General features: G+C 48.6%; 1 protein-coding gene across 1 annotated transcript; it reads right to left on the bottom strand.

Moving 5' to 3' along the window:
• Positions 1-26,297: 26,297 nt before the first annotated feature.
• Positions 26,298-116,673, bottom strand: LOC133248796 (uncharacterized). The gene is made up of 7 exons (XM_061419099.1): positions 116,621-116,673; positions 89,415-89,616; positions 83,985-84,208; positions 71,143-71,434; positions 68,988-69,127; positions 43,788-43,834; positions 26,298-26,604 (listed from the first exon to the last, which is right to left on the bottom strand). The coding sequence occupies exons 1-7, from the start codon at positions 116,671-116,673 to the stop codon at positions 26,366-26,368; spliced, it is 1,197 nt and encodes a 398-aa protein (XP_061275083.1). The 3' UTR covers positions 26,298-26,365.
• Between the last annotated feature and the right edge of the window lie 27,506 nt (positions 116,674-144,179).

Genomic DNA, 144,179 nt, shown 5'->3' with positions numbered 1-144,179 from the left:
GTGCTCAGTTGCTCAGTTGTGTCTGACTCTTTGTAACTCCATGGACCATAGTCCGCCGGGCTCCTCTATCCATTGGATTTCCCAGGCATGAATACTGGTGGGGGCATCCATTCCCTTCTCCATCTCAGAGCAGACTCTCCCCCATTTGGCTTTCTTTGTTAACACCTGAGTCAGTCCTTGGCCACCAACTCCGAGAGATGGATGCAATGTTATCACTGGACATGGTCAGGATGTATTGGGGATTTCATAGAGGAAATGTGCAGCTCTTCGGAAATTCAATTCCATTAAACGTAGCCAGTATCCATCAGGTGCCCATAACTGCTGATCATTTTGATGAGCAGCAGCTCTTTAGGATTATGTTTCAAAGCAAAATGTTCGTTAATCAAGATGTGAGATGTCCAGTAGAAATTTTAGTCCAGCAACTGGACACTTTTGAATACTTTCTCTATGGCAGTCCCCCAGCAGGGACAGTGGAGGGGGCAGAGGTCTGAGTGATGCAGAGGCTGCCATCCCGAGACTGGTGGTGCGGTGGGAGAGAGGACCATGGACTGGACTCCAGCAAACCCCAGGAAGAGCTGGGACGGAGGCCCCTGGGCACTGGGAGTGGGGGCAGGAGAGATGTGCTCCATAGGGATCCGAGTCCAGCTCGACTGGCTCTGTACTGACTCCCTGGCCCTCCGTCCTGGGCTGAGCATGAATGAGGTGGACAGACCATGAATAGGCGCCAACTGGACACAAGCAAGGAGTGAGGTGGAGGGAATCTGCAGGTGCAGACACGGGGGGAAAGGCAGCACGGGGAAGTGACAAGGCGGAGACCAGGTGCAGACACGGGGGGAAAGGCAGCACGGGGAAGTGACAAGGCGGAGACCAGCGTTCACCTCCAAAGTCAGTTTCAGGCGCCAGCAGAACTGGAACGACCGTGTGTGTGTGAGTGTGCGTGAGAGTGTGTGTGTGTAGGTGTGTATGTGTGTGTGTGTGAATGTGAGCGTGTTAGGGTTAGTCTGTATGTGTGTGAGTGTGTGAATGTGTGTGTTGGGGTTAAGGTACGTATGTGCATGTAAGTGTATATGCATGCACGAGAGTAGGTGTGTGTGTGTGTGTGTGTGTGTGTGAATGTGTGTTAGGGTTAGGGTTTGTGTGGGTGTGTGTGGGTGTGAGTGTATATGCATGTGTGAGAGTAGGTGTGTATGTGTGAACATGTGAGTATGGATATGTGTGTTTGTGAATGTGTGTTAGGGTTAGGGGGTGTGTGTGTGTTAGGGTTAGGGTGTGTGTGTGTGTGTGTTTGTGTTAGGGTTAGAGTGTGTGTGTGTGTGTGTGTTTGTGTTAGGGTTAGAGTGTGTGTGTGTGGGTGTGTGGGGGCATAAGTGTATATGCATGTGTGAGAGTAGGTGTGTATGTGTGTGTATGTGAGTATGTATATGTGTGCGTGTGAATGTGTGTTAGGGTTAGGGTGTGTGGGGGTGTGTGGGCGGTTGTAAGTGTATATGCATGTGTGAGAACAGGTGTGCATGTGTGTTTGTGTGTGTGTGTGTATGTGCTAGGGTTAGGGTGTATGTGCGTCTGTGTGTGTGATTTTGCCAAGGCTGCCACAGCAAAGCGCAGTACACTGAGGCTCTTAAACACGAGAAACAGGCCCTTTTAGAGTCTGGAGGCTGGGCGTCTGCAGGGCTCGCTCCACCTAAGCCTGTGTGGGAGAGACGTGATCCGTGCCCGTCTCCTGCCTCGGGTGGTTTTCTGACAAATGTTGGCCCCCTTGATTCTGCTGCCTCCCCTGCCTTCTGACTGCGTTTCACAGGGCACCTCTCTGGGCATGAATCTCTGGGGCCACCTTCCTCTTCAACAGTGGTGTGGACTAGGGCCCCGCCTACCCCAGGATGGCCTCGTCTTAAGAAATTATATCTCCAGCAACCTGTTTACAACGAAAGCTACACCCTGAGGAGCTGGAATTAGGATGTCAAAATATGGATGCGGAGGGGAGGGCACCACGTCAACTCCTAATTCCTCACGCGCGTGTGGTCATCTGCTTCCTCCTCTTCCCCCAGGGTGGGCAGGGTGGGGGGCTTTGCCTCCTGTCGACTGTGAGTTACAGTGGGAGGGAAACCGTAATGCGAACCAGCCCTGACCAAGCACTTACTCCGTGTCTGGTGCTGCTGCTCTCAGCATTTTCTAGGCACCAGTTCACTTCATCGTCAGCTCTGCCTGCAAGACAGATGATCGCACTGTCCTGACTAGGGAGCTGAGGGAACCGGGATGCAGGCAGGTGAGTAACTTACCCGGTGTCACAGGTAGTAAATGACAGGACTGTGGGAGGATGGGCGTGTGCCGGCCGGTGGTCACCAGCCAAGGTGAGGGGCGCCATGGCCCCACAGGCTGCAGAGTGGATGCCCGCGTTGGAGTTTCATGTGGGTCAGGGCCAGACTTCGATGGGTCTGGGCGTGGTGAAGTCAAGCCAGAGTGTCTCCCCTGAATTGTCCTTGCCAGAACCACAGGTCAAGGCGGGAACAGCTATGGGTGCTCTAGCAGACAGGGTGACAAGAACCAAGGTCAACAGTGGGGGGACATGTGGCGAGACATCCCAGCCCAAAGTTGCTGTCAGAGCGGTGAATATCCCTTGACCCATGAGGAGACAGCATCCGCCTCACCAGCATCTCCTGGACCACCTGCCTCCATCCTCACCCTTTCTGGTGCCAGGGAGTGGTTTTACAGAAGACAGCATTTCCACAGACTGGTGGGGCGGATGGTTTCAGGATGAGTCAGGCACATCACATTTATTTGCAATTTATTTTTATTATTATTGCATCAGCTCCAATTCAGATCCATATGCGTTAGATCCTGGAGGTTGGGGACCCCTGCTCTAGAGCATCTTTATCACCCACATCCTCTAGAGCATCTCTATGTCCTGCCTCACCTGTACCATCCAGAACCCCTGCAGACCCGCAGCACGCACACCACCTGCCCCTTCCTCCCCAACCGAAGACAGTGAGACAAACTTAATAAGAGATTCGTGTTTTGAAATTAGAATTAACACCCAAGAAACCCAAGTGAAGGGTCCTGAAAGGAATGCAGGCAGAGGTGAAGGGTCAGGCTTCTGTGGCAGAAGGCTTTCTGTCACTGGTGTCGGGGAGGCCGGCAGGGGCAGCCCCCCAGGCAAGAAGATGAACTGGGCACCAGGGCAGGGGGCGAAGTCAGAGCAGAGGGATGTGCCCTTTGGGCTGGACATGAGAGAGGGGCGAACAAAACCCTCCATCAGGCTAGCCTCCTCCTTGGGGAGCCTTCTGATGCGCCAACGTCTCCCAGCTTCCTCCAGGTCTCTCCATCGCTGCCAGATCCTTGGACAGAAAAGCATTTCCCAGATGGCCTCAGTAGGCTGCCTTTCATTGGGTAAAACAAATTTCTGATGCTGCACTGACTCTTAATAAAAGTGAAATTCGAAGTCAGGGAAAGTGGACTCTGGCTTTTGTGTTCAGGAATTGTATGGTAAATAATTTGCTTTGGGTCACTTCGAGTGTTCCCATGTGATCCATTAGAGGGGGTGTGACTGTGCGCCCTCGTCCATTAATCCAGACTTCCAGATCTGAGTCATCATTCAAAACTTGGGGTAAGAGTTGACATCATTGATCCAACTGTCCGGAAAATTATATTATGGCAGTGCTTTTCCTAATAATCCATCAGGAAAAAAATCGCTTGGTTCGTCTTGAGTTCTGATGCTCACTAAGTTCAACATCCCCCATAACCCTGCCGTTGATCGATACAAAGCTAGATTCTTAAGTGGGTTTTTAATGACTTTTTGCCATTGTTGGGAACAATTGGATGGAACAAATGGAGGCTGTCCTCGCCCGCACTGGCCATCTGTTTCCATCTCAGGCTCCCGAAGGCTTTTCTTCAGCGGCTTTGTATTAGGCAATTGTTGGAGTCTGTGGAAATGAACTCAAATTGAGGTGTAGATAAATCGAAAGTTTAAAACACAAATCATTGAAGTTGTCTTGGAACTTAATTGCCTGTTTTCCATCTGACATTTCTCCTTCTCTGCCAGGATCCAAGGATATCACTCAAAAAGTTCCAGCTGACTCTGGACGTCTGCAAATGAGCGATGGAGGGGATTCTAAAGACCCAAAGATGAGCCGACAAGGCAAGGAAAGAGATGAGTGTCAGGCTGTCCGAGGCTTCATCTGGAGGCAAAAGCAATGGAGAGTGGGAGGGACAAGGCAGGGGTCACACAGGCAGAGGACCAAGGCGCCCTGACTCCGGCTCTGTGTCCCCTCCAACCCCGATGCCATCGGCCAGCCAGCCTCCCAGGAGTATCCTCATGTCTGTAGGAACATGTCCAGGGAAGAGCGTCTGTACCAGAAGCAGATGGACCATTCGCAACTTCAAGGAGAACGACAGAATTGCTCCCCTTTCGCGTTACCCTCTGAAATCTACGAGGACTAAGCTTCTAGAGAGAAGGCGGTGGACTAGGCAGAGTGCAGTGAAGCTGACCTCCCCCGGGTCTTGGTATGGCAGTCGACCCACTCTTACACAGTGTGAGAGCTCAGAAAGTCTCCCCATTTCAGCATACGGGCAGCAACACTGGCCTGGGGCAGGACCCCTGAGTTAAAACGTGAGCCTTGCAGCCATTTACCACGGACGTGGGGCAAACTCCCCAAAACACCAAACTGCAGTTTCCCTTCCTGTAACATGGCAGCAAGACCAGGGAGGAGGCTTTCCAGATCCATCATCCTGTGATCCTGCTCCCCTTGTGTGTTACTCGCTCAGTCATGTCCGACTCCCTGCAACCCCATGGGGTGTTGCCCGCCAGGCTCCTCCGTCCGTGAGATTTTCCCAGCAAGAAAACTGGGGCGGATTGCCATTTCCTTTTCCAGGACTCCCCTTGTTTTCTTTTATTTTTCGACACAAGTTCTTCTTAGGAGAAAAACAACTGGCATCCTCACCCCTGTCCCCCGCCTCCACGGCTGTCAACTCCCGGATGTGGTCCTCCTGGAGCGGGTGACTCACGCCCCAGCCACCGCCCTCGTCTGTCTGCTTTGATGCCACCCTGAAAGCTTTTCACAATCCCACCTAAACACAACCCCTCGCCTCTCTGAGGAAGCAATCTGCCCCTGAACATACAGACCTGCCTCGTGCCAGTTTCTCCAGACAGCCTCCCGTGATCGCCCACAACCACACTGGGTTTTCCTCACTGAGCACTTTTAAGCAACAGTGTCTCTGTCTTGGTGAGTACAAGCTAACACTGATTGGTCGTGTAGCTCATCTTTTGCTACATTTTTGCATACCATTATAGAAAAAAAAATGTAGAAAAAAAACGATTGTCTTCTGAGTTCCCTTCCATGGTGACTCATTTGTTCGGTGATCCTAGCATGTTTTGCATAAAAGTGGAAGACATAGTTAAACAGTAAAACCTTGAGCACAGAGGAGATGACTTTTACTGAAGTTATTTTAGGAACCTGTTCCAGAGTCCAGGCTGGTGCAAATGTTGGGAGCATGGCTGTATCAGATTGGATTTGACTGTAATACAGTTATTTCAGTAAAGCTCCAGAGAGATGAAAATCCTGATATTATCTCAGCGGTAGATGGTGAAGGCAGAGAGAATAAATCAGAGAGACAGAAAGCCACAGTTTTGAGCAACGAAGTCGAGTCATCTATCCACCATCCATCCACCCACCCACCCACCCATCTATCCCTTATTTAGTGAATGTTTGTTAAGCACTTTGTTTTTGCCATCCCTAGGCTTGGTTCTGGTTATGCATGAAACACAATCAGCCCCTCACAGACTCCCCACGCATGATTCCGGTCACCCACAGTAACCACGACCCTGACTTCAAACATGGAACTGTTTTGTCCTGACCTGTACTTTTTCTCTCTCTTTCTCTCTCTCTCTATGGGCTTCCTTGGTGGCCCAGCAGTAAATAATCCACCTGCCAACGCAAAAGACTCAGATTCGATCCCTGGGTATGGAAGATCCTCTGGCAAAGGAAAACCTACTCCTGTATTCTTGCCTGGAAAATTCCACGGATGGAGGAGCCTGGTGGGTTACAGTCCATGAGGTCACAGAAGAGTTTGGCACGGCTGAGCGACTAAACCACAGCAACAGCAATGACCCATGCCTCAGGTGTGTTCCTCGTGTCTGGACTCTCGTGTCTGCATGTGGGTGAGCCTCAGCTCCCCTGTTCTGTGCGTGTCCATCGCATGGATGCACCATAAGCTTTTGGTCCACACTCCTGCTCATGGGGCTTGGGGTGGCTAGCTTTGGGGGATATCATGAAGACACAGCTTCATGTCTCCTTGCTTTTGAATGTTTTTCTAGAAATATACTTTCTGGCTCACAGAGTGTATGTGTGGTTTAGTGCATAGCTCTAAATGGCTCAAAATATTTGTGCTAACTTAACTCGCCAGCACTACGTGAGAGTTCTATTTGTTCCACATCCTTGGCAACACTTGGTGTTGTCTGTCATTTTAATTTTAGTCATCAGAGAGCATCCAAGCATTTTTTAAATTATTAATAGTATCAATCCTTTTCCTGAAACATAATATCCATGCATTGAATAAAAATGTAAAAACTGAAAACATTTAAAAATATATTTAATGACTACAACTCTGTATTCTCCTAAACTTTATTGTCTGTAACCAGACATGAAATAATGGACTGGCTCAAAATTGGGAAAGGAGTACATCAAGGCTGTATATTGTCACTCTGCTTATTTAACTTATATGCAGAGTACATCATGAGAAATGCTGGGCTGGAGGAAGCACAAGCTAGAATCCAGATTGCCAGGAGACATATCAATAACCTCAGATAAACAGATGATATCACTCTAATGACAGAAAATGAGGAAAAACTAAAGAAAATCTTGATGAAGGTGAAAGAAGAGAGGGAAAAAGCTGGCCTGAAAGTCAGCATTCAAAAAACAAAGATCATGGCATCCAGTCCCATGACTGCATGGCAAATAGATGGGGAAAAAGTGGAAACAATGGCAGATTTTATTTTCTTGGGCCTCAAAATCACTGCAGATGGTGACTGCAGCTATGAAATTAAAAGACACTTGCTCCTTGGAAGAACAGCTATGACAAACCTAGAAAGCATGTTAAAAAGAAAAGATATCACTTTGCCAACAAAGGTCTGTATAGTCAAAGCTACAGTATTTCCAGAAGTCATGTACAGATGTGACAGTTGGACCATAAAGAAGGCTGAGCACAGAAGAACTGATGCTTTCCAATTGTGGTGGTAGAGAACACTCTTGAGAGTCCCTTGGACTGCAAAGAGATCCAACCAGTCCATCCTAAAGGAAATCAGTCCTGAATAATCATTGGAAAGATGGATGCTGAAGCTGGAACTCCAATACTTTGGCCACCTGATGTGAACAGCTGACTCATTGGAAAAGACCCTGATTCTGGGAAAGATTGAACGCAGGAGGAGAAGGGGATGACAGAGTATGAGATGGTTGGTTGGCATCACTGACTCAATGGACATGAATTTGAGCAAGCTCTGGGAGATAGTGAAGGACAGGGAAGCCTGGTGTGCTGCAGTTGCAAAGAGTGGGACAAAACTTAGCAACTGAATAACAAGGTACTTAAAGTCAAGAGTATTGGGATCTCCTGTACACAGTTCTGTAGCCTTCACATTCTGATTTTACACAACATTATGCAGCGATCATGTCCCCAACCCATCACAAAGTCCTCGAGGTTCTGCCTTCCACAGCAGAACATACAGCTCACTGTGTGAGGCTGTGTGAAAGATGGACACCAACAGCGCGGTGCCCATGGCGTGAACATGGAGATGGGCGAAGAGGGCCATGGAGTGCAGACACAGCGTGGGCACGGGCGTGATGTGGGAATGCGATGAAGCTGTGAACTCTGCTGCTTTGTGTGTCTGGAGACTTCCACAGCAATGACACAGTCCTCACAAATGCATGCATGTGTCCACGATCACATCACCCATGAGGAAAGGATGGGTTGTCTTACAGATCACATTGGAAAAGAAATAGTATGGAGTAAAGTACAACTGTACAGAACAATACTGCACAGGAACGTGGAATGTTAGGACCATGAATCAAGGTAAATTGGAACTGGTCAAACAGGAGGGGGTAAGAGTAAACATCGACATTTTAGGAATCAATGAACTAAAATGGACCAGAATGGGCGAATTTAACTCAGATGACCATAATATCTACTACTGTGGGCAAGAATCCTATAGAATAAATGAAGCAGCCCTCATAGTTAGCAAAAGATTCCAAAATGCAGTACTTGAGTGCAGTCTCTAAATGACAGAATGGTCTCTTCATCACCAAGGCAAACTATTCAATATCACAGTAATCCAAGTCTATATCTCAACAACTAATGCTAAAGAAGCTGAAGTTGAATGGTTCCAAGAAGACCTACAAGACTTTCTAGAACTGACACCAAAAAAAATAAAAGATGCCCTTTTAATTATAGGGGACTGGAATGCAAAAGTAGGAAGTCAAGAAACACCTGGAGTAATAGGCAAGTCTGGCCTTGGATACAGAATGAAGCAGGGCAAAGGCTAACAGAGTTTTGCCAAGAGAATGCACTGGTCATAGCAAACATCCTATTTCAACAACACAAGAGGAGACTCTACACATGGACATCACCAGATGGTCAACACTGAAATCAGATTGATTATATTCTTTGCAGCCAAAACTGGAGAAGCTCTATACAGTCAGCAAAACCAAGACCGGGAGCTGACTGTGGCTCAGAAACTCCTTATTGCAAAATTCAGACTTCAACTGAAGAAAGTAGGGAAAACTGCTAGACCATTCAGACATGACCTAAATCAAATCCCTTACAATTACACAATGGAAATGACAAATAGATTCAAAGGATTAGATCTGATAGAGTGCCTGAAGAACTATGGACAGAGGTTCGTGACATTGTACAGGAGGCAGGGATCAAAACCATCCCCAGTAAGAAGAAATGCAAAAAGGCAAAATAGTTGTCTGAGGAGGTTTACAAATAGCTGAGAAAAGAAGAGAAGTAAAAGGCAAAGGAGGAAAGGAAACATACATCCATCTGAATTCAGAGCTCCAAAGAACAGCAAAGAGAGATAAGAAAGCCTTTCTCAGTGATCAATGCAGAGAAATAGAGGAAAACAAAAGAATGGGAAAGACTATAAATCTCCTCAAGAAAATTAGAGATACCAAGGGAACATTTCATGCAAAGATGGGCTCAATAAAGGACAGAAACGGTGTGGATCTAACAGAAGAAGATATTAACAAAAGGTGGCAAGAATACACAGAAGAACTGTACAAAAAAAGATCTTCATGACCCAGATAACCATGATGGTGTGATCACTCACCTAGAGCCAGACATCCTGGAATGCGAAGCCAACTGGGCCTTAGGAAGCACCACTACGAACAAAGCTAATGGAGGTGATGGAATTCCAGTTGAAAGAAAGAAAAGAAAGTGAAGTTGTGTCTGACTCTTTGCAACCCCATGGACTGTAGCCTACCAGGCTCCTCCATCCACAGGATCTTCCAGGCAAAAATACTGGAGTGAGTTGCCATTTCCTTCTCCAGGAGATTTTCCCAAGCCAGGGGTTGAATCCGGGTCTTCCTTATTGTAGGCAGACACTTTACTATCTGAGCCACCAGGGAAGTCCATGAGGTGATGGAATTCCAGTTGAGCTATTTCAAATCCTAAAAGATGATGCTGCGGAAGTGCTGTGCTCAATATACCAGCAAGTTTGGAAAGCTCAGCAGTGGCCACAGGACTGCAAAAGTTCAGTTTTCATTCCATTCTCAAAGGCAATGCCAAAGAATGTTCAAACTACCACATAATTGCACTCATCTCACAAGCTAGCAAAGTAATGCTCAAAATTCTCCAAGCAAGGCTTCAACAGTACATGAACCAAGGACTTCAGATGTTTAAGCTGGATTTATAAAAGGCAGAGGTACCAGAGATCAAACTGCCAGCATTCACTGGATCATAGAAAAAGCAAAGAGAATTCCATAAAATCATCTACTTCTGCTTCATTGACTACACTAAACCCTTTGACTGTGTGGACCACAACAATCTGTGGAAAATTCTGAAAGAGATGGGAATACCAGACCACCTGACCTGCCTCTTGAGAAACCTATATGCAGGTCAAGAAGCAACAGTTAGAACTGGACATGGAACAACAGACTGGTTCCAAATTGGGAAAGGAGTACGTCAAGGCTCCTATAATATCACCTTGCTTATTTAACTTCTATGCAGAGTTCCTCATGAGAAATGCTGGGCTGGAAGAAGCACAAGCTGGAATCAAGATTGCCGGGAGAAATAGCAATAACCTCAGATATGCAGATGACACCATGCTTAAAGTGAAGAAGAACTAAAAAGCCTCTTGATGAAAGTGAAAGAGGAGAGTGAAAAAGTTGGCTTAAAACTCAGCATTCAAAAAATGAAGATCATGGTATCCAGTCCCATCACTTCATGGCAAATAGATGGGGAAACAATGGAAACAGTGACAGACTTTATTTTGGGGGGCTCCAAAATCACTGCATATTGTGACTGCAGCCAAGAAACTAAAAGACAGTTACTCCTTGGAAGGAAGCTATGACCAACCTAGAAAGGATATTAAAAAGCAGAGATATCACTTTGCAGGCAAAGTTTCATCTAGTCAAAGCTATGGTTTTTCCAGTAGTCATGTACGGATGTGAGAGTTGGACTATAAAGAAATCTGAGAGAAGAAGAATTGATGCTTTTGAACTGTGGTGTTGGAGAAGACTCTTGAGAGTCTCTTGGACTGCAAGGAGTTCCAACCAGTCAATCCCAAAGGAAATCAGTCCTGAATATTCATTGGAAGGACTGATACAGAAGCTGAAGCGCCAATACTTTGGCCACCTGATGCAAAGAAGTGACTCACTAGAAAAGACCCTGATGCTGGGAAAGATTGAGGGCAGGAGGAGAAGGGGATAACAGAGGGTGAGATGGTTGGATAGCATCACTGACTCAATGGACATGAGTTTGAGCAAGCTCTGGGGGTTGGTCATGGACAGGGAGGCCTGGCATGCTGCTCTTCATGGGGTTGCAAATAGTCAGACACGACTGAACTGAAAGCACAGCTGGATATCTACTTTGTGTCATGTTCACAAGTGAATACAACACAGATTAAAAAAAAACACTAAATGTAAAATGCATAACTAGGGGAAATGGTGGAACTACCTTTGTTATCTTTTGAAATAGATGGAGCCTTATTGAACATCTGAAAAGCCCAAGTCTCCAGATAAAAAGTGACAGATTGAGGGGACACCAACGTTATATTTTCATTCAAAAATGCTGCCTGAGACAAGGAATGAGGACAATTAGAACACTGAGAACAGTTATTGATAGTATCTGAAACTGACACTGGAATTATAAGTTGAGTGCAAGGTTCCTCTATAAGTGAGAATGTGAGTCGCTCGATCATGTCCGAGTCTCTGTGACCCCATGGACTGTAGCCTGTTCGGCTCCTCTGTCCATGGGCTTCTCCAGGCAAGAATGCTAGAGTGGATAGCCGTTCCCTTCTCCAGGGGATCTTCCTGACTCAGGGATTGAACTTGGGTCTCCTGCATTGCAGGCAGATTCTTTACCATCTGAGCCTCCAGGTTCCTCTGAATATCCACAATGAAAAAGCCAAGGGAACTAAAAGAACTAATAGAAATATTGGTAACGAATGTGGCAGACAATTCCCACAGAGGCAAAAGTGAATGGCCAAGAAGTAGGTGAAGAGATACTGAAATTACCTGAAAGAAAGACCCCAGAAAAAGGAAGATGATTCCAGCTGATAGCGAGGATAGGGGGGGACAGGACTTTGTGGGGAGATCCAGTCATTGTAACAAGCGTTTGGCAGTTATCAGGGAAATGTGGTTACAAATGCCCCATGATCCAGAAAGCTCTTAATTCATGTTCATCTCTGATGACTCTCCCATTCATGAGGCCAGAAATAGGATGTTTATTGATTATGGTTGTGGTGGCATGGACAAATAAAATTCACGAAGACACTGAATGAACCACTTGGCAGAGTCAGGAGCAATGAAGTGAATATACAGGAGCAAAGGACAGGCAATACTTGATGTGCTTTGCGTACATGGATTAAGTACTCTCAAGCAGATCTATGATATTCATCATCACAGTCCCCTTCCGAGATGGAGAAACTGGGGTTTGAGAATTTAAGTGCCATCTCACACACTGAGGGAAAAGCTGCTCTGCATGGAGATCGGGATTTTCTCCAGCAGTTGTACTCATTACAGTTCATTACTCATGTTTAATTTTATTGCAGAAGAGAGAACAGCATAATGAACTGCACTCTGTACACCCTCAGACGATAGCAAGTTCACAGCTGACCACGTCTCTTCTCACCTCTGTGGCCTCACCCTTATCCTGTTTCATATTATTTTTGAAGCAAATTACTTCATTTCATCTTTAAGTATTATGGTGTACAATTTAGAAATATGTTTTCCCTTCCTGAAAATATCACAATATTACAATCCTACTCCACAATTTCAACAATCAATTTTTACTATCATCAAATATGCTGCTGGTGTTCACATTTCCCTGGTTGTTCTAGAAAGGATTTGTAGCCATTTGTGTGGCTGTAAGATCTGTGTGTATATGTATATACTCCCAGGTTTCCCAGGTGGTGCTAGACAAAAGAACCGCATTTCAATGCAGGAGAGTTAAGACACGTGCTGTTTGATCTCTGGGTCAGGAAGATTCCCTGGAGGACGGCACAGCAACCTGCTCCAGTATTCTTGCCTGGAGAATCCCACGGACAGAGGAGCCTGGTGGGCTACAGTCTCTCAAAGAGTCAGACACAACAGAAGCGACTTAGCACGCACGCTCGCCTGCACACTTGCACACACGTATACACAGCCTTATATTGTAACTGGCTTCCCTGCAACCTCTTAATACTGGCATGGGTTCTCCCTCACAACTGTTTGACCTCTGTGTGTGACCTGTTGAAGAAACCAGGATGTGTGTTCTGTAGCGTTCCCCATAATCTGGGTTTTGCTGCTCTCATCCTGATGAAACATCTAGGATGTTCAGATGGCCCCTGGATTTACTGGAAACTGACAGATCTAGAAGCTTGATCAGATTCAGTTTTTTTGTTTTTTATGGGAGTGTTTCATAGATGATATTTTGTATTTAATTTGAGCAAACTCTGGGAGATAGTGCAGGACAGAGGAGCCTGGCATGTGGCAGTCCTGAGGTCATGAAGATCGGACACGACTGAGCAACTGAACAAGAGCAGCAAAGTGTCTGGTTGCCTCTTTGCTGTGACATCAGCAGCAATTGATGATCATCGCTTATATCCACTGAACTGTTGATTTCAAAATGTGATATTCAGATTCCATCAGTTCAGTTCAGTCACTCAGTTGTGTCCGACTCTTTGAGACCCCATGAATCACAGCACACCAGGCCTCCCTGTCCATCACCAACTCCCGGAGTTCACTCAAACTCACATCCATCAAGTCAGTGATGCCATCCAGCCATCTCATCCTCTGTCATCTCCTTCTCCTCCCACCTTCAATCCCTCCCAGCATCAGAGTCTTTTCCAATGAGTCAACTCTTCGCATGAGGTGGCCAAAGAATTGGAGTTTCTTCAGCATTAGTCCTTCCAACGAACACTCAGGACTGATCTCCTTTAGAATGGACTGGTTGGATCTCCTTGCCGTCCAAGGGACTCTCAAGAGTCTTCTCCAACACCACAGTTCAAAAGCATCAATTCTTTGGCGCTCAGCTTTCTTCACAGTCCAACTCTCACATCCATACATGACCACTGGAAAAACCATAGCCTTGACTAGATGGACGTTTGTTGGCAAAGTAATGTCTCTGCTTTTGAATATGCTATCTAGGTTGGTCATAACTTTCCTTCCAAGGAGTAAGCGTCTTTTAATTTCATGGCTGCAGTCACCATCTGCAGTGATTTTGGAGCCCAGAAAAATAAAGTCTGACACAGTTTCCACTGTTTCCCCATCAATTTCCCATGAAGTGATGGGACCAGATGCCATGATCTTCGTTTTATGAATGTTGAGCTTTAAGCCAATTTTTTCACTCTCCTCTTTCACTTTCATCAAGAGGCTTTTTAGTTCCTCTTCACTTTCTGCCATAAGGGTGGTGTCATCTGCATATCTGAGGTTAATATTTCTCCCAGCAATCTTGATTCCAGCTTGTGCTTCTTCCAGCCCAGCGTTTCTCATGATATACTCTGCATATAAGTTAAATAAGCAGGGTGACAATATACAACCTTGACGAACTCCTTTTCCTATTTGGAATCAGTCTGTTGTTCCATGTCCAGTTCTAACTGTTGCTTCCTGACCTGCATACAGATTTCTCAGGAGGCAGGTCAGGTGGTCTGGTATTCCCATCTCTTTCAGAATTTTCCACAGTTTATTGTGATCCATGCAGTCAAAGGCTTTGGCATAGTCAATTAAACAGAAATAGAGGTTTTTCTGGAACTCTCTTGCTTTTTCCATGATCCAACAGATGTTGGCAATTTGATCTCTGGTTCCTCTGCCTTTTCTAAAACCAGCTTGAACATCTGGAAGTTCACAGTTCACGTATTGCTAAGGCCTGGCTTGGAGGATTTTGAGCATTACTTTACTAGCATGTGAGATGAGTGCAATTGTGTGGCAGTTTGAGCATTCTTTGGCATTGCCTTTGTCTGGGATTGGAATGAAAACTGACCTTTTCCAGACCTTTTCCAATTTGCTGGCATAATGAGTGCAGCACTTTCACAGCATCATCTTTCAGGATTTGAAATAGCTCAACTGGAGTTCCATCACCTCCCCTAGCTTTGTTCGTAGTGATGCTTTCTAAGGCCCACTTGACTTCACATTCCAGGATGTCTATAATTACTCAGTTATTTATTAAAGTGGAACAATTTTATGGGCTTCCCTGGTGGCTCAGCTGGTAAACAATCTGCCTGCATTGCGGGAGACCTATGTTCGATCCCTGGGTTGGAAAGATCCACTGGAGAAGGGAAAGGCTACCCACTCCAGTATTCCGGCCTGGAGACATCCATGAACTGTATAGTCCATGGGGTCACAAGGAGTTGGACACTACTGAGCGCCTTTCATTTTCGCTTTCAACCATTTTATAGAGACTTCCCTTCGTAAACCACTTGGTGACTTTGAGGTAAAGTCCAACAAGTTAGGCAAAGCAAACATGGGTACTTTCTCAATACTTCCCACTTGTCAAGTTAAATGCATTTATTTACTTATTATGAACTCACAAATTTAAGCCTATGTGATGTTTTCCAATGCATGGCAGTTAATATCTTCTCTGACCTCAAACGTGTTTTCTAAGTAGGTCTCCTGTGACCCTGGTTGCCTTTGATAGCTTACCTGCCGTCAGGTATGAAGAGATAACATTGTAAACATTTTCTGCCCCAGACCAGAAAATCAGCAGTTTTCCCGGTGGGCTCTGGTTCCTCTCCACAGGGAAGGAGATTTAGACAGAGCTCATCTCAACCACTGCCCTACACCAACTCTCTCATTCCCAAACAGTAGAGCTGAACAAGAACTTCAGAAACCATAGAACACCACCATCGTGTGCATTCAAAACTGTGCAAAAGATAATATTCTGTATTTCTTAAATATGATCATGTATCATAGTTAATAGCAAGCCTAGCTAACATGAAACATCTGAGTGAGTGTCAAAGAAGGGATAGGATCTGAAAGGAAGTGGATTATTTAAGGGGAAAAAAAAGGAAGAGAGAAAGAAAAGAATAGTTTCATGTTTTATGAACTGAGATATTGATTAATTTAACTTCTGTCAGTGAAAGTCAATAAGTTAATACGAAATAATTTCAAAAGGAAAGAAATACAGGCCAATCCAATCAGAAAGCAGGTGTGTGACTGGTGGGGGAGCTGGGAAATGACTGCTAACGGGTGCGGGGTCCCTTTATGGGGAATAAAGATGCCCTGGAATTAGACTGTAAGGATGTGCACGTACTCGTGAACACACTAAAAACCACTGAACTGTGCATTTTATAAGGGTAGACTTTATGGCATGTAAATTATATCTCAGTTTAAGAAAAAGAGATCATACACATGTTCTATTACCCTCCTGTATACAAATCCTAGAGAAATTCACACGGAGATTTGGGTCCTTGGAAGTCTCAGGGGTTTCTAGGAAGCCTGCATGTCTATTTCTGGGGCTTGACTAACTAACATTCAAGAAATATATCAACATTCTATTCAGCAGCCTGAGCCCATGATTATGAGCTACAGAGCAGCAAAGCAAAAGCCTAAATATACAGTGCTTTGTGTAAGATGTACAAGACCAAATGAGGTTTACAGCACACCATTTACATAAATTTTAGCATATTTTTGTATGTGCATACATATACACACTATTTTTCAAAGTTGCACAGCCATATAACTGCATATTAAACACATCATGCGGACGCCTGGACAAGAGGCAAGGACGGTGAGGACACCCAGCCATGGAGATAAAAGCAACTGAATAAAAATGAAGAGGGGAGTCCTGCTTGAACCCAGGATGGCAACGAGCCACTCTGAACCAAAGCCCGAGGAACCCTCTGCACTGGAGGTCCAAAAGAAAGGAATGAACAACAATCTCAATTTTATTCAAACCCTGGGAGTTATTTCTCTCAAAGAAAATCAGAGAGATGGAAGCATATTCTTCAGTTCAGTTCAGTCACTCAGTCGTATCCAACTCTTTGTGACCCCATGAATCGCAGCACTCCAGGCCTCCCTGTCCATCACCATATCCCAGAGTTCACTCAAACTCATGTCCATCAAGTCAGTGATGCCCTCCAGCCATCTCATCCTCTGTCGTCCCCTTCTCCTCCTGCCCCCAATCCCTCCCAGCATCAGGGTCTTTTCCAATGAGTCAGCTCTTCGCATGAGGTGGCCAAAGTACTGGAGTTTCAGCTTTAGCATCATTCCTTCCAAAGAAATCCCAGGGCTGATCTCCTTCAGGATGGACTGGTTGGATCTCCTTGCAGTCCAAGGGACTCTCAAGAGTCTTCTCCAACACCACAGTTCAAAAGCATCAATTCTTCGGCACTCAGCTTTCTTAATAGTCCAACTCTCACATCCATACATGACCACTGGAAAAACCATAGCCTTGACTAGACAGACCTTTGTTGGCAAAGTAATGTCTCTGCTTTTGAATATGCTATCTAGGTTGGTCATAACTTTCCTTCCAAGGAGTAAGCGTCTTTTAATTTCATGGCTGCAATCTCCATCTGCAGTGATTTTGGAGCCCCCCAAAATAAAGCCTGACACTGTTTCCACTGTTTCCCCATCTATTTCCCATGAAGTGATGGGACCAGATGCCATGATCTTCGTTTTCTGAATGTTGAGCTTTAAGCCAACTTTTTCACTCTCCTCTTTCACTTTCATCAAGAGGCTTTTTAGTTCCTCTTCACTTTCTGCAAAATGCCTTCAGAATGTCCTCTTCCCTTTTGCCCTCAACATTCTTGCCATAATAGGCTATTAATTTCAACAACCCTCTTCTTCTGTCTGGAGAAGGAAATGGCAACCCACTCCAGTGTTCTTGCCTGGAGAATCCCAGGGACGGGGGAGCCTGGTGGACTGCCATCCATGGGGTCGCACAGAGTCAGACACGACTGAAGCGAGTTAGCAGCAGCAGCGGCAGCTTCTTCCTTCATCCTCACCTTCCAATTCCAAACTCATTCCGATTCTCTGAGCTCTTGTTTTTCTTCTCTTTGGAGAGCAGATTTCACTCACCTCCTTGGCCAACCACCAATTCTTGCTTCTCCAGTTCTGTCCTCTCTAGTAAAAGTGAAAGCAATAGTCGCTCAGTCGTGTCTGACTCTTTGAATGTAGCCCACCAGGCTCCTCTGTCCATGACATTCTCCAGGGAAGAATACTGGGGTAAGTAACCATTCCCTTCTCCAGGGGATCTTCGCAACCCAGGGATCAAACCCAGGTCTCCCACACTGCAGGTGGATTTTTTGCCATCTGAGTCACCAGATGCTACACACATGGATCCAGCAACTGCTGCATTATGCTCCGGGGGTGAGGGGCACAGCCAGAGAGGAGTTCGGGATCTCAGAGGAGCAGCAGCTGCTGGAAAGCACCTGGTGCTCCAAGTTTGATCCCCAGCTCCATGGGGCTCCTTGGTGATCTTGTTGTCCAGTCACTAAGTCACGTCTGTGAGCACATGGACTGCACTTCCCCAGGCTCCTCTGTCCTCCACCATCTCCCGGAGGAGCTTGCTCAAACTCATGTCCAGTGAGTCGGTGATGTATCCAACCATCTCATCCTCTGTCATCCCCGTTACCCACCACCCTCAGTCTTTTTCAGCATCAGGGTCTTTTCCAGTGAGTCAGTTCTTCGCATCAGGTGGCCAAAGTATTAAAGCTTTAGCTTCAGCATTAGTCCTTCAGTGAATATGGTTGATTTTCTTTAGGGTTGACTGGTTTGATCTCCTGGTAGTCCAAGGGACCCTCAAGAGTCTTCTCTAGCAGCACATTTCAGAAGTACCAATTCTTCGGTTCTCAGTGCTCTGAGGGTCTGATGACCCAGCCTCTGCCCTGCTGGTCCTGCAGTTTTAGGAGATGTGTTGTACTTTTTTTTAAAACCTTGATTATTATTTAGAGCTTTCAACAGTGTTTCTCTTTGCTCTTTCAAGCCCTCTAAAACTTGTGTAGCCAGTTCCTTGTATTAAATTCCGCGTGTGAAATGTCTGTGCAGTCTGTATTACCCTGATCGAACGCTGGCTGTTTCAACATTTAGTACCAGAAGTAGTGCCAGCCCAAGAAATAGACCCTCAGAGATGGGATTCTGGAATTGGCTTGGCCATACCCTTGGTCTTGAATGAAATTCTGAGCTGATTAGCGCTGGGCAGTTGGGAACGATCAAGTCCATGGCGAGTGGTGGCATCACAAGGAGAGCCCCCTGTTGGTCACGGCGTGGTGCCTGTACAACCCAGGGCTGCGGGCACGTGGTGGCTTCACCTGGCCATCCTCATGTTCAAGATGACACTGGATTACGGGGTGAGAATTTTCCTTTAATTGCAGAACTTCTAGGGAAAAATGACAAACTCAGGGCTATAAAGGCTCAATTTAAGCCATAGTCAGAGAACCAGAGACATTCCAGGACAGCCCTAAAATGATCTCTTGCTTCTTGTAGCTGCAGTGAGGAGCTGGTTAAAAATCAGGAGCAAAACATAATCGCATAAGTTGCAGACTTTACGTTGAATTCTGTTGTTGGTATTTAGTCACCAAGTCGTGTCTGACTCTTTGCGACCCCATGGACCGTAGCCCACCAGGCTCTGCTGTCTACGGGATTTCCCAGGCAAGAATACTGGAGTGGGGTGCCATTTCCTTCCTACTAACTCTTTTGTGTAAGTTAAAGAATTGACTGGGGAGAAATGGGGTTTTGAGCATTGCGGTGGGTGCATCTAGATGGACTTGCACAGAGCTGAGAGGCTGAGCATCTCTGAGGGCCCCTTTCCAGCAGAAGCGGTCCCTCCTCCTGACTCCGAGGAGTGCAGCATCTCAGCTCTGAGTACAGACCTCGCATGTGCTCGGCTGAGGGAGCTGACTCGTAAGGAGATGTCTGTCCTCCCCACCCTCCTCACCCCTTCCATCTGCAACTAGAATTGGATCTCTCCGGGTTTCAGCCGGAGGCTAGTATAAGTCTGACTTGGAGGAGGGAGTTTGTAGTCTGAAAGAATGATAAAAGCTTGCTAATTTTCAGCAGCAAAAATATGAGGGATTGTGTGGAAATGAATTTGAAGGGTGTCAGACCAAAGAGGAAGGAAGATAAATTGGGATGAGACCAAACTTACCAGTAGCAGGTGTGCTTACCAGAGATTCTAGATCAAATACATGAGCTCCAGAAGCTGAAGGAGTTTCTACCAATTCTTTTGATTGATTGCTCGATTAAAACTCAGTCCACTGATGACCTCATTGGAGATGCCAAACCTTCCCTGGCATAAAGTAGAGAGAAGAAGTCGATGGCTGAGAGCACCAAGGATGCTGGAGACGTCTGTTATGTGTGTGTGTGCATTTCTCCACGGCTCTCCCCAGAGGGCTCAGAAGACAGTCACCAAGAAATGCATGTGTTGGAAGGGCAATGGTGCTCTTGAAAGGCTGTCGGTCAGCTTGAGGGGCCAGTGGGGGCCAAGGGGAGTTAGAGTAGGGCTGATGGGCTCCTGAGAAGGAGACACCAGAAGGTAACACCCTAGGGGCAGAGACACTGTCACCACAGGCGGGAGGGACAACGTGCAGACTGCTTTTTATCACAGGCATCTCTAGGGGTGACTATTCATCATGATGTCTCCAGGACTCAACACATGGAAAGCTCACTAAATACTATTTGACACCAAAAAAAATATAGACAAACTCCACATTCTGGTGGGCAGAAAGCTGACATTAGAGACCTCAAGGCAAGGCAAGCTTTCTCATCCAGCTTCCACACTGGACCCTGTGCCCAGACTCGGAACTCCATGGCTGAGGAACCTGGAATGGCTTCCAGTTTAGACCGGACTGGGATGAGCACCTTCTGGCCAAAGAGCCCAACCACTAGCCAGCTTAGCACGGGGGGGAGGTGCAGGGGCTGGGGGAATATAGGTTGGAATAAAGTGTTTAGCAGTGTGCAGAATAGGCCTGTCATTTTCTAAATCAAGACCGTGTTTTGTGACTTAGAGGATACAGCCATCTCTACCGAGCAGAGAAGTCATGGGATCTGAGTCGTGTTGGGGGAGGGAGAGACAGCAGCATTTGCCCCCCCTGATGATCAAAGGGACAGTGAGGACACACGGTAAGTTGTGAATTGAGCCCTGCACGGAGTCACGCCGCTAGGGAGTTGTCTCCCCCGGCACTGACGGCCAGTAACATTGATCATCTGATTCTTTGCCTCAGCTACATTCTCATTCCTTGAAACAGGGACGCCGGGGGCAATGTTCACGTCTCTGTTCCCAGTAGCTCTCAGAGTCCGTGGCGAGTGCTCACTGCTACCTGTGGAAATGAGAGAGTAGATAGATGAATTTCACAGGAGAGGGAATGAGTGTCCGAGCAGGGAAGTGCTGACTCAGACTGGCAGATACAGCGGCCTCAGCGCTCGGGCCACCTTCACAGACTCTCTACTCTGTTCTTCCAGCAGATCAGAAGGCGCCTCTGCCGCCCATCTTTTATAATATAAAACCAGTAACTAAATCACTTCCCACTGAGAAAACTTTGCATGCTGATCACCAAACCCCCTAGATCCAGTCAGAAAGCATGCTGTCCCTTGTCTATAGGCTTCCCTGGTGGTTCAGATGGTAAAGAATCTGCCTGCGATGCAGGTGGCCTGGGCTGGATCCCTGGGTGGGGAGGATCCCTTGGAGGAGGAAGTCGGCGCACAGTCGGAGCAGGCTGGCTCCTCGCTCGCTGCCGGTGAAGATGGGCGCCGGAGGAGGAACGTGCAGCTCTAGGGAGAACGTAAACGCTGCCAGGAAGGGAAGGGCTTCCACTTACTCCTGCTTGCAGTGCTTCTCCAAGTGGGGTCTGGAGCCGGGGCCTCAGAGTCCGTCTGCGCTTGATGGATGTGCGATGAGTCTCCAGGATTGCAGACCTTTCCCTGGGATGTAAACAAGCTCACGGCTGCATAATGTTACCAACGTACAATCAGAGAACTCGCAAACCCCTTAAAAGCAAACAAATAAACCTGACCTTGTGAAAATGATTAAAAAGTGTCTACAAGTAGTATCAACCAAAGTCCCTTATCCACGCGTGGTTTTCTTCCATTTGTAAAGGAAGGCAAACAAATTTCCCATAAACAGTCCTTCTCCTTACTGACTTTACAATACAATTTGATTTATAAAAATTCAATTTACACAGGACTTTCAAGAGAGACATTTATTGTGGAAAGTGGGGTATTTGACATTTGGTTCTAAGATCAATAAGGCTGGGGCTGCTCTGAGTTAAGGCCTCTATTCTAGCAGCTGGGCTGCGAGCATGGGGCCCTTTGCTCTGAGTCAGCTGAATCGCAGGCATGATTTCCCACCAGGCAGGACATATTCAGTGGTAAGCGATAAATCCACCGGGGGTCAAGCAGTTTCAGGAAGTCTATGAAGTGTGTATTTACAGATTTGTGCCAAATTGTTGGAGGGATTAAAAAAAATCAATCCTCTGATCTGTCTATCCTCAGAGAGTCCATCGTAGAGGAAATGATCAATAAACGCTGTATAAAATCACAATTATGATAATTGTTACTATCATCATCTTCGTAGCTGTCTTCCCAACAAGAATATGCAAATAAAGATAAAATCAATAATAAAAGGTTTGGTTTCGCCCACTGTGGGTGGTTGTCTTCAGGGCCTGACTCTTTAGGTATTTAATTTCAGATTTATCTCTCTGTTTCCAGATGAGACACTGTATAGATTTTCTAAAGTTCTGGGAAAATGCTTGTAGACATATTTGATCCTTTTCTCCTCCAACCAATTGTGGGGGGGGGAATGTAACCCAGAAAACGCAGGCATGTGAAAACCTGCGTGATCTCAATGGCTGAAACACTGAGGCAGTTTTTTGCTGAGCACAGGCCAGATGGTCAGGTGGTCTTTTTAGGGTGTGAATGTGCAGAGGAGAGCCTGATCCCCAGACACCCCAGGCCCACGGGGGCAAGGGGCTCGCGGGAGGGTGCTTTAGAGGAAGCTCCTCTCTGGGTCCTGGGGCTGGACAGGCAGGCGGGACAGTCCCAGGCTCTGCATGGACACTGTGGCCCAGGGCACAGTCCAGCTGGTCCTCACCTGCTGTGAGGTGGTCTCGGGCAGACGTGAGACCCCATCTGAGGCTCAGCTGTGGGTGGCTGTGCTCCCAGACTCACCTGCCTGTGGGCAGCTTTGCGCCCCTTCCAGGCTGTCCTCCTGGCCTGGGTTTCCCATCGTCCATCACCCAGAGGCCGTCATCCCCCGTCCTGCCACGTGGCCCTCCCCTCAGAATAACTCACACGTGGCTACTTCCAGGCTAGTGAGGAAGGCCCCCACGATCTTCAACAGCATCGTCACAGGGGTGGCGGCCAACACCTCTGCTGTTTCTACGGCTTAAGAGCCAGTCAGAGGCTGGCCCACACTCGGGGGCGGGGGGCGCCATAGTGGGAAGGGAAATCACAGGGGCCCCTGGAGAGCGTGCCCACCTCACACACCAAGCCTGCAATCATCTGAGCATCCGCTGAGGGCCTGAGACTGCGTCCCAGCAGGAGGCAAGGTGTCGAGGGTGCTCTTCCCTATTAATAGCTAATTTTTTGTAATAGCTAATTTTTTGTAATAGCTAATTTATAACCCCTGCTTCCATCTCTCTCCCCCCCACCAACTTTCCCTATCCCCCTCCAGCCTCCAGGAGAGGCTGCCTGGAATGACCACTCTGGCTGCTTGAGAAGGACAGTCCCTTGCCCATGTTGGGGACAACGGTCCCAGGACCTCAGGGAAACCTCCTGGACATCTGGGCAGGTGCTACCCACCGTCCATGCACTCACTCACGTATGCACTGACTCATTCAGCAAAAACTGTGTACCCACCAGACTCCTGAACGGAGGCAGTCACAGCAGAGAGCTGGGGCGGGCGGGGTCAGGGAACTGATACGTCAGGAGACACAGGGACAGTTTAATGTCAGTGGGGATGAGTCCTCTGAAGGAGCCCTCAGATGAGCAGCAACGGGTCCTTAAGTTGGAGAAGCTGGAAACCCACCGATGACCCCACACAGCGGCCTTGATAGCAGCGTCTCCTGAGGCAGGTGGCAAAGCCAGGCTTTGTTAGCAGACTGACCGCTGGAAGCAGGACGGCCGCTGCCTGCCGCGGTGCCCTTGTCGATTCGGAATAGGTGCGGAGGCAGGAAAACGTGCGGGAACCCCAGAGAAGATGGAGCTGCATTGCAAAACCAACACAGGGCTGTCGGGATTGGAACAGGCCACGAAACAGCCATTGCTGGTGGTCAGTTGCTCAGTCATTTCCAACTCTTTGCAACCCCATGAATCGCAAACCTTCAGAAGAGCCCCGTGAGCATATACACAGATGCACGCTTCAGAAGAATCCACAATTACAACGCGTGCAAATGAGGGCTTGGAAGGCCCCCAGAGGCTCCCCCTCACCAGGGAAAGCTGCAGTCCTGTCTGCAGCCCAGCTCAGGTAAAGCAGCCTCTGCAGATCACAGGGAGGTCAGCCACCTGCCAGGTCTCAGCTCCACTGAGCCCTGGGCCAAGGGAGACAAAGCCCCGTGCCCAAGATGGGGGGTCAGGGAGACAGCGGGAGGGATGATGCTAAAATCTGAGGAACAAAGGACAAGATTGCATTGGCTACTGGACTGACCTGGGCTGGGAAGATAAGGGGAAGCAGGGCAGCTGGAGCTGGGGGTGAGGTGAGCACCCCTTCGGCTGGGACGCTCCAGAAGTTCCAGGGCAGCCGTGGAAGTGGATGAGCTCCATTGGATCGAGAAGCCTGGGGCCTTGGCCTCCTGGACGGACGGGCCGGCCTGGAGGTCTCTGGGGAGAGGTGAGGGGTCCCGGGGCTGGAGCAGGGGAGCCCAGTCCTGGAGGGCAGGAGGGCCCAGTCTGAGCGCCCGGCCGGGCTCAGTGAAGCACCTGGAGGGGATGGTGGATTCCATTCTGGTGGCACGTGGGGCCACTGGTTTCAGTGGGACATAAACCTCCTTCAAAGACACAAACAGAACACGCTCCAGAGCTTGAGAATGTCTGAATCTGCATATCAAAAGTGCTCATTAACTACCAGGCGCATGAAGAAAGAACAGCAGCAGCAGGTAGACACCACGTGTTGAGAAGCTGAATCTCAGGGTCTGACAGAAAACGAGCAGGAGGAGACAGATGACACGTCAGCCTGGCTTCTGACTCCAGCTGCTCAGAGGAGAAGGCGGAGGAGAAACTTACCCGTGGGAGGAGACGGGTGCTTTAAGACACCCCAGCGAGGCTGCTGGTCCTTAGAGGAAGCTTCGGGAGAGATGGAGAGAGAATGAGCTATCTAGGAGCCATCCCAAAGCCCCCCCCGAAGCGAGCTGAGCAGTGGGCTGAGATGGGGGGAGACCAGCTGGGGGCACCACGGGGAGAAGCTGAGAGACGTCAGGCACCTGCAGAGCCGGGGGAGGTGCGAGGGTCCCCCAGAGTCACGGTGAGTCTACACTCACCAAGGTCAGGCCAAGGGCAATGGCCTTGGACTCAGGTCAAGACCCTGGGAGCCTCGCTGAGCAGCGGCCGGGTGGGCAGAGGGAGGAATTTCTCCCCAGCCGCTCACCCTGCCCTCCTGACTGCAGGTCCACGTGGGAGCCCCACTCTGCACCGCCTTCAGGCTTAGACCCACAGTGACCATGGGATGTTTCTGCAGCCAATCAACAAACTCCTTTCTCCCCGAGGGTGTGGCCAGTCCAGGTCGGGTTCCTGCCTCTTCAAAGACAGGGGTCCCGGGCCACAGAGGCCCGTGAGCCAGGTGAGCCCACATGCAGGCAGGTGGATTGAAGAGGCTCCAGGTGCGTCTGTATGAAGAACTGCCTCCAAGGGTGGACTCAGCACAGACCTGGGGCCCCGAGGCCACAGTGCTCCCGAAACCCAGGTAAAGTCCGGTCCCCAAAGGGAGAACTTTCCACAATCTGGTGACAGCTGGACAGCAGGTGGGTGGTGCTAAGGTGCCAGGGAGGAAGTGGACGACTGCACAGCATCCCACGGGCGCCCACCGGGTTCCACCGCTTCTCTGGACCCGCGGCCCAGGGCCTCTAGTCCGCCCAGGGCAGGACAGCCAGTGGCTTTCTGGTCTCCGGCCTCGCCATCCGTTCTTCTGCAGAGAAAAGGAGGAAAGATGCCCAGAGTGATCATGGACTTGACAGGGGGCCTCACGAGTGACAACCTGAGTTGGTTGTGCATCATGGATGCGGAGCGGGGTCTTCCCCCAGGCTGTGTGCTTCCCAGGAGGGGAAGCCCCCTCAGGAGGCTGCTTTCCCACTGCGGGGGGGTGACCACCCTGGCGTCCAGCTGCGCCTGGTGGACGAGGGCGGGTTAAAGTAGGAGGTGGCGTCAGCGTGTGCTTGGGTCTGCTGTTTCCAGAGAAGCCTGAATACAGATGGTATTTCATCCCGTGGAGGCTACTGTTTCTTTCTTTCTTTCCATAATTTACTAGAAAAAACGAAATAGTGTTGATCGGTTCCTCTAACTTTCAATAAGGAGTCAGAAAAGATAAATATGAAAGGCCTCAAATTAATTCCAAAGAGCTTAATTATTTTTTTTCCTGGGACACAGTCTTCCTGAAATGAGTTTTCCTATCTTCCGTGTGTTAGAGCAGCCCCCTGGCATGGCAAAAGTTTATTTTGGGCTTGGAGAATGAATTTGCAATGAAAAACTCACTGTCATAATCACCCATATTTGCATAATATGGGCTCTTCATTAGAGCGCAGAGAATAACATCAGCCTGATCATCGAATTGGATCCGCTGCTACTGGCTTCGAGGTGGTGAGACCCAGAGCGTCAGGGCTGACGGGCAGCAAGTAGAGGCAGTGTGGTGGAGGTAACAGCAAGCCCGGGGCTGGGCTGTCCGTGGAGATGCTCAGAGACAGAAAGCTTGTCTTCTTGACCACGCAGGGGGCTCCCTCAGGCTCACAGGAAGAGGTGCTGGCTCTGACATCCTCCGGGTTTTCACGGAGAAGCATAAATTCTGGAAAATAAAATAGCTCTCCTGAAGTCAAAATGTCCCAGGGTGGACTTTCTTAGCAACCTGTGCCAAGACCCCTGGGAGCAAAACTATGCAGCCATGTCCAATTCCCCGGACACACATGACATATACACACTCAGCACACACATTTACCATGCACACTCACATACCACACACACTCTTGTCTGCAGGCATTGTGCACACACACATACATGGCACATGGCACACGCCTACCTGATGGCATTGTGCATGCACACACACACACACACTCTTGTCTGCAGGCATTGCACACACACATTCTTGTCTGTAGGCATTGCGCACACACACACACTTGTCTGCAGGCACTGTGCACGTGCATGCACACACACACACACTCACACTGGTCGTCCTCACCCTTGATTAGTTTCATTTAGTGCCAAATGGAAATTCAGGCCCAGCGTGGGCTGGATTCAGAGCCCAGTGCAAAGCGCAGAAGCTATACATTGATTTCCAGATAGGGAACTGTAATTAGAAACAACTAGAAATAGAAATAATTGCTCCAAATTCAATTTCTTATAAGAAAGAAATGGATAATCACTAAGGAAGAAAGAGTTTCTGAACCAGACCTCCTGTGTGTGAGGAGCAGCGCTGGGCATAGGGGAAGTGTTCCCTGGGGGGCTCATCCTGGTCTGGGGGTAGAGGAAGACCCCCTTCCAGCTACGAGGGGGCTGCAGAGTTCAGCATGGGCCCAGTCCCTCTAACCCCCTTCCCTCCCTTCCTTGACCTCCGGCTTCCTCTGAGCCAGCGATTCCCTCCGTTCAGAGGTGTGGCTGGACCCTCTGCAGAAAAGCCTCTCCTGACGTCTTCCGCCACCCTCACTCCCCCAGGACCCTGCTCCAAGGCCACCCATCAGGAGGGCTCCTCCGCCTCTGAGGCCAGGATCCAGGCTTTGTCCTGTTCCTGATGCCTGGAGGGCTACGGCCATGGTCCGCTAGTATTTCTCTCAGGGCGGAACCAGCAGAGAAAGCACTGTTTCTAACATGTTTAAAGATGAGATGCTGAGGAATCTGATTCCTACAGTAGCTGCCTGACCCCCTGGAGGCACAGGGCAGTAGAACCCAGGCCTGTTGTACTGTTCGCGGCAGCAAAGCCTTGTGAACCCCTCTGCCCTGGGGATCTGAGTGCTAGGGGAGGGTGGGAAGGACGTGCAGAACAGGGGAGGCACAGCAAAATGAAGTTATGATTCACTTTTTCACCTGCTCTGCTAAGTGGAAAAGTGAAAGTGCTGGTCGCTCAGTCACCTGCGACTCTTCGCAACCCGATGGGCTCTGACCCTCCAGCCTCCTCTGTCCATGGGATTCTTCAGGCAAGAATACTGGAGTGGGTGGCCATCTTTTCTCCAGAGGATCTTTCTGATCCAGGGATCGAAAGTAGGTCTCCTGCATTACAAGCAGATCCTTTACAGTCTGGGCCACCAGGGAAGCCTTTTAATTGGGTGTTTAGGTCATTTGCATTTAGTGAAATTGTGAAATGGTTTGGATTTGACCTACCATTGGGCTATCTGTTTTCTATTTGCCGTATTTGCAGATTCCTTTCCTTCCTGTTTTACTACCTTTATCTGGATTAATTGATTATTTTTATGAGTTCATTTATCTCTTCTGTTGACTTCTTACCTATATTTTACAGCCATGTTGCTTTAGTACTTATCTTAACATTATACTGCAGATCTTTGTATTCTACCGTCAACTTTGCATAGTCTACCTCAGCTGAAGACAAAAGGAGAAGGAGGTGGCAGAGGATGAGACAGTTATCACAGACAGTATGTATCTATGATATATAATTATAGGTATAATTATATGTTACAATTATAATCATATGATATATAATTTTATAATATAATTATATTTTTATAATTATTATAATGTGACATATAATTATAGGTTATGATAGATAGTATCACCGACTCAAATGGACCTGAACTTGAGCAAACTCTGGGAGGCAGTGGAGGTCAGGGGACCCTGGCATGCAGCAGTCCGTGGGGTCACAAAGAGCTGGACACAATTTAGCGACCGGACGACAGCAACAGTCTTCCAGTATTCCCCTAAGAACCTTATAACAACATACAGCTGACTCTTGAACAACAGAGATCTGGACTCTGCAGCTCCACTTGCACGCAGACTTTTCCCAGTAAATGCCTCCTATGTTGCTACACGATGCGCCGTTGGCTGTATCCAAGGATGCAGATCCATAGACACAGAGGGTCAGCCGTGAAGCTGCAGGTGGATTTTCAGCTTCACGGAGGACTAGTTCCCATAACCCCTGCGTAGGTCAAGAGTCAACGTGCTTTCGTCCTGTCCTTTCCAGACTTCCCTTTCGTTGTCCTTTACTTCACTTCTACAGATGTTATAAACCTCATACTACCGTGGTACTATTTTTGCTCCCAACAGTAAAGATTTTTTAAAGATACTCAAATAATAAGAAAAACCTTTCTTTAATATTTCCGTGCAGTTTCCGTTTCCAGCATCATGGAATCCTTTATGTAGAGACAGCTTTCCATCTGTATTGCTTCCCATCTGCTGAAGAACTTCCTTTACATTTCTTGTAGGATGGATTTGTTGGTGCTGAATCCATTCAGCTTTTCGTGCCTAAAAAGTCGGTTTCTTGAAGATATTTAATTGGCTAAAAATTGACGGATTTTTTTTCTTTCAGTGGATTGAAGATGATACTTAACTGTTGTCTGACGTGTGTTGTTCCTGAACTGAAGCCTTCTGTTATTCTTACCTTTGTCTTTCTGTATGCACTGCGTTACTTTAATCTGGCTATTGCTTTCAAACCTTTTATTTTGAAATAATTATAGCTTCACAAGAAGTTTTGAAAATATTACAGAGGCGACAGGTACTCAGAATCCCCCAGGGGTTACATCTCACCTAATTTTAGTACAAGCTGAAAGTCTGGACTGAACTCCGTACAGTGTATGTGCATAGTTTTATCTCGCTTTACCACGGGTCTGGATTACTGCAGCCACCACCAAGTCGAGACACAGAACTATTCCATCACCGTGAAGACGCCCCTCACTCTTCATGTTTGTTATCACATCCACCTTCCTGTCTCACCCCGTCCCCAGTCCCTGACAATCACTCATCTCTCTTTTTTTTTTTTTAATCTATATGGGATCACACAGCATGTTCCTTTTTGACCCAGCTTTTTCATTCATCACACCGTCCTTGAGATTTCAGATTCATACAAGATTTGTATCTTTAAAAGTCTCATCCTTGTTTTTTATTGAGTAGCATTCCATGGTGTGAATGGATCACAGTGCTTTTAAACATTCACCTGCTGAGAAACATTTGGTTGTTTCTAGGTTTTGGATGCAGATGACACCACCCTTATGGCAGAAAGTGAAGAGGAACTAAAAAGCCTCTTGATGAAAGTGAAAGTGGAGAGTGAAAAAGTTGGCTTAAAGCTCAACATTCAGAAAACAAAAATCATGGCATCCGGTCCCATCACTTCATGGGAAATTGATGGGGAAACAGTGGAAACAGTGTCAGACCATTTTGGGGGGCTCCAAAATCACTGCAGATGGTGACTGCAGCCATGAAATTAAAAGACGCTTACTCCTTGGAAGGAAAGTTATGACCAACCTAGATAGCATATTCAAAAGCAGAGACATTACTTTGCCAACAAAGGTCCGTCTAGTCAAGGCTATGGTTTTTCCAGTGGTCATGTATGGATGTGAGAGTTGGACTGTGAAGAAGGCTGAGCACCGAAGAATTGATGCTTTTGAAGTGTGGTGTTGGAGAAGACTCTTGAGAGTCCCTTGGACTGCAAGGAGATCCAACCAGTCCATCCTGAAGGAGATCAGCCCTGGGATTTCTTTGGAAGGAATGATGCTAAAGCTGAAACTCCAGTACTTTGGCCACCTCATGCGAAGTGTTGACTCATTGGAAAAGACCCTGATGCTGGGAGGGATTGGGGGCAGGAGGAGAAGGGGACGACAGAGGATGAGATGGCTGGAGGGCATCACTGACTCGATGGATGTGAGTCGAGTGAACTCCAGGAGTTGGTGATGGACAGGGAGGCCTGGCGTGCTGCGATTCATGGGGTCGCAAAGAGTTGGACACGATTGAATGACTGAACTGAACTGAACTAAGGTTTTGGATATCATAAATGCAATTGTTATGAAAAATTGTTTACAGATTTTTTTTTTTTTTGCAGATTTAAGGTTTTATTTTTCTAGAGTAAATATATAGGAGTGTAATTTCTGGATCAAATGGTATGTTTAATGCATAAAGCACTGACATATTTTCCATAATGGCTATACCATTTTTCATCCCACCAGCAATGAATGAGAGATGGAGTTTCTCTCATCCTTGCCAGTTTATGATATTATAGTTATTTTTTGCTTTAACTGTTTTCGCTTTAACTGTTCTAATGAGTGTGGGTGAAATCTTGTCCTGGTTTTAATCTGTTATTTCCCTAACGGTAGTGATGTTAAGTATCTTTTGTGTGTTTACTTGCCATCTGCACATCCTATTCAGTGAAATGCCTTCATGCTTTTTGCCCATTTTCTATTGGATTTTTAAGTCGGGGATAGTACTTTTTATTTATTTAACTTATTAATGTTGTGTTTTGAGAGTTCTTTATAGTTTCCAGAAACCTGTTTTTTAAATCAGGTCTGCAATTTGCAAATACTTCCCCCCATCTGCTTCTCGCACTCTCACCCTCGTCACATAGTCTTTTGCGAGCAAATGTTTTCCTTTTGATGACAATCAATTGACCATATTTTTCCTTTTTGAATCATGTGTTTGATGTCATTGCTAAGAACTACTTACCATGCCTTAGGTTCTGTATATTTTCTCCTACATAGTCTTCCAAACGTCAAATGTTCTGCATCTCACATGTAAATGAGGATACATTTTGAATTAATTTTGTGTAAGCTGTAAGGTTTAGGCTGAGGCTGTTTTCCTTCTTTCCCTTTTGCGTGTGGATCTCCAACTGCTCTGGTGCCACGCCCCTGTCCTCTGTCTGCTGACTGTACTTGTGAGCAACTGCTTCCAGGTTCCATCCCTTTCATCTGTGTGTCTGTCCTTCTGCCAATGCCATGCAGTCTTGACTACTGGTGTTATGTGACAACTCTCGAAATCAAGGAGAGCGATTCACACATTTTATTTTTCTTTTCCAAGGTTGTTTTGTTTTCTGATTTCTTTGCATCTTCATATAAATTTTTGAAGAAACCTGTGTACATCTACAAAACTATCTTGCTGGAATTCTTATGGAATTAAATTAAACTAGCATATCAGTTAAAGGGAGAATCGCCACCTTCACAATGTTGGATCTTCAATCCATGCTAATACATGTCTTTCTATTTATTTAGATTTTTTATTTCCTTCACCAGCACTTGATCATTTCAACATTCAAGTCCCTCACATATTTTGTTACATTTACAAATGCTTAGATGTACAAATATGCCTAAGTACTTATTTTCAACCAATTAGAAATGGTATTGTATATTTTTAAGCATCAGTTTTCATGGGCATTGCTAGTGTATGGTAATGCAATTAACATTTGCATGTTGACTCTGTCTTCCGTGACACTGACAGATTCAGTTATTAGAAGGAGGTGATTATTTTTTGTATATACATTCCTATGGAGTTTCTAGGTAGACGATCTTGTCGTCTGTAAATAGCAGCCATTCTGGTTATTTCTTTCCAACTTGTACAGTCTTTATTTCCTTTCACAGCCTTATTTTTCACTGGCTAGCACTTCCAGCTCTGTGTTGAATAGCAGTGAGGAGAAAAAATGCCCTGGCCTTGTTCCCACTTGGAAGAAGCTCAGTCAGTCCCTCGCCGTTAGGTGGGACCTCATTTAAAGAGGAGTTTCGTAGTGTTCTTTATCAAGCTAAGGAAGTTCTCTATTCCTAGTTTTCCAAGAGTGGTTTTTCTTTAATATATCTATATTCAATGGACGGAGAATTTTGTCAGATGCTTTTTGTACGACTGTAAATTTCTTTCTTTAGCCTATCACTGATGTTTCGCAGGGGCTTCTCAGGTGACTCAGTGGTAAAGAATCTGTCTGCCAATGCAGGAGACATAAAAGACGTGAGTTTGATCCACGGTTTAGGAAGATCCCCTGAAGGAGGGCATGGCAACCCACTCCAGCTTTCTCTCCTGGAGAATCCCAGGGACAGAGGAGCCTGGCGGGCTATAATCCATAGGGTCACAAAGAGCTGGACACGACTGAAGCAATTCAGCACACGCATGCACTTGGTGTGCCTCGTTTTTTGATATTTAAATACTGATCTGGTCTTGATCCCTGAACTAAATCTCACTTGGTCACAGTATATACTTCACCGGTACATCAATGTGTTTTGTTAAGAATTCTTGATGGTATTTTGGTAACAATTTTTGCATCCAAAGTCATATTTGAATATTAATCTGAAATACTTTGTTTCCAAATTTTTCTGGCCTTGGCTCTGGTATCAATAACACTGGCTTCTGATATTGAGTTGAAAAATATTCTATACTTTTCCATTTTCTGGAAGTGATTATCAAAATCACTAACTCTTTAAATGCTTGGGAAATTCTCCAGTAAAAAAACTTAAACCTAGAGGTATCAGTTTTGGTCTATCTTACGGTGCTTTGTTCAACTCAATTGAAATCGAGTGTTTACGTGTTTCATCAAATCTTGAAGTTGTTTAACCATTATTCTTTTTTTAATACTTTTCAGTCCCACCCTTTTTCTCCTCTCTCCTGGGACTCCCCTGACACAAGTGTTAAATTCTCTGTTATGCTCCTCCATACCTCTGCTATGCAGCTGATTTTTGGTTAATTAATCAGTTCTTTTGTTATTTTCTCTGCTGTCCGCACTGCGTGATCCCTGTTGTTCTATGTCCAGCTCCCTGATCCTTTCCTCTGTCTTTTTCATTCAGCGCTGAGCTCATTGAGGATTTTTATTTCCGTCATTTATTTTTCAGTTCTGTAACTTCCATTTTCTGTTCTAAAATTTTCAGTTCTGAACTTTTTCATTTCTTTGTGGAGACTTTATATTTTTTTAGTTTGTCTTAAATGATTGAAATTGCTCTTCAAAGTATTTTTGAGATGACTTTTTGAATATCCTTTTCAGACAATTCTAACATCTGTGTCTTCTTAATGTTGGCCATGATTGTCTTTTCTCATTCAAGTTGAGATCTTAATGGTTCTTGGTATGATGCGCGAAGCTCAGTTGAAAACTGGGCACTTTGAAAGTTATTTTATGAGATTCTGGTTCTTATTTAAATCTTGTGTTTTATTAGGCCTCTCTGTGGGAGCAGATGGACCACCCCATCACCGCCGGGCAGAAATCTGGGAAGTAACTCGACCTCCACCCCAGGAGGGAGCCTCTCAACTGCTGGGCGTGGGATGCGGCCTCTACTCCACTGGTGATGGTGAAGGTCCTGACTGCTCACCAGGCCTTCCATGAAACCATCTCTCTGGGGAGGGGGAGAGCTGTCTCACTACCACTGGGTGGGTGTGGGACTCCCCACTGACACTGGGAGGTGGGGGCAGGGTTTCCCCTACTCAGCCTCTTGGGTGTGACCCCGGGGGGTCAGGAAGTGTTGGAATGCTTTCTTATAACCTGGCGAGAGGAAGTCCCCAGTCTGCGCTTGTTCTTTGCTGGCACGCTGAGGCGGGGGCCACAGCTTTTTCTATGGCATTGGTTGGAACAGAGGCTATTCCCTCCTGGTTCTTGGGGCTTTTTGTCCAAGCCTGTTGGTGCTTCTGGTTTTCAAGCTTCACCAGAATGGGACATATGAACCAAGACAAAACCCAGGGACACATGGTGGTTCTGTTTTCTCAGTCCCAAGACCCCTAGCCAGCCTGTCTTCTCTCCACCATTCGGAACTACATCATGTTTGTTTTATATATAATCACCATGATATGTGTGTGTTCTCAGCAGGAGGAATATGAACAATTATGTCTACTCCCTGTTTGAAGCTGAAGCTCCAATACTTTGGCCACCTTATGTGAAGAGCTGACTCATTGGGAAAGACCCTGATGCTGGGAAAGATTGAAGGCAGGAGGAGAAGAGGACGACAGAGGATGAGATGGCATCACTGACTCAGTGGTTGGATGGGCATGAGCTTAGCAAGCTCTGGGAGATAGTGAAGGACAGGGAAGCCCGGCGTGTTGCCTTGCATGGGGTTGCAAAAAGTCAGGCACGACTTAGGGACTGAACAACGAAACAAGGAGCAATCACGCTAATGCCAGGGTCGTTTTGCCAGGGAAATCCTGTTCCCAAAATGACGAGAACACTGGATGCGACAGACAGCCTGTGAGGGGGTGATTGAGACCTGGTGTCTCCTTGTCTTCTGCAGCTTCGACGCTTCCAAGCCAACTTCTCCACGGCCGTGAGAGTAGGAGATCTTTGCTCACTCCCTGCTCTAAAATATTTGGTGGCTCTTCTTGTCCCCAAACATAAATCCAATCTTAATTTTGTCCTTTAATGGCTTTCTCAGTCTGCCTTCGCATCATCACCTCCTAATGCTTTCCTCAGCTCTCTTGCAACTTCTTTAATATTGTCTTCAGGGAAAACATGGATAATTTTCTCATCCATCCTCCTTGCCACTTAGGATGGCTCCATGGAATGCTTCACCGTTACCACACAGTGACTCCCAGGGCTCCTCCAGCTCTCCACACACTTGATGTGCGTGTGTGTGTGTGTGCTCCTTGCTTCAGTCATGTCCAGCTGTTTGCAACTATATGGACTGTAGCCTGCCAGGCTCCTCAGTCCATGATATTCTCCAGGCAAGACCGGAGTGGGTTGCCATGCCCTCTCCAGAGGGTCTTTCAGATCCAGGGATCGAACCTGCATCTCTTACTGCATAACCACTATCACCACCTGGGAAGTCCTCCATGCTTGGCAACTGAGGGTAAATACCTGGCTGGTTGGGGTGGGTGTGGCGCACAGACTTACATCCAGTTGGTGATGGACATGCTGCTGGCTTGAGCGAGGGTGCAGTTGGTGCCTGGGAGCTCAGGGTAAGATGAAGAGCTATCTCCATGGGCAGTCCCTGGAGCACCTCACCCGCAGCTCACCAATGATCAGCAGCCCTGCAGGTGAGGGCCAGCTCTCCTTTGAGACAGGGAGCTCTGAGCCTTTGGTCACAGCTGGGGGTCAATGGCCAACCCAGGGTCATTCTAGAAGAGGTTTTCAGGGAGGAGATGGTGGACTGTATGCTGAGTGGGTACTTTGGTGGGGTGGGGGCACCCCAGAACACAGATAGCAGGATGCATGCCTGGGGTCAAACCAACCCCCAAGGAGAACACACTCCTGAAGCCTGGCCAGGCTCAGAAGCCACATCCAGCTAGAATCAGTGCACAGAGACACTTAGGGTGATGTTTGGTGAAAGGGGATCAGGGGCCAGGACAGCCCACATCCTGGCTGACCTCAGTCTCTAGTAATAGCAATAGCAATAGTAATAGTAATAGCAACTTTGACAGCAGTTGTAATAATTTCAGCCAAACTTCACTTCCCACTCAGGAGGCACTTTCTTAGACACTATTTCATTTCATCCTCTGAGGGTTACCCAGCCCTCACTTTCTTTTTATTCTAAATTTGATTTATTATATACATGTTCATCGGAGAAGGTAATGGCACCCCACTCCAGTACTCTTGCCTAGAGAATCCCGTGGATGGAGGAGTCTGGTGGGCTGCAGTCCATGGGGTCGCTAAGAGTCGGACACGACTGAGCGACTTCACTTTCACTTTTCACTTTCATGCATTGGAGAAGGAAATGGCAACCCACTCCAGTGTTCTTGCCTGGAGAATCCCAGGGACGGGGGAGCCTGGTTGGCTGCGGTCTACCGGGTCACACAGAGTCGGACACGACTGAAGTGACTTAGCGGTAGTATACATATTCATGGTTTCCGACATGGCGCTAGTGGTAAAGAACCCGCCTGCCAGTGCAGGAGACGTAAGAGATGTGAGTTTGACCCCTGGGTCAGGAAGAGCCCCTGGAGAAGGGCATGACAACCCACTCCAGTATTCTTGCCTAGAGAATCCCATGAACAGAGGAGCCTGGTGGGCTACTGTCCATAGGGTCACAAAGTCGGACACAGATGAAGCGACTTAGCATGCATGGATACGTAGTCATGTCCATGCTTTACAAAAATGCATAAAAGCACATCATTTATTTATCTACATGCTTAATTTTTTATTTCTTTTTATATTAGCCTTCCCTTTCACTCTCCTCCTCAAACCCACAATATCCACTGTCTCCCTGAACTTCAGCACTGGGAAACTCATACCAGCTAAACTTCTGAATTCAGATGTATATATATATGTAGATATATACATATTCATATATATATGTATTTTATATATAGATGTATAATATATATTACATATAAGTAGAATATATACTTGTATAGCACACATATATATAACACACATATATGTATATAATTATATCTAAATGTGTATTATATGTATATATCTCTACACAGACATGCATGCATGCACATCACGTCTGTCACATGCAAAAATGCACAGTGCGTGTACATGTAAATACACGTCTGCATGAGGCCCCTATACTTAACGGGCAGACTTTGTATTGTGTTCGCGTTTTGCAATGATGAATTTTACTAAACACCCCTTCAGCACCTTGCCTTCAAGCTGGGTCATGTCTTGTCCCATCTTGTCCATCCCCGCATCACCTGGCAGAGCTCAGCTTTGCTTTCCTGAGTGGCTGCATCCCCTCCACACTGTGAATCTCCACAAAGCTATTTACTTTCAAGTTCATGTTTCAGCTCTTCCATGCGAACATGGCTGTTGTCGAACGTGAACTTTGTAGCAGCTGCATGTGCTTTTCTATTAAAAAAAAGTCACACTTAGGTTTTGTTTTTGCTTTTTAAGGATAAAACTTCAAAGAGCCCTGCTGTAAAAATACAAAATTCATAAAATTCATGATGAGCTCAGAAATCAAGCGGAGTTTGCAAAGGAGCAGCTCAACGAATCAGGAAGAAGTTCCAATGCCTTTGAAATGCAAGTTTAAAAATTTCAGGCTGTGCAGGGTCTAGGAAAGTTAGCGCTGCTTCCTTTTTTTTTTGTCTCTCTCTGTTTCTGAACTTCAAACCATTTTAAGAAGCTGTAAATTATCTTTCCTCTTAGTTATATCGACTGAGCCCCTGTATGTCCGTAGTGCTGCAGGCTGGAAGGAGGGAGACAGTCCTGGACCAGCACAGATGCACCTTGTGCCTCAGACCCTGGTGGGACTGCAGGACACGCATCCTCGCTGAGTTCCGGAGGGCCCTGATGGGGAGTCAGCACAGAGGGGAGAAGCAGCCAGGGGTTTGGTAGGTTAATCACCACAGAGGAGCTGCAGCTTCCTTGGGTCCTGGAGACTCAAGCTTCTAAGAACAGATGACAACCCTGCCCTCAAGGAGCATGCTCCCTCCTGAGAAACTGATGCTCTCCAGGCCTGGGTTGGTGCGTGCAGTTCCAGAAACATAGAGGTCGATGAAGCAAGGGCACCGGTCTCCATTTGGTGGGGACAACATTGACACCTCGGTGGACACCACTGCGGGCCCAGCAGGATGGAGTCGCACCACTGTTACCACACCCAGATGCTTCCCAGGGCACTTAGCATAAAGCCCAGAGTAGCCAGGATGTGAGTAAGAAGGCAGGGGACGATGTGCCCACCTCCTGGGCCTCCCCCCTCCCTTGTTCCCTGGCATCTTGCTCAGTCACTCAGCCTCCTCTCTGTTGCTTTAAACTGCCAGTCCCTTCGTCTCTACTGCTCCTTGTTGCCCATTATGTTTGCAGTCAAGTGATGGGAACATGGGAACCTTCCCCGCATTGCCCCCCATCCCACTGTGCATATAATTCTGGAGATGTGATGTCTGCAAAAGCAAAATGCTGGACTGACAACTGGCTTCACACTTAAGCTGCATGATCAGGAGCATCAGGGACAGACAGTGACTCTGACACAACATCAAGAAGAGATGAGATGGAAATCCAGGAGGGCAGGCAGGAAACTCCTCCACGGCATTTTTCACTTTCAGAAAAGTGATAATGGTGATGATGGTGGTGATGGTAATGATGTTGGTGGTGATGGTGGTGTGATGGTGTTGATGGTGATGGTGGTGGTGATGGTGGTGTTGGTTGTGGTGATGGTGATGATAGTGGTGTTGATGGTGGTGTTGATGGTGATGGTGGTGGTGATGGTGATGATGATGGTGGTGATGGTGGCGAAGGTGATGATGGTGCTGATGATGGTGGTGATGGTGGCGAAGGTGATGATGGTGGTAATGGTGGTGCTGATAGTGATGATGGTGGTGTTGATGGTGTTGATGTTGGTGATGGTGGTGATGGTGATGACAGTGGTGTTGATGGTGGTGTTTATGATGGTGATGATGGTGGTGTTGATGGTGGTGATGGTGGTGAAGGTGATGATGGTAATGGTGGTGGTGATGGTGATGGTGGTGGTGATGGTGGTGGTGATGGTGATGGTGATGGTGGTGGTGATGATGGTGGTGATGGTGGTGAAGGTGATGATGGTGATGGTGGTGATGGTGGTGAAGGTGATGATGGTGGTAATGGTGGTGCTGATAGTGATGATGGTGGTGTTGATGGTGGTGATGGTGGTGATGGTGATGATGGTAATGGTGGTGGTGATGGTGGTGGTGGTGGTGGTGGTGGTGGTGAAGGTGATGATGGTGGTGATAGTGATGATGATGACTGTGATCATGATATGGTGGCGATGATTATAATGAAAGTAATAATCGTTGTGGTCACAGTGGGAGTCATATAGTGATTCTCAGTGCTTGGTGACTGGGAGCAAGCAATGTGCTGGGCATCGTATGCTCTTTCCAGGTTGCCGTTTGCTGTTGCTCAGTCGCTGTCATGTCTGGCTCTTTGTGACCCCTTGGACTGCAGCATGCCAGGCTTCCTTGTCTTTCCAGGGGTCTACATTTTGCCCTCTTGTCAACCCTATGAGGCAGGGACTGGTTTCATAGATAAGGAAACTGAGGCTTATACAGATTACATGCCTGAGCCCAGGTCTGTCTGAACCCCAAGCCCATGCCCTCACCATAGTGCTCTCCTCCCAACAGTTCAGCGAGAGTATGGGACCCATAAAGCAGAACCCTGAAGAATTACAGGCATGATCCAGGTGGGGAGGTTTAGAGAAGGCTTTGAAGGGCAGGCGGAGGATTTGGGCTTAATTAAAGTGGGGGATGGGAAACCAATTTAACATTTCTTTCCCTGATAGCTCAGTTGGTAAAGAATCCACCTGCAATGCAGGAGACCCCGGTTTGATTCCTGTGTTGGGAAGATCCACTGGAGAAGGGAAAGGCTCCCCACTCCAGTATTCTGGCCTAGAGAATTCCATGGACTGTATAGTCCATGGAGTCACAAAGAGCTGGACATGACTGAGCAAAAAAAAAAAAAAAAACCCCGGTGGAATAGGATCTGGACTTCCTAGGATGACAGGCAGAGGGCTGGGGGCCCTATAGGTGTGTGCTCAGGTAGAAAGCCCCAGATTTTCAACCTCAGAGACTTCATTGTGTGGGTACATTTTTCACTGAATATGCTCAGTGTAGACTGAACTCTTAGCTGGGGTGGGTGGTTTGTACAGTGGGACCCTGTATCCTCAGGTTCTGCCTCTGCAGGTTCAACCAACCGTGGATGGAAGGGTAGAAAAGACTCCCACCCCTTAAAGCCAGAAAGTTTCAAAAAGCAAAGCTTGAATTTGCTGCTTGAAGACAACTATTTACATAACATTTACATTGACTTTACAACTATTTACATAGCATTTACATTGTATTAAGTATTATAAGTAATCTAGAGATGATTTAAAGTATAGAAGAGAAGGTGCTTAGGTTATAAGCCCTTTAATATGAGAGCTTGAGCATGCCTGGGTTTTGGTATCTGTGGGGGTCCTAGAACCAAACCCCATGGATACCAAGGGCTGAATGTGCTCAGCTATCCACTCTGAGCTCCATGGCCCTATTCCTGAGGGTCACAGAGCCTCCCCCCAGGCAGAAACCATGCACAGAGGTGTCTTCTACACAGAATGTAAGGAAGACTTCAGGACTGCTGGTGCTGACAGTCCACAGTGGAGAACACTGAATCTCCTCGCAGGCACCAGGGACAATGCAGGGACTCTGATGGCCAAGGCTTCCAGCAACATGTGAGTTGAAAAATCTGTGATGGCAGCAAAAGGAAAACAGGGCCAAAACCGAGTGGGCTACGTTTCCTCTCTGCTGGTGGCCTGAGCTGTGTTCATAGTCCATCTCTGGAGCTCACGCTTCTCTGGGCCAGGCTGGGCTCTGATCCCCCACTCTCAGCCCTGGAATACATCTGTGCCTCTGTTCTTCTAAGAGCATCCATTGATCCAGGTCCGTGGGACCTGTTTCTGTCTACAGCTTCCTGTGGTGCTGGTCAACCTGGAGAGAGCTACCAGCAGCAGGCCAGCTCCACAGCCCTGCACTGAAGGCTTCCTGATTGGAGACTGGGGGCAGGGGCTGCCCTTCACCCACACGAGTCCAAGCCTGGCTCAGACAGGGCAGGCATGAGGGACCTCCTGGCACGAACTCAGGAGCCTTTCTCGATAAAGAGGAGCAAACAGCCAGCCTCCGAGGCTCCAGGAGCCTAATCTGGATTCCCAGGTGGCTGGGGCCCAGATGGGGCTTTGTACGGAGGTACTCAAGCAGAAAGGCTGCTCAGCCCATTGTGATCCTATTAGGAGACGAGAAGTTAATGAACAGTGTGTTCTCTCTTGCCTTCCCTGTCTGCCTGTGGCATGTCGTGTTTATCTACTTACTTATGGAAATCCAGGCCTCCTTAGCAGGCAGAGCGGAGAAGCAACGTCTTGTCTTCCTAAGACGCTGGATCGCATCATTCCGGTTGGGCACAGGCCTTGATCGGGCTCTTTAAGACTCAATCAGACATCCTTAACCCTTCCTCCACCCGGACCCTTGTTGCTTTACGTGGCTCTTTAAGGATGTGAGAAACAAAGAGCTGCTCGAAGAACAAAGGAATTCCCAAGGAAGGACTTTTATTAAATTTTATTATAAGCTTCAAGATGCACCAAGCAGGAAGAACAGCTGCAGTGTAAGGAGCTCATGAAGGGCATTCAAAGTCAAAAACGCTGTAGCTGAGCTATCCGGCTGTGTCCTCCAAAGGTACAAAGGCCGGCTCCTGACTGTGAGTGTCCTGAGCACCTCCCTTACCCCAAGGACTCAAGCACAGTGGTTCAGAGCAAGGGTCCGAAGGTGTGGACCCATCATCCGGCAGTCTTCTGTTGGGAAGAGCCTCCCTGGAGGGCGCTGTGGACATGGATTGAGCCCAAGGGAAGATGCGTCCTGGATAATCTAGGACAACTGTCAGCATACGGAGCTATCTTTGTGTGACGGTGGCAGCCGCTCCTTCTTTCTGAGCATTAACCTCACCCCAACACCGTGCTGAGTGCCAGGTGCAAACACCGAGAGCTGTGACAGGTGGCCCGGTGCTTGGTGGCACAGACCCACCGTCAATGGTGCTCACTGGTTCCGGAGCTGCTGGGCAGTTCTGGCTCGAGGTTTCCCATGTGGCTGCAGCCAGGCCATGGTCATCTGAAGGTCTGACGGTGGCCAAAGGATCCACACGGGTGGCCTTTGGTGCTGGCTCTTGGCTCTGTTCCCTTCCAGTGAATGCCTGCAGAGGCTGCTTGAGCAGCGTCCTGAAGCACTGGCCGCCTGCCCTCACATCAAGCTGTCCCAGCTTGAAGGCCAGGTGGGAGCTGAAGCGGCTTTCACAGCCTTGACATTCTGAATTCTGGGGATCAGGCAACCCTGACTCACAAAGAAGGGCATCCTCCGAGGATGTGAGCCCTGGGAGGCATGGCTCTCTGGGGGGCCCTGGGGATGGGTACCACAATCTTCCCTCTGGCTCCAGTGATTCCATCTCTCATAGGCAGTCCAGTAGAATGCTCCCTTCTCTCTGAGCCCTCACCTTAGCCTCCCAGGCACACCACCTACTGGGGGTGGAGAGAGGTTGTAACAATTATTATACAGTGTGGAACTTTGGGCTCGCAGATGGCGCAGTGGTAACCTGCCTGCCAATGCAGATAGACCTAGAGACGTGGCTTCGGTCCCTGGGTTGGGAAGATCTCTGGAGGAGAATGTGGCAGCCCACTCAGTATCCTTGCCTGGAGAATCCCGTGGACAGAGGAGCCTGGTGAGCTACAGTCCCTGGGGTCACAAAGAGTCAGACATGACTGAGCCCACATGAGCAAGAGAGCATGGAATTTAGGAGAAAAACTATTAATAATACGGAGCTACTACAGTAATTGGTATGCATGGCGCTGCTGACGAAATAACACATGCATTCTTGTTTTCTCCATAAGACTCCCAAAGAGGGATTTCTCTCGGGCCACAGCTCAGGGGAACTCGGACCAGCTCCTGACCAGTTGTGTTCTTATTTTGATAAATGCTGCTGCTGCTGCTGCTAAGTTGCGTCAGTCGTGTCCAACTCTGTGCGACCCCATAGACAGCAGCCCACCAGGCTCCCCCGTCCCTGGGATTCTCCAGGCAAGAACACTGGAGTGGGTGATAAATGCTGCATCGCACAACAATTTCTACCTGCTCTGGCAGTCAGGCAACTTGTGCCAAATCCCCAGCCCCTCGTGAGGGCCACAGGAGGGGGCAAATGAGAAGTGCCCAGGGCTGGCCCTGACCCTGACCACTCGGTCCTTACACGCTCTGCATCAGGTAGCACTGATGTCAAACCCACCACATGTTCCGCAGTGGTCTCTGGGCAGTGGGAAGGCGCGGAGTCCAGGGGAAGCCCTGCATGCTGTGTCCCACCACCCTAGTGACCTCGGGTCATAACCAACCTCAGTGTTCCTCCCTGTATCCATCACATGCGTCCTGCTGACGTGGTCTGGCTCAAGAAGCAGCTCCTCCCAGAAGGCCTTCCTCTCCCCTCTCCCACTCTGCCCGGGCTGAGTGTGAGTGACCCCTCCCTCCCGGGGACCTAGCGATGTCCACGTGGAGAGGACCTGGGGCCTCTGGCCCACAGCCAACAGCTCTGCGTGCGGACCTGGATTCACCTCCTAATGGAAACACTGACAGAAACGTACCCAGGAGTCAGGTGGCACGGTGCCCGCCTCACATCCATTGCTTCATTCACTCTAGGATCACTCATTCGTTCAGTAAGTTGTCTGCCGCAATCGTCTGTGCATGTACCCGGCTCCCTGTATGCTCTGAAGGCCCAAGGATCAGGAACTTGGATTCTAAGAAGAGAAGACAGCAGACACTGAGGCCAGACAGAAATGAATGGAAATCAGGCGTGCTCACAGGTGACGTGGGTGCTCGGTAAAGATGCATCTGCGTGGCCTGTGGGGTGACCAGGTGCCATCCGAGCTCACCCTTCCAGGAAGCCTTCCTGAGTCCATGACCGGCGGGTGGGGATGGGAGTGAAGCACAGGGCCGCTTGGGGAGTGTCGGGAAGACACTGACCTGTGGGGGCCAGAAGAGCCAAGGCTCGGCCTGGGCGGCCGAGGGAAGGAGGAAAACCAGGGCAGCCGCCGGAGATCCGCACTGGTGACGCAGAAAAGGAATGAGGGGTGAGGTCACCCACCACACAGCCCCCGAGCCCGCACACCCACCCAGCCCCAGCCCGCTCTTTCGGGCCCCGTCCTCCAGATGGGCTGCTCGGGGCCCGCCAGGCCTGCCTCTTTCCTTGTGTCTGTCTGCACGTCATTTCTTTCTTCTGAAATTCACTTGTGTGAATCTTTCTGCAACCTGCTCACTTTCCCAACGCTCTCTTTGTGACTGTAGACCGTCAGACTCCCCGTCCATAGAATTCTCCAGGCAAGAACAGTGGAGTGGGTGGCCATTCCCTTTTCCAGCGAATCGTCCTAACTCAGGGATTGAACCTGGGTCCCCTGCATTACAGGCGGCAGATTCTTTATCATCTGAGCCACAGGGAAGCCCATGTTTGTGAGGACTGTGTATGCTGTTACACATAATCCCAGGTCATTTATTTTCTCTGTAAAGTGTTTCTTTGTATGAATAAACCACAATTTATTTACCCATTTTCTTTCTGATGGATTTCTGCTGTTTCTGATTTTTTATATATAGCAGACTAATTTGAACAGCAGTAACCAACCCTGAAAGGGGCTCCTTGTCACTCACGTAAAGGCTGAACACGAGACCGCAAGTGAAATTGCTGGCTGGGCGATGGGAACTGCACAGCTCACGTCTGCCGGCGATTGACAAACATCCCTGCAGAGCAGTGATACGAGCACAGCCTCCTGCCCGGTGCAGGTGTGTCTCCTCCTCGAGTCTTCCGGCCCCCAGGAGAGTGTGCCATTCTCACATCCTGGTAGGTGTTGTCTTGGTCTGCTCAGGGGGTTGCAAGAATGTGCTAGAAGAAAGCCACAGTCTGTGTGGCTTATAAACATCGAATATTAACCTCTCACAGCTCTGGAGGCTGGAGGTCCAGCCCCGTGGGAGCCCAGGGTGGGCCTGACAACCCTCCCCAGGTTGCAGAGGCTGAGTCCTTGCTGTGTCCCCGTGTGGTGAAAGGGGTGACAGAGATCTGGGGTCTCTTTATTCATTTACTTTTGGCTGCACTGGGTCTTGGCTGCACCATCCAGGACCTTTAAGGCACCGGCGACCCACTCCAGTCCTCTTGCCTGGAAACTCCCATGGATGGAGGAGCCTGGTAGGCTGCAGTCCATGGGGTTGCTAAGAGTCGGACAAGACTGAACGACTTCACTTTCACTTTTCACTTTCATGCACTGGAGAAGGAAATGGCAACCCACTCCAGTGTTCTTGCCTGGAGAATCCCAGGGACTGGGGAGCCTGGTGGGGTGCCGTCTATGGGGTTGCACAGAGTCGGACAGGACTGATGTGACTTAGCAGCAGCAGAGGCTCAGTAGTTTTGGCACCTGGGCTTGGTTGATCTGAGGCATGTGGAAAAGTAGTTCCCCAACCAGAGATTGAACCCATGTCTTCTGCATTTGACGGCGGATTTTTAACCACTGGACCACCTGGGGAGTTCCTCTGAATCTCTTTTATAAGGACACTAATCTCATCTATGGGGGCTCCATCCATATGACCTCATCCCCTCTCAAAGGCCCCACCTTCTAACACCATCACACTGGGGGTTAGGAAGGATCTCAATATGTATATTTTGGGGGGACACATTCAAGCAGTAGACAGCAGGTATGAAAATGTAACTCACTGAGACTGTAAAATGTGCTTCCTGAATTATTAGTGAGCTTGGATTTTTTTTTATATGTTCATTCAAGATTCTAGTTTCTTTTTCTAGGATACATTTCTCACAGTCTTTGACTTTTCTGCGGTGGTTCTCTGTTCTTGTTGATCGGTGCATGTTCTCTCTGTGGTCCAGGGCCTGACCTTTCATCAGTGAATATCTTCTTGCAGATGTGGCCTCTGTTTACAGTGTCCTTTTACCAAACCAAGGTTTTGATTTTTAATGCCATTGAATTTATTCAGGTTTTCCATTGTGACTTGTGTTAAGACTCATGTAAAAATAAATGATGTGAGAGTTGGATCATAAAGAAGGCTGAGCCCCAAAGAATTGATGCTTTCAAACTGTGGTGCTGGAGAAGACTCTTGAGAGTCCCTTGGACAGCAAGGAGATCAAACCAGTCAATCCTAAAGGAAATCAACCCTGAATATTCATTGGAAGGACTGATGCTGAAGCTAAAGCTCCAATACTTTGGCCACCTGATGTGAATAGCCAACTCACTGGAAAAGACCCTGGGATGCTGGGAGAGATTGAGGACAGGAGGAGACGGGGATGACAGAGGATGAGATGGTCAGAGGGCATCACTGACTCAATGGATGTGAGTTTGAGCAAGCTCTGGGAGATGGTGAAGGACAGGGAAGCCTGGTGTGCTGCAGTCCATGGGGTTGCAAGGAATCGGACATGACTGAACGACTGAACGATAATAACAAAAATTCATTATTCACCCTGAAGTCATAAAGGTAGTCTCCTCTATTGTCTTCTACTATGTGAAGCTCTGCCTCTGTCCTTAGCCAGCCTCACACGGTCTTGCTTGGGTCACTGTTATACTCAATCATTTCATCTGCTGTGGCAAAAGGCTTCCGGGTGTTCTGAACCCTCTTCCTCCCTGTGAAGACAGAATCAGCTTGACTTAGTCTGACCATCCCTGACAGCATTTGACTGGGCTTGCTTCTACTTTGGGGTGAGTCTGTAAAAAGGGACATATGTTCCACACCGGCCTGCTTCTCTCTGCACGTGTGCTAAGTCACTCAGTCGTGTCCTACTCTTTGTGACCCCATGGACCGTAGCCCAATGGGCTCCTCTGTCCGTGGAATTTCCCAGCCAGGAATACTGGAGTGGGTTACCATATCTTCTTTCAGGGGATTTTCCTGACCCAGGGATAGAACCCCCATCTCCTGCGTCTTCTGCATTAGCAGGCAGGTCCTTTACTACTGAGCCACCTGGGAAGCCCTCTGTGTACATGTATTCCTCTCAATTTATTTAGTTTTTTTAAAATGTTCTTAATCTAGACTCATTTTTCCCCCAATAAAGTCTTATACTTCTTTTGCTAAATTCATTTCTCAGCATCTTGTAATTTCCGTCATTTTTGTAATCACCCCATTTTGGTGTTGTTTTCTGTATACAAAAATGTAATTTTGTTATTACTCTTGTACTTAAAATTTCTCACTCATTTTAATAGTTTATCTGTGGATTCCTTTGATTGCCTACCTGACTCAAAATATTTTCTAGGAATCATAAGAGTTCTGGTCCTTTCTTTTTTTTTAATTCTTGTAACATTTATTTCCCTTTGTCTTATGACTTTTTTCCCAGAATTTCTTCTGGGACCTGCCTCCTGGAGACTTAGCTGCAGAGTCGTATTCAGCCAGTATCTCCAGGGAACGAACATCCGTGCAAGTCTCTGGAGTTTTCCCCCTTCCCTCTGCGCCCTGTGTGCTAACCCCCGCCATTGCGGCCTCGATGACGCGTTTCCTCTTCTCCCGGCTGCGCGGTTTCCGGTGCGAAGTCTTTCTCGTAATTGTTCTGGTTCTGTGATCTGGCAGCTGCCCCACCACCCCCCGTGCTGGCTAGGTTTATGATTTTCTCTTTGTCTTGGGTTTTCAGCAGTTTGACTCAAAGTCAATCCCTTAGGTGTCACTGAACTTCTCAGAATGTGGGTTGATATTCCTTTTTTATCAAATTGGAAACAAATCAGCCAGCATTTCGTGGAATATTTTGCTGCCTCACTCTTCTTTCTGGTCCTCTTACACTCCAGCCTCATGTATGTTAGACATGTGTTCACTCCAGCCTCATGTACGTTAGACGTGTGTTACTGATGCTTTGCTCTGTTTCCTATTGATAGTGTTTCCCTCTCTGCTTAATTTTGAAAACTTATGTCGACTTATCGTCACCTTTGCTCATGGTTTCTTTTTCAGTCTCTAATGTGCTTTAAACATAGTTATTTATTTATTTTTAACTCAGATGTGTACTTTTCTGTCTAGAATTCTATTTGGTCTTTTTCAGAATTTTTACTTTCTCTCTTAAATTCTCTATCCCTTTGTCTTTATATAAACAGAAAGGATAAATAAATATAGCTATATACATATAGCTTCCCCGGTGGCTCAGACTATAAAGAATCCACCTGTAATTCAGGAAACCTGGGTTCCATCCCTGGGTTGGGAAGACCCCCTGGAGGAGGTCATGGCAACCCACTCCAGTATTCTTGCCTGGAGAATCCCCCTGGTGGGCTACAGTCCATGGGGTCACAAAGAGTCGGACACGACTGAGCAACTAAGCACATATATATACACAATATATATACTTGTATATATCAGATCAGATCAGATCATTCGCTCGGTCGTGTCTGACTCTTTGCGACCCCATGAATCGCAGCACGCCAGGCCTCCCTGTCCATCACCAACTCCCGGAGTTCAAATTCAAAGACTATGTTTTGTTCTTTTGTCTGAAATACTTCAAAGAAAATTGACTGCTAGAAGCAAAAAATAACAGGATGCACATATGGTGGAATGCATAGCCTATAGTAAAACATATGAAAATAAAACACTATATATCATATCTAGGTATCAGTATCTGTGTACTGGTATCTATCTACAGTAACAAACATACAATGTATATAGTATTATTTTTCCTTTCAGCTATTACAGATGTGTAAGAGTCACTTGAAAGTCCTTGCTTATTGGTTCCAATCCATCAGGCATCTTTCACCCGACTTCTCCACTTAGCTCTCTCACTGTGTTTGAAAATACTGTGAGACTTGACTTCAGACACCGGGCACTAGACAGCCTGGAGTGGGAGGTATTCTGTCCCGTCTTGTTCTCCAGGGTCTTTCTTTCTGGTTTCTTCCCAGAGAGGTGGTGCTTGGAGAGGGGCTGGTAATGGGGCGTCAGGTGGGGCTGGCTCTGGCTTGCACTGAATCAGGGTGATTTCCCCTGCGGCTTAGCCAGCCCCTGATTTGCGTGGTCACAGCATGTTCTCTCTCATCAGTATCCAGTTTGGAGGGGGTGGCCCCACACAGCCCTGGCTGTGTACCCAAGTCCAGTTGTTTTCTCAGCAGAACACTGTAAGGGGAGAAGCCTGGTGGTGGGTGATTGCTGGGTCAGGGGATGTCATCTTGGACCTGAGCTCTTCCAGACTCCCTCCATCCTGCCCGCCCATGGGGACACCCAAACCTGAATCACCTGTCCCTCATTCTTTCAAGGTCTCTGGGACCCCGTCCAGAACGTGCACCCGCCCCACGTAGGCAGGTATGGAAGCTGATGTGTGCCCACGCCCCGTCCACGCTCAGAACGTGCACCCGCCCCGCGTAGGCAGGTATGGAAGCTGATGTGTGCCCACGCCCCGTCCACGCTCAGAACGTGCACCCGCCCCGCGTAGGCAGGTATGGAAGCTGATGTGTGCCCACGGAGGACTTACTCTCTCTCCGGAAATCATGTCACCGAGACTTCGTCCACTGTTCTTGGTTCAGGCTTTTCTTGGTGTCTTTCTGAGAGTTAAGGTTCCTCATGACCTTCTATACCCTGACCGGGGCAGAAATCACTGGCACACCTGATGCCTGGCTAATTGGCACAGACGAGCTTCCCTTTTCCTTTCGGATCTGTGTAATGAACTGTACATTTGGGGGGGATCACTCATTTTTGTCTACACTTAAAATTTTATTGACATAAAGTTGATTTTTAAAACTGTCATCTTATTAACGCTTTTTTCTCTATTGGATAATTACTTTTGTCTTCTTTTTAAGGTCAAGTTATTAAAATTGTCCTTTCTTCTTTCCATAATACATATTCAAGGCTTAAATTTCCCTCTGAGCTTGACTTTAGCTGCATTCCACAAAGTTTGACGTGCTAGATCTTAATGCTCAATTCTTTTCAAATGTGTCCCTTGATTCTACTTTGATTTTTTGACTCATAGATTATTTAGATAGGTAATATTCAAATTCTCACAATTTAGGGATTTTCTAGTTACTCTTTAGCCGATTCCAAGGACCTTTAAACTGAAGCTTAGAGAGTTTAAGGAATTCTTCCAAGGCCATAGTTTGTGAAAATTGAGACTAGGATTTTTTGTCAGTTCTCAAGTAAGGGCAATTGCCACCTTCCCAAGGTTACTGTGAGGACTCCTGACTCTATGTGTGAGGGACTGAGTATAGCCCTGGACGCCTGGCAGATGCTCAGAGTGCACCTACTATGCTCAGAGCGCACCTACTGTGCGTCTGGCTCCATTCCGTGGAGGTGCACAGCCTCCACCTTCCCGTGACATGTGCGTGCACATATGACACCCACAAAAGACCTGCCCTCGGCAGAGGCCATGAGAGCACAGGGAAACCAGGGAAACTTTCAGAGTGAGATAGTAAGCGTTCATCATCCCGTAGCAGAATTCCCAGGAGTTCCGGACAGGAGACCAGCTGCCATGGGGCAGCTGCACTGGGGTTCCCCAGGCAGCTCTGGCAGGTCTTGGTTAATGGATGAACCTCCTCCCCTGGGGTGGCCCCAGTCCTGCAGGGACACACAGGTGATCAGGGCATGAGGCTGAAGTGCCCTGGCCAGCAGACCGAAGGACACAGCCATCAGGACACACGGAGGTGGAGGCTCCCCACTGCTATTGGGAGCTCGGGGAGCAGAGGTCAGGCCTGGAGACAGAGCTGGGTAGTGCACCCTGGACATAGCCTCCTGGTGTGGACGGTGATGAGAAAGAGGAAAGGGTTGACAGGCTGATGCTCAGGCAATACCAACATGCAGCAAGAGAAGAGAAAAAGGATGGAGAGAAAGGATGACAAGAGAGATGGAGACCAAACAGAATCAATAAGGAGAGGTTAGAAAGCGGGGGTCAGCAGGGAGGAGCCAAGGGTCAGTGAAAGGTCCTCCCCCAATATCCTGGAGAAACATTGAGGCAAGCATCAGTAATGCTAGGGGGCAGGCTGGCCTTGGTCCTCGGGTAGCCTCTGGAGACGACAGGTCAACAGGACGGGGGCTGAGGTGTGTTCCTTTTATGGGTCAGGCTCTAAGCCTTTACCACCCCCTCCCAGCAGCAGCTGGTGGGCACTTGTACCTATATGGATGCAGGGGTCCTCCCCACACTCTCCACCACTGATGAGAGCCCTGGACCTGGGAAAGGGGTGTGGAGCAAGGCTGTTAGAGGAAACGCTAATCCAGACAAGGAATTTTCTTATACGAGAAAAAAGAGAGGAGAAATAAAGTAGGAAAGTCATATACTTAATTCCTTTGTCTTCTATTATTTTTTAAATATATTTAACATGATGCATCTTCATTTTTAAAACATTCTAGAAATACATGGGGACGGGGGGAAAGGAGTAGAATGTCTCTTTCAGCTCATGTCCTCCTTCTTACGCACACATGTGGCCAGATGCCATCAAACTAAGCCGTGGTGTCACCTGCACGCTGCCTGTCCTCCCCTACCCCGCCCCGTGGATGTGTGTGTGTGTTCTAACATTAGTGGGATCAGGTTATACCCTTTCGACAACTTGGTTTTTTCCACTTAACAATGCATCTTATTAATTTTGCAGGTCAGCCTTGAAGAAGATCTACTTCCATTTTTAACTACTTTTTAAGACTGTTGATTGTCCATCGGCAGATGAATGGATAAGAAAGTTGTGGTACGTATGCACAATGGAATATTACTCAGTTATTAAAAAGAATGCATTTGAATCAGTTCTAATGAGGTGGATGAAACTGGAACCTATTATACAGAACGAAGTCAGAAAGAAAAACACCAATACAATATATTAATGCATATATATGGAATTTAGTGGCAATCCACTCCAGTGTTCTTGCCTGGAGAATCCCAGGACGGGGAAGCCTGGTGGGCTGCCGTCTATGGTGTCGCACAGAGTCGGACATGACTGAAGCAACTTAGCATCAGCAGCAGCAGCATGGAATTTAGAAAGACGGTAACGCTGACCCTATATGCGAGACAGCAAAAGAGACACAGATGTAAAGAACAGACTTTTGGACTCTGTGGAAGAAGGCGAGGGTGGGATGATTTGAGAGAACAGCATTGAAACATGTATATTATCATATGTGAAATAGATCGCCAGTCCAGGTTCCATGCATGAGACAGGGTGCTCAGGGCTGGTGCACTGGGATGACCCTGAGGGATGGGATGGGGAGGGAGGTGGGAGGGGGGTTCAGGATGGGGAACACAGGTACACCGATGGCTGATTCATGTCAGTGTATGGCAAAACCCACCACAATATTGTGAAGTTATTAACCCTTAATTAAAATTAAAATAAATAATAAAATAAATAAATAAAATAAAATGATCCTGGGGGTGGGGGAAGACTCTGTTGATTGGATCTGAAACAATTATTTTCCTCGATAAGTCTTAAATTTATCTTCATGCTTTTGCCATTACAAATAATGTTATGAATTGTTTCCTTTTACATGAGTGCATACGAGTCCCATGCACATGAATTGGTCCTTTATTTACATAGATTCCTAAAGTGTAGGTACTGGATCAGAGCCGATGCCTTTTAAATTCTGCTTGACCAATAAGCTGCCCTGTAAAAAAGGCTTTATCAATACATGCTCCTTTCAAATTCAAGGATGTTATGATTTTTTTTTTTTATGAATCCATCACAGGTATACATGTGCTCCCCCTCCTGAACCCTCCTCCCTCCTCCCTCCCCATACCATCCCTCCAGGTCCTCCCAGTGCACCAGCCCCAAGCATCCAGTATCGTGCATTGAACCTGGACTGGCATCTCGTTTCATACATGATATTTTACATGTTTCAATGCCATTCTCCCAAATCTTCCCACCCTCTCCCTCTCCCACAGAGTCTATAAGACTGTTCCATACATCAGCGTCACTTTTGCTGTCTCGTACACAGGGTTATTGTTATCATCTTTCTAAATTCCATATATATGCGTTAGTATACTGTATTGGTGTTTTTCCTTCTGGCTTACTTCGCTCTGCATAATAGGCTCCAGTTTTATCCACCTCATTAGAACTGATTCAAATGTATTCTTTTTAATGGCTGAGTAATACTCCATTGTGTATATGTACCACAGATGTTATGATTTTTTAATGCTTTTTCTCTACTATAAGAAGTGAAAGTTGCTCAGTTGTGTCTGACTGTTTGCAACTCCATGGACTACACAGTCCATGGAATTCTCCAGGCCAGGATACTGGAGTGCGTAGCCTTCCCCTTCTCCAAAGGATCTTCCCAACTCAGGGATCAAAGCCAGGTCTCCCTCATTGCAGGTGGATTCTTTACTGACTGAACCACGAGGGAAGCCCAAGAATACTGGAGTGGGTAGCCTATCCCTTTCCAGGGGATCTTCCTGACCCGGGAACTGAACCGGGGTCTTCTGCATTGCAGGTGGATTCTTTACTGACTGAGCCACCAGGGAAGCCCTGAGAAGTGAAAAGCAATCTTTAGTTTGTATTTGAAAATGTATTTTAATGTTTGTTGGTTATTTTGCTTCATGTTCTTTGAAACTACACTTTATAATAAAATTGACTATTTTCCACTGGCTTGTCTTTTTCTCATTGAATCTTTTCTAAATTCTGAGTGTTAATCTTTCACTATTTCTATTGAAAATATTTTTGTCAGCTGCCAATTAACTGTGTATATTTTGTCATTTATCACTCTTTTCCCATGTGGCTTCTAATTCTTTCTTATCACTAAGCTTTCCCCTGCCACAGGTCCTACGGATGTGCTAAGAGATTTTTAATCAAACTGGAATGTATTTACAAACGCCACAAGTTATGATCCATCTATACTTTTCTTAGCAAGTGGACCGTGAACCATCCAACTTCATTTATGAAATAGACGCAGAGAGCATAGATTGGAAATGCCCACTTGAATCATCTATTAATTTAACCTCAGGCACAAATTCCCTGGTGTGTCCACTTGCTCCAAGATCGAATCCTTGTGTGTTTGTTCCGTCGTGTGTTTGCATTACTGTCACGGTGCTCTTATTCCGCTACCTTTGACCTCTCTCACGCTTCAGTTATATCTGACTCTGTGCTACCCTATGGACTGTGTCCTGCCAGGCTCCTCTGTCCATGGGATTCTCCAGGCAAGAATACTGGAGCGGGTGGCTGTGCCGTCCTCCAGGGCATCTTCCCGACCCGGGGATCGAACGCGCCTCTCTCACAGGCACCTGCATTGGCAGGCAGGTTCTGCACCACTCACGCCGCCTGGGAAGCCACACTTAGTCTGTGTGCGGTGTGTGCTGCGCGCTCAGTCCTGTCTGACTCTGTGAGACCCCGTGACCTGGAGCCCACCAGGCTCCTCTCCCTGTGGGGATTTTCCAGGCAAGAATCCTGGAGTGGGTGGCTGTGCCCTCTTCCAGGGGATCTCCCCAACCCAGGGAACCCAGGTCTCCACATTGCAGGGGCATTCTTTACCAAACCACTTTTCTCTTCCTCCTGGACTCGGGTGTTAGATGGTTCACCATCTACTTGCTAAGAAAAGTACAGATGGATAATAACTTGTGGTATTTGCAAATACTTTCCAATTTGATTAAAAATCTCTTACCATATCTATAGGACCTATGGCAGGGGAGAGCTTAGTGATAAGAAAGAATTAGAAGCCACGTGGGGAAAGAGTGGTAAATGACAAAATAGACAAAGTTAGTTGGCAGCGGACACAAGGACAAAGCTATTTTCAATAGAAACCGCAAAATGGTCATTTGAGCAAGAAAAAAACGTGTATTATGTGCAGCCACTGAGAGGTTTGCATTGTTGCTTATGATGTTGCTCTATTCTGATGTATCATGTATGTCTCTTCTCTTCAGGCCAATTTTCACTTTTTCAGCAGGTTAGGAGAGTCTGGAGTTTTTGTAATATTATTTTGGCTGTGAATAGAATGTTTTTATTTCTATTACATTTTCTACTTGGCTGCTGCTGGTTCTAGAAAAACTATTGATTTTCGTAGGTTGATACATTCAGTCCCAGGTTCCTGAACTCTCCTGACCGGCTGGGGCCATTTATCAGTCTACGCTTCTGCATTCTTGCAGAGAAGAACATTCGCATATACATACTGTCATATTTCTTAACTTATTTTTCCATTTTTACACCAGTTAGAACCTTCACCACCATATTAAATAGTGATGTATAGTGGGCATCCTTGCCGAACTGATTTTTAGAAAATATTGCTAATATTTCACTGTTAAGTATGATGCTGGTTTCAGTTCTCTGGTAAATACATTTCATCAAGATAAGAGTGTTCCATTACCGTCTTTGTTTTCTAAGTGCTTTTTTAAGGAATGAGCGTTGACTTTTATCAAACGCTTCTCCAGTATCTAATAAAATCATTAAAATTTCTCATTATTATCTGAGTGTAAGAACTGCTTTGGTAGTTTTTTCTAACCACTGTTAAATTCCTGTGATGAACTTTGTGTGCTTGTATTTTAATACCTTGTTATCTTGTTATTAGATTTATTTATCTGTTTAAAGTGGACAAGAATATAGATTTTTCTTTCTGTGCCTACTTGTCTGATTGTGGTGTCTTAGTTACAGCAGCTATTTTAATGGAATAAGCATCTATCCCTCTTTTCCTCTTCTCTGAAAGTTTATCTCTTGTGATTTCACAAATGTGTATGGGCATTTGATGGAAATATATATATAATTTTCCTTTTAGCGACTACTGTGATACATATGCGTGTGTGTGTGTGTCTGTCTGTGATATAGCTATAGAATTTGTTTCTTAAACATCTATTTTTCATCAAAATTCTGTACTATGTGATTTTAAAAACTGTAAAATTCTACAAGTCTTTTACCCAATCAAAGCAGCCCACTGCGTCCCTACTTTCTCTGCCTGTTCCCCCCGTAATAACTTTATCAGTCTTAGCTGTTTCTTTTAAGCGTTCATATGTGTAAGTTCTGGAGAAGGAAATGGCATCCCTTTCCAGTGTCCTTGCCTGGAAACTCCCATGGACAGAGGAGCCTGGTAGGCTACAGTCCATGGAGTCACAAGAGTCCGACACGACTGAGCGACGTCGCTCACTCACTCGTGTTTGAGTTACGCGTTGTGCTGCCGTTTTGGTTCTTCATCACTGGATGGTAACTACTCTCTTCCTATCGACGAAGTTGGGGATTTATTTTCTTATGCTCTCCCTAAAACTGGCATACACTCTTCCTTCCATCTAAGCTCTTTATCACCTGCATATAATAATTTCAGAATGTTTATTCAGTTCAGTTCAGTCACTCAGTCCTGTCCAGTTCTTTGCGACCCCATGAACCACAGCACGCCAGGCTTCCCTGTCCATCACCAACTCCTGGAGTTCACACAAAGTCACGTCCATCGAGTCGGTGATACCATCCAGCCATCTCATCCTCTGTCGTCCCCTTCTCCTCATGCCCTCAATCTTTCCCAGCATCAGGGTCTTTTCAAATGAATCAGCTCTTCGCATGAGGTGGCCAAAGTACTAGAGTTTCAGCTTCAACATCAGTCCTTCCAATGAACACCCAGGATTGATCTCCTTTAGGATGGACTGATTGGATCTCCTTGTAGTCCAAGGGACTCTCAAGAGTCTTCTCCAACACCACAGTTCAAAAGCATCAATTCTTTGGTGCTCAGCTTTCTTTATAGTCCAACTCTTACATCCATACATGACCACTGGAAAAACCATAGCCTTGACTAGATGGACTTTTGTTGGCAAAGTAATGTCTCTGCTTTTGAATATGCTGTCTAGGTTGGTCATAACTTTCCTTCCAAGGAGTAAGCATCTTTTAATTTCATGGCTGCAGTCACTATCTGCAGTGATTTTGGAGCCCAGAAAAATAAAGTCTGACACAGTTTCCACTGTTTCCCCATCAATTTCCCATGAAGTGATGGGACCAGATGCCATGATCTTCGTTTTCTGAATGCTGAGCTTTAAGCCAACTTTTTCACTCTCCTTTTTCACTTTCATCAAGAGACTTTTTAGTTCCTCTTCACTTTCTGCCATAAGGGTGGTGTCATCTGCATATCTGAAGTTATTGATATTTCTCCCGGCAATCTTGATTCCAGCTTGTGCTTCTTCCAGCCCAGCGTTTCTCATGATGTACTCTGCATAGAACTTAAATAAGCAGGGTGACAATATACAGACTTGACATATTCCTTTCCTGACTTGGAACCAGTCTGTTGTTCCATGTTCAGTTCTAATTGTTGCTTCCTGACCTGCATACAGGTTTCTCAAGAGGCAGGTCAGGTGGTCTGGTATTCCCATCTCTTTCAGAATTTTCCACAGTTTATTGTGATCCACATAGTCAAAGGCTTTGGCATAGTCAATAAAGCAGAAATAGATATTTTTATGGAATTCTCTTGCTTTTTCGATGATCTAGCAGATGTTGGCAATTTGATCTCTGGTTCCTCTGCCTTTTCAGAAATGAGATTGAACATCTGAAAGTTCACAGTTCACGTATTGCTGAAGCCTGGCTTGGAGAATTTTAAGCATTACTTTACTAGTGTGTGAGATGAGCACGATTGTGCAGTAGTTTGAGCATTCTTTGGCATTGCCTTTCTTTGGGATTGGAATGAAAAGTGACGTTTTCCAGTCCTGTGGCCACTGCTGAGTTTTCCAAATTTGCTGACATACTGAGTGCAGCACTTTCACAGCATCATCTTTCAGGATTTGAAATAGCTCCACTGGAATTCCATCACCTCCACTAGCTTTGTTCGTAATGATGCTTCCTAAGGCCCACTTGACTTCACATTCCAGGATGTCTGGCTCTAGGTGAGTGATCACATCATCGTGATTATCTTGGTCGTGAAGATCTTTTTTGTACAGTTCTTCTGTGTATCCTTGCCACCTTTTCTTAATATCTTCTGCTTCTGTTAGGTCCATACCATTTCTCTCCTTTACTGAACCCATTTTTTCATGAAATGTTCCCTTGGTATCTCTGATTTTCTTGAAGAGATCTCTGGTCTTTCCCATTCTGTTGTTTTCCTCTATTTCTTTGCATTGATCACTGAGGAAGGCTTTCTTATGTCTCCTTGCTATTCTTTGGAACTCTGCATTTCAGATGCTTATATCTTTCCTTTTCTCCTTTGCTTTTCGCTTCTCTTCTTTTCACAGCTATTTGTAAGGCCTCCTCAGACAGCCATTTTGCTTTTCTGCATTTCTTTTTCTTGGGGATGGTCTTGATTCCTGTCTCCTGTACAGTGTCATGAACCTCCATCCATAGTTCATCAGGCACTCTGTCTATCAGATCTACTCCGTTAAATCTATTTCTCACTTCCACTGTATAATCATAAGGGATTTGATTTAGGTCATACCTGAATGGTCTAGTGGTCTTCTCCACTTTCTTCAATTTCAGTCTGAATCTGGCAATAAGGAGTTCATGATCTGAGCCACAGTCAGCTCCCGGTCTTGTTTTTGCTGACTGTATAGAGCTTCTCCATCTTTGGCTGCAAAGAATATAATCAATCTGATTTTGATGTTGACTGTCTGGTGATGTCCATGTGTAGAGTCTTCTCTTGTGTTCTTGGAAGAGGTTGTTTGCTGTGACCAGTGTGTTCTTCTGGCAAAACTCTATTAGCCTTTGTCCTGCTTCACTCTGTACTCCAAGGCCAAACTTGCCTGTTACTCCAGGTATCTCTTTACTTCCTACACACCTCAGGGCAAACAATAGAACATTATCATTATTCAGAAAAAATCTCCCGTGATTTCTTCCCATGAGTATCCCTCCCTTTTGAATGTAACTATTAGCTTCAGTTCTGACACTGTGGATGGTTTGCCATCTCTAACACACAAACACGCGAGTGTGAACATTCAGTGTGCCCCTGTGTCTGTGTTCTTTCACTCAAAATACCGTTGGTGAGAGCCATCCATGTCGTTGTTCCCCAGAACCGCAGTTTGTTATTTCATAATTGCTCTCATAGACCATGTAAGTTTGCCATGATGTATTAATCCATTTTGCTATAATGAACATTCAAGGTGTTTCCAGTTGTTGATTTACAAAAACAACGGGCTACAGTGGGCATGCTCACTTGTAATTCTATGTGGGCACATTTCCTGGGGATATGTGCTTTGAGTTTAAGGCGTTTGAACTGTCTTCATTATTGGGATAGATTTCCAGCTTCTCCATATACTCACTAATAGCATTTTCTAGCTTTTAAAATTTTAGCTATTCTGCGGGGCGTATAGTACTTGCCTTATGGATTTAGTTTATATCTCTCTGATGACTAATGAGTTGAGTACTTTTTATGATGTTCATTGGCCCTTTCAAAATTCTTATTTGTGAAGAGTCAGAGGGTTGTATTACCTTTTATTAATACAATTTTTATGAATTTAATTTCTTAATTTTAATTTTAATTGAGCATAATTTACTGATTTATCATTATTTTGTGTTAATGATCTTCACCTCTTTTTAAAGAAATCTCTGCCTCCTCCAAGGTCTAGATTGTTCTTGTTCAGTCACTAAGTCATATCTGACTCTGCGACCCCATGAACTGCAGCACACCAGGCTTCCCTGGCCTTCACTATCTCCCAGAGTTTGCTCAAACTCATGTCTATTGAGTCAGTGATGCCATCCAGCCATCTCATTCTCTGTCGTCCCCTTCTCCTCTTTCCCTCAATCTTTCCCAGCATCAGGGTCTTTTCCAATAAATCGGCTCTTCACATCAGGTGGCCAAAGTATTGGAGCTTCAGCTTTAGCATCAGTCCTTCCAAAAACAAAGGGTTAACTTCCCTTAAGAAATTGTCCAAAGACAAAGGGTTAATTTCCCTTAGGGTTGACATGTTTGATCTCCTTACAGTCCGAGGGACTCTCAAGAGTCTTATCCAGTATCACAGTTTAAAAGCACCAATTCTTCAGTGTTCAGCCTTCTTTATGGTCCAATTCTCACATCCCTACATGACTACTGGGAAAAGCTTAGCTTTGGCTATGCAGATCTTCATCTGCCAATTGATGTCTCTGATTTTTAATACACCGTCTAGGTTTGTCATGGTTTTTCTTCCAAGGAGCAAGTGTCTTTTGATTTTCTGGCTGCAGTTACTGTCTGCAGAGATTTAGCATCACCCATTTCACTCCCAGTTCTAAGTGGGCTTTGGACCCTGATATCTGGATCCTGTTCTCTTGTTTCAGCTGTCAGTTTAAAGCTCTCATCTGCCATCCAGCCTCTCACTTGTTTTTCCCAAATTTGGCAAATGCCTCTAGAGCTGTGATGACCAATACAGTAGCCACTGGTCACATCTAAGTATTTAACTTTAAATTAACTAAAGTTAAAACATTAATATTCCATTTCCCACTCATAATAGTCATTCTTCGAGGGTTCAATGGCCACAAATGGCCCGTAGCTACCATTTTAGACAGAGGACACGTAGAACTTCTTAGCCATCAGGAAAGTTCTGCTGGACAGAGCTGGTCTAGGGAAAATGCTGGCCTCCTGTGCCCGGGTCACCTCTGTGAGTCTCTCCTTCTTCCACACCTTGGTTGTTTCATTCTTTTCTTCCTTGGTATCACTCTGATACCTTCAAACTGATTTTAATTTTTTTTTCCTGCTTTCCTACTTGTTTTCAGTAAGAACGCTGGTCCTTGTTATTTGGTCCATCATAAACAGGACAAAGACACTGTATTACTTTCTACATTTCATTTTTGATGTAGTCTGCTCTTTGCATTACCCATTTAAGCGTACTGTACTTTTATTCCAAATTTTATTTGCAGTCACCCTGTTTGTTTATTTTCTTGAGCAGATTTCTGAACTGATATTTATTTCTCCTCCTCAGTGATAGGGATATATTATCTAAGGCTTCACATCCACTTGTCTTGTCTGTCTTTGTTGTTGCTGTTCTTTAGTCCTTAAGTTGTGTCTGACTCTTTTGCAACCCCATGGACTGTAGCCAACCAGGCTCCTCTGTCCATGGGATATCCCAGGCAAGAGTACTGGAGTGGGTTGTCATTTCCTATTCCAGGGGTCTTTCCTGACCCAGGGATCAAACCTGTGTCTCCTGCATTGGCAGAGAGATTCTTTACCTCTGAGTCTTTGTCATGGATTCCTGTTAGTTTCACTGTCTTGGGATAAGTGTGTGTGTGTGTGTGTTCTGGGGGTGTGTACATGAACATGCTCAGGGCTTCTGCATCACCTTTAGCAGAGAATTGATGTCCTGTGCCCACTAACATTACAAGTTCAAGTCTTGTTTCATCAGAGATGTTTTGCTTCAATTGATGGCCCAGGGAAGCTGGCTCACTGCTAAGTTGAAAGACTTGGGCCACCAAATATAAATTTTACAGTCCCCCTTTAACAAAGGATGTAGTTCTTTATATAGGAAGCTAATCTTCACTTGGGGTCTTCGCCTTCAGACTGATGTCAGTAACAAGTGATTGACCAAGAATCATTTTAATTTTGGGCCAGAAAGTATATCTGTATTTCAAGCATGCAGTGGATTCTCCTTCTCATGTTCAGTCTGACCTATATTTTTTATATTCAATATACGTTTAATCCAAGATTTCTGTGTTTGAAGTAGAATCAGAGGATTCTCTACATCTGTTCTGTCTTCTATCTTGAGCGGAAATCCCACATATTTATTTTTCACACGTTATCACTTTCCATTCTCACACTGGCCTTAAAGTAGGTATCACAACCATTATTTTCAGGGAAAGGAAAGAGACTTGGAGCAGTTATTAGCTGTGTGACTCTGAAAAGCTATCTGATAGAGGCTTCTATTTCCAAAGCCTCTCATCTTTCCTGACACGCCATTCTAGAACCATCAAAGCTCCCTGCTTCTAAGCCCTGGGAGGCCGGGCACCCACCACCAGTGACAACAATCCCATCAGGAGCTACGGGAAGCCACAGGTTCAGGAAGAGCAGCTTTGACAGGAAGCCACAGGTTCAGGAAGAGCAGCTTTGACTGGGAAGCCACAGGTTCAGGAAGAGCAGCTTTGACTGGGAAGCCACAGGTTCAGGAAGAGTAGCTTTGACTGGGAAGCCACAGGTTCAGGAAGATCAGCTTTGACAGGGAAGCCACAGGTTCAGGAAGAGTAGCTTTGACAGGGAGCCTTTATCTGGCTAGGCACGTGAAATGAAGTCGGTAAATATTTGGGGAACAAGTGCTCAGTTTCCACTAAGAAGGCACTGGGCAGTGGAGGCAAGAGGATGTGGAGTTGTCAACACAGATTCTACTATTTATCCCTGCGTCCTCTAAAGACCTAATAATGCTGCTGTGTGCTCTCCTGTGAGTGATTTGGGGAGATGAACTCAGAGCAGAGCTCCGGGCTTCTTGAGCAGTGGAAAGACTAGCAGTTGGCAGTGAAGAGTGTTTGTTTTTGAAGAGCAGCTAGCATGATTTGAGCACAGTGTCTGGAACAAGCTGAGCATCTGATAAATAGTCATTAAATGGATGGATGAACAGATAGATGGATAGATGGATGGATGGATGAACTGGTGGATGGATGGATGAAAGAGTAGAATACAAAATCAATTACATGAAGCTAAAATGAGGGACACCTGCTATAATAGCATTTTATGTAAGAATAAGTAAATCTGCTATTTACTGGGGATACCTACTAATATATACTTTTGAATTTTCTGTTAGCTCTGATCTTGATCAGAAATCTGTAAGAGACTATTTCCCAACTTCCGATTGAGGACACTGAGATGAATAATCTCACACACAACCAGTCCTGAAGTTTGGATCTTTCCAATTCGAATATCTGCACAGAACATGAGGTTTCAGCCTGATCATAAGCTCTCTGCTTTACTTTTGAGACTGCGTCTAGGAGTGGAGTGGAAGAATGGTGTGCAGACCCTTAGATGGGCTGGGATGCGGAGAGGGCATCAGGCCACAGGAGGGGCATGTCCTCTCTGCGGTGGGCTGGCTGGACCTCTGCAAAGTCACGATGCTTGTTCAAGGCCCAGTGTAACATAAAAGTCATGGAATGGTGACTGGGTGGAGGGGGTCTCACTGTCTGAAAACCGGGCTTGTGAGACAAGAGGGACAGAGGGAGGTTTCAGCCAAAAGATGAGGCATTTTCTTCCCATGTCAGAGGGCTGTTACAGGGCAAAGGGAACAACCTTCCACAGGGTGAAATACAACTTCAGAAGTCCAGAGTTTCGACCTTTCCATCTGCTCCCCGTGGGAACCAACAGTGTTAACTGCTGTGCTTGTATCACCGTTTGCTCTCGTCTGGGAGAAGGCAAGGTGGAGAGATGCTTTCCAAGGGCCTTTGAAAAGCCATTATCTAGGATCAGAAACAAGGGCTGGTTTGTTCTGTTCTCTTTCCTTTCTTCCTGAGACATCAGCAGTCACAGCTCATCTGGCTGGATCTCTTCTGGGCCGGGCCAGTAGGGAGCCCGCAGGCTTGGCAGGAATCAGCAATAATTGCCCTGCTTGAGCAGATAAGAGTGACATGCAAATTACTCAGTGCAACCCAGAATAACAGAAGACAAGAAAGCTCTTCACAGCAGCATTTCCTGGGAAGGTTGGAATAATCATCAGACTCTTCAATGGCCTGAGTGGGCCCCACACAGCAGCAGGCCTTGGTCTGGGGTCTTGGGGGCCGATTCCAGTATCGACTCCTGTCAGCTCATTCATGGGAGCTCGTCAGATGTCAGTTCAGGGAAGTCAGCTCTGCTGGATAGAAATTCACGTCCCTCCCAACCTGACCACCACAGAAGATCTGTGACCACGTCCATCTCCAAAATGGGACAGTGGCCCGTATGGCTCTTGCTGTTGGACACTGCAAAGTGGAGGCGTGTCTGTGGCCTGGCCTGGGGCCTGGGCAGATGCTGGCTGGCTAATGACAGATGAGCCTGAATCTGATACAGAAGACCTCACAACAGAAATCTGGACGTGGAGAGGAAAGTCCTAGATTCCCGGATTGAGCAGACTTAGGCTCACCTGGGGCTTTATGGCCTCGGTGCCTGGCCGACAGACAAGCCAGTCTACTGAAGCCAGAAGGGCCTCTTTTGGACAGTTTAATAAACTCTGATGCAGGGACACATCAGTAAAAAGTGTGATGAAGGGTTGATGGACGTGATATGGTTCACATGGAGCCTGGTATAGACAAAGCCGTAACCAGCATCCCACTATGACCCTCCTCCACCCCTAGTCATGGTGGCCCGGCCATGGAATTCTTACATAGGACCTGCACGGGCCAAGCAGTGGGCTGTTGGTCTCCAAGAAAAACTGGACTCTCGGTGTCCTGGGTTGTCCCCCTCTAGGCCTCTGCTGCCCTCTCTGCTCCTGGCTTTTCTGCCCGTGTCATTTTGACTTGAGAAAGTTCCAGTGTTCCGGGCCCCCAATCCTGCCTGACCCACCCGCAGCAGCTGCGTATCATCTGAGTTCAGCCCCGAGGCTATTACTCAACCTCCTTAGAGATCTTCGCGTGGTTCACTGCTTCTGTTCACTTCTGGGCATGGAGCGGGAACTCAGTAAATATTTGCTGAATGTAATTCAACTGAAGGGAAAAGCCAAGAGAAAAGTGTTTCTGATGTTTGTTTGTTTGTGACCCAGCTTCTCTGTAAGTGGCACGTTTAACCCGATATTAGCACATGTGTTCAGAAGTAGGAGGGGCCCTCTTTGATGACAGAACAACCGACAAGGAGGCAGAAGGTGACTACGTGTGGTTTCACATGTGCTAAGAGGCCAAACCGAGAAGGAAATGAGCAGGTGAGAAGAGACCCCGTAGTGCAGACACACAGACCTGGGTCCCTTCTCCCCACCTCAGCTCCTAAGGGCCGAACTGGCAATTTCAGTCCTGGGATGATTACAGACAGAGGGTCCTGGGAGAATCCACAGAGTGTTCTGAGCTGGCTGCAGGTCTGGATGCATCCGGCACACATACAGGGGTAAGTGAAGACATTATTCAGCTTGCAACAGACAAATGAAAGCTATTTTTATTCTACAACTATTTCAGTTCAGTTCAGTTCAGTCGCTCAATCAGGTCCGACTCTTTGCGACCCCGTGGACTGCAGCGCACCAGGCCTCCCTGTCCATCACCAAGTCCTGGAGTTCACTCAAACTCATGTCCATCGAGTCAGTGACGTCATCCAACAATCTCATCCTCTGTCGTCCCCTTCTCCTCCCGCCTTCAATCTTTCCCAACATCAGGGTCTTTGCAAATGAGTCAGTTCTTCATATCAGGTGGCCAAATTATTGGAGTTTCAGCTTCAGCTACAACTATTTACCCCTCAAATAAGCCAAACTGTTGAACCACTTCTTCTGGATGGACCTCAAGAATAGGCTTGTCTTGCTGGCTCCTTCCTGTGCAAAGCATAGTAGGAGTTTTTCTATTTTCCCCAGTCCTCTCCACCTTCCACTGTTCCTGCTCGGGTAGGGAATTTTATATCCATGGATTAAATTAATACTCTTTTCATTTTGCTCTGAGCTTATTTCCACTTCTCAGATTTTCACACCAGCAGGGCTCCTCCTGTGAGGCCTAGAAATGGTCGATGCCTTTGCTGGCTCCTCCTGGCTGGGTGGTGTGGAGATAGATGCCCCGCAGGAATCAGACTCAGCTTACATGCCCTCCCAAACGCCGTGTGCCTGACCCTGCAAGGAAGGCAGCACCCCCGTCACGTCACAGGGACTCCCTCCCCAGACTGCACTTTCCTCCTGGCACTGCATCCCTTCCACAGGGATCTTAACACAGTCTCATGGAGACCAACTTGGTGCTCTCAAGACAAGAACCCAGAATGGCAGGGGCCTGCTTCTCTTCCTGCTGTTGTCCCCGCACCCAGCGGAGGCCCCGTGTGGATCACTGCTGATGGAACACAGCTACTGGTGGGTCGAGGAGCCAGCACTGAGATGTAAACAGCCCAGGGAAGAAAGCTCCCTTCTATCCCACAAGATAAAGTGCCCACAGTCAGAGGCTGCTCTGAGAGGAGTCGAGAAAAGCCCCTGGGGCAGGACATGGCAGCGTGGACAGAGGAGCCTGGAGGGCTACAGCCCACGGGGTCGCAAAGAGTCAGACACAACTGAAGCGACTTAGCACGCACTCCAGTTCACAGACCGCATTTTGATCAGGGCTTAATGGGAACAGGAAGGGAATATAATGATAAGGAAGGAAGTTTGGGGAACACCTCCCAGAATGGAGAGTAAAAGGAAGACGTGGGAAAGCTCAGAAAACGTGAATGACGTTGAGGACAGATCTTGCGACTCCAGAACCAGGAAACGGAGGCGCTGGGGAGCAGCCCAATCAGACGCCACCGAAGCCAGGCCTGAGCACGTCACAGAAGGAGACGCCCTGAACTCCGCAAGTCACGAGATGTCTCTCCAAGCAGACAGTGCAAACACGGGAATACGTCTCTGAGAAAGGATTCCATTTCAGGAACCAGGGGAAATAACCCTACTGTGCACCTGACTAGACATGTTAATAAAAGGGAAATAGAAATGCGAGTGTAGACAAAGATATGCCCAGGTCAGAGCAGCACTACGTAGATAACAGCTAATGATGGCCTTGAAGTGAAATAAATCTATAGGCTGGTTTTCCCTATTAAACACTCAACGCTGCAGCCTAATTCAGAAAAAGAAGAATCAAAAGTCAAAGAAAGAGGTGGAGGCAATAAATAAAGGGAAAATGAAAGGGACGGTGAGATACATTTGTGTAGAATCTGTGCAATGCAGTTTTAAAATGAAAGTTTATTAGGGCATCAAAAGCAAACAGACTGAACCAGAAAGGGGTAAAGCGCCAGGTCCGTCATCTCACAGGTTCATCTTCCGAACCTTCGCTCCCAGCCAGGGTGACCTGCCGGCCCCTCCCCACAAGGTAGCCAGCGCTGTCCTTCCAGCTTGGGTCATGCTGGCCCATGGCCGGGCCCCTCAGTGGCTCCTGCATCACTCAGAATTGAGTCCACTGTCTTCACTGAGGCCAGGAGCCCCCAAAGCCCCCTCACTGCCCTCCCTCTCACCCCATCCCCTTCCATCTCCCCCGGCTCAGGCATCAGCAGTCACCTGGGCCTCCTTGCTGTGTTCCCACCTCATCCAGCACCTGCCTGCACCAGGGCTTTGCACAGGCCAGGGCCCAACCAGGAAAATACCCTGGGCTTTCTGTCCTGTTTGTTAGGACTGTGATAAACTGTCACCTTCCGAGTGAACCCAGTACAGCACCCCTGTCACTGACCCTGTGTCTGCATTAATCTCCTTTCATCATCTGATAGAGACTAAGATTGGGCTTCCCTGGTGGCTCAGTTGGTAAAGAATCTGTCTGCATTCCAGGAGCTTCAGGAGATGAGGGTTCAATCCCTGGGCTGGAAAGATCCCCTGAAGGAGGAAATGGCAACCCATTCCCATATTCTTGCTTGGGAAATGCCATGGACAGAGGAGCCAGGTGGGCTATAATCTTTGGGAATCACAAAGAGTCGGACATGACTGAAGCAATTTAGCATGCACACACACAGAGACTGATTCATTTTTCACCTTTAAATCAATATCCCCTTCCCTCCCCCTTCTCTCTCTCTCTGTCTATCTCTCTCTCTCTCTCTCTCTCTCTCTCTCTCTCTCTCACACACACACACACACACACACACACAGTTGGCACAAGTATTTCCACACATAAAGGAAGAAATTCCATCCGGCCAGGACCCCGCCTGCTGGGTTCTACTTCAGCATCAGAACAGGCGGCATGACCATTCTCACTCCGGACCAGAGTGGGATGGCACCCCAGGCGCCCACCTCCAACAGGCTCCCGTTTCCAAGTCAATGGCCACGTGCGCACGCATTGCATTTCATTACGAGGAGCGTCCACTTGACTTCACTGTGGGCCCCAGGACAGAGCGGGAAGGGAGGGCAGCCACAGGCTCACGTTCCCCCATCCAACCGTTCATTTAGGTTCCTTTAGTTTGTGGTTTCTGAGCACCTAGAACCCGCCGGGCAGTCTCCTGGGACCTGGGGCTTGGCAGGGAGGGAGGGGCCAAGACAGATCAGGTTCCTGAGAGTTTCCAGCAGAATCGACATTCGAGGGGCCAACAGCTCATGAACAAGGGACCCTGGATGACGATGATGGTGAGAGATGCTTTGAGGTGAGGAGCCAGGGGGATGCTTTAGGCACCCAGAGCAGGGGAGGGCCAGGAGGGAGGTCGGGGAGGGGTGGAGATGGGAACTCAGAGCCAAGGAGAGGACCCAGCCTCAGGAGATGGTCAGAGGGTACTCAGCGGGCAGGGAGTGGACAAAGTGCTGCAGACAGAGAGGGCGGCAACAAGAGCAAAGATCCGGAGATGGGGAGCAGCTGAGTAGAGGCGCAGCTGGACTCCAAGTCCACGGGGACAGGAGGGGACTGCCGTCTGGCCTCTGGACCCCAGGCGGCGGCCTCCCGGTTTTGGCTTCACCACACTGCTGCTCTGCGGCTGGTGTGGGGCCGCGTGTGCACACAGAGGCAGAGCCAGGCTGGGAACTCAAAATCAAAAAGACCCGATGGCTCAGAACCAGGCGCGTGGGCACTAGTGTTCAGGGAGACGGATGGTTAACACAGAACCCGGGCTTGGGAGGCAGGCCGGGGCAAGCTCCTGACTCTCTCCCAGTCAGACCCGGCTGTCCTGTCGCTGGAGGAGCAGCTGCCCTGTCCCCTCCACAGGCGAGGACCAGGGCACGTGGGTGCCCTGGCCTCCCCAGGAACCTGCGTGTGAGACGCCGGATGCGGGCAAAGCCAGTTCACAGGCAGAAAACACTCACCCCCTCCCCCACAACTCATACCCGAGCTTCTAGGGAGTTTCCCCACCCCCTCGTTGAGATCTGGCCTCCAGCCCAAGTGTCAGGCCCTGCCATTAACCTTCAAGGCCCCTCAATTAGCAGCGGAGAGGGGTCCCTGGCAGGTGTCAGGATTTAGAGGGATGGTACCCAGGGCTGCTTTAAAAGGGTCTAAGTGTTCTGCTGGAGGGAAGCCCAGGAGGCATCGATCCACTGCAGGTGGGGGCCCCCGGGAGAGGCTCCGTCCCCAGACCCCACCCTTCCTCGGGAGAAGGTCTGCAGGGGGCCACGGGGACACCGAGACCCCGTCTCTCTCTCACCTCTTCTGCGCACCACTCCTTAGAGGTGGATGGAGCCCCTGCGGCTGAGTGAGGCGCGGCTCTGGGCCTGAAGAGAAGAGCTCTGTGGACTCCTGCCCTCCACAGCTTTCTGCAAGCAATGAACCTGAGTCGGGTGGCTCCTGGAAAAGGAGAGCAGCCCGTCAGCATCTGCTGCGTGAAGGTGGACCAGAGCCTCCCCGTGCAGACCCAAAGTGGGACGCCCCAGGTCCCCATCTGCCCCTGAAGAGTCACGTGGACTCTGACCCACCTACCGGCCTCCCCGAGAGTCAGCATCCCCATCCAACAGTGCAAATAACACAGCAACTTGAGGACAGCTTGTTGAGGCCCCTGTAGACTGATCCGAGCACTGCCGTCTGTAAGGCCTGGGTCAATGTCCCCCGACCCCAGGCGGTGAATCTAGGAAGAGCTTGGAGGGCAGTAGCGGGTTTGCCGTCAGACAGGAAAGGCCTTGAGTGGACGCTTGGCTGGATTCTGCCTGAGATGCTTCAGGTCGTGACCCCTCGGACCTCAGCTCCTGTTCCACGTACAATCTTCCCTGAAGAGGGATCCTCTTGGCACTGGCCCCGGGGGTTGGGAAGACGCTGGTGCAGGAGGACCCGGGACCCCAGGTCTATGGAGGCGAACTCCCTTCCGGCTCCCGTCGCTGGGACTTCATGCCTTTGCGGGCTCCAAACCCAGGATGGTGGGTTCGACCCCCATGCCCCTGCTTCTATGCCCTTCTCCACAGCGCCAGAAGTTCCCTTCATTAGCAGCCTACCTCGATTTCTAGAAGCCAGTGTCCAAAGGAATAGGCTCCTTGGAGAAATGGTTGATTTGCGGGCTTGCGGTGGGGAGAATGTGATTGGAGAATGGCTTGTGGTGGGGAGAATGTGATTGGAGAATGGCTTGCGGTGGGGAGAATGTGATTGGAGAATGGCTTGTGGTGGGGAGAATGTGATTGGAGAATGGCTTGTGGTGGGGAGGATGTGATTGGACAATGGCTTGTGGTGGGGAGAATGTGATTGGACAATGGCTTGCGGTGGGGAGAATGTGATTGGAGAGTGGCTTGCGGTGGGGAGGGAATACACACGGTGAGTGTGAAGCACCAGTGACACCCCCAAAGTAAGACGTGCTCACGTCACCCCTGCAATGGGCTCCGTGTCAGCTGAAAAAGTTCCTGAAGTTCGAAGCTGAGGCACTGACCAATGAAATAAAGTGGAATTGTGCTATAATCCAGAGGGTGAAATAAACACCGTGAGTGTGGATGATGTAGGTAAGTGGCTGACTACATAAGTGGATGGGGGTGAACAGACAAATCTCTTGCAGAAGAATTCCAAATTGTTTACGAGGACACAGAAAGGGTGAGGGGAGAGGGACTTCACAGACGGGAAGTAGGGAAGGGAAGCCCCCACTGGCCACAGCTAGAGAAAGCCCATGTGCAGCTACAAAGACCCAGCCCAGCCAAGAATAAAATATAAATACATAAAAACAAAAGCTTTTTTAAAACCACTGTATTGTTAGAAGTGGCCTTTCACTAAAAAATGTAGAAATTGTAAAAATTTGTAAAATTTGTAAAAAGTAAAATGTAAAAATGTAGGAAAAAAGCCAGATCTTCCTGCTGCAAAAAACTGTGCTGTCCCCCTCTGCCGAGGGTCCCCTCCCTTCCAGGGACCCAGAGGGAAGGCCCCGTGGCCAGCACCCCGTCAAGTGTGCGTTCCAGAAAGCCCTGCCTCGCTGCCCTTGACGGAAGCATCAGCCCGGGAGATAGTGGCCGCCGATGGACTCGTTTTATTGCCCTGAAGACCCAGGCGCCACTGGGGGCCTACGGTGAGCTCCTTCTGCCCAGGCTAGGAAAACCGCAAACTAAAGCGGTGTGCTTGGCGCCCAGTGCCCCCTCGCCCCCCACACAGTCTCAGACCTTCCCTGCGGGCTCCACAGTCTGGGTCACAGTGGACGTGGGCAAGCCGCTCCAGACAGAAAGCCCAACTGTGTCACCAAGGAGACGCTAAAGGTCTCAGATTCTGGGCCACCTCTGCCTGCGCAGATATTCGAGGTATGAAGGGGACCCAGGAGGGTTTTCTGTGGGCAGATGAGAGCAGAGGGAGAGAAGCAGAGACGCCACCTTAGACCCCGCCCTCCGGAAGGTCCGAGTCACCTTTGCAGGAAGAGCCTGGCGGCTGCAGGGCTTGGAACTAAGGACAAAGAGACGAGCAGCTGGACTGGAGGCCCCCCGGGCCCCCTCCCCGGAGCTGGACTCGAGGGCCCCAGCCGCGAAGATGGGAAGTGGACACCACCGCAGGGCCCACCCCAGGGACGGATGGCCTTCGAAGCGCCCCCGGCACGTCACAATCCCGCTCAGGCAACACAAGCTCAGCAAGAGAGGAGGGGCCGGAGGGGGCGGGGAGGCCGAGGGGCGGGGAGAGCTGGCCACGCCCACCGCGCAGGGGCTTCACCCAGGGCAGCCCCACCAAGAGGCGGCGGACACCCCGCTTTCAATCACATTTCAAGTCTGCTTATCACACGGGACCGAGCGTACTAATAATTGACTTCCACAGCTTTTATCCTGGAGAAGGAAATGGCAACCCACTCCAGTATTCTTGCCTGGAGAATCCCATGGACAGAGGAGCCTCACAGGCTACAGTCCATGGGGTCGCAAGAGCCAGATACGACTGAGCGACTAAACCACCATCACCACCATAGCTTTTATTCCCTGAGATGACAAGAAACTCCACGGTCCTTCTGGCATTTTCACCCGGGGCTGAGGACCCCACAGGCTGAACTTAAAGGTCAGAGAGGAAAGAAAGAAATCCTGCTGCATCACGGCATCCTTTGACACCTGTGCACAGACCGTACATACACGTGCAGGCATGTTCCCAAGAAACCTTGAAACCGAAGTGTACACAGCTGTGGGACATGATCATACGGTGGAAGGTTTTTAACCTAACTTCTGATCATGGACCTCTCGGCTGCTTCCCTGTTTATACTAAACAGGGAAGTTGCTGGGATGAGCTTTCCCAGCCTTCTCTCCAGCTGCCGCCAGGAGAGGAAACGCTCCTGAAATGGGCGACCCGCCCTTCACGAGCAGGTGCTCGGCTGGGGACTGATTAGACCCTCCCCTCCAGCTTGCCACCGGATCTTTCCTGGCCGGCCCGGTCCCGGTGGTGCCTCGTCCTTCAGCCTGCCTCCTCCACGGCCCACGGTCTCCCTAGCTCTGACAGCAACAGCCTACGAGCCCTCGGCTCCCAGCCTTCTGGGCTTCAGCATGCAGCATGTATGCTCCCGGGGGAAATAAGGCCGAGATGGAGCCGGTTCTCTCCCGGACTCTTAAGTGACATTGTTCCACGAGGAAATAACGCTCTGCATTCTGATGTCCCCAGGAAACGCCTCCCCCGAGAGCTCGGCAGTGTCTGCACGGCCCCTGGAGGGCCAGCAAATGAACAGGCGGTGGTAATGACCCTCCCTGGGCCCCGGGCAATTACACACAATATTGGCCTCTCCATTACCTCTGCACTCATCACATCGTGACTGGCGTTATAAACCAGCGCTTAAACTCTCAGAGAACGAACCTCAGCAAACTCGTACGAAAGCCTATTTGGCCCCAAACATCGAGTGCATTACACGCATTAGACACCATTCCAGGCCCTGGGGAAATGGTGGTGACAGAAGACCGTCGGATACAACTCGGTGATCAACAAGTCAGACAGAACGCTGTAAGCCGGGAGAAGCAAAGCGAGTGTGTCTGGAGACTCAGGACCAGTGGGGACACAGTTCAGAGGGGAGCAGGGGGTCACGGGGGCTTCCCAGAAGGCTCAGTGATAGAGAACCCTTCTGCCGATACAGGAGACACAGGACACTCGGGTTCAGTCCCTGAGATGGGAAGATGCCCGGAGGGGGAAATGGCAACCCACTCCAGTATTCTTGCCTGGAACAAGTCATGGACAGAGAGCCTGGCGGGCTACAGTCCACAGGGTCGCAAAGAGTCAGACAGGACTGGGCGCACAGACACGCACAGCGTCGAGGGCTTTCTCTGCGGTAGAACACCCTTCAAGCTGAGACCTGGATGGTGAATATAGGTTACTCAGGGCACTAAGCGGGTGGGCTGAACCCCAGGCACTGGGGAAAAGGCCAGGGAAAGAAAGTGCCTATGGTTTGTAGGAACAAAGCACAGGATGGTGCACGGAGAAGCAGAGGCTGAGGGGCAGGGCTGGTGGGTTGAATCACGTCCCCTGAAGATGCTGAGGTGTGACGCCCATACCAGTGAGTATGACCTCTTTGAGAAACAGGGTCTTTGCAGATGGTCGGGTCAAGGTGAGGTCTTTAGGGGGACCCCAATCAGTAGGACTAGTGTTCTTAAAGTAGAGGGAAATTTGGACCCTGAGACAGACATGGGCTGAGGGAAGACGGCATGAAGACAGGGGAGAGGACGGCCCCCTACACACCAAAGGCAGGCCTGGAACAGACCCTCCCCTGGAGACCTCAGGAGGGACCAACCTCTGCCTTCAGACTTCCGACCTCAGAGGGTGACGCAGTGAATGCCTGCTCTCTAAGCCAGGCCTTCTTAACACCGAGCAGGACCCTGAGGGCCCTTCTTTACAACAGACCCCTCCCTCCATGCCCCCCACCTCGTGTTTGTAGGGAAGTTTTAGCCTGCAAGGCCTTCCCCAAGTTCCAAAGAGCAGATTTAATCAGAGGAGTGAGAAAATGCTGAAACAAAGGAAAACAGTCAAGCAAGACAAAATAATAGCAGTTTAGCCACAAAACCAAGTCAAGGACCTTTAGTTCCTCCTCAAGGGCTACCGATAATATACTGAGCCATGTCCTTGGGCTCTTTTGCAGATACTGAAACCCCCTTCAGGTGGAGAAGTTAACTGCATGCTGCCCACCAGCACATAGACCCCAGACCTGCTGGAACCAGGAGGCTGATGCCCGAGATTCCTGAGACATCACCAGTTACCTCCCCAGCTCCCAATCAGAACACTGTCCAGGAGCTGACCCTCTCCCTCACCCGGTCTTGAAAAGCGCTTCCCTGAAAACCATACGGGATCTGCGTCTTCTGAGCATGAGCTGCCCCTCTACTCTCCTTCGCCGCCACTCGGTGTCAGCAGACTGGCTTTGCTGTGTGTTGGGCAAGTGAACAGAGTTTGGCTCAGTAACAGTCTGTAGTATTTTCATGGCAGCTGACACAGGTGACTCCAGCTGGTGAAACCTAGTCAAGGGGGGCCTTTCTGCCAATGTCAGAATTTTACATTGAACCCCCAGGGTAGGAAGGCTACCAAGGAGACGGACGCAGCGGGTGAGGTGAGATGATCAGATTCAGGTTTAAGAAGATGCCCTGGTGGAAGTACCACCCAGACCACAGGGTCAGAGTCCATGATGGGACACAGAAGGTCATCTTCTGGAGCAGGTATCTGCCACTGTCCCTAAAATGCACCGCCCCATCCAGAGCAGAATATAAATACAGGCAGTCATGAGAAGAAACAGAGAAATGTCACTCTTAGATAATAGAAACGCCATCAAGAAAACTAGTGCAAGGGAATCCGGAGGTAGGGAGAGCAAACAAGGGCTTTCCAATAAGCGAGAAGATGAACCGGGCTACGCTTGAAACTTCTTTTCTTCAAAATGTACCCGTTAGAGAGTGAAGTCAAGGCACAGGTCTTGGCTTCTGGTCATCATACCATTGTAGAGTCACTGGTAAAGAACTTGGTGTTTCCCCTTGAACCACAGAGCAGGTTACAGACTCTGGGCAGAGGCAGAGCAGAGCTGTGTCCTGGGAACAGACGCTGGAGGTGAGCACACGTTGACCCCTGGCTTTCTGCGTGTGCTTTTTTGTGTGTGACCCCCAGCTTCCGGGCAGTAGCAGCGAGCCCCTGTCTGAGCACAGCATGAGATGGGACAAGGCCAGAAGGATCTGAGAAGGGGGTCCCCAGCCAAGAGCGGGGCTGCAAAAGCCAGGGTGAGCGTCCGGCTTGACAGAGAGTGCTGTTGGGGACCAAGAGGAGACCAGAGACTCTGGGAATGGCCAAGCAGGAATAACCTGGTATTCTCCAGTGGCCAGTGGAGGCCCAGACGCCTCCTTGAGCGTCCTGGGAATGGCCAAGCAGGAATAACCTGGTATTCTCCAGTGGCCAGTGGAGGCCCAGACGCCTCCTTGAGCGTCCTGGGAATGGCCAAGCAGGAATAACCTGGTATTCTCCAGTGGCCAGTGGAGGCCCAGACGCCTCCTTGAGCGTCCTGGGAATGGCCAAGCAGGAATAACCTGGTATTCTCCAGTGGCCAGTGGAGGCCCAGACGCCTCCTTGAGCGTCCTGGGTATCTGGTTGAGAACTCAGACAGATCTGAGCCAGGAGTCAGAATAATAATACAGGAAGGAACCACACACTCAGGCTCAAACCAAAGTTCACTTGTCATAACAACATAGAAGAAATCCTGACAAAAGAAAGTAAATCTGCCTTTTAGGAAAACAAACAAAAACGCAAAAACCTTTTAAGGAAGGGAATATAATCTCCCCTCCCTAAAATGTATCACCACAATGTCCAGAGAATACTGAAAATATTATCAGCCATCAGAAGAGATGGAAGAGAATGCCCCTCAGGTAATAATAGAAAAAGCATCAGGAGAAACTGATGTGGAGTGAGTTAGATGTTGAGACAGTAAACAGGGCTTTTAAACAGCTATTTTCAATATGTACAGTGATTTAAAGTGAAGGATGGCTGTAGTGAGTGAGCGAATAGTGATCTCAACAGAGAAATAGATACCATAAAAATAACCATACAGAAATTCCATAACCGAAAAGAACGATGTATGAATTTTTAAAATTCACTTTAGAGGGATTAAAAGAGATTGCATATTGCAGAAGGAAGTGTGAACCTGAAGACAGAGAAATGAAAATTGCCTAATTTGAAGAACAAAAAAAAGTGTGTTAGCTACATACATACAAAGGACCCACTATTTGACTTCCCGTCAGAAACCCTGGAGACCAGGAAAAAGCTAAGCCGTGTCTTTGAAGTATGAAAAAAGATGACCTCCTAAACCAGAATTACAGAACCAGCGCAATGTAATTCAAAACAAATGTGAAAGAAATAAAGACAATTTCTCATAGAAGGGAAATTAGTCACCGATGAACCAAAAGTAAAAGAAATGCCAACAGAAGTTCTTCAGGCGGAAGATAATGATATAGAATGAAAACTCAGATAGCAGAGAAGATTGAAATGCATTGGGTAAGTGACTATTAAGATAAGTCATATCGTGATAACACTGTACTGTGGGACTGACAATGTATCAAGGTATAAAATATGTAAGAACAATAGTGCAAAGTACAGGAGACTAAGGATGCTGCTGCTGGAGGTTCTTAAACTTTTGATTAAATCACTTAATATTAACCCCAAGAGACTGATAAGATAAGGATCATGTTGAAACACCCAAGCACTTAAAACACATTCACCACATATGCAAATATGCACATGCGTGGAAAATGAAAATACTGGTAAAGGACATAAACAACATTCTAAATTATAGTTGATTAAGAAAAGCAGGAGAGAAGTAAGGAACAAAAATCAGAACAAATAACAGAAAGGGTATATTACACCTAACTATATCAATAATTCCCTGGTGGCTCAGAGGATAAAGCGTCTGCCTGCAATGCAGGAGACCCAGGTTCCATCCCTGGGTTGGGAAGATCCCCTGGAGAAGGAAATGGCAACCCACTCCAGTATTCTTGCCTGGAGAATCCCATGGACAGAAGAGCCTGGCGGGTTACAGTCCACGGGGTCGCAAAGAGTCGGACACGACTGAGCAACTTCACACACACACATATATCAATAATTACCTGAAATGTAAATGGGAAATAATACTCCAAGTAAAAGACAGAGATTATTGGCATGCATCCCAAAGAAAGACTCAAGCATATTCTATTCACAACAGAAAACATTTAAATATTAAAGATACAATTTGAAAGTGAGAAATTGGGGAAAGACATGCCATGCAAGGGCTTCCCAGGTGGTGCTAGTGGTAAAGAGCCTGCCTGCCAGTGCAGGAGACACACGAGATGCCGGTTCAGTCCCTGGGTTGGGAAGATTCCCTGGAGGAGGGCACGGCAACCCTCTCTAGTATTCTTGCCTGGAGAATCCCATGGACAGAGGAGCCTGGTGGGCTACAGTCCATAGGGTTGCAAGAGAATCAGATGTGAAACAGCAACACAGCTACAGATAGGGACCATGCTTCATGTGCTTTTGGCAAGTATATATCTTCCTAGCTGAAATTTCTCTTCAAAGCTTTTGTTTAATTGGATTAAACAATTCTTACTGTTTCTTCTTATATTCTTCTTATTGAGGTTTGGGGGTCCTTTACATATCCTAGATAAAACTCCTTTGTTAGATATATGATTTGCAAACATTTCTGACTGATTGCTTTATTTTCTTAACAAGGTCTTTTGAAGTGCTAAAGTTTTAAATTTGGTAAATGGCAACCCACTCCAGTACTCTTGCCTGGAGAATCCTATGGAGGGAGAAGCCAGGTAGGCTACAGTCCATGGGGTCGCAAAGAGTCGGACACGACTGAGCGACTTCACTTTCACTTTCAACGTCCAATTTACCATTTTTTTCTCTTTTTTATTTCTCATTTGTAAGAATTGTTGCCCAATCTAAGATTACAAGGGACTTTCATCATGTTTCCTTCTAGAGGATGCTTAGCTTTGGATTTTATAGTTAATTCTATAATGCTTTTTGAGTTAATTTTTGTGTGTGGTGTGAGGTAAGGATCCTAGTTTATTTTATTCTATGTATGTGGATATCCTGTCATCCCAGAACCATTTGCTGAAAAGACTGTTCTTTTCTTCACTGAATTATCTAGGCAGCTTTATCAAAAGTCAAGAGATAATAAACATCGGGATATACTGCTTGACTTTCAAATTTGTCCCATTAACCATATACCTTTCCTTGGATCAACACTACTGATTTCTGAGCATTTATACCAAGTTTCAAAATAGACTTGTGCGCTTCCCCCAACATTACTCTTCTTTTTCCATTTTTGTTCTATTTCTATATACATTAGGATCTGCTTGTCCATTTCTGCACACAAATTCACTGGAATTTGAAAGAGATTGTGTTGAATTTATAGGTGACTTTTTCATCTGAACAATATTGAATCATCAGATCCATGGCCATGAAATATCCCTCAATTAATTTTTTTTTCATTTCTCTCAGCAATGATTATGAATATCATTTTAGAAGTCATGCTTTTCTGTTGAAATTTATTTCTAAGTATTTATTCTTTTTGATACTATTGCAAATAAAATTATTTGATTAATTTTATTTTTGGATGTTTTGTTGCTAGTTAATAAAAATGCACTTGATTTTGGCATACTGATTGTGTATCCTGTGACCACCTAAATAAAATGAGTAAAGAAGAAATTATAAGGGAAATTAGAAAATGTTTTTCAAACTTAAAATGAAAATGCAACAGAGCAAAAGTTTGTGAAATGCAACTAAAGCTGTGATTAATTGGAAATTTACAATTTTAAACATATATTAAAAGCAAAATATTTAATTTTGATTATCTAAATTTATCCTAAGAAGCTAGAAAGAGAAAATTGAATCAAAGTAAATAGAATACAGTAGCTAAGGAAGAAAGGAGCAGAGTTAATAAAATTAAAAAATAATTAAAATTTAATTGGTTTTTTGAAAAGACTAATAAAGTTTTAAAACACCTAGCAAGATTGATTAAGAATAAAGAAAACATAAATTAACACTACGAAAATGGAAAGAATAGATATTACTGCAGATCCTGTAGGCATTAAGAAGATAGAAAACTTTATGTCAATGACAATTTAAGGAAAACGGACAAATCCTTTGGAAAGTACAACTTAACAAAATTGACAAAATACACTATGAAAATTTAAAAAAAAATTATAGGTCATGTTCATCACAGATGTAGATAAAATAACCCTTTAAAAACTGGTAGTAAATTGAACCCAGCAATACCTGAATACAAAATATGCTAGAAGTAAGTAGCCATCACAGAAACACAAAGTTGGTTTAATATTCAGACATCAGTTAATTAACATTCACAGAATAAAAGAGAAAATTTTTTCATAATCTCATTAGATACAAAAAAAAATATTTGACCAACATTCAGCAGCTTTTCATAATGAAAATGTTTAGCAAACTAATAACTGAAGAAAAGTTACTCTGTTAAAAGAGTATCTATAAAAACCAGCCACAACTAACATTACTTGATGGTGAAATGTTGAGTGATTTCTTCCTAGAATTTGGGAGCAAGGCAAAGATGTCCGCTCTATTTGTACTGAATAATGTGTGAAGATTACATCCAGTGTAACAAGGCAAGGATAAGGGATAAATGATAGCACTTGAAAGGAAAGCCTGCACTTATTTCATTTTAAGAAACAAGTTTCATGTGTGAAAACCAGGAATCTATCAAAACAAAAACAACTTCCCATGCTGATAAGTGATTTTAGCAAGGGTGAAGAATACGAGGACAGCAAGAGAAACTCAACTGTGTATCTTTAACGTAGCATCAGGAAGAGGAAGGTTTTCTATAGCAACAGCATAAAAACAAAAAATATTCAAAAATAAAGGAAAGGAAATATCTGCACAATCACTATACCAAAACTATAAAACACTGTTGAGGTTACTTTAAGAATATATACTGAATGCATACACGTGTGTGTGTGTGTTTCATGGGTTGGAAAGTTTAAATTTCATATCAGCTTCAGGTCTCCCTAATTTAATTATTGACAACAGATTCAAGGAATTCCAATCAAAACTGTAAAAGTGTTTTTGGTAAAAATTAAGAAAAACTGTATCCTAAAGGTTCTAGAGCTTGAATGGACAATGATTTCTTAGAGAAGAGCAATGAACTTCTAAATTTATTAAAACTTTTACCAAGATGAAAGCTCTGCTTGCTAAAAATAAACATTAAAATTTTAGAAACAAGCCACAGATCATATATATATATGTATTATACATATACAAATTCTCTCTGTATAAATTATACATGCAACTTAAAACCGACCCAGAACCACTTTATCATACCCATAAATATGACCAAGATTAGAAATACTGACAACAAATGTTTTCAAAGATTTAGAACGACTTTATCTTTCACATATTTCTAGTGGAAATGCAAAATGAAACCACCACTTGGTAAAATGTTTTGCTAATTTCTTGAAGAGTTAAACATATATTTACCCTATTACTCTCCAGTCCCTCTTGGAGGGATGATGGAAATACGTGTCCACAAAATAGATTTTATAAGATTGTTTTGAGCAGTCTTAAACATCATAGTCCAAAACAGGAAACCATACAAATATCCATCAACAGTAGAATGGATAAGCAGATGGTGGTTTATCCATGCAGTGAAAAGCTACCCAGTAACAACATGCGTCAAGCTCCTAAAGCACATGCCAATGTAGATGGAAATCAGAACCCACCAAGCGAAAGAAGCCAGACACGCCTGCTCAAAGACTCTTTGCTGCTGTCGTTTTAGTTGCTCAGTCGTGTCCAACTCTTTGCAACCCCGTGGACTGTAGCCTGCCAGGCTCCTCTGTCCATGGGATTTCCCAGACAAGAATACTGGAGTGGCTGTAAGGCTCTATCCAAATGAATTTCCAGAATAGGAAAAAATAATCTAGGTGGTGATAGAAATCGGAAGAGTTATTTCCTCATTAGAGAGTGTACTGGGAATAACTGGGCAGGTCTGGGAGACAACCTTCAGTCTAAAGGAAATATTTCACATCTCGATGGGGATATGGGCCACAGGGGCACACGCGCCCATCAAAGCGGCTGGAACTGCGTGCTCAGTATCCGTGCACTGCATGGTCTGAAGCACACTCCCTAAGGAAATTAAAACCAAAGATCCCTGCCATACCATGGGAGGATATATTTGAATACAGACATCTAGAATGTAGCAGAGTTTGTACAAAGTAATTTTGAAAAAGAGATAGAAGCTCCCAGAGTACCATGGGGGGAAAAAAAAAAAAGAACAAACAAACATGAGCAGGCCCTCCTCAAAAGATGTTCTCCAAATGGCTAAGAGAAAAAAGCATAGTCATCAGGAAAATAAAAATGGAATCAAAAGGAGAGAACCCTCTACTCCCACCAAAACGGCTTATGTGGAAGCAAAAGATGCTGCAAAGTGATTGGAATTCTGATGGAAGTTCAGATTCCATCAACCCCTTAGCAAGATTGGGAGGTAGTAAGCACCTGGCAAATTTACCATATCATCAACTTCAAACCTAGCAACTCTGCTTCCACGTAAATACCCACGTGTTTTTATACATGCTCCACCAGACACACTCTCCAAGCTCTCTAAGTAGCCGTCTGAAAGCGGGAACAACTGCAAAGCTGTGACCACTGCACCGGCCTCCGATCGCGCTGCAGTCACGCGGCACTTTGACTGTAGCACTGAACTCTCACCCGGCATCGCCAGGTGTGGCTCTCACAGGTGTCCTCTTGATGGTGGAAGTCAGTGCCTCCCAAAAACGTCCTAAGTACAGGACTGCGTTATGTGGCATTCAAAATTCACACAGACACGTCTAGGAAAACAAAGGACTTGAACTAGTTGGTGTTTTGGGGAAGCGAGGGGTTTAGAGATGGGTGGACTTTTGCAGGGCTTCCCCGGGGGCTCAGTGGTAAAGAATCGGCCTGCAAGGCAGGAGACACAGGGTTTGATCCCTGGGTCGAGAAGCTCCTCTAGGAGAGGGTATGGCAACCCACCCCTGTGTTCTTGCTGGGAAAATCTCATGGACACAGGAGCTGGGAGGGTTATCTACAGTCCACGGGGTCACAAAGAGTCAGACACGATGAAACAATGGAGCAGCAGCAGCAGTCTTTGCTAACGTGGTGTCTCTGCTTCACGGGGGCCCCTTTATGCCAATTCTTCAGTTAGTGGCTTAAGCCTGGGGACCAGGGACAAAGCATAGTCAGCCTCCCCCACCCTGCTGGGGATCTGAGGCCTGCCGAGGGTGTCTTCTTAGGGGTTATTGGCTGGGAGGACAGTTAGGAGGCAAGAGGAGCTGGCAGTATTCCGCATCTTGATCTGGACTGAAGCTACGTGCATGTTTGTGAGAGATCTCTGGGCATTAGATGTGTGCAATTTACTTAAGTTTGCAAAAAAATATATATATATATTCAAACATTTAGAAAACTTCTTAATAAATGAAAAAGATGGTTTTAAATAAAAAGTTAATGTGTTTAAAAGCAAATTAGAAATAACTTTAAAAAAGAAGAGAAAATAACTATGAATCTAGAATATGAACCTAAAGGATGTATATGATGAAATAACCCAAATGCAGCTCAGAGAGATAAGAACACGGGAGGTTTAATAGGCAAGTTAAGAGACGGCATTAATATTAGCAACAACAATAACAACAGCTGTAGGCGAGATTTAGATAGTTTTTAAATATGTTAGTGTCATCCGTTTAATCCTCACATCAAAGCTGCAAACTGCTGATTTGTTGTTATTGTTCAGTCGCTAAGTCATGTCCGATTCTCTTTGACCCCATGGACTGCAGCTCACCAGGCTTCCCTGTCCTCCACCTTCTCCCAGAGCTTGCTCAGACTCATGTCCATTGAGTTGGTGATGCCATCCAGCCATCTCATCCTCTGTTGTCCCCTTCTCCTCCTGCCTTCAATCTTTCCCAGCCTCTGGGTCTTTTCCAACGAATCAGCTCTTCACATCAGGTGGCCAAAGTATTGGAGCTTCAGCTTCAGCATCAGTCCTTCCAATGAATATTCGAGACTGATTTCCTTTAGAATTGACCGGTTTGATCTCCTTGTAGTTCAAGGGACTCTCAAGAGCCTTCTCCAACACCACAGTTCAAAAGCATCCATTCTTCAGGGCTCAGGCTTCCTTTTAAAATGAGATTCCAGCAGGACAGAGAGTTTAAGCAGCTTGCCCAAAGTCACACAGTGAGGAATTCTGGGAAATAGGATTCAAATCCTTCTTCAGACATCACACATTTCATCACCATTCAAGATTGCCTCCAGATGAGAGAATAAGAAAGTCTGAGGTTTTTTCTTCCCATGAAGAAAGAGAAAGAGACTAGGGATGAAGACATACCAGCAGAGATAAATTTCCATAACGTTCAAAGAAATGAACCCACCAATTAAAGTGCTACATATCAAAGCCGAATAAAAACAAGCTCCATGCCTGGGCATAGGGTTAGCGGAGGTGCAGCTCAGTGTGACAAAGACAGCCTCTGAGCAGCTGCCAGGGAGAAAAAGATAAAGTGAGTGGTTATTTCCACTCCGGGCTTCCTGGTGGCTCAGGGGTAAAGAATCACCCTGCAGGGCAGGAGACCCAAGTTCAACCCCTGGATCCAGAAGATGCCCTAGAGAAGGGAATGGCTACCCATTCCAGTGTTCTTGCCTGGAGAATCCTGTGGACAGAGGAGCTTGGTGGGCTACAGTCGATGGGGTCATGAAGAGTCGGACACGACTGAGCACCTGAACACCAAGTTTCCACTCCGCGTTGCTCCCTCCTACCTCCCTCCCTGGCGTGACATCAGCAGACTGTGTTCGGCTCCCCTGCTGTGTTCCCTCCCCTTCTATGGGTTTGGCCAATGGAGGGCACCGCAGGGGACTGGAGGGTGGGAGGGGACATCGCCTCCCTGATCCATCCACTGTCCAGCAAGAGTGGAAGCCCACTTCTCGGGAAGCCCGCACCTTGGGGCTCTCCCTCCTAAGCTGCAGCTCTCAAGAGCGTCGGATCCCACAGGGCCCTGGGAACACAGCATCCGCCCTTGTCTGTTTGGTTCTTGAGGAGCCAGAGTCTTCCTGTTGTTGACAATCCTTGGCTGCCTGGTGGCCCCCGTTTCCTTCCTTCAGGCCCCCTATACTCTTATGAGCTATCACTTCATTCAGGTCTCTCCCCTAAGCTGTTCATGTGCATTTTGTTTTCTGCTAAGACCCCAGTTGTTGCTACCAGGAAGGGATCAGGAGCTAGAACCTTGAAGTGGGGTTTAGACACTGGGTTTCTCACCTTGCCGATGGAAGCATGGGCGGCCTCCTTGCCGGGGGAGAGCCCTGGATGGTCGTACTCCATGAGCAGTGACACCGTGCACGCTGATGGCCGCAGGGGTGAGAGTGCTCGTACATGGCAAGGCTCTGCGTAGTGAAGTGACTGCTCCCCTTGGGCACCGTGGCAGCAGGGACAATGGCCGAGGTTGTGGTATTTGTGGCATGTGCTGGCTTCTGATCACATCCCTGGAGAGATAACAAGAGCAGGTTAAAATAAGGGTCTTGCATCTACAAGAGAAGCCTGGTTGGAGAACCCAAAGGTTTCTATGACAGCCATGAAAGCATCCATTATCTCGTGTGGCCAGAATGACTGAGGATCAAACCCATCACAGAAGAGGGTAGTTTGCAGGAATTCAAAGTTGACATTCTCTGTAACTCACACATTTTCCTGGTCTCCATGCTGAGCTTAAGAACTGCCTGAAAAGAAAGGAGACTTGAGGAGATGGTTGGAAATGGACAAGGGAACTGGGAAACTTGAACCTCCAAATGCTGGTGCAGGTTTCATGCTGGTGGAGGTTGCCCGGCTCTCGCTTCAGATGAATTAATCTCCTGCAGCATAAAGACCTCATGATGACCCCACCTGCAGTAGCTGCCGCATAAAGGGATGTCAATTCGTTCATGACTTCTCATTTCTTCCAAGCCTGCAGTGTGGTTAAATCTCAGCTTAGCCCAGAGAGAAGGTCGCCAGGTCCACCCTGGGAGAAGATGGAATGTATACCAAGGCAACTGGAAGATCTTAGCAGTTTGTATCAGCAATGCGATCTGAGAAGCCTGCTTCGGGATGGATTCTGAGCAGGCTAGACCAAAAAAAAGATGGAATCTAAGTTTGGGTCAGGGGACATTTATTGATAAGGATGCATTCCTCTGGGATTTAAAAGACTCCACTTGAACAGCTGAGGAACTCTGAGTATTTGCTTTGTTTACATCCAGATAAGTCCTACACTCAGTAAACATGAGATCGAGAACTCTTTGCCACCATGCTCTCCAGTAAGGAGTCTGAAGTAACAAGGAAACCTTCATGCCAGTTGGCCTGAGATGTTCTTGGTTTTAAAACTTGACGAGCTGAATCCTGGGAAACTCCTGAACAGGTAGACCAGGACGGTGGTCCCCTTCATGTAAAAGAGGGCTGGTTCTTTAATGTGCAAACAGCTCAGCTACACGGAAACTACATCTCTGAGGTGGTACAGAGGACACGTCCTTCACCAAAGCAGTAAGAAGCTCCTGGCAGTGCAGGGTCCACCCTCTGAAGACTGGAGCTAATGGTGACAGATTCTGTCACTGGGTTCCAATTGGTCATTAATAATAAGGATGACAGGAGGAGTCAGATCTGGAGGGAACTATGCTGATGGCTATTTGATCATAAGTTCCCTGTAAGTGAAATAGATGGGCAGTCTGCCTTCTAAGATAGCATGTACAACTATTCTCTTCTGGAAACAGCATCTCATTCTGGTGGTAAAAAAAAAAAAAAACAAAAAAAAACAAAAACCTGGCTGTTTCACTGTAAGAACTCATGACCTCCCCCCGTCCCTAGACTTCGGTCAGCTAATAGGCCTGACACCATCTGGGGGAGAGGTGCAGTCCCTTTGGGGAATGACATTGTGACGTAGTTGTAAGTGTGCACCGTTACTGAATCGAACTCGAGTCCATTCACCCAACACACAGCAGAGCCAATCTACCGACACCAGAATGTGGTGAAAGAAATACAGCATTTACTGCAGGGCACCCAGCAAGGAGGAGGGCCAGCTCATGCTCAGATGATTCCCAACTCCGGGATGACTTTCAGGGAAGGGTTTTTTAAAGACAGAGTGAGAGAGAGGGTCACAGGGTGTGTGATCAGCTCATGCACATTTCTCTGATTGGTTGACAGTGATGTAACAGAATGATGTTTCAGGGAGCTCTGTCTTCTGGTTCCAACAGGTCTGGGGTCTACGTGCTGGTGGTCACCATGCATAAATTCTTCCACCTGGTAGGGGTTTCAATACCTGCAAGGCAGCTCAGGAACATGGCTCAGGACATTATCTGTAGCCCTGGGAGCTAAATGTCCTTGACTAGGTTTAATGGCTAGACTAGTATTATTTTGTCTTGCTTGGCTTTTTTCCTTTGTTTCTGCATTTTCTCACTTCTCTGATTAAATCTGCTCTTTGGAACTTGGGGAAGGCCTAGAAGGCTAAAGCTTTTCTATAAACAAGGTGCAGGGGACTCAGGGGCCTGTCTCCAGGAAGGCTGTGCAGGCTACAGCCCAGTTTCAATACTGAGTGTTCCTAAGCCATCCCCAGAGGGACATGTGGTCCTTTGCCAGGGTAGCTGTCAAGAAAGGGAAGGCCTCCCATCTTCCTGGTTCCACTCAAAAGTCTTTAGACTTGATGCTAGTTCTGGAAACCCAGAAGGCCACAGTGGCCAAGCAGGTGGTGGCAGGGCTCCCAGGGGTCAGATGACACAGGAAGTTGGGCTTACATTGCTCTCACTCTGGCACCTATGGGCTAGCATGACCATCCCGTGGGTCTGTATCCAGCTGTTGAATGTAGAGTTGAGACAGACATTCAAAGCAAATAGCCTAATCCCACAGTGTTTCTTGGGTTCACAGGTGAGGTCTTCATGTCAGGTCAGGCCAACTATAATTCCTGGTCTATTCTCTCCCATGACTGAAAGGTTAAAATCCACACCATGGTCCTGGGGACTGCAGAGATCCTTACCATCAGGGAAGTGCTTCAGCTCACTCATTTAAACCACCGATTTGGCCAGAAGATAGAGAAGGACAGGGAAGGCTGGAATGCTGCAGTCCATGGAGTTGCAAAAAGTTGGACACTACTTAGCAACTGAGCAACAAGAACATAAGCTTAAGGACTAAGGATGATTCTAAACTGAAGCACAGATGGTTCCTAGTCTCGGCTGCTGTTCTAGATGCAGTAACACAACTGAGCAAGCTGGCCGAAGTGCTGACTGCTAGTTACTGCTCCTCTTCACCTGGGTCAGGAAGCATGTCTGTGTGGACCCTCCTGGCCTTGGCTGTTGGATCATTCTTGAATTACTAGTTCCCTCCCTCCTCTGTGATGTCTCTCATTCTGAAATTCATCACTAGGATATCTGACATCCTGCAGAGATCTAACTTGCCTTCTGTTTTTCTAAGGTCTCTCCTAGTCTCCTTTCTGCATTTATGGTCCTGATTCCATGGAATTCTCTTCCAGCTTCTAATGGAGGTGCCTGTCCTATCATCCAGAGTGAGAGCTGTCTCCACAAAAAGCCATTATTGGCACCTTCCTCTGCCCGTCTCACTTCCCCCATTCCTTTCGAGGTGGCCCCTGATGCTCTTAAGTAGGTCAGTCATGGTGAAATCTTCATCTCTCCTGGAAGGCGAACAAGACACGCTGGTCTGCTAAGTTGCCTTCTCGAACCCTCTTTTCCCGCTTCCAAAATAATGTTGCCATTATTTGCTCTCTTTGTCAATGTGGCCTTTGGCAAAGTCCCTTAATTGTCCCTTGGATGAGTCTGTGAGAGGGAGCAGAGCTAAGTGAGGGTGTTAACACTTGCCATGCTTACCCAGCAGACATTTCCTACTCATCACGGTATCAGCAGCATCCTTGCTCAGTCGTCTGCCCATTCATGAAGATGTGAACAAATGCAATAACACAGAGTGAAAACCTTTCCCCTCAAGGGGAAAGCTGCAATTCTGACCTGTCGTCTATGATTCTTCAAAATTTACTGGAGTCCGAAAGGAGGTCTCCATGCCAAGAGACGGTTAGCTTTGCCCAGGTATGGCTGTGTTTCATCGCCGCACAGTACATAAGCTGTGAGCCCATCACTTCGCCGTGGGAAGCCGATGCATGCTCACAGCTGCTGTACCCAGCCCCAGCCCCACCCCCACCAGCCCTTTCATCCTGGGACCGTGGAGCCATCCTCATTAGCGCTAAGCGCGAGGCTGCCACCAGCGAGGTCACTCAGAGAGACGGACGCTGCTTGATCGCCACGCAACACCAAGAATAATGAGAAGAGCAGCTCCCAGATCAGGTTCTGGGAGGCTCGTGGTGCCCCGCTGATGACATTAGGACAGGCTAAATTGTTTTCATCCAAACGTAGCCCGTTAGCTTAGATGAGAACACAGCTCCTCGCAAGGGGGATTTCAGACGTATGCCTTGTTTCACTGAATTATGGAAAATTAAGGTGCTTACGCCTTTGCTTCCTAAAGGTAATCGCGCTCTCTCAGTTGGAGGACAGAGCCGCGTGATGAGGGAGCCGGGAGGAGCAGGGCATCTGTCTAATTCTGCTTTCAACAACAACAAAAATAATATCCGTTCATTAAAAGCGGAGAAGGAGAGATATTTATATATGAAGCGGGTGCTTTTGATTTGATCCCCGGAGTGAAATGTCATAAATAGCTGTTAATTTGGGTCTGTTTACTAAAAATTTAATGCCTGCAGAAAATTTACTTGACTCATCAGAAATGTAATAACGTCTACCAGGAAGAAGGCTGGGAGAGAGGAGCCATCTGGGAGGAAAGTCTTGTGTTTGAGAGCTGGTGTCGGCCTGGGTGCGGGGTAATTAATGTTCCCCGGCTCCCCACCGAGCGGATTCAAACCCAGCAGAGCATCAATTACAGAGACCAGCCCCATCCTCAGGCCTGGTTGCCGCAATAAACGCCTTTTTTTTTTTTTCAGTATTAAATATTAGTGCTATTAATACATGGCCTGTGGACGTTTTCTTAAGTCTCCTGATAAAACAGGTTAATTATCAGGATGATTATTTCATCATATGATTTTGTTCCTCTGCCTGGAAAAACAAGACATTTCCTGGGACAGGAGGAAGGATCTCCAATAAAATGCTATGTGTAGTCCCTGGCACCGCCTCTGACACCCGCATGGGCCCCGGGTAGTGGAGTCTCCAGTGAATGGCTCTGGGTGTGGATCGGGACCTTTGATCCTGGCTCCCAGGCCGGGCCGAGAGGGACGGGGGCCTTCTGTGCGCTCAGATCATCCAAAGGCAGCCCCTCTCCCTGTTCCTCTAGGTACGTTGTTTCCTCTGAGCCTTTCAGAAATCACAGGGTCTGGGTCTAGAGACCAGAGAAAATGGCCTTGTTTCTGGGTTTCTTTCAGCCGTGCTAGCCCGAAAGTGCCGCGGGGTGTCCTGAGGGGGCTCCCACCCCCTGCCTGTAGGAAGGACCTGGCCTCGCTGTGTGGCACAGGAGGGGCTGCGGTCGGCGAGCTGTCAAGGGTCTCTAAGAGGACATGCCCCCTCCATCTCGCTTCCAAGTCCGTCTGCTTCCAACTGTCCTGATGGGCTGCCTCCGTCTCTCTGAACACCCACCAGAGTCCACAGGCCTGGGGCCACACCCCCAGCTGTGGGGGGTTCCTGTCTGGGGAGCCCATCTCATGGCCTGGAGACCAAGGAGCTGCCCTACCCCGTGGCCCGAGGCTGGCTCAGCTGGACACAAACGAGGAACTGGAGGAATGGTTTCTTGGTTCTGTAGCTCATGGGCCAGAGGCCAGCGCATGAAACCAGTCTTGGATTTCAAATCATCCTCCCTACATTCAGCCTCACTCTGAATGAACTTCTCAGCGTCTAGTTTTTCCTGCTTCCTGGGGTCCTTGCGGGCCTCTGTGCTGCACCCAGAGTGAGCAGCTGGCTGTGGCTCTCGGGAGCTCTCCCCACAAACAGGACCTTGTTCTGGCCCCCTGTTGGATGACTCTCCTGCACCCCATCCCATCCCATCTTCTTGGACTGGATTCTGCTGCAAAACTACATTTTGCCCTGTTTCCTTTCTACTGCGGTGGTACACACAGAATCTCTCCTCTCCTGGGCTGGGGCCATTCTTCCAGCCCTGATGACCTTTGCTTTCTCCTCCTCAGCAAGTCCTTTCAGGGCAGCCTACATCCACCTCCATGCCCCTCGCCCAGATGCGATGAAACACACAGGCATCCCAGACATGCCGAGACTTTCTCATCAGTCTGGACCACTCAGAACTCAAAGGCCAGCTTGGGCAACTTGCCTCCGGGGAATCAAACAGGTGCTGAAGGAAAACCAAGAGGTATCATCAGAATCAAACAGCAAGGAGGGCAGGATGACTACCATAGTCTAACTTCGTAGTATGGATATGAACAAAAAGCGTTTAAGATAATTTTTGGTAAAGTCGGCACTGTAGTTCTAAGATTCACTAAAAATCAGGGCAGCAACTCAATACCCCAGACACAGGCAGGTGGCGGGTCCCAGCTCCAGGAACCATGAGATGTCTGCTTCCCCCAGCTCCCAATCACAGTGCCTAACAGTGCCTGGTGGGCGGAGGGAACGCAACAGTGATGGATAAATAAATGAGCGGATAAATCAAATAGCACAAATGAAACAGGAGAAAACTGAAATACTTGTTTCTTTGGACCCCCATGGTTTTGGCCAGATTCAGTCGTGCCCTGCTTCCCACCGGGGATCTCATGGTGGCTGTGGTGTCCAGCTCTTCATGGCCCCCTGGCCTGCAGCACCCCAGACTCCTCTGTCTACTCTGTCCCAGAGCTTGCTCGAACTCACCTCCATCAAGTTGGTGATGCCATCCCACCATCTCATCTTCTGCCACCCTCTTCTCCTTTTGCCTTCAATTTTTCCCAGCATCAGGGTCTTTTCCAATGAGTTGGCTCTTCAAATCAGGTGTCCAGAGTATTGGAGCTTCAGTTTCAGCATCTCAGTCTTTCCAGTGAATATTCAGAGTTGACTTCCTTTAGGATTGACTGGTTTGGTCTCCTCGCTGTCCAAGAGATTCTCAAGAGTCTTCTCAAGCACCATAGTTTGACAGCATCAATTCTTTGGTGCTCGGAATCTCATGAGGATATCGCAAGTCTGCTGTAACCAAAGTCTTTGTGGTTTGATATCTTGCATTTATTGTCAATGAATGACCTCTTTGACTTACACTTGCAAAAATGTCTACAATGTAGATCAGACTGTCGAGCTGGTTTGCCAGGCTTGAAATAAATATATAACAGCCCTTGCATCTTGAAGTTGTCTGTACCTTGCCGGTGGACTCCCAATGGCAACACAATCTCTGTCACCGTGAGCAACTCTCTTGTTACCAAAATACACAAATGAATAAAGAGAAGAACAAGGAGGTGGTGATAACAGCTACAGATGCTACAGCTGGTGGGCACAGAAGCTGGCTTGTACCAGCCTAGGAGAGCCAGTGGCAGTGTCTGGTGATGCCACAAGGGACACACACTCAGCCACTGTGGAGCATTCACACCATGGACGTGGGACCACGCTACCGATCAGGCTGTGTCTGGAGAGTGGGCAAGCCTGCACAGCTGGGCAGTCCACACTCTCCTCTCCCTGTGCACCGCATTCTCAGCCGATCTGCAATCTTGACCAGACACACTTTCTGCAGCATGCCCAGCACCAGCCCACATGTGGACACGATTTCCATCATGTGTGTTGGTCTCACCGCAGGGAAAGAGTGAAGGCAGAAATAGTAGCCATTGGTCATCACACCATAATCTGTCTTCTGTGTTGGGATGAGGCTCTTGGGCTCAGCCCAGGACTGGTGAGGGTACTTTGGTTTTTAATGAAAAGAGTTCATTAGGAGAGCACATCAGTGGATTCCAGCAAATGTGCTAATTTCTCTCTGGACAGCAGGGCCCGGTGAGTCACTCTGTGCTTGGCAGGACAACAAAGCCCCATCCTGTCGGGTTCAGGGGCCACGTGGTTGAGACGTGGGGACAAGCACACGGGGGCCCATGGCTGTGGGCCCAGCTCTGGACCTCCCCATCACCACAGCCGCTGCCTGGGCCCTGTGCACCTCAGCTTGCTCCCCTTCACTGTGGAGGTTCAGCAGAACCTGAGAGATGAGCACATACCCCTGGAGGACTCAGCATGGGGCCTGAACACCTCGTGTGTTCCTGCTTATTGTGCCATTCTGTTGTGTTAGACCAGTCCTGTGGGTGCTGAAGCGAGTGCCGTGAATCACACAGACGACAACAAAACCAGCGAAACAGCCTGCTGCCTCTGCACCTGCGTGGGGACCTCACGGCACACATGAGCATCTGAAAAGCTCAGAGCAGCCCTTCAGGGGCCGCAACCGTTGGGCTCAGAATTTGCCAAACATATTTCAACAGAGGGGACCCGCTCCTGGAGGAGGTGCTGCTCTGACTCACCATGCTTCTCTGCTTGGCTCTCAGTAACCCTGATGCGGCTGGAGAGCTGGGAATTCCAGGTGCTTCTTATGAGTCAGGATGAAATTCCCTGGGCTTTGAGGGAGCATCTGATGCTCCCTGATCTGATGTCCTAGATTCCATCAGGAAACAGGGGTGAGATGGGGTCTCATCAACACCCAAGTGGGGCAGATAAATAAACAGATGTGTCCATCTAGTCAAAGCTATGGTTTTTCCAGTAGTCATGTATGGATGTGAGAGTTGGACTATGAATAAAGCTGAGCGCCGAAGAATTGATGCTTTTGAACTGTGGTGTTGGAGAAGGCTCTTGAGACTCCCTTGGACTGCAAGGAGAGCCAACCAGTCCATCCTAAAGGAAATCAATCCTGAGTGTTCATTGGAAGGACTGATGCTGAAGCTGAAGCTCCAATACTTTGGCCACCTGATGCAAAGAGCTGACTCATTAGAAAAGCCCCTGATGCTGGAAAAGATTGAGAGCAGGAGGAGAAGGGGATGACAGAAGATGAGATGGTTGGCTGACATCACCAACTCAATGGACATGAGTTTGAGTAAACTCCCGGAGCTGGTGATGGAGAGGGAGGCCTGGCGTGCTGCAGTCCATGGGGTCACAAAAAGTCGTACAGGACTGAGCGACTGGACTGCACTGAGGCCCTCTAGGGCATCCTCCGTCCCAGCCCTCGCCCACCGTGTGGTGCCAGCATCCAGCATCCTGCTCAGCACTTGAAGCTGTGCCATTGTTGCCGAAGGAGGGAACAGACAGGTGGGTGAAGGATGCCAGTGTCCCTGGGGAGGGGGCTCAGAGGAGGCTGAGTGCAGGCTGGTCCAGCCACATCCTAGTGGGGAAGCAGAGGCTGCAGGGAGAGGCCAGGAGGAGGCCAGAAGAGCGAGTCCATGGAAGGGAGGGTCCTCACGGCGGCACTTCCCAAAGAGCGCAGGGGCCAAACCATAGCCTGAGCTCAAGCACAGGGAATGAGGGGGAGGCAGGAACGGGGTTGGAGCAGCTGACGTAAGAGATGTGCAGAAGCGGGCCAGGGCCTTGACTTCAGGAACCCGTCTACAGCCGGGAGGGGCAGAGCATGGGAGGGCAAGAGGGCTTGTCCGCGACGACCAGGATTGCAGCTGATTCCATCTGTGCGCAGGAGCGTGGGAGAGCAGGAGGCCCTGGTCAGGCTGTCCCCCTGAGTAACATACATCTGCACACAAGGAGAGGCTGCCGAGAAGGCCTGCGTTACAATGTGAAGCAGGTTGCCGAAATGCCTTGTGCGATGAGCATCTGCTAAGGGATTCCTGGCCCGGAGGGCAGCCGGTGCAGGAGGTGAAGGGACTCTCGCCCAGGCTCTTCTGCTTGGTCTGTCAGATGAGCAGGAAGCTCTTCTGCCGTGTGTCACAGGCAGGGCGCTCCAGGTCCAGGCGAGGACACGGCCGTGGGTGACTGACCCACAAAGAACATTCACATTTCCTAAGAGAGGCTGGTCACGGCTCACAGGTAACAGAGGAGGGAACAGTGCTTTGGCCCAGAGCAATCAGGGTGGGCTACGCTTGGTGGAGGGGACATCTAAAGAGGATCCTGAGGTTCTGAGCCGAGCAAGACCACCAGGGAAGATGCTTCCCTCATCCCATCCTCGTCCCGCCCAGTACCCTCAGCCCATGCCCGCCATTGCTGCACATCCATCTTATTTCCCACGAATCCAAAAGGACAGATAGCGGCAATTAATATTTTTATGCAAATGCCCTGTGCCTCAAGGCACATCTCGGCTGTGATTTATGAACAATGATTAAAAATAACTCATTTAATGTAATCTAACACGAACAAATACGAGAAGACAGGATTAAATTAAATTTCTTCCCCCTGGAAAAAGAGCTTTGAAGGTCACCACCCTCTTGGAAATGCAAGTGGTTCCCTTCATTGGCGTTCAAAGTTTCAGGCCCCAGAATGAAATTCTAAAAATAAAAGGAGCTGCGTTTAATATGTTGTCCCGCAATTAAGTCTGAGCTTCCTGTTTATCTTCAGTCGCCTTTCAACAGCTCAGAGCTCTTTTTCGGCCCACAGAGCAAAGTTTTGAATTGGGATGGGCTGGGAAGTTTTCCCAGCACAACCATCTCTCCTGGACCCCAGGGGTCCCTTTCCGGGAAGAGCCGTGTCTGAAGGAACAGACCCAGTCATAGACCAGCAGGTCTTCCATCCTTCTTCCTGTGAGAAAATGCCTGAAGTTTCCTGATGCAAATCCCACACACGACTTCCCAGAAATGCAGCTTAGCAAGGATGCAGACCCAAGACGTGGAACGAGGTGTCCGCCTTTCCAGGCTGGGGCCTCCAAGTGCACCACCATTTTACACTTGGTTAATAGACACTATTACGTGATGGAGGGGCCTTCAAGCAGAAAAAGCACAGGGAGAGGGTTTTGCTTCAGGAAGTCATTCTTAGCCTGAGAGCTGATGGGAAGGAAACATAACGTGACGTTATTTAAACGTTTATCTGCCATCCAGAGCTGTACAAGTTCCATTGGCATCTTTTTTTTTAATTAATTTTTTTAAATTAATGTTGTGGTTTCAGATACATATATCTGAAAAAGAATATCTTTTTCAAATCTTGTTAATTGTAGGTTATTACAGAATATTGTGTAGAGTTCCCTGTGCTGTATTCGGTTCAATTCAGTCGCTCAGTTGTGTTCGATTCTTTGCGACTCCATGGAGTGCAGCATGCCAGGCCTCCCTGTCCATCACCAACTCCCAGAGTTCACTCAAACTCATGTCCATTGAGTCAGTGATGCCATCCAACCATCTCATCCTCTGTCGTCCCCTTCTCCTCCTGCCTTCAACCTTTCTCAGCATCAGGGGCTTTTCAAATGAGTCAGTGCTTCACATCAGGTGGCCAAAGTATTGGAGCTTCAGCTTCAGCATCAGTCCTTCCAATGAATATTCAGGACTGATTTTCTTTAGGATGGACTGGTTGGCTCTCTTTGCAGTCCAAGGGACTCTCAGGAGTCTTCTCCAACACCACAGTTCAAAAGCATCAGTTCTTCAGCACTCAGCTTTATTTGTGCTGTATAGTAGTAGGTCATAAATATTTATCTGTTTCATGTATTGTGGTGCGTGTGTTTGTGCTAAGCCACTTCAGTTGTGCCCGACTCTAGTTTATTTTCCATGTCTGTGGGTCTGTTTCTGACGTGTAAGTTCATCTGTATTCATTTTTAGATTCCGTATATGAGATATCATATGATATTTGTCTTTGTCTGAGTTACTTCACTTTGTATGATAATCTCTAGGTCCATCCATGTTCCTGCAAATGTCATTATTTCATTCTTTCTTATAGCTGAATAATATTTTGTTGTGTGTGTGTGTGAACTGAATATAAAATATATGAACCACACCTTCTTTATCCATTCATCCGTCGATGGACACTTAGGTGGCTCCCATGTCTTGGCTGCTATGAACGATGCTGTAATGAACATCAGTTCAGTTCAGCCCAGTCACTCAGTCGTGTCCGACTCTTTGTGACCCCATGGACTGCAGCACGCCAGGCTTCCCTCTCCATCAGCAACTCCCAGAGCGTGCTCAAGCTCATGCCTGTAGAACATTGGAATGAACAGTAGGGTGCAAGTTTCTGTGTTCTTTTGGGTATCTACCCAGGAGTGGAACTGCTGGGTCATATGGCGGTTCTGTTTTTAGGTTTCTGAGAAAACTCCATGCTGTTCCCACAGTAACTGGACCAATCTTACTGTGTTTCTTATCTCATCTCATGATGGCAACAATGGGCCTTTATTCCAAGAGCATGTGCTATGACACCAAGAAGCCCAGGGAGGCAGATCCCAGGAAACATGATCCTTCGTGTCGGAGGACCTACGAAAAGCATCACAAACAACTACCATTTCTTTATGGTGGCAACTGCCCACCCATCCATCCACCCGTCTGTGCCCTCCCGACCCCGTTGCTCGGACCCCTAACTGCGCGCCCCCAACCTGAGGGGCTGGTCGACTGGGGCCGGTCACTGCGTCCTGCTGTTCAGTCTGGAGGCAAGAGGAGGAGGCGCTTACTTTTCAAGAGCTTCCTTTATGAGACAACTTGCCAATGTGATCTCATTTAATATCCTTAGTGACTCATAGTAACTCTTATCTGAATAATAATCGTAGTTACAATCCATTGAATTCATCCATTCGCCCGTTCACTCACTCAGCACAGATTTTCTGTACCTGTACTTGGCTCCAGGCAATCTTTATGTACTGGAGATACAGACCATAGAGATACCGTCCTCGCTGAGTTTGCATTATCCTGGAACACCAAGTATGCAGTACTTTCCGATGTTCGCTGGAACATAAAAGTGAATGTCATCAGTTTCAGGAAGATTCTTTGTTCACATTTTAACCTCTCTGAAGCCTGGATGTCCTTTATCATGTCTGTTGGCCAGAGGGTGGTCTCATCACAGAGGTCATTGCCCAGTTAGGCACGCTGAAGATTGCAGCAAGGGGGCGGTGGCTTGGAAGGAAATCCTGGACACCCAAGGGACTCCCTTAAGGCATAATATGCACACCGCTGTGATGGCAGAGAGGAGGGTGTCGTGTGGAAGCACAGAAATAGAAACAATTCTTAATCAAGAAATTCCAGAGAATCAGTCTGTAAATATGAAGCAGTGTTAGGAGGACTAGTAGGTTGAAGGGCAGACAGTGGCCTCCAAGGATGTCCAAGTTCTAATCCTTAGGTTCCATGGCAAAGACGGTTTAAGGTTGCAGGTGGAATTAAGGGTGTTTATCAGCTGACCTTGAAATTGGGAGCGTATTTGGCTGCCTTTGAAGTGGGAAGAAGCCGCCCAGCTCTAGAGGCTGGAGAGACAAGCAAGCAGGTGCTTCCTGGGGTCCCCGGAAGGAGCCAGTGCTGCCAACCCCAGGACATCCCAAGGATGCCCGCAGATAAGTCTGACCTACAGAGCACCAAGGCAATGAGCTAGTGGCCATGTGTTACAACACTGATTGGAAATGAATACGAATGTATTACCAAATCGATTTCACTCCTACATGATATACACACAAAATCGACAAGGGGTAAAAGCCTATAATATGCAGATACTAGTTCTAAGTGATAGGAGAGTGTGGCAGGTAAGCATCTTGCTCCTGGTACAGAAGTAACGGACGTCAATCCGTGTCAGCTTTGTTGCTGCTCTTGAGTCACCCTGTCGACTCGTTTCCACCATATGGACTGTAGACCGCCAGGCTCCTCTGTCCACGGGCTTTCCCAGGAAAGAATACTGGAGTGTGTTCCCACTTCCTTCTCCAGGGGATATTCTTGACCCAGGGATCGAACTGCTGTCTCCTGCGTTGGCGGGCAGACTCTTTACCCCGAGCCACCGGGGAAGCCCCAGGGACACCTTCAGTCCAGTGGATAAGTAACAACAAAGTGGCAGTTCCTCATGTCCCCATTTCCAGACGTGGAAACAGGGGAGCGAGTAAGGGCCATGATCTCGCTCCTCAGTGCACTCCCAAACCCCCGGAGGCCCAGCGCGTCCTTGCGGTCTGAATGACTGTGCCTGGATCTCAGAGGGAAACTTGAACTTGGACCTCGGACTTGAAGGGCCCCTGGGGGGCTTGGAATTGAAGCCAGGAACTGTAAAGGGTGTGGGCCCATCCTTGTTATCTGGCCCCAGAAGAGCAGGGGTGTGCTGGCCAGGCTTCGGCCCTCCTGCCCAGGACACCAGGGCCAGTTACGATGCGGCGGGCCCAGATGGATGTGTTTATCCTTCGGTGACCTGGAAAAATGAAAACCTTCATTGCTGTGGCCCTGGGCTGGATCTCTGAGCTGTGTTTTCCCAGAGACCAGGCACTGAGCTTGAGTTTGCTCTTGCAGTTCACCGGCAGTGACCCCACTGGAAATAACTCTCACAAACGTGTCACTTAAGAATCTTTATGACTCACGCTGTTCATCTGTTTTCTCAACAGGTCAGCTCTCGGCTACCTGTGCAAAGAGTTTGCAGGAAACCTTCGCAGATAAAGCCCTGATTCCCTCCCTCTGACAACTTGAAAGAACAAAGCTCTATGGAGTTGAAAGGGAAGAGCGGGAGGAAGCGCCTTGTCTTGAGGCCCCGCGGGCACAGTGGGCATTGCACGCCCTCCGCCCCCCGACAGGCACTGCTTCAGGTGGTCGGCATCATAGGGGCCATCTCCCCCTCACTGCGACCCTTCCCTCCTGGAGGTCAACCCAAGAAGAATTTATGCGTCACCTGCTTGGAGCAGGAGAGACGGACTTTTCAGAACTCAAGCTGACCCACGTGGAAGTGAGTTACGCTCAGCCTGGACCATCCTTTGGGGGGATGAGGTACCGTGGAGCCTTCTCGCCATCACACTGGGGGTGCAGGCCAGCTCCTGGGAGCGTGCCCTGGATCTGGGCTGCCGGGCACCCCCTGATCCCTCTTCCAGGGAACCTTGCCTCAGACAGCAGTTTATTCCCTGAGGCAGAAATTGTGCTGAATTCCCCGCAAAAGACCAGCATAAAGAAGGAAAAAGTAGCAGGAGATGGCCAGCAGCCCGGCCTTCCTGGGCTGTGTAACCCCAGACAGAGCATCCGTCCTTCTGAGCCCATGTGGTCCTCGTGTGTCAAATGGGGACCGTCATGGCCACCTCATACACTCTCCAAGATTAACTGGAATAGGAAGGTGCAGGTGAAGCCTCTTACAAATCACAGATGTGCAAAATGCCTGCTGGGGGCTCCGGGAGGCAGCAAACATATGCAGGATCTGAATCAGCTCCGTGAGCACCGGCCCTGCTGAATCCACCTGCTCCTTTATGGGGGAGGGAAGAGTCTATCCACCAATCCCGGGGTCCCTGCTCCCCTGACTGGTCCAGCCCTGCAAGGAGTCTGTGAGCCCCCAGAGGCTGGAGCTCCCCCCGGGACAGCGGCTCTCAGTCTTTGGCATAATGACACCTTCACACTGCTGGTGACCATATGTGATTTTGAGCAAATGCCTGAGCTGTGGGCCGTGGGGATGCTGGGAACAGTGGGCAGCCTCTCCGGGGTCCCGACAGGACTTGTTCCAGCATGCGCTGTGCTGGGGGCCCTGGAGAAGAGAAAAGCAATTGGGATTCATCTGGGGGTATTGATGGTGGGCTTGGGGTGGAAGGGGTGGCTGGGGATGGTAGCTCTGACAGGACCACAAGTAGAGCCAGCACCGAATCCCTCACAAGGACTGGCCCCCCAAGCACCCACTCCTCTACAGCAGGGCCCTCAGCTGGGGGAGGAGCTGATTCCCACCCTTCCGTGGTTTGAACATGAAGGGTTGCAGGGAAGTGGGGACCAGGAGACTGGGTTCTCGCCAGCTTGGTCTCTGATGTGAGTCCCAGGACATCAGGAGGTAGGGAGGATAGGCAGAACCACATGAACCCTCACATGGGTGGGCAGGGGACCCAGAGTGCAGTGCTGGCAAGGACAGGCCCAGCGTGAGGAGGAGGGGCTCCTGAACGGTACCCACCACCGCACCCCCCCCGACTTTGCCAGCTGCCTCCAGCGGTCCCACTCTCCTGGCATCACTGGTCTTGGGCTGCACCTCCCCAGGAGCGGAAGGCATGCAGGGGTCAGCCGTGGCTCATCTCACTGCACTGGACCCAGCGATCAAGCCTTCAGTAGCCCGGGGCCTGGCCTGAGCTTGGAGTCCAGCACAGCGACTCTGATTCTGGAGAAGGGCCTGGAGGGGACGCACAGGTGCACCCAGATGGGTGAGCAGAGATGCCACCAGACAGCCAGATGCCTGCAGGACCGTCCCTTTTCAAAGGAGGGTGTGCCCTAGTCACAAAGGCCTGCCCCATCCACGTCCCAGGGAGGAGGAGACCAGGCTTGGTGTCCTCCAAACAGTAAATAAGAGAGCCGACTGCTATGGGGGTGACGGGACACCCTCCTTGACCGGCTGATGCCATCTCCTCTGAACACTCTCTCAACTAGTCTCCATCTGTGGGCTTGGCATCATTCCCTTTGGGCAAACTGAATCTCTCTAGTCAGTTTCCTCTCCTCCACCATCCTCCCGGTGGTCTCTGGTCGTCCTTAGTATCCGACTGAAGTCCTCGTGCCACCCCACCCCACCCCCAGGTGAGGTATGGCCACCCTGACCTGCCCAGCAAAGAATGACCCGGCCATCCGAGTCACCCTCCAGCCGCGGCAGGCTGCCCTGGGATGTAAGCCCCTACTTTCCTTATAGTTGTGGGAGTCGAACTCCATTCAGGTCTCTTTTCTCCTCTTGCAATAATTCCTGTACAATATCTGTTTTTACCACTTTACTGCCCAGCCCTAGTTCTTTCCCACAGGGAGGCCAGTGTGTGCCTGCAGCAGATGGCAGCCAAAGGGGAGACCAGGGGGAGACCCAGGAGAAGGGGAGACCTGGGGGAAGGGGAGACCCAGGGGAGACCCAGGGGAAGGGGAGACCCAGGGGAAGGGGAAACCCGGGGAGACCCAGGGGAGGCCCAGGCGGGACTCGGGCACGGGAGGGGCTGCATTGTCCTGAGCAGCCCAGTGGGGCTGGGAAACAGCAACGGGATGATCAGGAGACAAAGTCAAGAACAACGTCCCAGTGAGTGAGGGCATGGCAGCTCCCTGGAGCCCTGGAAGAACGCAGGAGCAGACCCTTCAGGGAAATTCGGCAAATGTGCAAAGGACCGCCAGGACTGAGCCTCAGTGAGGACATCACTTGCTCAGGGTCACTGGTCAGGGCCAGAGGCAGGACCCAAGCCCTGTCCAGAGACCTGCCCCTCATCTGAGCTCCATTCTTCCACCATGGGCCTTCCCTGCTACTGGGACAGGAGCAGAAGGGGTCTGAGTCCGCAGGGGAGCCAGGAGCAGTGGAGGCAGGAAACCCAGCCATGGTAGGGCAGGGGCTGTGGGGAGCTGCCAGTGCGGTGGGGCGGTGGGGGGGTGGTGGAGAGCAGCCAGGCCCAGCAGCATCCCCAGCCAGGCTTCCAGCCCCCACCCAGGGACTGGAGAAGGGATGAGGAAAGAAAAGCCGATTTCAGGCAGGAGGAGGAAGAGTGGGGAGAAAACAGGGAGCAATCGGAAAGCTGGCAGGGAGGAGAAAGGATAGGCCGAGTTCATGGAAGAAAACAGAGCCCCGCCCGAGGTCCTGGTGGAGAATGGGAGAAAGACGAGGAAGATTTTAGGGCACTTAGGGGCGGCAGAAAGCCCCTTGGGGACACTCGCAAGATTATCTGCAGGACATGTGGCGCAGGAGGCCAGAGAAGGTAAAGCTCTGAGTGACCTCTGACAGCAGTGGGCTTGTTCCTGTGAGAACCCTTGACTTTCCCACCCAGGCCCTTGGGGCTTTGCAATCTCAAACCAGGGACGTCATTGCTTCAAGCCCTGTTCTTCTCCTGTAAATGCATGGAGAATAATCCGTGCTTTTGCAGACAGCCTCATTCGCTCATTCATTCATTTATTCAAGTCTGAGTGCACCCCCCAGTCTTAGGAGTCTTAGGTAGAAAAGACCCACACAAGGGCCTTGGCACCTGAAAAGTGCTTCTCTGCTTGCTTCCCTAGTAACTTTGTCCTGAGGACCGTTTTGAGCCAGGAATATGCAGAGCTGTGACTTCATAACCTGAGATTTATGTGTCATTAAGTTCCCGCAGTCCATGGTAATAAATAAAAGCTAAGTACCCAGAGCTCCCATCACGCTCTACCAGAGGAGAAGGGAAGCGGGGAGGGGGGCAGGGCTGTCTTCCACTGCCCCGCATGTGGGGGGCTGGGTGCCTGCAGAGTCCACAGAAGGGCTCAGGATTGCTGGAAAAGAGGTGCAGGGGATCCCAGGGAACAAAGAGAGATGGCCGGTCGCCCGCCTCACAGGGGTGGATCTAGAGCCTCTGGGAGTGAGGGGGAAGGTCCTTCAGCAGAAGAGTGCTCATGACCCACTTGGCTACAAGCAAGATGCTCACCTGGAAGGTGCTTAAGGGAAAACCAGGTCAACTCATTAGACATGTTCTAGAAGAAATAAAAAGTAAACCCTAGGAATATGGGCATTGCGTGACTCTAGGTGTCTTGAGATCTACAGCTAATAGTTCCCACACCCTTGAGTCTACACTTTGATTTTCCTCCTGTTTCCGTATATTGTTTCAGACAGAAGTCTGGAGATGAATGAACATGCTGGCACCCAGCGCTCGGCTTTCTGTACTTGCTTTACACGACTTTCTTTAAAAATAAAATGTTAATGAAGAATAGAAGCATCCTGGTTACTGCTTTCTAATCTCATTGTTTTCCACCTCTTTAATTTTGTAAGAATTATTTGCATTCTATAACATTGGCTGAGCCACAAGGGAAGCCCAAGAATACTTGAGTGGGTAGCCTATCCCTTCTTCAGTGGATCTTCCTGACCCAGGAATCGAACCAGGGTCTCCTGTGTTGCTGGCAGATTCTTCACCAACTGAGCTGTTAGGGAAGCCCCATAACATTGGCTGTATACATTGAAATTCATACTTCTGATCAGCATTATATTTTCAAGCTTTAAATTTTGAGGTACAAGTTTAATACTTTGATTTTCAAGTATAATTGGCACCTCCTGTGTCTTACTGAAGATCTCACTCCATTCCCAGAAGTGGTAAAGATATTATGTTGAATTCTGAAAGCTTCAGGATTGTGCATTTCTTGTTTCTGTTGATGTGCGGTGAGATGTGTTGTATTTTTATTTCATATGGAAAACCTAACATCCCAAAACCATCTACTGAATGACCACACTCTGCCACCCGATCCGTAGGGCCAGCTCTGTATCCATCAGCACACACAGGAGCCTGTTTCAGGGCTCCCTGCCCCAGTCCTCTGTTGGTCTTTTCCCACATCACTATTGTACTGTGTTTATTACCACATGTTCACAATAAGCATTGATACCTGGAGGTAATTGAGGCTGTGGCACAACAGAATGAAGTCTGTATATTCTTTTTTCTTTAGCTTTTTGTTAATTTTTAAAATTTATTTATGATTTACTTATTTTGGCTGTGCTGGATCTTTGTTGCTCAGTTCAGTTCAGTTCAGTCGCTCAGTCATGTCCGACTCTTTGTGATACCGTGGACTGCAGCACACCAGGCCTTCTTGTCCATCGCCAACTCCCAGAGTTTACTTAAACTCATGTCCATTGAGTCAGTGATGCCTCCCAACCATCTCATCCTCTGTCATCCCCTTCTTTTCCTGCCTTCAATTTTTCTAATCATCAGGGTCTTCGCAAATGAGTCAACTCTTCGCATGAGGTGACCAAAGTATTGGAGCTTCAGCTTCAGCATCAGTCCTTCCAATGAACACCCAGGACTGATTTCCTTTAGGATGGACTGGTTGGATCTCCTTGCAGTCCAAGGGACTCTCAAGAGTCTTCTCCAACACCACAGTTCAAAAGCATCAATTCTTCAGCGCTCAGCTTTTTTTATAGTTCAACTTCACATCCATACATGACCACTGGAAAAACCATAGCTTTGACTAGATGGACCTTTGTTGGCAAAGTAATGTCTCTGCTTTTGAATATGCTGTCTAGGTTGCTCATGGCTTTCCTTCCTTTCTCTCGTCGTGGCAAGGGGGCTTCTCTTCCTTGTGGCGCATGCGCGTCTTACCGCGGTGGCTTCTCTTACTGTGAAGCGCTGCCTCTAGGCGCACGGCCTCCAGCAGTTGTGGCACATGGGCTTAGTTGCCCCCAGCATGTGGGATCTTCCTCTATCAGGATAGAACCCGTCTCCCTTAAACTGACAGGTGGACTCATTTTTTTCTTTTTTTAAAAAATTTATTTATTTAAATTGGAGGCTAATTACAATATTGTGGTTTTTGCCATACATTGACATGAATCAGCCATGGGTGTACATGTGTCCCCATCCTGAACCCCCCTCCCACCTCCCTCCCCACCCCATCCCTCAGGGTCATCCCAGTGCACCAGCCCTGAGCACCCTGTCTCATGCATCAAACCTGGATTGGTGATCTATTTCACATATGATCATATACATGTTTCAGTACTGTTCTCTCAAATCATCCCACCCTCGCCTTCTCCCACAGAGTCCAAAACACTGTTCTTTATATCTGTGTCTCTTTTGCTGTCTCACATATAAGGTAATCATCACCATCTTTCTAAATTCCATATATGTGAGAAGGTAATGGCACCCCATTCCAATACTCTTGCCTGGAAAATCCCATGGATGGAGGAGCCTGGTGGGCTGCAGTCCATGGGGTCACTGAGGGTCGGACATGACTGAGCAACTTCACTTTCACTTTCCACTTTCATGCATTGAAGAAGGAAATGGCAACCCACTCCAGCGCTCCTGCCTGGAGAATCCCAGGGACGGTGGAGCCTGGTGGGCTGCCGTCTATGGGGTCGCACAGAGTTGGACACGACTGAGGTGACTTAGCAGCAGCAGCATACCATATTGAAATTTTTCTTTCTGACTTACTTCACTCTGTATAATAGGCTCCAGTTTCATCCACCTCATTAGAACTGATTCAATGCATTCTTTTTAATGGCTGAATAATATTCCATTGTGTATATGTACCACAGCTTTCTTATCCATTCATCTGCTGATGGACATCTAGGTTGCTTCCATGTCCTGGCTATTATAAACAGTGCTGCAATGAACATTGAGGTACACATGTCTCTTTCAATTCTGGTTTCCTCTGTGTGTATACCCAGCAGTGGGATTGCTGGGTCGTATGGCAGTTCTATTTCCAGTTTTTAAAGGAATCTCCACACTGTTCTCCATAGTGGCTGTACTGGTTTGCATTCCTACCAACACTGTAAGAGGGTTCCCTTTTCTCTGCACCCTCTCCAGCATTTATTGTTTGTAGACTGTTTGATAGCAGCCATTTTGACCAGCCTGAGATGTAACCTCATTGTGGTTTTGATTTGCATTTCTCTAATAATGAGCGATGTTGAGCATCTTTTCATGTGTTTGTTAGCCGTCTGTTTATCTTCTTTGGAGAAATGTCTGTTTAGTTCTTTGGCCCATTTTTTGATTGGGTCATTTATTTTTCTGGTATTGAGCTGCATGAGCTGCTTGTATATTTTTGAGATTAATTATTTGTCAGCTGCTTCCTTTGCTATTATTTTCTCCTGTCAATCAATGTGATGCACCACATTAACTAACTGAAAGATAAAAACCATATGATTATCCCAATTGACGCAGAGAAAGCTTTGACAAAATTCAACATCCATGTATGATAAAAGCCCTCCAGAAAGCAGCCATAGAAGGAATATACCTCAACATAATAAAAGCCATAAACCCACAGCAAACATTATACTCAATGGTGAAAAAGTGAAAGCATTTCCCCTAAAGTCAGTAACAAGACAAGGGTGCCCACTCTCACCACTACTATTCAACATAGTTTTGGAAGTTTTAGCCACCACAATCAGAGAAGGAAAAGAAATAAAAGGAATCCAGATTGGAAAAGAAGTAAAACTCTCACTGTTTGCAGATGACATGATCCTCTACATAGAAAACCCTAAAGACACCACCAGAAAATTACTAGAGCTATTTCCCTCAATGAATATAGTAAAGTTGCAGGATATAAAATTAATCACAGAAATCCCTTGCATTCCTATACACTAACAATGAGGAAATAAAAAGAGAAATTAAGGAAATAATTCCATTCACCATTGTGATGAGAAGAATAAATTATTTAGGAATAAATCTACCTAAAGAAACAAAAGACCTATATATAGAAAACTATAAAACACTGATGAAAGAAATCAAAGAGGACACAAATAGATGGAGAAATATACCGTGTTCATGGTTCAGAAGAATCAATATAGTGAAAATGGATATACTACCCAAAGCAATCTATAGATTCAATGCAATCCCTATCAAGCTACCAGTGGTATTTTTCATAGAACTAGAACAAATAATTTCACAATCTGTATGTAAATACAAAAAAAACTTGAATAGCCAAAGCAGTCTTTAGAAAGAAGAATGGAACTGGAGGAATCAACCTGCCTGACTTCAGGCTCTACTACAAAGCCACGGTCATCAAGACAGTATGGTACTGGCACAAAGACAGAAATATAGATCAATGGAACAAAATAGAAAGCCCAGAGATAAATCCACACACCTATGGACACCTTATCTTTGACAAAGGAGGCAAGAATATACAATAGACTAAAGACAATCTCTTTAACAAGTGGTGCTGGGAAAACTGGTCAACCACCTGTTAAAGAATGAAACTAGAACACTTTCTAACACCATACACAAAAATAAACTCAAAATGTATAAAAGATCTAAATGTAAGACCAGAAACTATAAGACTCCTAGAGGAAAACATAGGCAAAACACTCTCTGACATAAATTACAGCAGGATCCTCTATGAGCCACCTCGCAGAGTAATGGAAATAAAAGCAAAAATAAACAAATGGGACCTAATTAAACTTAAAAGCTTTTTCACAATGAAGGAAACTATAAGCAAGGTAAAAAGACAGGTGGATTCTTAACCTCTGGACCACCAGGGAAGTCCATGTCTGTATATTCTGATCATGATTAGGGGTGATAACAGTAGCCTCACATGCTTCTGTCCATCTTTCTAAACTGTAATTCAACAGTGAAGATAAAGACATTTTTAGGCAAAGCCTTTATCTCTGTGTGCTTCCTCTTGGTTAATTTCCATGGTTTTGCCTCTCAGTTTGTTAATTCTCTCTTTTATGCTGTCTCTAATCCTATGCTTTCAGTATGACCAATGAACTTTAGATTTTGTAAATATGTGTGTCTAATTTTTATTTCTAGGGGTTTTATTTGATTTTTCTATAAATCTGCTTATTGATTTCTACTTTATAGTTTATCCCTTAATCTGATCCCAGTTATTTATACTCATTTTCCAGGTTGTTCTATCCTGTTCCCTCCCATTTGCTAAGGAAACGTGTGAGCAGGACCTGAAGACTGGGGGTGAGTAGATTCCATGTGTGTTGCTGCTGTTTAGCTGCTAAGTCATGTCTGACTCTTTGCGACCCCATGGACTGTAGCCCACCAGGCTCCTCTGTCCATGGGATTTCCCAGGCAAGAATATGGGAGCAGGTTGCCATTTCCTGGGTGTTCATTGGAAGGACTGATGTTGAAGGTGAAACTCCAATCCTTTGGCCACCTGATGCGAAGACCTGACTCATTTGAAAAGACCCTGATGCTAGGAAAGGTTGAGGGCAGGAGAAGAAGGGGATGACAGAGGATGAGATGGTTGGATGGCCTCACCAACTCAATGGACATGAGTTTGAGTAAACTTTGGGAGTTGGTGATGGACAGGGAGGCCTGGTGGGCTGCAGCTGATGGAATCACAAACAGCTGGACACAACTGAGTGACTGAACTGAACTGCCATTTCCTACACCAGGGGATCTTCCTGACCCAAGGATCAAACCCATGTCTCTTGCATTGGCAGGCAGACTTTTTACCACTGAGTCACCTGCGAAGCCCTCTATATCTGTGAAGGAGGAGAATTCTGGGCAGAAGGAGCAGTGGTTCCAAAGCCAAGAGGAGCAGACAACTGGAAGGTTCAGGAGGGAGGTGAGCACAGAGGGATGGCCAGGGCCAGCTCACAGAGTCCTGGAGGACCAGACCTCAGACTTCACTCCAAGGGAGAAGGAACCCCACTGGGATGTTTGAAAGAAGAGATGGATACAACCTGGCCAACTTCCGTTCATCTTTCCAGATGCTGCTTAAATGTCATTTACCAAAAAAAAAAAAAAAAGCCTGACCCTGCTCTCCACTCAGCATCTGGGCCCCACTGACTCCTAGACTTGATTCTTTTCCCACCACCTGCTACGCACGGCGGTGAGCAAGTCCTCATGCGTCCCACCTTCTGCACACACAGTTTGCACATAACTTTGTGGTTTCTTTCATGCTTGTCTCACAACAAAGCTGTGCACTCAGGAGGTATCAGACCAGTCTGTCCGGCCAGCAGCTCCATGGGTCTGTCTGCTCCCAGCCTGACTGCTCCCCCTCTTCCTCGGAGCTCTCTTCTCTGTCTCCTCCACTGCCCCGCCCCTAGAAAGGCTGCTCTGTGTGCTGAGTGGCAGGACGTCTCACCCACCATGACTGCAGAAACATTGACTTCACATCTCTATGTTGTAGCATCACCCTCTGTAAAGTGGGAGCAATAACAGTATGAACCTTGGGTGGTTTGAGTGAGTTCTGAGAATACAGTTGCTGAGTTCTCGGTACACAATCACCAATTCCCACCTTGTTTCCTCTGTGTTAACCTGGGGCTCCTGGAACAGAACCCCATACATGACCCTCCTATGGCATCTCTCCAGCAAGTCCTACAAAATTTCTCTTACTGTATTTTTCAGTTCAGTTGCTCAGTCATGTCCGACTCTTTGCAGCCCCATAGACCACAGCACGCCAGGCCTCCCTGTCCATCACCAACTCCCAGGGCTTGCTCAAACTCATGTCCATTGAGTCAGTGATGCCATCCAACCATCCCATCCTCTGTTGTCCCCTTCTCCTTCTGTCTTCAATCTTTCCCAGCATCAGGGTCCTTTCCAATGAGTTAGCTCTTCGCATCAGGTGGCCAAAGTATTGGAGTTTCAGTTTCAGCATCAGTCCTTCCAGTGAATATTCAGGACTGATTTCCTTTAGGATGGACTGGTTGGATCTCCTTGTAGTTCAAAGGACTCTCAAGAGCCTTCTCCAACACCAAAGTTTAAAAGCATCAATTTTTTACTGCTCAGCTTTCTCTATAGTCCAACTCTCACATCCACACATGACTACTGGAAAAACCATAGCCTTGACTAGATGGACCTTTGTTGGCAAAGTCATGTCTCTGCTTTTTAATATGAGGTCTAGTTCAGTTACATAATGTCTATTTGACTCTTTTACAACTTCTATCTCTTTGCTCAGGTTGTTTTTATTATTTGTTTCAGGAGAATTTATAACTGATTATTGATGCCTTTTTATGATCTCTGCTTTGAAATCTTGTCAGATAATTTCAATATCACATTTGTCTTGGTGTTGCTGTCTGTTAATTGCTTATTCTCATTCAAATTGTGACTTTCTTGGTTCTTGGTAAGACAGGTCATTTTCAATTATATTGTGGACATTTTGTCTATTATGTTAGGAGAGGCTGGGTACTATTTAAATCTTTCCTTTTAGCAGGCGGTCACCATGGGGTCGCAGAGAGTTGGGCACGACTTAGCAACTGAACACCACCACCTGTCTACGGTAGCACACAGGTCCTGGCCTACACTGGGAGGTTCTGGTTCCAACGGCGGTTTAATTGTTGGAGTTTGTATGGTATTAGTTTGGGATGCTTGGCTCGTCTGGTGCGGTTGGAGTACCATTTATTCCACCTGAGGAACTGATGGGGTGTCTACAGACCAGGCCCCTAGTGTCTCTTGATGGCGGAGGGCTGTCTTAGCATTCCCTGGCCAGGCAGTCACCATGGGGGACCCCTCGCTGGTGCCCCCACTGTCAGAGGAGGAGTGTCTCAGGCCCACAGTGACTGAGAGGGCCCCCAGCCGTACCATTTACTTGGGCGGTCCCCCTTGCACTGACCCAGCATCCATGTGTCTAGCTGGGGGAGCCTCAGGACTGGTGAGGAAGAAGAGTTCGCAACTGGCCCCTTAGCTCTGGCAAAGCTCCCAAGTGATGTCCTCGGCCATGGTCCTGGGATCATTGTGTTGTTGGAGGACTCATGGGATCAATGAGTCACCTGAGCTGGCTTCTGATGCTCTCCTGGGGGTGGAAAACACCAGCTTCCTTTCTTCTGTGAGTGAGGAGACAGAAGGCCTCCTGCCTCTGTGCCGTCCTTCCCTTCCCTGGGGTTCTAAGCAGTTTGCCTGCCTCTTGCCAGTTTGCAGAGACCCCGGGGTCACCTCCTGCGTTACCCCTGGTTGTAGTTGGGCTAAGCAGAGGCAGCATCTCGACCAGAATGAAGTCTCTTTGCTTCCTAGGGCCCATCTCTTCTTGAGCTCCCAGGTCCAGGCCCCTTCTCCATTTCTCCTGCTCCTCTGGCTACAGGTTCTCCTTGGGTGACCTGCCTGCCGCCCTGACATCAGGTAACATCCACATGCTGGTGACTTGCAAGTCCCTCCCTGCAGCCAGAGCCCCAGCCTGAAGCGCCAGAGAGGTTCGCCCATCAGCTACTCACACAGCTTTTCTCATCCGACACTTAGCTGTGTTGCCCTCTTACCTGGCTAAGCAGAGCCACCGATTTTAGCCTCAAGATTCACGGTGCCTGTAGCTTTCTCCCTCTTAGAAGACTGCAGCCCGCCACCCAATCGTTCTGACCCAAAAGCAGGGAGTGGTCACCGAAGGGCATCTTTTTTGCTGCCCACATAGGATGCACTCCTGCCCCTTGACCCTACTCACAGTCACAGCCACGACCCCGGTCCCAGCTGACCCCTGCATCACCAGCCCAGCCTCCTTTAAGACCCCTCTGTGTCCCCTCTGCTCCACAGCAGCCAAGTGAAAGGCTGGAAGTGCAAAGCACCCAGGACACAGCACTTCTCAAAGCTCTCGTGGTTTCCATGACTCTTGGAATGGGAGACACAGAAGCCCAGAGATGCAGGCCCGGCCCTTCCCACGTCCTGGCCTCCTCTGCCCTGAGGCTGGCCTCAACTCCCTCATTTCCAGGCCAGGGTGCCCCTTCATATTCTTTCTCTTTGGGATGCTTTTCCCCCAGATCTCCTGTGGAGGCTGCTCCCTCAGGTCCTGACCAAGCGTCCCCTTCTCAGAGAGCCCTCCCCCTGGGAACAGAAGCTCCACTCAGCTCCTCCTCCATCCCCACCCTCAGGACGGTCCTCTGGGTCCTCCCCTCATCTGATCCTCCCCATGGTGCAGCAAGTGCTGGGCATCCATCATCTGTTCAGTCAGCCTGTCTCTGCCCCTGAGGACCCACACCCTGGCGTCCAGGGCCCCGTTTGTACCGTCCACCCTGCAGAGCAGGACCCCAGCACATGCCAGCTGGAGCCATGACCTCGGCACATGAGAGCATCAGCTGTGCTGGGCAGGTGGCAGGGGGCTATGCAAGGCGTCCAAAAAGGACCGCCTTAGCATCCTTCCCACGGATCATTTCCCTTTTGGCTCCCAATGTGAACCCCCTCTCCACCTTGGAGCCACCTGGCTGGCGGGGAGAAAGAGGGAGAGGCCAGCAGAGCGGGGAGAGGGGAGAGGCAGACAGAAGACGAGGGCCAGAAAGGGCTGACTGGGCCCCGGTCTGGACCAGACCCCATTGCGGCCCCCAGATTTCTGGAGACCCTGTGAAGCTGAGCCCATGCCCCAGCTGTGTTTCTAAACCAGACCCACAGGGGCAAGCTTCCTCTAGTGCGTGCCCCAGGTCTGGCGCTCGACATGTGATCTGTTTTGACGTCTCCAATTCACAGACCCCTGGCCAGACCAAGGGCCCACATTTACTGTGGGGCAGGGAAGGGAAGAAGGCAGGAGGGGACCCTTTGGGGAGGCAGAGAGAGCAGGAGGGAAGGGAGGAGGCCTGCCAAGGACAGAGGGGGAACACGCGATGAGCAGAAAGAAGCAGGGGCAGGAGCAGGGATGTAAAAGGAGAGAATTCTTAAACTGGATGCTGTCTCTGGCATGGATTTTATAGCCTTTTATGAGATTCTAATGCAAACCAGTGCCTCTGTTTTTTTCCTTTTAATTTATTTATTTATGTAGAAACCCCACTGAACAATTGTGGGGAGATTCACGGATTTGAACTCCTGCAGATCCAGTGACTCAGGAGCAGTGGGCTGTGTTTTTCTTACCTCCTTCCCACTCCTCACACCCCGGTTTTCGGTGTTTGTTGCTCTCCATAGGGAAATAATCTTCCCTTTGATGTCAAATGGTCTCTGCATCTTGGAGAATCCTTGGGACTGTGGTGGGAAGCTGGTGAAGCCATTCACTCCAGAGCCTGGCCGGGTAGATAGAGGTTTGTAGACACAATGTCTGTACAAAAACAGTCTCTGGACCCAGAAGGACCGTGAAGCAATTTCACTGCAAAACATGGTCTTTTTTTATTGGCCTCATCCATTCATTCATAAGCTATGGTATCGCACCTGTGCAAAGAGCCAGCCACCCATCCCCTCTTTCATTCCAAGGGCAGGAATTAAATCTCTATTGTGCGGAGAGGCTTTGTGGAGGACGGAAGGGAGAAGGGGCCTCATCCGTGACTTGCAAAGACCAGAGGCAGGGTTTGCAGCCACTGAGGATCACTGCCCAAGTGCGTGACTCCCCAAGTGTAAAGCGAGGCAGGTACCCAGCGATTATGCGAGTCAGGCTATGTACTTAGGCCTTAAAATTTACCTGTGACCCCAGCTCTTCAGGTCTGACTTCCCCATGGACTGTTGAAAATATTTGCTGCACAGTTGGGAGAAAATTATTTTACTTAGTAATTTAACCACTTAAGACATATGCTCAAGGATTTCTATTTTTTTGTATTTGATATAAAATTTCAAACGTACCTAAAAGTAGACAGGTCTTATTTTTCACATATTCTCCTCTATTCACTAGTGAATTTTCCTTCTTTTAAACCCATCTTTTTTTCAAATTCCAGATGTTGTATCACTCCTAAATGTGTCAGTGTGTGTCTCTAAAAAATGGGCATTCTCACTTTTAACCAAATTCCATATCACGTCTAACATGATTAATAATTTCTTGAATTCACCCAATGAGCAGTCCAGACAGCTCACAGACGTCCGCAGAGTCAGTTTGTTTGACTCAGAACCCAACAAGAAAACGCAGTGACTGAGGTTGTTAAGTCTCCTAAGTGCCTTCATTGCTTCGAAGTCCCTCATCCTCTTTTATCTGGTACATTAACTTGTTTCAGAAATTAGATCAGCTGTCCTGCAGAAGAGCAACCAAACAGGATTTGTCTGTTTGCTCCTTGTGGGCTCATCAGGCTAATCTTCTATTCCACCCTTTTTCTTTCAGATGAAAGGTGGAGGCCTGAGTCATTTCAGATGCAATATTCCGAGGAAGCACACATCATAAGCAGAGCTGTGTGAGCCACACCATGGCGCATCAGGAGACATGCTTTACGGCCGTCTTCTGAGATGTTCGAATCAGTCTTAGGTGGTGGCATCTCCATCTTCCCATTGCCAAGTTTACTGTCACTCACCCAGTGGATTCATCCATTGATAAGCATTGCCTCATTTCGGTTCAGTTCAGTTCAGTTGCTCAGTTGTGTTCAACTCTTTGTGACCCCATGGACTGCAGCATGCCAGGCTGCCCTGTCCATCACCAACTCCCAGAACTTACTCAAACTCATGTCCATCAAGTCCGTGATGCCATCCAACCATCTCATCCTCTGTTGTCTCCTTCTCCTCCTGCCTTCAATCTTTCCCAGCATCAGGGTCTTTTCAAATGAGTCAGCTCTTCGCTCATTGGCCAAAGTATTGGAATTTCAGCTTCAACATCAGTCCTTCCAATGAACACCAGGACTGATCTCCTTTAGGATGGACTGGTTGCATCTCCTTGCAGTTCAAGGGACTCTCAAGAGTCTTCTCCAACACCACACTTCAAAAGCATCAATTCTTTGGCACTCAGCTTTCTTTACAGTCCAACTCATAAATCCATACATGACTACTGGAAAAACCATAGACTTGACTAGATGGACCTTTGTTGGCAAAGTAATATCTCTGCTTTTTAATATGCTATCTAGGTTGGTCATAACTTTCCTTCCAAAGAGTGTCTTTTAATTATATGGCTGTGGTCACCATCTGCTGTGATTTTGGAGCCCCAAAAAATAAAGTCAGCCACTGTTTCCACTGTTTCCCCATCTATTTTCCATGAAGGGATGGGACCAGATCCATGATCTTAGTTTTCTGAATGTTAAGTTCAAGCCAACTTTTTCACTCTCCTCTCACTCTCATCAAGAGGCTCTTTAGTCTTCTTCACTTTCCGCCATAAGGTGGTGTCATCTGTGTATCATGTTTTATCAGTCCATTTCAGTTCACTGATTCCTAAAGTGTCGGCGTTCACTCTTGCCATCTCCTGTTTGACCACTTCCAATTTGCCTTGATTCATAGACCTAACATTCCAGGTTCCTATGTAATACTGCTCTTTACAGCATCGGACCTTGCTTCCATCACCAGTCATATCCACAGTTGAGTCTTGTTTTTGCTTTGGCTCCATCCCTTCATTCTTTCTGGAGTTATTTCTCCCCTGATCTCCAGTAGCATACTGGGTACTTACCGAGCTGGGGAGTTCATCTTTCAGTGTCCTATCCTTGGCCTTTTCATACTGTTCATGGCTGCAGAACAGATAGTGGTAAAGAACCGCCTGCCAATGCAGGAGACATAAGAGATGCGGCTTCAGTCCCTGGGTCAGGAAGATCCCCTGGAGGCAGACATGGCAATTTTTTCTTAAGCACGATGGAGAAGGGAATCAACACTTTCTAGCTTTGCATTTTTCCAGGAGGATGAATGCCCAGTTATTTCAACTCTATCCATGTTTACTGAGAAGTAACTCTGTGCATGGGTCTTGGGTGAGTGTCTGAAGACCTGAGGTCCTTTCTGCCTTCAAGGAGCTCACCCTCAGGAAGAGAGAGAGCATAGCAACAGCAGTTCCTTTACAGTCCACCTTTTATAACAAGAGTCCTGTACGAGGAGCAGGATGGGCAAAGGAACAAATATGAGCAAATATGCCTCCACTGAGCAGAACAATTTAATGGAAGACAAGGCACGAGGGTTTACTGTGAAGGATGAGCTGTGTTTCCAAACAGATGGGGGAGGGCATGCAGAGACCCCGTGCCAGGGCGGAGACGTGCAAAGGCTGCACGTAAGAGTTCAGTGTTCCTGGGGAAGTCACACGGGCTGGTTGGGGGAACCCAGAACAGCCACGTAACTGACCGTCCAAATCAGGATCTGCTTGGTACGGAAGGGGCCAAGTCCAGGCCTACCCAGGCAGCCCACGATTTAGGGTTACTGTGAACACTGGCTCAAAGTTAAGAACGATGGAAAGTAAAACTGGATAATTAAGCAGGAATCAATGAAGGGCCAACTATTAAGAAAACGCATCTGGGTGTAGGTATTTGATTGGCATATTTTGGCAGAATAATGCCACTTGTCCACAAGATGCCCACGTCCTACTCCCTGGAAATGGCAAACATGTTCAGTTATACATCAAAGAGAAATTAATGCTGTGGTGGAATCAAGGTTGCCAGCCACTGCCTTTAAGATACGGAGGTTATCCTGAATTATTGTCATCACAAAGGTCCTTAAAAATGGAAGCAAGAGGCAGAAGAGGACGTCAAAGAGGACGCAGCCGTGACAGGGAGGTCAGAGTGCAGTGTGCACCGAGACTTGGCCCTTCACTGCTGGCTTGATGGAGGGAGGGGGTCTCGAGCCTGTGGCTGCACGTGGCTTCTGGGAGCTGGAGAGGGGGAGAGGTCAGGTTCTCCTATAGAACTTCCATGAAGAGATCCAGCTTGGCCAGCACCTTGCTGTTCACCCAGAGAGACCCAAAGCAAACTTCTGACCCAGGGTCTATAAGACAGTAAGTCTGTGTTGTTTTAAGTGTGTGCTCATTTGTTACACCAGCCACAGGAAGCTAGCAAAAGGGTCAACATGTGACCCTTAAGTCTCATTTTTGGAAAGCTAGGTGTATCATGAGACCACTCATGGATAAAAAGCAAAAGGAATCCTATTCAAGGACAAAGATGATAAATTCAAATGTAGCAGATTCAACTGCCTGTTTCTTCAGGAGCCATGGTCACCGAGAGTCCTGAGGTCAACAGCATTGAAAAAGACCAATGGGCTGGATGGATCTCAAGAGATTTTTATGGTCCACATGGTATTTAGCACACCGCAGGGCTGAGAAAAATGTCTCAAAACCAGACTCAGACTAAGAAGTGTTCATTAACATTTAAAGTCACTCACATCATAATATTTTTTCTGGCCTGACCACGTCCACAGATTGACCTTGATCTGTTGCTCATATTTTAAGATTTGAGTAACTGCCAAATTGATCAAACTCTTGACATCTTGTGGTAACTGGAGTATACATTTGTTGGCTGTATATCCAAATAAAGTCATCTTCTCTGGGGAAAAGCTCTGTTTTAAACCACGGATTTTTAAGTAGACTACTATTTCAAGCCTCAAAAGTATCATAGTGCCTGTTCCACAGTGATTGTAGAAACCCATTTCTTATGCCAGAAGTTTGTTTCAGAAATGCACAGCTGAGCCCTCACTTGGTATAGCTGAAACTTGAGAAGATGAAGCAGGCTTGTTCCCTGGGTCAAGGTTATTAGGATGTAAACCCACTGTTTACAGCTTCAAGATTTGTCCTTGTGGAGTGAGTTTTGTATCAGTTAGCTCAGGGAAATTCTGCTGCAGTAATATGCATCCTCAAAGTATCAGTTGACTCAAGACAAGACATGTTTGTTTCTCACCCACACTGCCTGCTAGCTAGGGCTTTGCTGCTCTGTGTCGCCCTCATTTTGTGATTCTAGAAGGAGGAGGGTCCACCCTGACTACCTGAGAACCCAGGACAGACGGAGAAGAACAACAGGACAGCCACACAGCAGCTCCTAAAGCTTCAGTTGGGAGGCGGCAGAGTGAATCCTCCCCACATTCCATCATCCAAGCAAGTCTGGGCCAGCTGGTGGCCGGAGGACAAGGCCATGTCGTCATTTTGCTGGGGATGAGGGGAGATGGGAGCTCTGTTATCACCCCCTGCAGTGTGGCATGAGACCCACAAGAGATGGGTGCTGAGAAGGGACTACCACGGTGTCTACATTCTGGGATGCTACTGCTCCCGCGAGCTGCTGTGACTGGACTGTGGGAAATAAACCAACCACTGTATTTTGCTCGAGGGTAAACTGGATTTCCCTTTGAACTGGATTTCCATCCTTGGCATTACAAATATCTGGGCTGATTTTTACTCAATCCCCCTGGAGATGAGGCTGACCAGGGAAGTTTCGTAAAGCTGAAATCTAGGATAAGCTTATGTGGATATGACCTTAATTTTTTTGCCATCTGTTTTCTCTCGAACAGTCAGATCACAATGTCTGATATGATGATTTAAAAGTACTTAGTCAGAAACATCTTTGCAGGCTTTTTAATTGACTTGAACACGAGCGAAAGCAAAATGCACAAATCTTAAGCTTCCAGCTCCTGGTATCTTATAAAAGGAAATGTGTAATGTCGGGTTTTTAAAAATTGAATGTTACCAGCATCCCAGAAGGCTTCTTCATGCCCCTCTCCAGAGTCAACAACATTGACCTTGAAGTTAATGAGCACACAGCAACTGATGTTGGTAAGTCCCACCCACGCCACTGTGTAGAGCACTACTGCATGCCTTTGTTGCTGGGTACTTACAGCGTGAATAGACCACAGCCCGTCTGTGCACCCTCTCATTAGTGTGCGCGGCTGCCTCTGGTTCTAAGGCTCTCACAGCTACAGCTGTTGTGACCATTGCCCCCTCCCTTCCTCTGTTTCTATCTCTGTTGAATAAATGCGTGTTTGTGCTGGTCCAGTGTGCCTGGGAACCCGTGCTCGCTGATGACTCCACCTCTCTTTGGAGCTCTCTAACTTTGGGTTCACGTAGGCTGAGGTTGCATTAGGTGGACTCCTATATTACTGAAAGTGGCTGTATATACCCCTTGAATTGACCTTCTGATCATTAAGAATCATCCCTTTTCCAGTATTGCCACTCACCACCTTTAGCCCACCATGTCTGACGTCAGCCCAGCCCCACCCAGCTTCTTGCAGTTGGTACCTGCACAACTTACTTTTTAAACACCGTTTCGCCTTCAATCCTCCCTTGTCCCTCTTTCGCATTCAATCTGTATGGTGGTTGCTGCTGTTTGCGGTTTTAAATCCCGTCCGACCGTCTTTGTCTCTTAGTAAGAGCTTGCACTTAATTTTCCTTTCATATGTTGGATTGAACCGCATGGCATTGCCACTATTTGATGAACTTAACCAACAGAGAGGCGATTTCCCACAACCTAGTAGTCCCTGCACATTTGGTTTCAAACTATAATCCTGCCATTGGTTTTCTATTTCTCTCACTGTTTTCCATTTTCCTTTGTTCCTTAAATTTTCTGCATCAATCCAGTATGTTTATTATTCCATTTTCTTCATCATGAGCTTGTTAACCATTTTCTTGTTATTTTAGTGATTAAATAGATTATAATGAGCACCTTTTATATATTACAGCCTTCCTTAGATTACTAGCTTTGCTACACCCTGGATAATACAGAGTCTTATGACACTTAGATTTCACTCTCCAGCCCGCCTCCTTTGGGGCAGAGCATGGGCTATTATTCCTAATTCTTAGTCCCTCCCTGTAAGAGGATTACACATCACACCACTCACCACATGACACTGCACTTCCTCCCCTCGAGGGCGGGCTACACCCCCTCCTGCTACAACGCTCGGCCGGGCGGTGTGCTCCACGTGGGGCCACGGCCGCCGCAACTCCTGGTGAGGCCGCACGCGTCGCCCGGCGTCCCCCCGTGCCTCACCCTTGCCACGTGTGAGACAGGCGCCAACGCCCTAGGAGTTCAAGGAGAACCAGCCGCAGGTGGGGACAGTGGGCCTGCCCTCCAGCCTGGGGCCAGACCCCGAGAGCCCGGTTGCACCCAGCCTGCTGGTGAGCATCCAGTGGCTCGCCCTTCTGATGCCCCACGCTCCTCTCTAGCATTTACACTTGGGTGTCTGGCTCCATCTCCAGGAGGAGACCCCCGGTCTGTCTCCCCCTCTCCATTCGGCCCTGTGACATAGCTGTCGTGGGCATATTAAGGTCCCCACTGGACAGTTCCAGCATCCAGACCGTCTCTGCACTTCTAATGGATCTTTCTTCTCAAGACATCAGTCCCACTTTCTTTCTGTTTCTTCGCGTATCATGTGCTTTTGTATTTTATCCTGGACATTGTTAAAAAAAAAAATGATAGAGACCAAAAGCAAATAAAAGTTTAATGTTTCCCTCCAGAAGAGAGCTTGACCTTCTCCCGCCAGACCATTACTGTGCAGGGTTGATGTGGGTGAATCCATCTGCTCACTGGCTGAGTTGGGTCTGGTCTGTGCTGGAGCCATAAGAAGAGTTTGTTCACAACTGGACCGGAATATTTTGAGGGGGATATCAGCACCTTTCTGCTTGCACAACTTGTGACCTCAACTCAGATGATATTCCAGAGATTTCTTTGTGCTTTAGAGACCAGTCAGCAGCTTTCTAAAGCAGGGGCCTCTGCTTTTCGACCAACTTGCCAGCTTTGGAGAGGCGTCTTCCCCCAGCTCGTGTCCCCAGCTTGCACCCCTCACGTTCCCCTCCCCCTTCCGTCTCACCCCCGCTTTCAGCCTGCTCCTCTGGTCATTCGGGGAGGCCTGGGGCGCCTTGGGGACATTTCTCGTGGTCCCTGCCCTGCTCCCAGATGGTGATGGCCACTGCCCTGCACTCAGCAGGAATCTGCAGACCTGTGAGCTCCACATCCTAGAAACTGGCCAGCTTACACCCTGCAACACACCAGCTCCCACTGGCTGCCTCAGCTGAGGCAGCTCAGCTCTTATCTGAGAAATAGCGTCATCTCAACACGCGCGCCTGTCCCATCAGCACAGAAGGGCCAGGCCTGCTACGCCCAACCTTCTGAGGGTGAAGGTGAGCCCAGAGGGCGCCATCTGCCTTCCTTCCCTCTGCTCCATTCCCATGGAGAGGGGGCTGGCATAGCAGACACTGGCAACCTCTCAGGCTGCCCCTGAGCCCAGGTGAATGGGGGAATGGTGCAGGTATCTCTGCTGCAGCCTCAGAGCCCAGCCTGCTTCTCCAGTCCATCCTGATCACCCTCCAACGTGGTCGTGATGTTCAGGTGGCCGCCACGATCCCCAGTTCCATCCCTGGTTTGCGTCTCAGCCAGGCAGAGCCGGGGCCACCAGGGCAGGCTGAGCATCTAATGCAGGACCCAGGGTCTGTGTCCCCAGTGAGGAGACGGGCGTGTGAAGCAGCAAGTACAGGGCGAGTCCCGGTGACGGGACGGTCCTTGGGGTGTGGGGGCCACCATGATCTCCCCCAACCCCACTTGCCTGCTGACTAGAGACACCCCCAGGCCCTGCGCTGAGGCTGGGACAACCGTGGAGCCTCGTGCCTTTGCACACCCTCTGGAATCTTCAGCAGCAGCCACTGCCAGTCGCTGTGGGCACAGGGCAAGGCTCTCCCTGCAGTGGGGATGGGGGCCAAGCCCCAGCGAGGAGAGGGGCGTGAGGCTGGAAAGAGGTGAGGGGCTTGCACAAGTGGAGAGGACGGAGCCCCGCCAGTCCCCACTTTCTGGGCAAGTCCCCAGGGCTGACTTGTAACCCTGGTCCCCCACCTGCATGGGAAGGGGCCAGGGCCCGGGGGTGTCTTGTGTCAAACCCATCTTGTTGCCTTTCCTTGGGAATAACACAAACCCCAGTCCAGGCAGAGAGGACGGGGGATGGGGCTGCCGGGGAACATCCCTGAGGTCCGTGTTCATCTCATCGGTTCGGCCCAGTGGACAGAGGTGCCAGCCTCTTGTGCAGTGGTACCTGGGCCGAGAGGAAGGTCTCAGCAGGGCCTCCCATCCTGGCTCCTCCTGTCCTACACATGTGGCTGGGAACGGTCACTCTGCCTTCCGGGCTCTCAGTGGCTTCCGCTGCCCCAGGATTTGCGATTCCTGTTGGGCAAGCGATGGGAGCAGAGACCGCACTACGGGGGACCTGGCCCTGCAAGCAGAGCAGGTCCTCCTCAAACTGCCTTAATCCCCTCTGTCACCACTGTGCTTTTCAGCCGACACTGTGCCCCTCTCTGCTTCTCCCACACCAGCACCCAAGCGGATCATGGAAGACACGCTACAGGTCACTTTGTTTGCAATACTTACATTTGCTTCTTTTTTCCCCATACATTTGCCTTTAATGGCAGAGGGGAAAAGAGAGAAATTCTTGTTGCCAGTGTTTCCAAAGACAGAGGTCAGAGATGCCCCCGGCCCGGGCTTCCCCTGCCTTCCTCAAGAGCGACTCTTGTATCAGGGCAGGCGGCAGGGCAAAGGATGCTTCCAGTCTCAGAATCCAGGTGAGAAGCCCTGGGTCCAGCATCTTCTTCCCTGTTCCTCCTCGAGCCCCTCTCCCTGCCAGTTCGGGGGCTGTGGTGCGTCCATCCTCCGGTTTTCCTGCCTCCGCCTCGCCTGGGGACTCTTCCCAGCTGGTGAGCCACCAGGAGGACACGGTCCCCTGCAGGGAGCTGGTGGTCGCCCAGCTGTCCCGTGCAGATCCCCCGGCCCGCAGCCTCGCACGGTCCCCATGGAACGCCGCACAGACTGGAGACCACCTCCCGTGACCCCATGGTTGGCCGACAGAGAAACTGGGAATCTAAGGAGTGGGCAGCGGGGAGTCAAGATGATGGAGTCTTTTGTCTTCTGAGCCAGGGCTTTCTTGTTGTTGTTCTGCCTTTTCTTTCTTTTTTTTTTCACTACTCCCCAGTGCCTCAAAAAACATGCAGTTATATAGTTATGCTTTCAGTCTATCTGCTACCCCTGAGACCTAGGTAACCTGGAAAGGAGCCCCCAGTCCAGCCGGAATGTCGTCTCCTTTTACATTTACTCAGAAGAGAGGGAGGGAGAGACAGATACAGAGACAGAGATGGAGACAGGCATCTGAAGAATGCGTGAAGTCAGACAGAGAAAGATAAATATCATATAATATCGCTCTTAGGTGAAACCTCGAGAAAGATACAGGCGAACTTGTTTCCAAAACCGAAAGAGACTCACAGACAGAGAAAACAAACTTATGCTCAAAAGGGGGGGAGGGGAGGGGGATAAATCAAGAGATTGGGATTAACAGATACATACGCTCCTATGTATAAAAGAGGTAAACAAGGATCTACTGTGTAGCACAGAGGACTGAGCTCAGTATTTTGTAATAACCTACAGGGGAGGGAAGCATATATAGCATATATAGATAGATAATTTGAATTACTTTTCTGTACACCTGAAAGGAACACAGTGGTGTAAATTGACTGTGCTTCAATAAAAAAATAAATTAAGAAAAGAATAGCCTCCATTTTGTGCCCAGCACCAGGACCCACATCAGGAAGCCTCGGCGAGCTTGGCAGGCTGTGACTCTGGCTCTGAAACCAGCATGGGGCACATTAAGCCCTCATCGTAACTGCTTTTGTCTCCCCGATGATGTTTTGTCTTATATGACAATTTCTGCAGAAATAATTGATTTTATGGCTTGATTTCGTTCCTTGCCTATCATGCTGAAGACATAAACACATAATGAGATTGTTGTCTAACATTCAGAGAGATGAAACGCCCGCGGAGGGGTCTGGGATTAATCAGCCTGGTTTCCTTCATTAGATTATCTGGATCGAGGCGGGGTTTCCTCGGGACTCAGCTTGCAGCCTGTCCCTGCACACATGGCCCAGGAGCCCACGGCCGTTCCCAGGCGGCCTGACCGTAAAGGGCTCCAGGTGGCGGCTTATTATCAGGGGGATATCACAGCCAGGGAGCCCTGACTGCCCAGATCCTGCTTTTCCTGGTCTCTCCTCCCAGTAAGCATCCAGACGTGTATCAGGAGAGCCTCAGGCCTGAGTCAAAGCGCCCCTTTTCATCACTCCAGCAATCCTGGGCTAAGTGAAGCGGAGATGTGGGTTCACAAGCCAGGCACGAAGTCTCCTTCCTTCTAAAAGGAAAATGGACCAGGGACGGGGTCGGGGCAGCACGGCTGCCCTGCTGACACGTCTACCTGCCCAGTGGTCAGTGCCCCGGGCTGCCACACGAAGGCCCGCAGCCTGGGCAGCTTGCACAAGGACGTTTACTCTCTCAGCGTGTGGAGGCTGCGAGTCCGAGATCTAAGTGCTTGCAGGTTCCTGTGAGGCTGACTCTTTTTGTTGTATAGATAGCCGTCTTCTCCCCGCGTCCTCACGAGACCGTCCTTCTGTGTGTCTGGGTCCTGACCTCTTCTTATAAGGGTCGCAGTCATGCTGGATCAGGGCCCACCCTAGTGACCTCCATAAAGACCCTCATTAATCACTTCCATAAAGACCCATCTGCAAATACAGTCACATTCTGAGGTCCCGAGCTGAGGCTCCTGGATGTGAATTTCAGGAGGCTTCCCAGGGGGCACTCGTGGTAAAGAACCTACTTGTCAATGCATTGGACATAAGATTTGTGGCATCCATCCCTGGGGGATGGATGGAAGGCATGGAGGAAGTCATGGCAACCCACTCCAGTATTCTTGCCTGGAGAATCCCATGGACAGAGGAGCCTGGCGGGCTACAGTCCCAGGATCGCATAGAGTCGGACATGACTGAAGTGACTTAATATGCAACTTAATTCAGCCCCTAATGTCAGCTTACACTTAAGAGGAAAAGCTCCGCACGAGTGTGTGACCAGCACCACTTTGGTCCCTCCCACCAGAAATGAGGCCGGTCTTGAACCCTCCTCCCTCGGGATGATTTCCTGCAGTAACACTTACTGAGCACAGAACGGGGCAGGATGGCCAGAGTGGGCAAGCCTGGCGTGGTCCTGCTCTCTGGAGATGGGGAGGGGATGCACAGTCCCCAGGTGACACACACACACTGTTCTAAATCTAGCCGAGCAGGACTCACATCTAGGAGTGAGTAAGAGACGTGACGGAGCCTCTGGGAGGGCCACCTCTCAGGGCTCACCTCCTGAGCAGGAGGGCCTCTGCTCAGATTGAATTGCTGCGGACACTTCCCGGTGGAATGGAGGGGAAGATGCTCAAGAGGGAAGGAGCAGGGTTTGCAGAGAGGCAGTCCGCCAAAGGCGGCTGTGACTGCAGAATCAGGTGAGTTTCAATGTGGCTGACGCCTTGAGGGGAGGGCAGACGCACACCGGGATGAATGACAAAGAAAGGGGCGGGCCCCACAATGGCTTTAGGAGGCGCTGACAAAACCTGGAAATGCCTCGCACCCTGCAGACATCACACTTAACCCTCCCAAGAAAACTCCCAAAGGAACTCTCACACGGCAGCTCCACGGACACTGAAGCCGAGTCCAGAAGCGCCTAAGACGGCACATCCGGGAAGGGTGGGATCCGAACCCTGGGGCCCCCATAACCTGGCAACGCCTGTCACCTTGACGACACACAGCGCTGACTGTGCAGAGGCAGGTGGCCGGGGCGGGGGGCCAGGATGAGAGCACTGCTGGGCTGTGCAGAGAGGGTGCCCCGTCCCCTCAGAAGCTCCCGCCCCGCCGCCAGGTCTCCCCCACCCCCCTTGAAAACACGCTTCAAATCTCCAGCTCTCTCGGCCTCTAGGGGAGGCGGCCTCTTGCCCACTGACAGCAGAGGAAACTCAACAGAGAGCAGCTGAGGGGCGCTTCTGCTTCCACCACGGTTTAGCTGCTGATCAAGGGAAGAAGCATCATCTTCAGGAGCCACACACCAGGGACATGCTGCCCAAATTATAGGAAACCATTACTCCCTCCCGTCCCATCTCCAGGACCCTGGCAATAGATCCTCGTGGGCTCTGCCCCGCCTCTCCTGCCGTCTCTAACAGACACTGATTAAAACCCACTGATGTCTCTAGATGACAGGTCAGGCCCCGGCCCACCCCTTCTGGGAGCCCGCCGTGGATTTCAGCACACCGGCAGGACACTGACCCCCTCCTCCCGCCCGCGGTTCTGATGCCCTCCGTCCCCTCCCTCCACCTGCCTCATTGCCTCTCCTCTCCTTAACTTTTCTTGCCGAACTGACCTACTTCCTGATCATTCGCTGATTCACAAGTATTTCCTGAGCAACTACTATGAGCTCCAGTCTAAGACAAAGTCGCCCCCACAGAGCTTAAAAGGCCAGCTCCTGAATTACACGGCTCCCAAGCCCTGAGGGTCCCCGGGGGCCCAGGCTCCCTGGACCTTCTGTCCCTCGGGGCTCCCCGCCCTCCCCCAGGGTTATTTCTTGAGGATGAGAAAGTTTCCCCATGTAGAATATTTTCTCTGAACCAAAACCATTCCAGGGCCTTGTCTGCATTTATTAAATCTTCAGTGCTATGAGGCATCATTTTTAAAAATGTGGTATATTTGCTTTATACTATTGTCTTGGTTTCTGCTGTACAATGAAGTCAACCAGCTGTATGTATGCATATATCCCCTCCCTCCTGTGCTTCCCCCCGACCTCCACCCCACCGCTCCAGTCATCACAGAGCACCCAGCTAAGCTTCCTGTGCTGTCCAGCAGCTTCCCACTGACTAAGCAGGGAGAAAAGAAAATCCTCAGAATGGGAGAAAAGATATGCAAATGAAGCAACTGACAAGGGATTAATCTCCAAAACATCTAAACAGCTCATGAAGCTCAATAAAAAAAAAAAAATCAGAAAATGGACATGCTAAGCTGCTTCACTCATATGTGACTCTTTGCAACATCATGGACTGTAGCTGCCAGACTCCTCTGTCCACGGGATCCTCCAGGCAAGAATACTGGAGTGGATAGTCATGCCCTCCTCCAGGGGATCTTCCCAACCCAGGGATCGAACCCACATATCCTGCAGCTCCTGCATTGCAGGTGGATTCTTTACCGCTGAGCTAATGGGGAAGTCTCCAAAAACGGGCACAAAACCTAAATTTTCCAAAGAAGACATACAGATGGCTAGGAGTCATATGAGAAGATGCTCAACATCGCTAATTACTAGAGAAATGCTGAAGCATCATTTTCATCAACAAACTGTCACAGACCCAGAGGGATAAATAACACACTTACACTTATACTTGGGATGTAACTGACGGGGACCCCCAGGCCCACAGACAGGTGGTGCCCTTACCGTGGACCGCATTCCCTCCCACATTAATGTAACACCTGTAAGAGTCCATCATGGGAGGCTAGTGATGAAGTTTACAGCATCTCCGGGATGACCAGTGAGAAACGGTCACCCCTGGATCACCGTAAGTTCTTGCTGTGAGCCAAGGTGCCAAGCACCTGCATAGACCGCAGTTGAGCTGAGCTGCCGACAGAACCAGCCCCAAAGTGGGTGATGGGCAGAAGGTAGTGGGCATGGAGTGCAGTGATGGCCACAGAGCCCAGAGGAAGGAGGACTGCTCAGGGCTGGAGAACCCAGGAAAGACTTCAAGGAAAAGGTCCTTGTCCACCAGGGGCGGAAAGACAGCCAGGCTGGTAGCTGGTGGATGCATCTGAGCACCGTCACTGGGAGTGGAGGGCACGTCGCTTTAAGTGGAACACCGGGCAGACGAGGTCCCTGGAGACAGGAAGGTGCGATACAGCCCAGGGTCATGAGAGGACCTGTGAACCAGGTGGCTCCTCATCCACAAGGACTTTGCCCCTGGAGTTGATGGGACGGGGGTGACCGAAACAGGAGACCCTCCTTCCAGGGTGAGAGGGGAGAGGCTGGGTGCCAACCTCTAGGAAAGCTGGTGGGTGGATACTTTAGGGCAGGGGTCCCCAGCTTCCAGGATCTAATGCCTGATGACCCGAGGTGGAGCTAGGGTAATCATAATAGAAATAAAGTGCGCAATAAGTGTAATGTGTTTGAATCATCCCAAAACCATCCCTCAGCCCCGTCCATGGAAACACTGTCCTGCACAAAACCAGGCCCTGGTGCCAAAAAGATGGAAGGCCGCTGCTCGGAGGAAAAGCCAAGACCCGGGCCCACACTGGGCTGAGTGCCAAGATCAGCTGGGGAGTTCACAGCAAATAAAAGGCCATTCCATTCACCAAGCTCAAAATATCTGTTTTCCCTGTCCTATGAGGTGGGCTGTTTTCCCTGTACTATGAGACGGGCCCAAGGAAGCTGGTTTGGAGGCCATGTAGGTTTCTGGTGATTCATCAGCCTTGGGAATTCCTGGCCGTGCCGGGGGGGCTCCCTGGGGAGGCGCCTGCTCCTCAGAGGCAGGGTATTTGAGGAACGCTGTCCTTGTACCGTTTGGCTTCTGCGAGCCCTGCAGGACCTGCAGGAATGGGGACAAGCTAATACTTCTAACAACTTGGCTTTAATTAGCTTCACACACTCAGGTCGTCTCAGCCCGTCCCACCAGGTGGCTCTAGGGGCGTGAGGCGGAGGCACAAGTGACGTGTCTGGAATCGACGTGCCTGTCGCTGTGCCTGGAACTTCTGTGGATTAACTCCATTGATCCTAATTTAATTAGGACCAAAGGGACATCAATGAGTGGCAAGCCTTCAGGTACTCAGGTCACGTGTGAGTCACATTTATCATTGTACTCAGAGGCGATGCCCCCACTCACCCTAGTGTTCTGGGAGCCCACGTGGTCCAGCAGCTGGCTGCTCCCACTGCAGGCACTGCGGACAGCGCTGGTCAGATGGACTCGCTGGGGACCATCCAGCCGTGGCCGCCTTCTCACCATGAAAGCTACCACGTAGAAACCCCAGCACGGACATCTATATGAGTCTTCTAGAATCAGCCACGTTCCCACTGCTGCCATTAAATGCACACACACAGGCACACTCCTCCACACACATGCACACGCACACATGTCCACATACATGCACATGTCCACCCCTACACACACACTCATCCCTGAGGACACACCCAGCTTTCCCCACATCCTTCCGGGCACGTCTTTCTTATGAAAATCAATGTGCTGTGGAAGTCGGAACCCACCAGGCCCTCGTTGTGCAAAGAGAGCTCCAAACAGCTAAATAAAAAGAAGCACCAGGACTTCCCCGGTGGCCAGTGGCTAAGACTCCATCTTCCCAATGCAGGGGCCCAAGCTCCATCCCTGGTCGGAAAACTAGATCCCACATGCCACAGCTAAGAGTTTGCTGCAACTAAAAATCCTGCAAACCGCACCTAGGACCCAGCACAGCCAAATCTATAAATAAAATAAGTACATATTTTTTAAAAAAGAGGGGCCAAAGGCCATATCTGTGAATTCATGCATATTTGTGACTATTTTCTGCTCTTTTATACAGACGTTTGGCATCAAAAAGACAGTTTTGAGAGACATGCTTCCAAGCTCTTGTAGGAAGTGGGGACAGGGGACAGAGCTTCCTCCAGCATCCTTTGGTGGAGCCACACAGGCGACAGCCGTGAGACGCAGGGCCCGTGCTGGGCGGTGGCCATGCGGGTGAGGATGGCAGGGTGTTGAGCGGTGGGTGCCACTTGCCCATTTAGCTCCTATGTTAGTATCAGTTGCTCAGCCCTGTCCAACTCTTTGCAACCCCCATGGACTGTAGCCCACCAGGCTCCGCTCCTCTGTCCATGGGATTCTCCAGGCAAGAATGCTGGAGTGGGAAGCCACTCTCTCCTCCAGGGGATCTTCCTGACCCATGGATAGAACCCAGGTTTCCTGCACTGTAGGAAGATTCATTACCATCTGAGCCACCACTGCCAGCCGTACTCATATGGAAGCCATCAGTGTGCCAGCTTTAGACATGGGGGACCGAGAAGGAGAAAGCTTTTTTAAAAAACTCTTTTTTATATTAAAGTATAGTTGACTTTCAATGCTGTGTTACTTCCAGGTGTACAGGAAAGTGATTCCGTTATACATACACACATATCCATTCTTCTTTAGATTCTTTTCCCACTCGAGTTCTCACAGAGTTTTGAGTAGAGCTCGCAGTGCTGTGCAGTAGGTCCTTGTCAAATCTGTCTCCTGCAGGGCACGTGAGCCGTGCAACCTGAGGAGCAGGAGGGGTCCCACTCAGTCCATAAGTGAACTGCAGAGTGAGCCAACCTGTGCCCTTCAATCCACAGCCACCTGGCTGTCACTGAGTGCCCAGCTTGCGCAGGCTGAGGGTGGGCACAGAGAACACATCCAAGTCCTGGATCCCTGGAAAGGAGCTGGCTGTGGGCACAGCCACAGACCTGCAGTGGACTAAGCGGAGTGAGGGTCTGAAAGGGGAGGCTTGCCCGTTACGCAGCAAAACCATACCCATCCTGCCTGATGCGGGCCCCAGGGGGAAGGGTTCTGAGTGCTACACGAACCCCAGGGGGAAGGGTCCTGAGTGCTACACGAACCCCAGGGGACCATGCCTAAACCCAGGGGCCTGTCTGGGGAGCTGGGAAGCAGGGTGGATCCCAGGAGGGGAGCCGGGATGCATATCACGGGGCCCAGGCTCTGAGAGCAGACCTCCACCACTGCAGGCTTGCACCCTAAATGCCAGCTGGCTCCCTGCTCCTGACAGCCTCTTGGCCAAGTCAGGGTCCCACATCCCCTCCAGGGCAGACTTCCCGGGGCCACAGATGCCAAGCATGAGGCCAGCCCTGAGCAAGGCTGGTGGCCAGGGGGCTGTTCTGGGGAAGCCCTGCTGTTGGTCGGCACTCGGCACCTGAGGGCTAAGGGGGAGAGTGAGGGGCTGGGGCAGCTGTCCCCCACAGAAGCCTGGAACCGGGTCCACCTGCTCCTCCACCCAGCATTTACCCTAGTGGGGCTCAGGCTCTGGGCAGTAGGTGGCACCTTCACAGGGGTGTGGCTGGACCACCCATTCGGACAGTCCCTGACCACTCATCAAGCACTTCTGGAACCAAAGGTGAATCCAGCTTCACCCCCACCCGGCAGGCGACTGTTTCTGGTGGGAAGCAATTGGAGATGGACCTGCCCACTGCAACGTGGCCCACCCATGCCCTCCCGTGTGTCCCCTCAACACCGTGCCCTGCACATCCCCCCAGGGGACAGCAAATCTCCAAGCTCAGGAGACACAGCTCTCAGAGGCTGCGCTCTCACCTCCAGACCCTCCCAGGCACCGCCTCCAGGCTGGAGCTCCACCCCCAGGCAGAGCCCTCCCACACACACGCCTTGTGATGCCAGCCGGTGAGTCCATGTGTGTGGTTCCTGTTCTTGACTTTGGGTCCTTACAGCCAGGAACCAAGTTTGTGGGTTCCTAGGGTCCTCGTAGCCATAGACACAGGCTCCCAGGCTCAGAACACACGGCCCGGTCAGTCAGATGGTTATCTGAGCAGATGGATGGGAGAACAGACGAATGAACACTAATCACCTTTCCCATCCACTTGCCCAGGCTAATGAACCGAAAATGTCGATGGAGGAATGGACCTCGGATCTCCAAAGCTGCCACGAAAGAGCCGGATTGCAGATAGATGAGAGTCAACCTGGGGGAAAAAAAAATCACAGCCAAATCCTTCAGGGAGTTTATTTTAAAAGACAGACAAAAGACACATTTAATTTAATGTTATGCTAAAGCAGCGACAAGGTTCAAAGGCCTTGCATAGTCAGAGAGCAATTGCTTCTAGGCTGTTTGGAATAATAAACCTCAGGAAGAACTAGGCTGCTCCTCTGTGTCTTCCATACAAGAATCCTGCTGCTCCCTTCCTGCAGGCCCCTCACTCCCGGACTCCAGGATATTCATTCCCTCAAGGCCAGGGCACCCACCTGGGAGCCTTCACATGCCAACCCCTAAGCCCTGCAGGCATCAAATGCTCCCCACTCTCCAGGCCCCTCCTCCTCCTCCTCCTCCTCCCCTTCATCCTCTCTCTTCCCCCTCCTCCTGCTTCTCTTCCTCCGTCTCCCCGCTCCTCCCTTCTTCGTCACACCAACCTCTGTCCCTCTGCTCACCCGTCCTCTACAGCCAGAGGACAAATTGGACAGTGCATCGAAAGCTTCAGGAAGAGGTGCGGCCCAGGGTGGGCGCCGAGGAAATGGCAGCAGTGGGGCAAAGGCGCCAGAGGTGGCTGAGGGTCTGGCCGGGAGGGAGCCAGCTGTCGAAGCCCCTGTTCTCACTGAGCTGAAATTGTAGAGGTTTGATCACGTGTTTGCAACAGGGTCTCGGTGTTCCTAGGCAGGCGTGAGAGAGCACTTCCCCCAGACTGGGGCATCCTTCTAGGGGTCCTCAAGCCGATTTCTAAGCCCTTCGGGGCTACTCCAGAGGCAGAGAGTCAGATCAGGTCTGATTGTTGGCACGAGTAGGCGGCTTAGGTAGATGGTGATTAAACGTTTCACTGGGTGAATTAGTCCACGGACAGGCTCTGGCCGTGACGCCCAGGCACCCGATGCCAGCAGGCGATCGACTTTTTCTCCAGTGACTGCCCTGCACTGCATTCCTACCAGGAAAATTGAACTCCAGCAGCTCTTTGTTTCAGTCAGGGTTTAATTGGTTGGTAACCTATTAGTCAAAAATGGTAGAACCAATATTCTGTGATTTGGAAGAAAAGTTCTGACCTGGAGAGAAAAACACCTTAGCACTACCGAACCATGGCCAGCCAGGGTCCTGTGGCTCAGAGGATGCTGACAATTGGGTACAAATTTCAGCCTCTCTGGTGCGAATATCACCTGGAGGAGAGGATTATTTCATGTGTTCCTGTGCATTTCACGTATATTCTCCAGGACTGTAAAACATGGTTCTGAAGCTGCGGTGTTCCTATGTGACGAACAGTATAAAATTTACTGGAACCACCACGTCCTGTTCAAACGCCTCATCAGCATCAACAGCTTGGCTCCACCGTGTCTGAGGTGGGAGGGCCTGTGGGAAGGGAGTGTCGGCCGTAAGGCTTGTAGATAATAGAAATTGACACTTGGGGTGGCCTGGGTGGGCAGAGGAGATCTCTCTAGGCAAATCAGCGTGATTGTCTTTTAATTAACCTTGAAATAGAAATATTCTCAAGCTTGGAAGGCTTTTCCGGTGAACTGCGATGGAGTGGAGGCACCCTCTTACCATAATAACATTTCAAACTTGATAATGTATTTAACATTTGTCTAACGCAAGTGCCTGTAAGGGCTAGGATATGCTGGTTGTGTTAATAAGATGGAAAGACAGTCCTGAACCAGTAACAGGGATGAGATGAGGACGTCTCTGACTCTCGCCTTTACCTCCATCCTGGGAGAGCGTCCTGACGAAGCTCACACCTCAGGGACTCAGCGCGAAAACCAACCACAGGGCGTCCCCGGCTGGGTCTCCGGAGGTGCTCTGCTCCCCGCAGTCATCAGGGGCTCGGCCTCTCATCTCTGATGGCCCCAGTCTCTCCTCCTTCTCCCAGGAAGCCGCTTTACCCTCTGTGGCCAGCCAGCAAATGGAGAAAGGAGTGTGGGGAGGACGAAAGGGCTGGAAGCCCCTGCCTGGGAAACCCTCTCTGCTCAAACCTCTTGGCTGGGAGTCAGATACCCAGCCCTGCCTACGGGGGAAATGCGCGTCCAGCAGGAAGGTGGAGGGTGGTCCATGGACCGGACCGTCCTCTCTGCCCATCGGCACCTGTGTCTGCCTCCACTGATGCGGCCCCGCAGGGGCAGGGGCAGAGGCAGGGCCCAGTCTGTCTCTGCCCCGAGGCCCAGCCCCTGGAGTGGTCAGTCCAGCCAAGACGTGAGAGTCTTATGTGGCTGACTTAGTAAAACAGGCGACTGATGGCATGTGCGAGGCAGGGAAGGAAGTGATGGAGCATACGCGGTGTTCTTGTCGGCTCTCTGCAGCGTGACGGGAGACAGCAGAGCCCAGAAGGAGCTTGCCAAGGTCACTTGTGCTGACCTTGGAGCTGGGAATGGAACCAGAGCCTTTGCCTTTTCCACCAGCCTTCCCGCGGCTAAGCTGGGCGCCAGGGGCAAGGGCAGCTGCCCCAGGGAGGACACAGGAGGAGGCAGCATCTTGGACGCCCTCAGGGACGCAGTGATAAATTGCTTTTCCTTCCTCCCTTCTGAACCCAGAGAGACCCCTGCCCCGGCCCGCCCTCCCACACCTGGTGAAATGCCAGGTCACATCAGCCCGGGCCCCCCCTAGACTCCAGGCTTCTCTTGGGGAACTTCAGTCTGTTCTCTGCGCTAATTACAGCCTGTCATCCGGAACAAATACCTCCTATGACAAGCCAGATAATTAATATGCTGAGAGAAAACTTTCTTTTTTTCTTAATTAAAGCACACAATTCCCTTTAAAAGCCAGAAAATATATCTATTGTCTCAAGTCAATGCACATACACATCAAAGTCTGTGCAACACTCCTCTGTTTTCTTATTTGGTGCTTTCAACTTTTTTTCTTTTTTAACATATATAAATAGTTAGCAGTTAACATTTTTTTTGGAATAAAAATCAGCCAGAAAGTACCAGATAAGCAATAATAATAATAATGACAGCTATTGTTACCACTGCTGCTGTCACATTGAGGGAGTATCTGATACATACAAGGCAGTTTGTAAGTGTTATCTGTAAGGACCAGTCCTTCTTTCTGGATTTGATATTATTCTGATTTTACACATAAGAAAGTAGGTGATCAGGGCATTTTAAGACTGTCACACTGTTACGGGCTTGGAAACAGCAGTTGCTGTCCTTGCTGTTCAGTCACTAAGTTGGGTCCGACTCTTTGCAATCTGATGGACTGCAGCACATTAGGCTTCCCTGTCCATCACCATCTCCCAGAGTTTGCTCAGACTCATGCCCATCGAGTCAGTGATGCCCTCATGGGGATGGAAACAGCAGAGCAGGACTCAAAGCACAGATGCTCGTAGCCCAAAGCCTGGTTCTTCCTTCCAGGCCAAGCCGCCCCTCTGGGGTCAGCACTGAAGCTGCTCTGCAGCCCTGAGTGCCTTGGGGGCACTGCTCTGTGCCAGGCGCGGCTCCGCCGGCTTCCAGGCCCTTGAGAAGACAGGTCCGCCCTCTCGGGAGGTTTGTAGGAGGCAGGCGTGAGGCAGGGACAAGAAGGGGCAGGAGGACCAGAACTCTCCCTCTGACCCTGGGAGCTCCTGGTCATACCCCAGGGTGGGGAGGGGTCTTTGCCTTCGCCCACGTCCCGCACAGAGGAAGCCGGGGGAGGGGAGCTGGCAAGCACCCACACCAGCAAATCACAAGCAGATGACCACACCTGTCACTTCGGGAGCGAGTGCTCAGCCCTGATCCGTCCCCTAAGGAGACGGAGTTCCAGCACTGGCGCCCCTGCCCAAGGTCACCCACAGAAGACGGGGATAAAGTGCTCATCTCTTCGTGTCAAGTGTTTTATCTCTTCCGCGTAGAGACAGCTAACCCAGGCTTTGTACATCCTGATTTATGCTCCTTCCCCTTCCTCAAAAGCATTCAACTGTATGGCTTTAGCCATCAAAGGAGAGGGAAAGAACCATGATTTCTTGTAAAAGCCTCGCCCAAGCTCACAATTCTCCTTATCCTCTTAAGAAACAGTGAGCGCAAAGTGCCAGTCCCCCACAAGCCACAGCCAGGATCTGGCAGCACCCACCAGCCCAGTGGGGGTCACGTGGGGAAGCTGTTCTGTCTAGGGGCCGGAGGCCTCCAGCAACTTGGAAAAGTGCGATCATTGGTCTAACATCCTTGGGCTGGATTGGATTTCCATGGAAAGGACCAAGCTCATCCGGGAGCCGCACACCTGGAAGGGCAGGAGCAGAGGGCTCCCTGCTTCTGCATCCCTACGAGGGAGCCACCCAGCCTGGCTTCAAGTCAAGGGGGCAGGAAGGGCGGCTGCCTATGTGGTCTGCGGGGGTGGGGACTCAGGGGCCCGGCAGAGGGTGAAAGTCCATGCCCTCGCCTCACCCCCTCCCGCTGGAAGGTCCAAGGTTGCCGAGGGACTGCTGGGCTCAGCCCTAGCTCAGCCTGCCCTGGGGCCTGGCGTGGCGGGTCAAAAGACTCCATGCAACAGAGAAACAGCAGGGCCTGGGCAGGAAGGATGAAGTCCCGGTTTTAGATGAGGGGTCAATCGTATTTGCTCCTGTTTGAAGCTGAGGTCAGCCAGGGAGGGACGATGGGAGGGACGATGGGAGGCAAGGCGCCAGGCGAGGGGTCCACAGCCCTCTCCATGACAGGGTGCAGCCTTCTTGGGCACAGGCACTCTGGCAAGGTCATGAGTGCAGCCCAGGAGCCAGAGACCGAGGAAGAAGCTCAGAGTGGGCCCCCCGCCACCAGAAAGAGGGGCCCATGTCAGACGGGCAAGAAGGAGACGGGAGAGGATGCTGGAGAGCCTGGAATGGCGGGCCTGGGGCTCAGGGCGACCCTGGCCGTGCTGGGTGGCCCCTGGACACCCCACCTCGGCCGGCAGTCAGCGCTGCTCCACGCGGGACAGGACTGCATCCAGGTGGGGACACCGGAGCAGCGCTCGCCTGCAGGGGCAGGTGTGTGGGCGTGTGGGGTGGACATGCACACGCCTAAAGGCTTTGGCCTTGAAGAAGACCTGCTCTTTGCTGAGCTGGGGTGGACACGACACACCTAAAGGCTTTGGCCTTGAAGAAGACCTGCTCTTTGCTGAGCCTTCAGTTTAGCTTCAGTGCCCCCCATCCACTTGGCGCTGCGCCCCAGCTCTAAATTCCGTGGTACAAGGACTCTGCCCTGACCTGTGTGTGCACTTACCAAGGGAAGGGGAAACCCATCCAGGTGATGCATTCTATCCAGCCCCCCAGACACACCCGCTGGACCCGGAATAGCCTCCAGGCTTCAGCACAGCCAATCCGGCCCACTCAGCCCCTGGGCAGAGGCTGTGCAGCATGCCTGGCCTTCAGTTCCCACATCCATGGAGTCAGTGCGGCCCCCCGTCCCTGAGGCCAGCCTGTCACGTGACCAACTCACCCAGCACCCAGAACTGGCCAGCGAGGGGCGGGCCCCACCACCAGGCAGCATTCATGAAGCGAGGGTTAACAGGTCCTTGTTTTGCAGGCGATTGTGGGACATACCGACTCGTCTGCCTACTCATGCATCCACTCATCTATTCAGCACATGTTGAGCACCGACTGCATGCCAGGCACTGTACGGGCATTTGTGAACATGAGCAAAGAGATCAACATCTCCATCCCCAGGAACTTATACTGAGGTGGCAGAAACAGACAGCAAGCCAGGTGCGTGAAAAACAGGAAGAAGAAAGACGCACTCGTGGGAGGAAATGGCAGCCCCTCCAGTATCCTTGCCTGGAAAGTCTCACGGACAGAGGAGCCTGGTGGGCCGCAGTCCATGGGGTCGTGAAGAGCCGCGCCCGACTGAGCGACTAACACTTACTTACTTAGAGCAGAAGAGGCGGGGAGCCCCTGGTGAGTGGGGAGAGAGGGAAAGGGCTTAGGCGGGGCTGCAGGGGTTCGTTCTTTCCTTCTAAAGCTTTTTCTTTCTTTTTAAATATTTTTAGAGCAGTTTTAGGTTCGCAGCAAAACTGGAAAATACAGAGATTTCCCACATACTCCCTGCTCACACGCACACACACACACACACGCCCGCCCCTGTGGTCTTCATCCCGTGGTAAAGCAGTGCATTTGCTACAACGGACGAACCCGCACAGACACGCCGGCATCACCCAGAGCCCGCGGTTTCCAGCGGGGTTCCCTCGCGGGGCTGGCCCTTCTCTGGCGTCTGGATGACTGTGTGACGGCAGGCGTCTGTAATTACGGCATCGCACGGGGCGGCTCCACTGCCTGAAAACCCTCTGCTCCCCATTGACGCAGCCCCTGGCCCCTCAGCTCCTGGCAGCCACAGATCTTTCTCCTGTCTCCATGGCTTTGCCTTTCCCACGGAGTCGTAGAGTTTGGGTCCTACAGTCTGCCGTCTTTTCAGACTGGCTTCTTGTACTCAGTGAGACGCATTTAAGGTCCCCCACAGCTCTTCATGGCTTGGAGTCCATTTCCTTCCAGCACTGGGGAGTCCTCCGCGGTCTGGACGGACCACCCTTTGTCCATCTGTCAGTAGAGCACCTTCTCCCTGGGAGCAGGGAGGTGGTCTGGGCTGTCTTCCTGCTGAGACCCTCAGGGCCAGGAGCAGGGCAGGCCCTCAGCTCCTGTGCTTGAGACGAAAGAACGCCCGTGAGCACAGAGCCTGCCCAGAGCCTGGGGTGGGTTAGGCCCACGTGAGCTTCTCCACATAAACACCCTTCACAGCGGGTGGGGGGGGGGCGGCGTCCCCAGTTCAGTTCAGTTCAGTCGCTCAGTCGTGTCCGACTCTCTGCGACCCCATGGAGGCAGCGCACCAGGCCTCCCTGTCCATCACCAACTCCCAGAGTTCACCCAAACTCATGTGCATCGAGTCAGTGATGCCATCCCGCCATCTCATCCTCTGTCGTCCCCTTCTCCTCCCGCCTTCAGTCTTTCCCAGCATCAGGGCCTTTCCTAATGAGTCAGTTCTTCACATCAGGTGGCCAAAGTATTGGAGTTTCAGCTTCAGCACCCGTCCTCAGGGAGGGTTAAATCAAGGTCCTCAGCTTTTCCCAGCTTCTAGGAGTGGGACTGGGATTTGAACCCACGGCTTTGGACCACACCCTCCATCGCTGGAGCAGGCCTGCCTCAGTGCTGGGTGGATGGAGAGCGGACTGACTCCTGGGGCCAAAGGGAGCTGTCCCTCTGCTGCTGAGAGGCTTCTCCCGGGCCAGGCCCCCCACCCTGGAGACAGGCACGTCCACCTGTGCGTGCCACCCCGCTCCACACACACACACACAGTCTTCCCCGGGACTCCCCGTGGGCAGTAGCCGAGGCTCTTCTGCAGCAGGACGGTTTTCTGTGCGTGTTGCAGCCCCGCTCCCGCTTTAAATAATTCAAAGCACCCGGCCTTGCAGCTCTGGCAGGTTGGGCGTCCTCCCGGGAAGCAGCTGGAAGAAGAAGAAACGGCTGCCGCTCAACCCTGAGTTCAAGAGCTGGCCAGAGCTTTTAATTTAGCTTGATTGATTTAATACTGTGCATCCCGGGAGCTACACTCGGTGTGATCCTGGCTGCCTCAATCCCAGCTCAGCCGGCAGTGGGGCCGAGCACCGCGGGACCCCGAGCAGTAATAAGATGCTCTCGCCTCTCCTCCTGGCGCATCCGGCTGCCAGGGGCTATTTGCAGGGAGGAGCGATGGGCTGCAGGGGCCGCGGACGGTCACCCTGAGCTGGGCCAGCCCCTCTCCTGTGCTTGGGGAAGCCCAGCAGGATTGCACCATCTCTTTACTCTGAACAAGTGCTTGGGTCCCCTTTTTCTCCCACCTGAGCAGGTTTTCAAAGGGGTCTCTCCTCCACTTATCCTCTAATCCCACCAATGAGGACATTTTTGGCTGGGGCTTCCCACAGTGCACGTGCCTCCTCCTCCAGAAAGCCGCCTAGGACTTGATCCTGCCTTTGTAGCTCTGCGGACCAAACGTCATCAGGTTCCAGCACACCAGCTGCTCTCATTGGCTTAGACCCGTCATCTCCCTCTGGAACAAGAGGTCTCCTGCAAGCGGGTCCATGGGCTCTATACCATACCATCCTGGGCCCACAACCCCAGCACATCCAGGGCAGGAATGAGGGCAGGTGAAGCCAGGGAACAGTCATGCCTGCTTTGCTGGACGAGCTGTGGGGTCAGTGAGGGGAGAGCAGGGGGGATCCCAGCCCCAGCCTCCTCTCCAGGCCTCTCCTTGCAGCTGGGACTCCCCTCTCACATGACATACCCCCATAAGAAACATAGTAAGGGGTGGGGAAGGGAGGGCTGGGAGTTTGGGCTTGGCAGATGGAAACGATTATGCGGAGAGTGGAGAAAAACAAGGCCCTACTGCGCAGCACAGAGGACTGTATTCAATCTCCTGGGATAAACCACAAAGAAGAAGAACATAAAAAAGAACGCATGCATGTGTATACCTGAGTCACTCTGCTGTACAGTAATAATTAACGCAATATTATAAATCAACTATACTTCAATAAGGAACTCAATTCATTAGGAAACACCCACGTCAGGCTCCCCGTGCTGCCTTCCCAAGGGCAGCCCCAAGGCCTGATCTTTCCCCCTCCAACCAGCCCGGCCTGGACTCGCTGCCTGTAAAGCTTGCAGATGGGGACGCGTAGGATGGAGCAGCAATGGCCAGACTTCAAGGAGCGCCCACTCCCTAGCACACACGTCCTGAGGCCTGTGGATGTCACACTCTCACGACCACCTCTGCTTCCGAGGCAGCGCAGAGCGCAGTAGCAGCCAAATGGCTCAGAGATGACTTGCTCCGTTTCATTTCTCCTCAGTGCAGGGTGTCCCGGGAGTGACAGTCCTCAGTGGGAGGGCAGGCCAGCCAGACCCCAGCTCAGATCGCGCTCTGCGCTTGGCTGCCCCGCGTCCTCTCGAGTGGAGCTTCCTTCTGTCCCGGCAGCGACATTGCAGCACTAGACTGGCACATGGTTGCAGAGGCTGAGACGGCCCACAGTCTGCTGTGTTCATGCTGCAGACCCAGGAGGGCCAGTGGGGTGGCCCGGCTCGAGTCCAGACGCCTGAGAACCGGAGGCCCCCGTGTCCCAGCACAGAAGAACACAGAAGCCCCAGCTCCAGAGGAGACAGCGGGAGCTCGCCTTTCCTTCGCCTCTCTGTTCTACTCCAGCCCACCTGGGGATGGAGGGTCGTCGTTACTGATTCAGAGGCAGCCCTGTTCCAGAAACACCCAGAAATGACACTCCCGGCTCTCTGGGGGTCTCTCAGTGCTGTTGAGAAGGCCCACGTGAAGTTCACCGCCACACGCCTTGTTTGTATGTTGTTAAAGATGGGCTTCAGTCACTCAGCCGTGTCTGACTCTTCGAGGCCCCATGCACTGTAGCCCCCCAGGGTTCTCTGTCCATAGCATTTCCCAGGCAAAAACACTGGTTCGAGTTGCCATTCCCCCTCCGTGGATCGTCTCCCTCCAGGGATGGAGCCCGCGCCTCCTGCGTCTCCTTCATTGCCAGGTGAATCTTCCCCGCTGAGCCACCAGAAAAGCCCTGTTAAAGACGAACTGTATCCATTTATGTATCTTCCTAAATCTTGTACCTAGCGATCCCAAAGACTTTTCTTATACTACTTCGAGTTCGTTTTGTAGATTCTCTGTTACAAACTCTATAAAAAACATTCATTTATTCTGCAAATAATGACAACTTGGTTTCCTCCTCCTTGGTATGTATAACTCACTCCCCTCTGATTTCCAAGCTCTCAGAACAACACTGAGGGAAAGCTCGCTTTTGTCTCTAAATGGAACTCGTATGTGGTTTCACCATGTTTGTTAAATTGGGTGGTTGGGTAGAAGGGTTTTGGATTCAGGCTTTTCTTTCGTTTTGATCTGCTAAAACACTGGGATATTTATGTTGTTACATATTTGCTTATTTTGTTTTAAATATTAGGTATTTATAACCTTACTAAATATTTTTTTCTTTGTGAATTGTGATACATATTTTTTTCACTAATTTCTTCATACATTAGCTACATTAATAGATTTTTCTAATGTTATAAAAACTATTGCATTCCTGAAATAAAATTGAAAAACAAATACTCCCTGGCCATATATATTATTTTTTAAAACACTGTTGAATTCCATTTGCTATATTTTTGTGTAAGACTTTTGTATCTGTTTTCACAACAGAAATTAAGCTATAATTTTATTTTTTCTATTGTCTTTGTCCCTTTTCGGAATCAAGGACATTTTAGTCTTGTAGAGAGAACTGGAAAGTTCTCTCATTTCTTTCCCTATGTATGGGAAAGAGATTATTTGTTCCTGTAAGGTCTTGAGAAACTTATCCACTTACCCTCAAAAAATCCTTTCCTGGTGCCTTGATGGAGCTGGGAATTGGAGAAAAAATGGTAATGAAAAGAATTCTGAGTAAAGCTGCAATTTATAAAATTGTTATAAGATCTTTTCTGTAATTTTTTCTCTTCTAATAAATTTTGATATTTTATGGTTTTCTATAAAATTTCCATTTCATCATAGATATTAAATTTATGGACACCAAATTGGCTCCAAGACAGTATTCTCTTATATTTTTAAACTCCATTGTATCTATGTTTTATTTTACTATTTTTATTTTGTGGTTTCTATTTTTTTTTATTCATCACATTTTGTCTGTTTCATTAATCTCTTAAGTCAAAACTACTTTTGGTTTTGTTGATCTTCTCCATTGTGTTTTTTAATATTTTATTTATTTCTGCTTTTAAGTTTGTAATTTCTTCTTCTAGACTTTATTCTGTTTTGTTTTCAGGGGCTGTGTAAATGTGTGTTCAGACTAGTGTTTATTCTACTAACTGACTGACTTGGAATGTCCATGACATTTTTCTGTTTCCATTTCTAATATAAGAAATAAAATATTACTGCTAAACTAGTATTCTATGATCTTTGCCTTGAATTCTTCCTTGTGAGACATTAATGTTGACAAATCTGCTTTATATTTTGAAAATATATAGATCTGCCTGTATATATTTTTCACTTGAGTATTTTCAATCTGTATTATTTAGCTCTAAATGTGCCTCTTTAAATACCCTTAACTCTGCCTCCTCAGAGTTGTTTTCTTATGCTTATTCTAAAAGGTTTGTATTTTTAACTTAAAAGTTTAGACCTACAATCTATTTGGAATTAAGTTTTTAGTGTTGTCATAGTAATTCTTAATATTCTTCTTTTTAAAAAAAGGACATCCAACTAACCAAGTTGTCGTTCAGTCACTGAGCTGTGTCTCATTCTTTGCGATCCCATGGACTGTAGCACTCAGGCCTCCTGTTCATCACTCTCTCCCGGAGTTCACTCAAACCCATGTCCATAGAGTCAGTGATGCCATCCAGCCGTCTCACCCTCTGTCATCCCCTTCTCCTCCTGCCCTCAAGCTGCCCCAGCATCAGAGTCTTTTCCAATGAGTCAGCTCTTCACATCAGGTGCCCAAAGTATTGCAATTTCAGCTTCAGCATCAGTCCTTCCAATGAATATTCAGGCTCGATTTCCTTTAGGATGGACTGGTTTGATCTCGTTGCTGTCCAAGGGACGCTCAAGAGTCTTCTCCAACACCACAGTTTGAAAGTATCAATTCTTCATGCTCAGCCTTCTTTATTGTCCAACTCTCATGTCCGTATACAACTACTGGAAAAACTATAGCTTTGACTATATGGACCATTATTGGCAAAGTGATGTCTTTGCTTTTTAATACTTTGCCTAGGTTTGTCATACCTTTTCTTCCAAGGAGCACGCGTCTTTATATACTTTACAAATAAGTTTATTTATCAGCCTGAAAAAAAGGAGATCCTGCCATTTGCAACAACACTGGCAAAACTGGAGGATATTACACTGAGTGAAATAAGCCAGACACACCAAGGAAAAAACCCACATGGTCTCATATGTGGAGATACTAAAATCTCAAGTCCATAGAAGCAGAGAGTAGAACAGTGGTTGCCCTGGGCTGGGGGTGGAGGAAGTGGGGAGATGTTTGGTAGAGGCTACAGATTGCAAAGATGGAGGATGACTGGGGCTAGAGCCCCGGTGCAGCCCACGATGACTAAAGTTACAAGCCTGTAATGAAGAGCGGAAATGTGCCGAGAGTGGACTGCCGGCGCTCTCATCACATATACAAAAAGTTGTAACCAGGTAACGAAATGCTATATCAATTTGTTTGACTGTAGTAATCATTTCTCTATGAATATGTACATCAAACCATCATACTGTATACCTTAAATATGTACGATTATTATTTAAAATAAACAAGTTGAATTAAATATGTTCTCATTTTAAACATTATACCTAAAACTTCATTTACATTAACTACCAGATTGACTGGCTTCTTCCTCACCATGGTTCTCAGTCCCAAATCCACCTTCTTATTGGACTCATGACTTTTGTTTACTGTTGTTTTGTACAGGTATAGATTCAAGCTACTTTTAAAAAAGTGCCCATAGAAGCTAAATTTAATTTTCTGGTTTTTCATACACAAAAATTGCTTGATCTTCTCTGCTAGTTGAGGAATAGTTTTCCCAGGCATGGAATTATAACACCAAACTTCTTTTGGATCTTTGAAGACTTCTTTATTTTTTACAGGCTGTGGTGCTGCTATTAAAAATCTGACACCAGTGTGATCTTTGTTCCATTATGGGAATCTGTCTTGAATGCAGCTATGAAGATTTTTAGGCAGTTTCTTGATTTTTTGAGTGCTGGCATTTATCCAGACTGTATCCACATGCTTCAGTTTTTTCTCTTAATCTTCTTGTCCCATATTAGACACTTTGGATGAAAAATTCATAGCTTTTCTCAATTCAGGGAGAAACTCTTTTCATCTATGAGCACTTTCTCTCTTTTAGTCTCTAGCCTCTCCTTTTCCGTTATTTTTAGTAAAGTCCCATAACAATCATCTGGGTAAGCAATTCAGTATTTGGCTCTAACCGTTCTGCTATTTGGCCATTTGGGAGGATTTTAACGATATCTAATCTCCAAGTACTCTGATCATTTTTATTGCTGATTCTTTTTCTTCTTATGTCCTAGGACGTAATCTGCGGATGTCTCCTGAATAAAGGCCCACCATCACAACTTTCTGAAGACCTACCTGAAAGGCACATGGTCCCCCAAGCAGAGCTCCGCTTCCTTCTGATGCTTCTCTGCCCTTGTCAGCCTCATTCTTAGCTACCAATCTGCCCCAAAACAAACCCAAAAGGAATTAACATCCGGTGATACTGACAGCGAGCCAGACACCTGGACTTAGACAATTCTCGGGATTCCCATCATAAGAACCTTGAACAGAGTTGGGATTCAGACCCGGAGAGGCTGATCCAGAGCAAACAGGGCTCCACCGTGGGGTCATGCAGCCTTGCCAGCCCCAGGCTTTGTTCAGAAAAAAGCTTCAGGAGCTCTTCCCCGGGCCCGTTTGTTCAGAATCACCGGGAGAAGGCTTCCACGTGCATCCTCTGCCTGATGCCGGCCCGGCTCCTGGGGGAGGACCGCTCTGATCTCAGCAGTAGACCCTCCTGCTCACTCTCACTGATGGTTTCCTCTGGCTTCCCCATCAATCTGATGCGATTTTCCATCCCCAGAAATTCTACGGCACTTCTACTTCTTCCCTGACATCCTCCCTGGTTGTCATCACTCGGATAGCTTATTCTCACTTTTTCTTTCTTAGTCTGTCATTTTTATGGCATTTCTGGTGGGAGAGGAAGTGATTGGGTTGCTCAGTAGACCATTTTAGTCCTATACAGTCATCTTTCTGAATGTACTATTGTCTCACTCCAGAGTGCTGCAAGTTCCTCATTGATGCTGGTATCTTGTCTACACTTTCTAACTGGGCTCGGGAGCCTCTGTAGGACTAGACGCCTTGGTCTCCTCTGGCCCTGGCTCACCACAGCCAGGACCACCCCAGGGTTGCAAGGAATCTCCTCAATGTGTCGAAGGGTCCACATGTTGCTCCTGTGGTGAGCTTGATGGTCTCTGGCACAGCATCTCTCATACAGCTTTAGTGGATAAGGGTCCTTCTGCATTTTCCAGACTTTCTACTTCTGGAAGGCAGGGATCAAGCTTTCAGGGTCCTTTCACAGGACACACACATGGTGGGTGTTCAGTTTGTTGCACGCCAGCACCTCTCCTTTGTGAAAAAACTAACTGTCCCCGAGTGGCTTGTGCATTTCATTAAAACCATTCCTTCGTGCATCTTTA

This window comes from Bos javanicus, chromosome 5 (genome assembly GCF_032452875.1).
Source record: "Bos javanicus breed banteng chromosome 5, ARS-OSU_banteng_1.0, whole genome shotgun sequence".
Classification (NCBI taxonomy): Eukaryota; Metazoa; Chordata; class Mammalia; order Artiodactyla; family Bovidae; genus Bos; species Bos javanicus.
This window is presented reverse-complemented; position numbering and strand designations above follow the sequence as displayed.

Excerpts from the sequence above, each read along its gene's own strand:
- LOC133248796 (XM_061419099.1), bottom strand. The coding sequence starts at position 116,673 with ATGGCCTTGTCCTCCGGCCACCAGCTGGCCCAGACTTGCTTGGATGAT. Across the intron at positions 71,435-83,984 it reads CCCATGCTTCCATCGGCAAG|CCCCTGCGCGGTGGGCGTGG; the intron begins GTGAGAAACCCA and ends CCCTGGGTGAAG. Across the intron at positions 43,835-68,987 it reads AGGAGTGGTGCGCAGAAGAG|AATCCAAGTTCCTGATCCTT; the intron begins GTGAGAGAGAGA and ends TTCTCTTCTTAG.